The following is a 144179-nucleotide window of genomic DNA, read 5'->3' as shown; positions in this document are numbered from 1 at the left end:
GCACTCTCTTACTTTTTTCTTGAAAGCAAAACTCTGATTGAACATTAGCAGTGGGGCTAATTTCAGCACAGCACAAGAGAAGTAACGCTGTACTTTAAGGACTGCTTTGTACTGGCAAGCTGAAGTCAACTTTATCCCCTACCTGTTAAGATGCCCTGCTTTGATACGTGGGTCTTATTGATGGAACAAGTTGGGTTTGATCTCTGCTGCCAAAGCAGATGAATTCCAATGCAACATATTTCTTATTCCTCTGTTTTGCGGAGGTTAGAAACAGGCTTTTAATGTTTATTAAGCAATGAAGAATGATGTTACTCAGAGACAGCACTGTGACATAAGTCAGTCCAATTTATGATCTAGAAGCCAGGCTGTTCCAAATCAGAAATTATCTCTGTTCTTGTCTGTGAGAGTCTTACAAGCACAGCACTTGACTCCTTTAAGCCTTTTCTTAACCCATCCTTACTGTGATGAAATGGTGATCTCCATCAGAGAGAAAAAAAAAAAAAGTAACTCTGCATTTGGGAAGTAATTCAGCTCCTCCTGAGCAGAAAGAGGGATTCATTCCACCTAACCAAGGCAGCTACAAGACATGTAAGTGTGAGCTCTTTCCAAGCCACCCTTTGCAGTCAAAGGGGACAAAAAGGCACGCGAAGAAGTAATTTTATCCTCAAACCGGTTTCTAAAGCAAATCAGAGGAATAATTCTTGGGAGGTGCCAGTTTCTCTCCAATCACAGAAAATACAGGCTAGTCACTCAGATGCAGACATGTTATTTTCAGCTACCTAAAGTCAGAAGATATGAATACCACCCTAAGTGTCTGAAAGAAAACCGTAAAACTTCTGAGAACCACCATTGAATCGCATTACTTTGGAAGAAAGATCAGGTGGTGGTGACACCACCCAGAAACAAAGAGCTTGAACAGAAGGCTTCTTCCTGCAAGCGCTGCTACTTCGCAGCATCTCAAAGATTTCCGTAACTGTTTTTTCCAACTCCGCTTCAAGGCCTCCAATATGAGGACAGTGGCCAGTTGCTCAAAGCAAGTTCTACTTATTTTATCCTTCTGCAAGTTAGTTTCATAAGGCTGTTTGTTTCAAAATATTTTTAGTTAAAGTGCTTCAGAGTCTAGGGGAAGGAGGAGAAATAAGAATGCTCAGCTCAAAACATTCAACCAATAACTGGTGCTTTTTAGCAGAAGCTTCAACAGTTGGGGAAACTGCTCTTTAACTCTTTTGACTAGATTATTTACCCTTATTCACTAGAGCAAAAGTCCAAGCATGCTTTAGTCTCAAAGGGAAGAACTGTAAGAAAAAAAAAAAAATAAGTTTCCTTAACTTGCACTTTGCTGTGAAGACGATTTCTCTTTGTTCACAATATCTTTAAAGAGTTTTAAAATATGTAAAAACCAGTAACAGATGTAAGGAATGTGCTACATCAGTACTGCATATAATACCTTTGAAATATTGGAATATCCCTTCACAGCATCTTCACCAGTTACACAGAGTACGTGTTAGTAGATCCGCTTAACAGTGGACTGTCCTTCCTCTGCCAACTCCAACCCAACTGAAAGTAAAAAAAAAAAATCCGAAAGTAAACAACTTTGGTTTCAGAGAAAGAGAGCAGAGTATCTGATGCAAACAGAGAATCTTGAAATCAAACTATTTCTAATTCTGCCACAATGCTTTAATGGGATTAAGCAGACCTCCAACCTGCTACCAACATCTACCACATTTTCTCTACCTAGAAAATGTTCTTATCTTCTGTCTGTACCATCCCCGTTCTTCAGCTAAAGAACCGAAGTAACAAGGTAGATTAAATAGCACTGCTAGCCCTTACAATGGTTTTTAGGTATTTTTAAACCACCCTCCCTAGTAGCTTCAGTACTCTGGCAATGACGAGAATTACATGTCACTTCACAGCTACAGAGGAGAGGAAAAATGTGAATTTAAAGCTTGTACATGCTTAATATTAAAAAAAAAAAATCAGAATCTCGGAGAAACTGCTTAGAGGTTTTGATAGACTTGCAGAAAAGAAATAAAGTGAGTTGTCTAAAGTCACACCACAACTCTCTGTGAAGTCTCCCAGGCATCTAGCCAGTGCTCTGTCTAGTGTCTCTCCTGTTCTGCTCTAAAAGGAAAGCTGCCCCAAGACTGGGAACTCAACCTGACTAGCAGTGAGAGCTTGAAATCCCAGTCAAAGGATCAACAGAAAGACTAGACTCTAAATTGGGTGCGTTTTAGGAGGAACACCTTGAAAGAGTGATTATACTTCTGCTCTCCCCCCGCACCATCACCTGCAGGGCACGTTAAAAATTTATAACACTGCCTTTCCAGCTGCTATACCACACACAGAAGTAGTTTTACAACACAATGAAGAGCACGCACAACAGTTTTGCTTACAGGCACCTAGGTTAATTTATAATTGCTACTTCAAAGACCATACAGCAAGACACCACAACTATTACAGCTATATCCATGCAAGACAAAAACATTTGAAAAATCTAAAGCAAATTAGGCATAATGTTGTGAAACTCTCACACTAATAGCAAACGCTTCATACTTATAAGAATCAATGGGAAATGTCTGACTGGTTTTCCTCATATTTCTCCCCCCATTTTCTTTCTCCACAGGCTTCAATAAGAACTTTTTTTAAAAAAACCCCAACCAACACACAGATGATATTCTCTAACAACTGAATATTAACTATGTACTTCTACAGCGATGCAACAGCACTTTGAAATGGAAGCACCATTTTAAAACAGATAAACATAGAAATGTGAAAACAGAACTTTATACTCCCAGATTTTCCTTTTACTTTCACTGCAACGGTCACCAGCAAGCACTGCCTAGATAAAATGCCTCTGATAGCCACTACCTTTTGAGAGGCAGAGCAAAGGCTCAGGAAATCTGGAAAGTGGCACAAAGGTCTAAAGAGACCGTGTTTTCAACAGTATAAGCTGGCATTAGTGAGAGGTGTTCTTCACAGCTGTAAGCAGCCAAGCTCGTTTAGTGTGAGAATTTGAAAATCCTGCAACTCACTGGAATTGTAGTTGCCACTGGTTACACGCGTACTTAAGCGGGATTTTGCAATTGTGATGCCACAAAAATCCCCAGTGACCCCCTGTTCCAGCAACAGAGAAAATTATGTTTCCTCATGTCTTTATTTGATCTCAGAATCCTTTTTTTTTTTTTTTTTAAAGTAAAAGTGAAAGGACAGGCCATACAATACATCTGAGAGATCACAGCCTACGTGTTACAAAGCAGGAGCAAATATTTAGAAATGCCAGTCATTCATGGTGCAATTTTATGTAGATTCCTACTGCACAAAGCCCTTTTTGCCATCACAAAACAATAGTTTATGTGTAAGAGCAGGAATCAACCTCTTGCTTCAAGCAGGATTTATTGCTATTGGTTGATACTCGCCAACAGCAGAAGAGAGCACTTCATTGGGTCCTGGCATTCCAAAGCAATTGCATAATAAAAACACGAGGTTTCAAACACCCTTTCAAATATTCAGGTCCCATAAGACATATTTAGAGATTGTTTTTTTCAAAACTAACTTGCTAAATTCTGACGATCTCACTGTGATGTAGTGAAGTTCCTGGAATACTTAACTGGCCCAGAAGCCCTAGAACTTTAAAGGTTTAAGTTTAAAATGGCTATTTGTTGTAATGACTTTGACAATGATTGCAGAGACCTACACTGTCAAAACAGCTACTGAAACCAGCCAACATTAGTTCCCAATACACAACATAATTTTTATCCTTTAGTAAACTGAAAAAAGCCAGGGGCTTAGAGACTAGGAAATGAAAGTCAATCTCCTACCATTATTTTATTAAATGGCTTCTGAAGTGATCAATGGAACAAGGCAAATAAAAACAATTAACCAAACCACTGTTTCTGAAACAGCAACTGACAGAACTGGAGATAGTGCTCTCCGCACCTAAAAATTTTTCCTCAACACAAGTAGTGGTGGCAAATAAGGTTGTTGAGGGCGAAGTCCCCCATGCTACTGCACGTAGCAAGAAAGGATTTCCAGAAATTATGCAGCATATTTGAGTGTCAGAGGTATCAAGCTGCTAGAAAAAGACACTCAAAATATGGCTCCTTCTAAAACACCATGAATATTTTGGCTTTTAAATCAATCCATATTGAATGAAGCACCTTTAAAGGCCTAATTGAACAATCAATACCCTGACTGAACCTACATAAATTCTAAACTGTAAAACTGACCCAAGACCAGAAGAAGAAACCCTGTCCTACCCCACATTGATGCACGTGTCCCCAGCAGTCCAGTGCCAGCACTGCAGTTTTCAGGGTTTGCAGACAGAAGCTGACCTGACTGAAAATTAGCGTTTTATTTTTTGTTTATTTATTTCCAGTAGGGTTATTTTTTTCAGCAACGTTACCTTGTATCTATGAGAGAAACAACTCCCTGTAGCAGGCACCGTTGACGACAGCTAAATTTCACCAGCAGCCAGACAGGAAACTCCACTGGCTTCCAGAGCAACCACATTAGCAGGATGTTACCCGTACCTGTTAAAACTTCATGACTGCTAAGGAGGAGGGTGGGAATAGGCACATACCTTTGACTGAGATAAATTTCACCCTGGAAACTGCCTTTTATTTCCATTTGCTATAAAAAGAGGTGAGAGAGCAGCTCAAATGTACACGTTTAACTTTGAAAACCCGCTTTCCCTAGGTTGGCAAATGAACAGACAATAGGGTGGTATGTCTCTTTTCTCATAGTATTCTGCTTTGTTCTGCTTCCCAGTTACACTTCAAATACTTTTGGGTTGGATCTATCTGTCCCCATCTTTTTTAGGTGCCCACACTGAGCAGAAGTTAAACATGTGACCAATTAAAAGTTAGATATGCAAGTTTAAGCTGTTCACCCTCATCTCCTTTTACAGCAAACGGAAAGTATTCACAAAGAGGAAAAAAAAAATATATCCAAGCAACAACATGTTTCTTAAAACAAAGGTTGTTGTAATGCAAAAAATGCCCAAGAAACAAAGAAAGATCAAAGTGCTACTTGGTTCTGATACCAGGAACCAAAAGTCCTATCTAGACAGGCTGGGAAAAAAGTCTGCAGATATGAATTGTGATATAGGCTCTTTTCTTTTTTTTTTTTTCTATGGGATGGAAGTAAAAGATAAAATGTTTAATAGATTGAGGGACATACTAACCCGAAAATAATGAATGCTTGCAGCAGAAATATTCCCCCTGGCTATGAAAAGTAAAATAAAACTGAATTTGGCTTGGCAGTCAAACGATGACTAAGCAAGGTCAGATAAAAACAAGCTGGGTTGAACAGAGTGGTGGATTTACAACTGGAAATTATCAGTAAAATTTTCAAAAGCACTTTTGGAGCAGACAAAGGTTCTTCAGTCATTTGCATGCTCTCATGGCCTGAATATGAAGCAGCAACTTTAGCTAGAGACAGAAGCACAAGCCAAAGATTTTGCCACGTTGGGTATAGCAAGGGCAATACATAAGCCAGCCTACATTTTCTTTAGAGTAGGCAGATTTTTATGAGATGTGCCTGAGGAATTGCTGTAGGAGCTGAATTAACCGGGTACTAGGGAGGTTTCAATCAATGTACCCTTTATGAGTCTTCCAAAGCAAACTGCAGGGACTCTTTTTAATGTGAATCTTCTGATGTGGCAAAGGAAAGAAAAGCCCCAGAGAGAACTTAAACTGAATAAATGTGAGGCTGCACAAACAAGGGAAATAAATCAGAGAACCTTCTCCTGAAACTTGGAAAATCTCTACAAAACCAAGTTGCTGATGACTAGAAATGAGACCAAGACAGTAATTGTGAGTCTGTAGAGTGCTGCATGACCTAACAAAGACACACAACATTGTACCACAGAGGGATTCCTGGAGTCCTGAGGAACACCACAGCATCTACAGTGCTCAAGCAGCAAGGCATGCCTTTGAAGACTTGGAGGCACAGTAACATCTCTGACCAAATTTATCCTCAGCTGGCCATAATTAGATTCTCAATCAGAGTGCTGGCTGAGGACATAAGATATTGACAAGGAGAAAAACATTTTGGAACCTAAGACAGAAAAGCTATACATATCAATAATCTGAGGGCTGGATCTGATAAAGGGTTTGGGTGCGCATAGACTAAAAGTTGCAATCTCTAACTTCTAGTGCCTGGATCCCAAAGTGGGAATGAGAGCAGGACACAGCTTGACAATGGATTTACAACAATCTAGAGATCACAGTCCTGCAAAATGGGGTGCCCACTCTACTACCGCTCCAGAGCTTCTCCTCTACACAGTCACGCATTCACTATTCCTACCCTGTCTCATGAAAGAATTAGTAAGCCTGTGACAACAGCCACATAAAAACACATTCCCACCACCCTTTCTCATTTGATTTCCAATCAAACCAGGCAGACAATGCTAATCCCCACACATCAATATTGCTCACTACACTGATAGAAGGAAGGAAGCAAAAACCTACCAAAACAGAAGTGTCAGGGAGCAGCAAAGACTGACTGCTCTTTAATCCAAGGGTGACACCAGCACAGCCATCGTCCTGACTTACTAGGGCTGTAGTCACAACAGCCTCTGAACACAGCATGCAGAGTCAGATACTGACAATGGGTTCCATTGGCAATCCCAAACACAGTGAGAGACCAAACCGGGTGCAAAGTCAGTCTATGGGCCCAGCCAGAAGCAAAAGATGAAGCAGGCACCAGTCCGCAGCCAGGTACACCTAAAACATAGCTCAAGACAGGAGCAGAAGCCCAGGCCTGAGCTTAAGTAGAGCTCTTGGGTGGAGTTCCCAGGTGAGGCTGGTCAAGGTAATTAATGCCTAGCGGTGCCCTAAAGGCCCTGACGAGGACTTCTACAGCAACATAGTCTGAACACCTGTATTGTGTTTAGAGAGCAACATATTAGTAGGGAGGCCTGCAGGTGTTGGCCTGCATGGAAAGAGGTTAGCAGCTGCCCTGTGCTCAACTCTGCTATGGGCTCACTGCTGGCCAAAGCTGAGCCTGTAAGACATATGTGTGGTGCTGGGAAAATATATTTAATGAAAGGCAGAAAACACCAGACAGGCAGGACAGGAAAAAAATAGAAGTGAGAAACAACAAGGGGGAACACCAACATCAGAGAAGGAGGGGGAGGAGACGCTCCATGATGCTGCAGCAGATACCACGGTCGCCTGTGGAGGACACCCTGCCAGAGCAGATGTCCACACTGCAGCTCACAGAGGACCCCATGTTGGAGCAGTTGGATATTTCCTGAAGGAACTGACACCAGTGGAGTCTGCTGAAGCAGATTTTTGCTGAAGGACTGCGGACCATGGAAAGACCAGTGCTGGAGCAGGGGAATAGCATGAGGAGGAGGGTGCAGCAAAGACAAAGTGTTTTGCATTGAGCACAACCCCTGTATGCCTCATCCCCCCTGCACTGCTCCAGGTGGAGGGGAGAGGAGCCAGAAATGAATGATTGAAGTTAAGCCTGTAAAAAGGGCAGGGGGAAGGTGTTGTTTTAATGTTTAGGTTTTGTTTTTCACTACCCAAATATGCTTTAATTGGAATAAATTAAAGTAATTTTCCCCAAGCTGAGTCTGTTTTGCCTGTGACTGTAACTGATAAGCAGTGTCCCTGTCTTCATCTCAGCCCATTAGCTTTCTCATCCTATTTTCTCCTCCAACCTGCTGAGGAATAGCAGTGAGTGAGCAGCTGAGCAGCCATTTGTCTGCCAGACAACACTAACCCACCACAACATCAACAATCAATTGCCTTCTTATACCCAAATGCTTTGCAAATTTAACAGCCCTCTTCCCTAAATCCTACAGTTGGTGCAAAGAGCTAAAAAGAACTAGTTTACACATAGCAATGAGTAAAACAATGACTCCCTTGGGAAATGGAAATAAAATAAAATTAAATGTAATTAATTGAAGTAATTAGTTAATATCATTTAATGTATTAATTAGAATAAAAAAAAGGCAACAGGATTAAGAGCTGTGAGTAAGCACCTCTCTCCTCAATCTAGAGTCCCAAATCCTCTCCCGCAAATGAGATCTAGCTACATGTAGAGAAAAAAAAAACTAACCACTAAGCAAGGCTTAGAGTATTCTTTGGAGAAACAAGAGAAAAAGGTGTCACAGAGGGCTACCTTTAATAACCTCCTTCTTAAAACAGTAAGCTAGCAAATAGGAGACCTGAGGTCAATGCTTAACTGAGCCTGACGGGATTCAAATATTATTTTCTGCCTCCTCAAGACATACCTTACCCACCTGCTAAGCATGGCTAAATGGGGGAAACTTTCAGGGCACTCTGGGCCATAGTGCAGACGAGAATGCAATAGTTAGCCCGTTAAGTCTTGCTGGTGATCATGAGTTCTGCTTCCTCCTCCTGTAAAGTCACTGAAGAAAACACAAGCACAGTTCAAAGCACAGACCTTAGGATTTTTCTCCCAGCTGAATACCCCAATCACTACAGTAACGCTTCTCTTGTGCTCTCTTTCTTTTGATCAGACTCCTAACGTTCTCAGTCGTATACTAGCCCTCTTTAAGGGAAGGCAGCCTGATTCAGGCTGGGAAAACAGCGGTAAGAGAGTAACAAAAGTTAAAACTCCATCAGGCTGAGAAAGGAATTTATCCCAGTCACACACTCTCTCAGTATGTGTTCTAGCCAATTAGGCTGTAATACAAAAGATGTGTAGGTGGACTGTCACACCACTCTTGCAGCTTTGGAAAGGATGTGGTCAAATCTGCTTCTTATGAAAGATTGTCTGTAAGCAGGCATTAACTGAAATTTATTTGATCTGATTAAGCTCCTGAAAGCTGGAAGAATGACTGCCCTTTTTCTGAACCTTTATTACACTCAGGGGACCCTGGTGCTAACAGATCCAGCTTGGGGAGAGCAAAGTTCAAAAACAGCTCTAGGTCTCTGAAACTGCCACAGCAATGGGGAGCTACCCGTAGGGAAAGATGCTTAAACTCTTAGCTCTGATGGGCTGTGCTTTTGAAAAGGAATTGACCCTTATGATCTGTGCTTCTCCAACACTGAATTGGATGATCCTGTTCAGTTTTCAAGCTGAAAAAAACCAGCTTAACTTCTTTGACCGGTTTATCAACCAACTTGCTTGCAGCTTTATCCAAGTATAGTTGATTGTTTGTTATCTTTCTTGTCTGTCATGTACTAACCTTTCTGTCGGGCAGTTTGACTTCCAAAGGTCTTTAAAAAAATGCATAGTCCTCATTCAGAAATTAAATTACACTACGTGAGCATTCATGATAAGCAGTGTGCCCACCTGCATGCAAAAAATCCTAGGGTTAAACAAACAGCTCTTTTATTCAAAGGAAAGAGCAAACAGTGAAAAATCGGAATGTCCAAATAATGAATCAGATACTTCAGCAGCAGGCCTGACACTAGCCTTTCCCTCAACATCTGCAAGTTGCTGCTAGGCCAGCATTAGCAGTTCATTAAAAGACTTCTCTCTTAATTATATCCCATTGACCAAGCTTGGAAGAGTGTATTTGTAGGCAGGCATGTCGTTTGACACAGAGGAAGCCTACACTTTTTAAGTATTCTACTACCTATCCCAGCAGAAGCAATCACAGCTCTGACACTGAGCAAGAAGGCCCTTGTCTGCAGGATGTTCTTAATGATGCCAGTATAGGCAGCAGGCTCAAGGACTTCACAGTAATACCAGTCTCCTCATGCCACCCTCCACTTTAATCAAAGCCCTTTCACTTCAGCTTACCAACCACAAAAACAACTTCTTTAGGTACTCGGGCTTTTAGGCATGCAGAATTGCCAGTTACTTTTAAATGATTGTCCCTAAATTGTAGAAGAGTTGCATTCCTTTGGTATTTCCATCAGTTTTTGCCTTCCACAGCCGCATTCTCTGCCCATATCCACATAACACATCAGGATGAGACCAGGATGTGCATCCTTCCCTCCCACCCCCTGATATCCCTTGGAGGAACTCAGTGGCATAAGCAAGGAAGGAGACACATGTACTCCAAGATCTCTCTCCTCATCCCACAAAGGTCATTTAGGGATCTGTGTGCAACCATGTTTGCACTGCAGAAGACAGTCCAGGACAGTACGTCTAACATGCCTCCCGGCTTTCAAAGCAACTTCATCCCACCACTTCAGCCTGTGGCAAAAAGGGAGAGCTCTCCAGTTAGGTGTGTAAGGAAATCCCAGACTTGTACCAACCTCCTCTTCTTAATCAAATAAAGTTTTAACAAGAGTGTCCCAAGTATTTAGATCTACCAGAATCCTAATATGCACCTGGCATACTCCCTCTGCTCCCCAACCTGCTCCTTCATCTATATTCATCTGGAAATCTCACTTATTCTTGTCCATACTCACCATCGAATCTCAACACTGAGCTCCCCATAACTTTTTCACCTATGTTTTAAAGGAACATCACAGCCAAGTCAAAGCTTGCTGAAGCTCTCCTTTTCATGTATTTGTCACGATTGTACTTGGAATGGCTGCTGTTCTCTGCATTAGAATTTGGTTTAAACTACCCAGCAGGTTCACATGTGCCCATGGTCTAACAAAACAAGGACAAGTTGCTTGTGAACTAAACTGCCAATTTGTGATCAGAACTGGGATGAATGATGATGTTTCTAGTTTTGCCTCACTTCAGGTTATCTTTTCATGCATTTGCAGTCTACCATGCATCAATTCAGGAAGTAGTATATAGATATCAAAGACAGCAAAAATACCTGGAGAGCCTGGGTACTGTAAAACATGGTGCAGGTACTATAGTGGCTGCACACAAAGCCAGCTTGGGTTCAGCAGAGTTTTCCAGTCTCAGCTGCACACTTCCCCTCTCAGACCTGGACTATCTCTACAAGCCACAGCGTTGCCTCTGCCCCAGGCTACTTAAATTCTCCACTTTTCCAGCAAGACCCATTAGCTTATACATGGGGCCGGATGGGGCCCTTAGCTAACATGCAGACCAGACAGCTCATGCAGAAAGAACGAAGAGCTCATTTTTATGCTAGTAGGCAAGCGATTATGGTAACTAAGCAGTTAACCCGGCCGGTAACTCACTAAAATTTTAGGTGGCTTCCAGACAGCTGAAAAGGAATGTCTTGGCTTTTTGCTTTTTTCCTGGGCTTCCTCTTGTTAATAAATAATTAATTGCTTGGACAGTATTCAGCAGAAATTAATCTTTAATTAAAATTTAACAAAATACATTCCTTACGCTGGCTGGATGGACTTCCCTAAATAGTCTCATTATCCTTCCTTGATGGAGTAAACAGCACAGCTACAATTTTCAGAAGCAATTTAATATTTTTGCTTTTACTACTAAAGGTGCCTTCACGTTCATTTCCTAGCTTGGAATCAATGCCTGCACCACGAAGACAATGCAGCTTTCCTGTAATAAGGTTAGTTGTGCCTGTGATGAATTACTTTTGGGTCTTAATGACTCTCAGCATGGGGTTTCTTTTCCTCCTGCTTCACTGCTTGGAACATTTGAGGAGTTGGTTTTTTTTTTCCTTTTCAACTGATGTCAAATATCACTGCTTTGGATCTTAATTAAAGCACTTCATCGTTGAGCTGATTTTGTTCCTTGCTAAGGCGGGACAAGATAAGGTGGGACAAGACACTTTTTGCTGTTATAATTTCTTTCTTTTTCTTTTTTTTTCCCCTCTATTTTATGCCTTTTAAGAAAGAACTTTCTCATTGCAGAAATTTTACTAGGTTTTTTCCTACTAGGTGTGGGCTTCTCTTTTTATCACATGTTCTTTTCAGTCGTTCCAAATACATTGTCTCTAATCTACTGCCTGGCATGTCTCAGTCCTCTGTTCAAATCACTTCAAAAAGGATTCCAAGCAGAATAATCAATTAGAATGACATGACTGAAAACTAAAAAAGGAAGTTTAATGATCTAGTTATAGCCCATGGCTACCTCATATGGGTTATCTTCAGTTCTGCTTTCATGAACCCAACTGTATTCAATCATTTGAGCCACAAAATCTTCTTGCTGCTTGCTGTCATCTCTTCATGAGTTTACAAAAAAAAAAAAAAGGAGAGAAAATAAAAAGCAAGATGTCCGATCTTTGATTTAGAAGAAGCTGTCCTATAGATGCAGCATATCCAGTCATAAAAAATAACAAGGACATGGGGAAGGGGACTTCACATTGAACAATGTTTATGAGACAAATGGGAGTTAATTCCTCACTTTTCATCATACTGGCTCTTTTGAATCAGCACAAATGAATCGCTCAATATTCCTTGTCCTCGCACATGACACAAGTCACTACATGGATTCTAGCCACACTTAAGAATACAAGGGACTGAAATACTGCTTGCCAAAATTAAAACAGATGGATCCCATCTCATAAATTATTTCCTTTTTGTAACCAGCAGCCTCAGAATACATAGCACACAGACACCCTGACCTGCTTGCAATACAGACAGTTGACTTTCATCTTGCAACGTGGTTATGATTATCTACCAGATTATACTCTGGTAAGAAATTGGAACACAGAGCTGTATACCTACAGGGCTTCTGGCAACAGTTTGCAATGGCATCACCAGGGCAAATAAAAGCATACAGAAATGGAAAACGAGGACTTTCTCCCATGACTAACTACATCTCTCACAAATATCTAGCTATCATTAGAAGCTATAAATATGATTACTCAAAACAAAAGTAGAAAAGTTCAATGCAAACCAGAAAAAAAAATAAAATATCTGTTCTCCGTGGGGGTAGAGGACAGACCAAATCATAAAAATTAAATACGGGAGTAAGGGAGAATTCATTAAATGCCTGAGACAGGCGAGTCATCAAGTCTGTGCTATGCTTCTGAGGTTTCATGAACAAGGTGGAAAAAATCTCAGCTGAAGTAAAGTACCACCGGGGCCTCCCGCCAAATATAACAAACAGTGAAGGCAACAGTGGGAAAATCACTCCTCAACAACAGGATACGTGCAAAATGTCCAGGGCATAATACCAAAAAAGCGATATGAGACCAGGAAAACCACAGGAAGTAAAACAATCTACCTTGCTAGAAGATGTTAAAATGTCAGCCTCGACAGAAAGAGATGGAGAACAATTATCATTAAGGACATAAGAAATCGCTTGACACCAGCTTTCCCACAGGACAAGGAAATTACCTAGCCTAGCTTGTTTCTGCATTTTATTTACACTGGGTGTTCATAGAAAACTGTTTAAAATGTTATTTAAGGCATTGCAAACATAAGGGTTAAAGGGTTACAACATGGATACGTATGCCAAGTCCAAAAAAGCCAATGGTGTTGCCAGAAGTGGTGTGGGACCATACTGTAGAGCACTGAAGCTGTAGTAGGTAGTGAGAAAGTACAAGTGTATGCCATAGACATTATCAACTCTCACTACAACTCTGTATTATGTAGGCTTGCATGGGCTCCCAAAGAATTTACATCAATTCCTCCACTGAAGGAGGAATTAGACAAGTAGGCTACAATAAGCAAGGACTTCCTGAAAATCTTTGATTTTAGCACTACAATGGCAGATCATATTACACGTGCTATGGCAGAACCAGTTCATAAGCTTAGGAACTTAATTGGATGAAAGTAAGAGGAACCTGCAACAAAATAAACTCCAAAACATTATTTTGCTGAGGTGGTAGTGGTGCGATGGACTTTAAAAACAAACAAACAAACAAACAAAACCCAAAAACCAACCAACCAACCAAAAAAAAAACCAACCACAAACTAAAACCTTATTTAAATGCTGTATGTTTTTTTCCAGAGGTTTGTGTACATGGACAAAGGATCGCTATGTCACTAAAGTGAGAGAGAGGAAATAAGAAAGAATTTGAAGGCTCTGGCACTTGTGGAAAAAGTCATTTGGGATCAACTACGTGTTTCTGACAGAGCGTTATCCATGTTGCAGACAATATAGAAATTTATACCATCAGATTCAACAGACAGACACTGACTGGGGCGATCCACCAGCAGTTTCAGGCTACAGCATGCAACCATGTTTAGTATGCATTTGTCTTCTTTTGCTATACAGATTTCGTCCATTTGTGTTTTTTAACCCAAAATGTGCCATTTAGAAGAGGATGGCAAAATGGTGTTAAAGAGCTCCTGCTGAATATGGAAAATAGTTTTGGCAGGGAGAAGGGAAGAAGTATGTTCTGAGCTCAGTTTCCGTAGCAACTTTGAGAAATCAAAGCACAGAAAAAAAACTTGCTCAGAATGGTTCTAGTTTTGCCTCCCAGCAAGGTTTTGTGCTTTCTACACATTATTGACACCCTGAAATCAGTCATGCCTTCAGAGATTAGCTTTTAACATGTTAAGATCTAGGCTACTTCTATTTCTGCTAAAATACAGGATTTGAAATATACGTTCGACTTTTCTGGCTGTAAATTCTGTTCTTGGCATCTTTTTCCACATTGCTGCAGAGCATGGGAAGCTCTCAGGCAGCCTGAGTGGCAAAATACCTCTGATTTCTCTAATCCTTGCATTCAGAGGGGAGAGGTCACACTGTAATGATAAAAACGTGCTGACACGTACAAAGACAGCTATGCTAGAATTAAATTAGAATTCATGCTCATCCTCTCTGGAACAACCTGACGGCTTCTCTTCTCCTTCATTAGCAGTAAGAGGCTGAGAGGGGAATGTCAGTATGCAACGGTATAATTTAAACAGCAAATTTGAAGAGGAAGGAATGTGAGTAACTATTATAAACTAACAAGTAACTATTATAAAAAGTGACTATATGGAAAATGCCAGCATACAATCATTTCACTTTCATACATTTCCCTTAAGGAAAACAATATAAAAATTAGGTGTTCAAAGGATTTGCAGTTACAGAAAAAGAAATGCCTCTTGGAGTAGTTACTCTGAACATGTACCACACAACAGCAAATGTATTCCAGCATTAGCTTTCAAATTTTACACTGTCTGCACCTAAGGGAAACCTGGAAAAATAACAGTAGACTTCTTCCTGTCTAAATCACCTTCTTAGAAACCAAGACATACAGCAAGGGATGTCTAGGGAACACAACCACACACAATATTTATACGTCATCTATCTAATGAGAACTTACCCGTAAGGAAAAGGGCACATTTCTAGATTATATTTTACTGTGAACTTCGGGCATCTCTGATCCCTTTCAGTGTATGACAGGTTGTTTGCTGGGAACACAGAAGATTGCTTTCAAATGGAGAAAAATGAGTTTGCACACAGATCTGAACGTAAAATGGTGAAGCCCAACAAGGAACATACCCTGCAGAAATTCTTGGGAGTCTGTTAAGAAGCCAACCTACCTGGCCTCTTCAAAACCTTCTCCTTGATCTCTATAAGGAACTCAGATGTCTGCTGGCAAACACCTCTGAAGGCCCTACTGCCAAGTCTCACAGTTAGCAGCTGTGGGGTTCCTACATGCCATTGGAATTTGACCCCAAGCTTACTAAGTGCTGCACAAAAGGCCATCATCTGTCTGACCAGCATGTGGGTTACAGGGGCCTGTCATTTTGGGAAGAGAAGAATAAAATTACATTCAAAAACGTGAATTGCCACAAGGCTTTTGAGGAAACAGCTTCTCTGACGTGCAAATCAGAACTAAAAGGATGGACTTGTACGTCCTTCTCCTATTGTATTTGTTCACTGGGAGGACATATCTGTGTCTTGTGAAAGGAATAGGGAGAGCTTTGTAAAGTAATATCAGTATATTCCCATCTGCCACTGGTTTTCAACACCAGTGGTCTAGGCTAACCAAAGGGATGAACTATCGTGCTGGTTTTGGCTGAGGGAGAGTGAGCAAGCAGCTGTGTGGTGCTTAGTTGCTGGCTGGAGTTAAACCATGTCAGCTACTTAATAAGGGATATTTACATACACTTTACAGGCGTGAGTGTGTACCATTTCCCACTGGAAGGATGGCTACCTCCTTCAGAAACGTCTTGGATGCAGCAAATTGAAACCCCTCAACTAAGAGTTCAATAGCCCTGTTGCTCTCTTTATATATATAAACACATGCATACATATATATGCTATATATGTTTCTATAACATATATATATATATATGTTGCGTTGCTGTTGGATAGCTACAGTTGCTTTAGCTCCGTAGTACTTCTTGGACAGCAGACAGGATCATTATCTCTATTTCACAGGCAAAGAGATATGGCAAAGCATCTGCCCAAGGTCATGCACAAAGTCTGTGGCAGGGCTGAGAACTGAATTCTGGGCATAAAAATACCTTTTGCATGTTGAGGGAAACCCCAGAACATTAATTTTTCTAACCCTTAGTGAAGAACAGGTGTTTCAGTGATGTAGATTTGATAGACTGATCTATGCCAGGAATTACGATAAGATTTGGATCCAAGCCAGGACAAATCATGTCCTGTCTACAGTTGTCAAGGTAACAGCAATCTTAGGCATTCTAGCTACAGAGGAGCTTTGGTAACTCCAAATTCTTCCCTTCAGGAATTTCAATTTGCCAAAGAACAGCAGCGCTGTTGGAAAGTAATACACAGAACAGCAGCACTGTTGGAAAATAATACACAGAAGGTACAGCATAGCTCAAATACCCTACACACTGAAGCCAGGAGTTACACGTGTGTTTGAGTGGAAACACGAGGGAGTCCATTTCTTGATAGGAAAGCCTCCAGTCCCTTTTTATGTATGAAATGCCAAGGAAGGGTCATGAAACGAACAGAAAAGGTACAAGGCTAGTCCCCTCTGTAGTCAAGGAAGAGAGACAGCTTTCTTTAAAGTATCATTTGGAGGTGAAGGCAGACACTGGTGAAATGGAGAAATGAAACAAAGGGTAGCAGCACTGGAATAACAAAAGTAGCCATCCCTTGCAGTAACAATATAGATCTAGTACCCTTACCAAATCTCTCAACTCTTTGAAACAGGGAACTAGAGTCTTTCAAAGCTTTATTCACCTAAAAGACATGGGAAAATTTCCTAGGGGAAGAGACCCTCAGGTAAGTGTGAAGTTGCAAGATGGTAGATGGGCCGCATTACTGGGTGGTGATTAAGGCACATATTGTAGCCTCAAAGGTTTCCATGAGCCCGGATCTTGAAGTGAAGAGACCTCTCCCTAGTCCTAGTGCTGTCCTGCGGTCCATCCCTCATCCCACAATGAGGCACAGCTGCGGAGCAGAACATAGATCAAACAGCAACTAGCACAGAGCTGGGCTACAGCACTGCTCTTGACCTTGTGGCAGGATAAAACAAGACCAGGGCTGACTGCGGGATGATGATGCTCGTGCACAACATCTGTCTCATCCAAACCACATGGAGTATGAGAGAAGTCTACCCCAGCAATAGGGGAGTTCACAGGAAACAGGTTTCCTATGAAACAGGAAACAAGCTGCCATATCCCACATTCCCTGACAGTCATACAGTGAGACAGGACTGTGATACTAGTGCAGAGTAGAAGTGGTGTTCAAGGCGTGTTACTCTCCAAGAGGGAGTATTTTCTTTTTTTTTTTTTTAACTAACTGCATTTCTTTCAGCACAGACACAGAAAACTCATTTCACTTCTGTTTACGCTTACTGTCGACGTAGGGTCAGTCCTTTGGGATTGCGGTTTTCATGCAGTCCAGGGAAATGCTTGCATGTTTTGTTTATTTCAAAATGAGAAGAATTTTTTTGCCCTATCAGGCTTAGTATTTTTTACAGCTTATTTATACAAGATGTTAACAATGGGTGAGATTTAAGCTGACAATGTCCCCTTAAGTTACATATAGTCAATTCCACAGTAAATATATGAACTTCATGCCAGGACTAGCTTGACTTTGGCAGTCTTTCACAGAAGGTTTTCAGGTCCCTTAACAAAGCTGATACAGGAATGGGGAGCCACTCAAAAGCTGAACCACAGTCTGAAGGGGATCTCACTAATATGATGTAAAGGAGTTGCTTTCCAGCTAACATCAGTATGAATGTCTCCTCCTGTCTTGCCAATACAATGGCAGTAATACTAGTAATATCATTCTGTAAATGGAGCTAGTTCAGCAGGTCAACAAGGAATCAATGCTAAAAGAAAATAAGTGGCTTAAGACCTAGCAAGAACATGACTGATTAGGCAGACCAAGATACTAAGATACAGCTGCTGTTTAAATATGCCTGAAAAGAAACCTTCTGGGGAGTACCTTTATGCTGCTTTATTGTTAACAGACTCTTTTAGTTTATTGCCATCATCACTAGCAACAGAGTTATTGCATTCATCCTTCATCCATGGATCTTTCACAGAGGAACTGAGACAAATGGGTCACGCAAGGCCAGCACCAGCAATGTAAACAGCATAAGCACCTTGTGCCCTCACTCTGTGCTCCCTCTGTCTGGTACACTCCAGGCCTCAGGTAAGAGCAAAGAGGGACCTGAATCGGTTACAGGGCACATCATTGCCTTTCTTTGCAGCCAGTCACACAGAGCAGAAAGGCTACCATTGCCTGTTACTTCTCACCAGGTAAATATTGAGATGCTACCCTTGGTTATTTGGGCATAAACTGCTCAGGTGACAGTGCCCTTTGGCCGAGTCCTAATGTTTTTGTATTCAAACTTGTCATTCCAGTGTAAATCTTATGTGCAGCTGCCTAGTTCAGAATGAATGGTCTATTTTAACTTTCCAAAAATAAGTATTCACATCCTTTAAAAACATCCAAGCTATTTGCACTGCCAAGGTCTTTCCCTGTCTCCTTGACATCTCTTCCTGCATTGGGATGTAGGATGGAATTCTCTGCTCCTTAGAAAGGACTGGAAAGAGCTAAAGTGCAAGAAGAGGAAGGGGAGTTGCTTCTTGCTGCTTTAAAGGAGTGTCCCTCAAGTGTCAGTAATTTGTCCTCGGGTCTGTCCTAGCTCTTTGCTTCCAGTCCCCTCTGGCTTTAGCAGAGCTCTGCTGGAGAGTTTCCAACCATTTACAGGAATGAAAAGTTTAAAAATAAAATAGGAGCTTTGATCAAGAAAGACGTTCAGCTAGGAAGGAAAAAGGGAAACACAAGCACTGACAACTCAGGCGGAAAGCAAGGCAAAAGCAGGTTCATTATGAGTTGACAGACAGTTCTATGCCTGCTTGCAAAGCCAAAACCCTCCCTGCTGCTCATTCTTCTTCAAAATGTTCTGCATTAACAGTGAAAAATATGTTTTGTTTTCACCTCTGGCTTTTCTCCATGTGCCTGCATTCTTTGCTTTTTCAATTGCAAAACGTTATTTTGCAAGAGCTGTCAACTCTACTGAACTCTGTGTGTGTGCGTGCACATGTGCGTGTATACACACATGCACATACGAGCATCAGTTCTTCAATTTCTGTTTACTCATAGGCAATTCTCTCTCCCTCTCCTCCGTATATTCATGTCATAGTTTGCAATAGCTATGCCAGCTGCTGCTAATGGAGACATCTCTTCACTCTTGTTCTATTATAAAGAAGGTAACAAAGCTGACATGAAAAGTTAAAGTACCAGCCTCCTCCCAAATTTTTCATGATACACACAACCTAGCACACTTTGGATGACATATAATCACAAAATCCTCCCCCAAACTCTACATATCCAGAGCAACCTCCAGGCAAGCACCTTGTTTGCGTTTGTGAGAGAGACTGAAAAAGCCTACTCCATACATGCAAGTCTGCATCATTCAGGATGCAAAAATATCAGTGCTCAGGGTATGCCCTAAAATGCAGACAGGGTGAAGAACAGAGCAGCTCTGGAGAGTGCACTTCCCGTAGTCAGGGTATTTATACTGCGTGCACTATGACGGGGACCAGGTCAACTGGCTGTTGGTGGGAAGGTGGTGAACGTCTGCAGAACAGGTCTGACAGAGAAACCTTCAGGCAAGTGGTAAAAGCACTCCTATCACTACATATTATTAACAATAAAAATAGAACCAAGGTTACTGTAATTCTAATCTTCATATTTTCTTAGCTTAAACCAAAAATCTGCAAATGAACTCTGAGCGCCTCATCTTGAGCCCTTAAATTTTTTTAAAAAGACAACACAATAAAATCACTGCCATGTCAATTAAAAGTATAAGTGAATCAGAGGAAGATTTTCTTCAAAGTCATAAAACTACAGGGCTTATGTGACTAATTCTTTTGTTTGTTACACTTTCAGATCATATTTTGATATTAAAAGGAAAAAAGCACACATAATCCAAAATGAACACACTGCCCTTCAGAGTCCCAATCTTGAGACACCATAAGAGTCCCTGGAAGGATGCCCTCTCTTCAAATTCAAGTACATTATTTGACCTATGATTTTTTTTTGCTTGTTTTTGGTTTTTTTTTTTTAAATTATCATGAGAAACCTAACGTACAAGAAAGGAAAATTACAGCAAAATATCAATGAAAGCAACTACAGATGCTGGAAACATCAGCGTTTTTGAGCAATACCGGGTTTCCATTTTGACATTTATCTTTATACTCAAAAGTGAATTCTTTTTACTCCATATGTAAATTAAATAAATAAAAATTGCATATGTCGTCTCTGTACTATGTATTTTGGAAAGATGTTAATTATTGTGGAAATATAATCTACTTACGTAGTTCAATATTTACTATTTTAAAATTACTGCTGCGTACACACAGATGAAGGGACATGTTATGTGGATAGAACTCTGTGTTTTAAAAGCAGAAATGACTACTGGATTGTTTACTTCAATCTGCTAGACAATAAAAGCCTGTCAAGCCTGCTTCAACCCGACAACTTATATTTTGTTATGGTATATCTTGCAGCAAGGCATCACATTCTTTCTTGAAAACTTCAAGAACCTGTCAGTTTATCACAGTAGTTAATCACTCTCCCTGTTAAAAACACATGCACTGTTTCCCAAACTCAACTGTTTTTCTCTCAAGCGGAGCTCCCTGTTAAAAACACATGCACTGTTCCCAAACTCAACTGTTTTTCTCTCAAACGGAGTTTGTCTGGCTTTGACTTCCAGCCTTTGCTTCTTGTTATACTTCTCTCTGTAAGATTAAAGGGCCTTTTAAGAACCCAGCATTTTCTTCTCATAAAAGTACTTGTGAAATTTACTCATCTAGTTACCCCTCCATGCAGTAAAGATAAACAAATGGAGTTCTGGAAGTCCTTCACTGGAAGATGTATCTTACGGTTTTCCAGCCATGCTTTGTAATCATTTCTCTACTTTTTCAATGTCATTCTTGAAGTGTACACAGGAGAACCAAGCATGCCATAACAATCATCCGAGTATGAAAGCATTATAATCTTACATATATCAATAAACTCCCACCTATTATAAAAGTGACAAAATTGAGGCACTGAACAGGATTGGCCCAACTCTTCAAGGAGCAAGTATTAGGATCAGGATAAAAATACCAGAATAATCTGCTACAGAACTAATTCTCATGCCTCACATATGCCTAAAACTCATGCCTATACTACAGCAGCTGCCAGGTAATCTGGCACAGTGATTCGTTCCAGAGTTTGATGGATCTTTATTATGGACAGCAAAGAAATCATGGAACTAGAGAGTATATGACTTTCCCTCCTCATTGCTAAGATGCCCAACAGAAAAGCACCTACTATTAGTGACAGACTAGGTACATAGGGCTGGAGTTCAGAAGCAGTTAAGACAGCTGGTTTAAAACAACAGCAGCTCACTCCAACACCTCCAGTAGGTACCACTCCCCAGCCTTCCCCCTCTTGTGCACTGCAGTTCCCACCTCCTCAGCACCTCCATCTTCCTGCCCTACAAAGCAACACAAGACACACCAACCTGTCACATTCTTCTTCATGTCTAGACCCCACCAGTTTCAGTCATCTATATCTAATCAAGAGCCAACGTCAAAATACAATGGGAGCAGACCATTTTCAAGCAGATTTAAATGGCAATCATTCAAATCTCACTCTTATCTGGATTTACACACAGGAAGAGGAAGTTTTCCTAATAAAAAACCCCAACTAAATGACTTAAAATTCAAATATCAGAAAAATACCGTGTAGGAGGGAGGAAATTGTGAATGTGAAAACTCCAGCCTAACAAATCATCCATTGTAAATAAAAGTGAGGTAGTCACAAAACACCTCTCAGACTGTCATTAGGAACAATTTGAGATTAAGGTAACAAGGAAATTGCACATTTATAGATGGTTGTATGCAATCCTATTTACTGCCTGTGTGTGGCCATCCAAGGCTTGGTTACTTTCACATACTTTTTCTGTTTGGATCAGGTGGACCCACGGGAGACTGGAGACCTGTCAGAGGAAGCTCTCACAGCTGAGGGACACCACCCAGTTCCTGCACAGAGAGAGTTACAGAGGGTCACGAACGCTGCACTTCAGATTCCTCGGCCAATCACTTTTGATTTTTCATGTCTTTTCTTCAGCATAAAATGATACTGCAAGGTAACAGTGGCCTGGTGCAGGAGTAGCCAGTACATCCACCCGCAGCACTGTTGCTCTCTAGTTTTCCAACAGAAATGCTCACACCGAACACAGAAATTAGTTGGCAGCTAAGTATATGCATGCCAGTTATAGTGTATTAATTCCTCAGGCTGAGCAGCCCTAATACTGGGGGGTTTGTTTGGTGTTTGTTTTTTTTTTTTTAAAAAAAAAAACCAAACCCTTGGCCAAGTTTTCATTCCATAACCAACAAAACAAGAATGTACATAATAATCTCACTACCTTTTTGCTACAGGCACTCACAGCCTGCATTGGTATTTGTGGCTGTAGTCCAGAAATTGCTCCTGCAGCTTAACAACCATTCAACTCCATGGAGAGCTGACATTCAATTTTCTTTCAGCCTACTCTGTTGGATTCTTTACTCAGAGCTGTGGTAATTGCTGTGCAAAATCTAGAATGGATCTTTGCTTCCCTAGACGTCTACTCTACCCTTTCCTCCCCACCCCCCAACTCCCTGCATCTCTCTGGCACACAGACAACATGGTTGAATCCTGCAATTTAGAAAAGGCTATGAAAACAGAACAACTCGGGGGGTGGGGTCCAAAGTGCAACGCTCACACCATTGCAACCAACCGGGGAATAAGCCAGGCCAACCAGAGCAGTGACAAACGTTCCTTAGCTGTGTCCCAAGATGTGAACCAGAAGACAAACAGCCGCCCAAAAGGCATGCTTGCACATTTATGTATGACAGTCACATTTTCTAGTTAATGTTCTTCCACAGTACTATCAAGAGGACATCTCTTACCAACATTACATCTGTTAAATAAAAAAGGATGGGTGGTGCTGTGTGAGAGAGTTATCATTAGTGCAAGATGGGTATTATCTTCTGATTCTTATACCATTTCACACACACAATTGCACAGTACCTGGCAACCAGCTTACTCCAGGAATATTATGCTGGGGCTTCAGCTGAATAAAGAGGCCCCCAAGCTTCAGAGAGGTTACGATGAGAACCGAAAAAGAGGGGCCATAAGAGAATACAACAGTTAGAAAATACATCACCTAGTAAAGATATATGCAGGCATTGCAGGTTCACCTTATCTGTAAAATCACTGCAGACAGCTTTTTAAAAAATATAGTTTGGCCCACAAAAAAGCTTTGTTTCTTTCATAGGATCAACCAAAGACAGGTCACAGCAAATATATTCATCCTTCTCTCCAGAAAGTTAGATGCAATCAAAATTAATAATATATATTAAAAAAAACCATAGTGTAGGTTGTAAAGAAAATTTCTAAGAACTGCCATGTTTTAACCTAATTTATTTATGTGGTTGTTAGTCATAAGTTAGACTATCTACCATCCCACCAGTGATCTTTATTCAGCCCGAAACACTCCAAAGCCTCCAGGAATACACAGTTGGGTTTTTATATTTAGTTTTTAATCTATTATTTAAGCTGTGAGGTGGTTGTGAAAACAGAGAAGTTACATTTCTACTTACAGGTACAAATTGCTTAAACATGTTGCAACACTTTCAGTACATTCATAACTGCTTCCAGGTATACATGATTTAGAAGTGATGTGAAGTTCATTCTCTCACTTCCCCTCAAAAAAATTGAGGAAAAAATGTGAGAAAAAATACTGTACCTCAATGGATGATTGGTGAGTGGTTCACTAAGGGTCATTGTAGTTAAATTGCAAAAGATCAGACTTAACTCAAATTCAAACACTATAATTGAGAAAGTAAACAATATTGATTTTAGCTCAGTATCTTCTTTCCATCAAGGACAGAGAAAAGTGAGACTTGAAACGTTCTGACCAAATCAATTTTATGTGATTAGCCTTGAAACATTTCTTTGCCATCGTGATTGTATCATGACAGTGGGAAAATAAGACTGCAAACACAAAAGCATATCATAGAAAAAGATGGTCGTGCAATACAGGTATTTCCACCACAAATAGATACAGCACTCGTGCACACACTTTTTAACAGCCTCATGGGTATCTTATCAACCTGTCAGGCTTCTCCAGAAGTGTTTCACAAATACCTTTGGAAATAGTACAAAAATATCTACAGAAAACGCTTCCAAAAATTGATGCCTCACCTGTCAAATTTGCCGAGTCTCAGAAATAAATACCTTTATATATATATACATATATATGTATATAAAAAAGACAATATTTTGTCATTAAATATATATAAGACAATAATCTATGTTCCCTCATTCTGACCTTGGGGGAAAGCTGCTAGTGTGACAGAGCATTATTTGTATGGCAATTAAGCCTTAAATAAATGTGTGTAAGCAACTTTCTTGGTGAGCAAGTTTTTTTCTTTTTTTTTTAAAAAGGAAAAAAACAGAACACTAAAGTTGAACTTCTCAGAGAAAGTCGAAACAAAATCTCCCCTGATCATGCCAAAATTTTTGTCTAAATAACATACTTCGCTAATCCACATAAAGTGTGAAGAAAATGAATAAACAACTTCTGAGTTCTCCACCATGTAACAAAATATACAAGAGTGATGTTTCTGAAGGTGACATGGAGAAGAATTTATTTGGAGTTTCTGAAAGCTTTTGATAATGATCATCACAGAAGCTTTACTTGGAAAAGTCAGTCAGTCAAGCCTCCTCTCATTAGCTCACAATATGGAACAAAAGTAGGAGAGTAACAGAAACCAAAAAGATAAACAGCCAACTTTTTAAACTTGAGCAAAGTCAACAGCAAGGCACGCCAGGATGGCTGCAGGAACAAGAGGTAATTTATATACTTACTAGTCAATCACAAAGAACATCAAATTAAGTTTTTGGATGACATCAATGTTTTCTAGTTGTTAAACACTGTAAGAAGCTTTGGAAAAAAACATATTGCATAACAGAACTGAGCAGAAAAGTGGCAGAAAAAATTGCTTTTTTTATACATGTATAGTAATTAGAGCACTAGCAAAGAACAAGCACTCTTCTCAGACATATTAACACACTTGGAATTTTCTGACAATCTTCAAGCCACAACTGTGATGGCAGTGGTAGGTAATAAGAACTTTTCAGTGAGAAATGTGTACAACTTTGCAGCAGCAGATGAACACAAAGCAATTGGGACACTTAAGTTGGATAAGTGCACAATCAATGCAGTATCAGAAACAGTGACATGAGCAAGGAAAGAAATATCACAAAACATGTTCCTAGGGTTTGTAAGAGCCAACCCTCACTAGAATAGCGAGATAAAACATGTGAGTAAATAGCAAAGGTGATCAAGTACCATTTTTATTAACACTTCTATATTTACTGGATTAGAACTTGTTCATACCTAGATGATACACACAGCGGAGGGGCAATGAATAAACAAAGGAAAGAAGTCTTATGAAGTCTGTCTGCAGAAAAAGAAGCCTCTGACTGAGCACAGTACAGGTCTGAACAGCAGGAACGGTGCTTGCATTGGGAACTGCTGTTCAACAGGAAATAAGAACATCTGTGTGGTGAGAAACATATTAGGGCTCTCCAAACATTCAAGACAAAAGAGATAGGCGAGAGAAAAGCAAGTCACTATAATTTGGAGTCCCATGAGCTGCCACCAACTCAAGTAAGTAATACTGAGCACAACTTGCAGAGGAAACAGCAGTTATAAAAATAAGCCAGATAACTAGGGTACCCTGTAAAGGTGTCATCAAAAAGGGACATACCTGGAGAATCAGGTGACAACCCAAATGAAAGATAAAGGGCTCTAAGACTCAAAAAGTTCTCAAACAAGCAACAGCCAGATCTTGTGAACTTGTAAACAAAGAGAAGCATTGTTGTTGCAGGAAAGCCTAACTGATCCATGGAAAAGCATATGAGCCATATACAGATTGAAATATGCTGATTAATTTAAGGACTCCTCATTATAATTCCTGTATTTTATTAATTGCGATGTTGCTTGTAAATTCTCATTATTATCACCGTTTGCCTGGGAAAGGAAGACACGCAGAACTGTGCTTGAAGATGCTCTATGTAGTCAACTGGAAGCAGCCATTATGTTACACATATTCCCCCTAGATACAGATCAAACATGAAGGCAAGGGTAGACTGCATGGCATATTTACAAATATACAGAGAGGAAGCTCATCACCTAACACTGGTGCCTAAATTATCCAGATCCCTTTATTCACTGTTATACATGTACAGGGCATTTCCACAGTGTTCTACCAAAAGCAGAGGGAGTTTTCGACACCACAAGGGATAGAAGTCAGGCTACTTCTACACTTGTGAATAAATTACAACCAATACTCATTCCATTTTCCTACTCACTCCTGTATTCCTTTTAATCTGTAGGCCATTAAGCACTCCACAGCAATAAATTTGCTGATGGAAAAAAACCAAACAACAAAAACCCAAACCTTGCACATGAAATTGTTATACCAGCATCACCACCTAGCAAAGCAACGGCAGAAATGGAAATTAAATTCAAGTTGAAGGAATCTTAGTGAACCAACACAGTAGACACAAAGATGTATGCCACCCTGCCAACTTTAAGTTCTTCAAAACATCATTAAGTTAATATAGGATGGTTTTACATTCCTTATGCCACAAAGCTGGATTCAGTTAATAACTGCCATTATCTAGGTTCCCTAGGTCACTTTCAAGCATACTTTCAAACCTTATCTTTTTTGTTTTCAGCTGCTGATGTTTTAAAAAGCAAAGCAAAGCAAAGCAAACCAAACCAAACCAACAAAACAAACAAAAAAAACCAAACCAAACCAAAACCAACAACCACTGTGACACAACAATCACAATAATGGGTAACAATGCCTGCCTTAGGAATGGAAGAAATGCAATTGCTTGAGCTGGGTCTTTCCTTATTGACCGTTTTTTTTCTTTTTTTTTTTAGCTTCGATCTGTTACATTCTACTTCCACGACTATCTCTATTTCTGTCAACTCTATTACAGAGATATTGTACATACCAAATTTTTTTTACTATAAGGTCACAAACTCAATCTGCTTCTGAGACCTCAAAAGAGCAGTTCCACAAACCCTCAAAGGCCTCACCCATTCCAAGCTACTGTTGCCTTTGAAAAGGTGTATCAGATGTCATCTGGTAGCATTTCCCGAGGCACGCAAGTCTACCTGTTGTGCAGAAGTGGAAAAATGAGGCACTGATCACTCTGTTGCGGATACAATCCTGCAGGCAAGGACTAACCCAAACTCATACCTCCTCCCCTTCTCCCTCCCCCATCAGCACCTCTTATATATTCTGATTCATGGGATACAGTAGTTATTACGTGGTTCTACACCACTTTCCCTCCCCTTCTGTTTCCAGCAGTGGCATAGCTGCATCCAGCCCTCTATACTTATTAAAATGCACTTGAATATTGTATTTGGTACTACAACACAAAGAGGTATCACAATTTATGACAATTTTTTGCTTGGGGCTCAATATTGGTTCCAGAAAACTTCACAGCGCCAAGCATTCTTGATGGTCCTAACTCCTCCAGCCTGTAACAGAAAAAAAAAAATTCCCCTACCATATAAAACAGAGAATTGCAAAAGGCGGATTCTTTTATTCTTTTCAGCAAGGTACTGGTCAGTTTATGCTGTTGCCAGAGATATAAGGCAGCTGCTCTCCTAATAAGACTGGCATATACAACTACCCTAGGCACATCCTGTAAACTATTCATGATTAGCACTTATTTGAAGTTTGTTGATATTTATTCTTTCTCTCCCTCTTTAAAACATGCGAAGTATTTAACATGTCAATCTTCCCCTTTTCTCCTCCCTCCCCCCTGGAAAATTCAGGAACCTGGAAGTTTAGAGGTTCACCACACTGAAACTTGCTGTACACAAAACCTGGATTTCACTTTACTCAAAGAACATCTGTATGTCACATATGTCTTTAAAAAAAAAAAAGAACTTTTTATGCTGAAGGATATAAATATCCTACAAACTTTGCCTCTGTTCTTCAACTCTAAGGATAACTAAAAAATGGTCCGGTATTATGAAATACATCCCTTTTCCATTTTCCACCCCTAAATCCTTTATTTGTCTCTTGCTCTGTATCTACCTCCTCCTTACCAATCTCCACACCTGTTTCACTCCTCCTATCTGTCTGACTTGCTGAAAATAATCACGTACAGTGATTATCTCCCCTGCCACTGCTGCTACATCACTTCACTCCTTGAACTCCCTTATCAAAGTGCTTTTGCAACTTTCCCGGCCTTAATTACTCATACAAGGCTCTCCAGTTACACCATAAGTGTACGAAAACTCATCTTCCAGAAAGCATTCACATTTTACTCACCCCCTTCAGTCTCCCCTGCTGCACCCTCGGGTAGCGCTCTCAAGGCTTCAGTTCACCTACCCTCAAATCCTACGTACTCAGACTCTTTTAAATCATCTTGATCTGAACAGGGGCCATCACAACACCTGGCAGACCAATAGGTTTGGAGTGCAAAGCAAAGCGGGGGAGGAAAAAAAAAATGCAAACAGAAAAGCCCACGTTCAGCCCACTGAGTAACAGCCAAGGAACAACACTGAAAGGAGGTGAACTAAAGAAATGCTTCCTCCTGAGTTTACTTCTGTCTCTGCTTTCAGTGACACTGTCCTCACCCTCCACAAATACATCATTGCCTTGTTCCAGCTGCACAAAACAGACTGAAGAGGCCTCAGGGATGGTGCTCATCTTGCATCTGAAAAATGTCAAGCAGATCTAGACTGTTGTAGAAGGTGAGAGGTGACAGAAAAGGCTGTATTTTTATTTAGCTCTAATTTAAGTATCTGAAGACCAAATTAACACACAAGTTCAAATACGTATGCATGATAAGCTGAGAAGTCACTCTTCTTCATAAGAAAACCTGGCACCAATCACTTGGTTTTCCTTCCCCTTGCTAATACCTCTCTCAGCACGCATTTCAAACGTGCTTGCCATCCCAGTATGCCAGCATAAATGCAGCATGCAAAGAACATAATCCCGGTGGTTGACGTGGCAGAAGCTGGGCTGCTGAAAAAGTCAGTCTAAAGTCTAGGTAAGGTCTGTCCATAATGATTCCTATTTTTTGCCACACATCTTCAGAGCAGCGGCAGACCAGGTCTTCAGACTTGAGGGTCTGGGGGTGCTGGAAGAACCTGGCACACAGCTCCTGCCATTGGGCATCTTACTCTCATGCAGAGCTGCGCTCTGACTCAGTGCCCTCAAAGCCCCTGCTCACAGTGGCAGAGCCCTTCTGAGAAACAGACATTACAGCCTTGTGTCTGTACACGGGCTAACATGCTCTGCCCATTTCTCCCAGCTGAGCTCATGAAGCTGAATTTGCAATCACACGCGAACAGCAGCAGCCTTTTTCCTGTCAAGGGCAGGATCACCCTGATGACAGCAGCGCTTGCAGACCCCAGGGGAAGTGCTCAAACCCTTCAGATGCTGCAGCATAAAAAAAATCAGAAACACAATTGATCACAGAGGTTGCTGTTTAGTTAAATATTCTCTTTCTTCACATTCACTGGACTGCAAAATCACTTCCCCTTGCCTTGAGCTCCTTTATCAAGTGTTTCCCTAAGGAAATATTTCTTATTACCCAAATCAATATCCACTGAAGTGGATCTAAGAATTTTAAAGGCCTTGATGTTTGCTATTAACATCAGCTTGGGTAGCTACTCTGTTAAACACACATGCTTTCAGTGGTGATTCATTTGCAAGAGCCTGTGTGCCCTGGCTAGTGAATTTATTTACCATCAGAGTATTCCATACCAGCTTCTAGAAGGCAGCACTGGATTGTCACTGTTTGTGGCAGAGAATTGCTTTATTAGTAACTAGAGTGTTTGCCTGAAAGCATTAGGCTTCTTCCACCTATCCTACCTACACCATCACCCTGAGACTCCTACCTACTTTTGAGATGTTGACATGAACGAATCATCCACACTGCCTATTGGATCATCACGAAGCATTCAGAAGAGAGAACAGTCACAAACACTTTGCAGAATGTAAGCATCACATTTTTCCAGATTTATGAAAATGTACAATTATTTTCGTTGTAAGCTTTTGTTTACCTAACAAACTGGATTTGTGCCTACATTTTCTCAAAAACTAAACAAAGTTTTGTAAGAAGTTAGAGTGCCTCTGCTCCCCAAACTAGTATGTCTATTAACTACTCATACTTATGTTAATAATACACAATATGACTAATACCTAGCTCTTAAATACTTTCACATCATATGCATGCTGTGTTCACATATTTGTGCATTTTTCTTCGTCAGTGAAGAGACCTAGCCACAGAAGGCTTGACCTCCTGAATGCCAGACACTCCTGGCTGCTACTGAACTTCCACATTTGCAGGTGCTCAACGTGTCACAGAACTGAGATCTACAGCTGTATAAAAGGTTTCAACAAAAATAAATGCACACGCAACAAGGCATCAAAGACTAACTATATACAGGCAAGCACACACTGAGGCCACTCGATAGCTACAAAAACTGCATGAAGCTGTACACATGAATACATACAATACTAAAACTAAAAGTATACCTTAAGAGGTTTTTTTTTATTTCTTGTGACTCTACTGAACCCTTTCTCCTACGGTCCAAGGCAAAGCAGCAGGCTGGATGAGAGGGCAGCCTGTTGGTTACAAAAGGGCCGCCACGCTGCATTCAGCTCACAGCCTTCTGCATCACGTACCCCAGGCAGAGATATTTCTGAAGAAAGCGGCTCGTGACTGAACCAAGGTGCAACCCAGCCTAATTCAAGAATGTACAAGCAGATGGTCACCGGAGCTAGATTCTTCTCAAGACATCTTAAAATTTTCATTCTTAAGGTTCGTTTGACCAGGGAGAGACCCCATCTCAGCTGTTATTTACAAAAGTCTGAAGGGGGAAAAGTGGCTAACTATGCAAAAAAAAAGTAAAGCCTGTTCCTTATGACAGTTAGTTAGGCCCACCCTACTACACATGAAGACTTAACTTACACTTGCAGACTCTCAGAAGTGTGGAGAGGCTTGCTGTGTTTCTCTCTATGTTTCTTAAACCTACTAGCTTTAATTGATTCCAAAGAAAATCTTACCAAAACCAAATCTCATTTCCCCCTCATATATACCTCCTCCTTCACAATGTATAGAAAAATCAAAGCTTAAAGACAGCATAAATGCAATTAACCTAAATTCACCTATCTATTCTGGGCAACAGAAGTTCTCGTTTATCGAGCTGAACATATTTAAATTGATGGACTCCTACGCGGTTTTAAACTTTTAAAACTTCCTAAGTTGTTCTTAAATGGTAAATGAATTATTTACTTCAATCTTTATACAAATTCCTGTCTGACAAGTACTCATGTAGAAGAAACTGCAGTTTTAAAATTAAGGAATCTGATAATCCATTCCATATTAATCATTCCAGCTGTGGAATGTGTTCACTGTGTATTACTGATGCTGCCACAACAGAGTTTCTAACTCAGATAAAATTTGCAGAATGTTACATCCTTAAGTTTTATGGTGGAGGTTTTTCTGGCTTTTTGGTTGGCTGGGTTTTTTTGATTTTTTTTTTACATTATCACTTAAGTTACTTAGATCTTTCAAATTCTTCTTGTATATTTCCTTATTTAAGTTTTACTGAACATTTTAAAATCGAATATGAAATAGTAATTGCATTATACATAGTTAGGCAAAATGCACCAATATATTTTACACTAAGAGAAAAAAAATTCTTTAAATAAGAAAATAGATCTTGTGTATTTACATAGCCTCAATTATACTTGGCACTTGTGTAAAAAAAATCTCTAAAGGAAGTTTAACTCTTCATGAAAGACATACTGAACAGCGACTTGGTTGTTTTCCACAGCACCTCATAAAAAATCCGTGCAAACCATTCACAAAAGTGTAGCATGAAATATTTTGGGATATTGTTTTTTCTCCCTACTGTACTGCTTTTACACAATTTTTCAGGCAGAGCAAGAGGGAAGCCGAGAAAAGTCCATTTGTGTGCCTTCATGGATTCAGAACCACAGTTTGCTAGCTGTATTTTCCTCATGAACTAGGTTCACCTTAAGAAATCCATGCCAGCTTCATCTCCCATGCTCCACAAGCTTTTGACTGGAACATACTGCAGACTGTGTTTACACAGCAGCTCACCAGCACTGAACCTCTTTGCATTATGCAGTAATTACTATTGTCATCGCTAACCAAAAACTCCTTTAATTCATCGATTGCACCTTGAATTCCTCCCTCTCCTTTAAACTGAAAGCTGCTGACCCTCATTTTAAAAGGAAAGGAATTTTAAATTTCTGCTCTGACACAATGCTGGTAAATTACTGCGAACGGATCACTTAAATCACAGCTAGATGACAGGCAGCTTTGGACCAATAGTTTGTATTAATGGAAATCAAATCAGCTGAGGGAAGACGAAAGACATTTGAGAGATACACATGTAATAAATGTTTTGAAAATTTACAGCAGAGTGGGGAAACAAAAAACACAAAAAAATATAAATTAGGGGAATTTGTACCATTTTTCCTTTTTTACTAGTTCCATTATATAATCTCTAGTGCAGGAATATTTGTAACTTACTCATATAATTCTCAAAACTAAAATCTTTACATAGAAAATGTCAACACAAATTTCATTATCTAGGTGCAACTTCAGTAACTTAAAATTAGGAACAAATCAGTCTTCTTCAAATGCATCGATCTACTCCTTCACTTCAAAACCTGTTCTAAATGAAGAGTCAGGCTATTCAGTAAATAGATTAAGGCAAAATAACAAAGACCCTGCTTGCAAAAACACAGTTTCTTATATCAAAAGCAAAGCTCTCAAGGAAGGAGAAAAAAATTCTGGAGCGATTGTGGGTGATTCCCCGCCACAGAGAAACAGCAGCACTGAAGTACCTTTTGGTTGACGTTTCATCAGGCAGCGTGTAACTCGGTTAGTTCCACAACAACAAACTGTATTCTTATATTCTAAAAATCTAAGCTCTTCATTACACTGATTCAGAGGGATGATTACAAATAACCAGTTGTATGCATTGGCTGCATTCACCAAAATGGAAAAAAATTGCAGATGTTTGATAAACACACAGATGTAATTATCACTTCAGATTTTTCAGCTAAAGCTGAAGAAATTCTTTACTCTGCAATGCAGGCACAAATACACAATAGCTATGACATTCCTTGGACACTGCTCTCCAGCTGTTTGCTCATCCAATACAAAAAATTACTTTAATTATTATTTTGGATAAACAGACTTGATATTTAAAAAAAGCTTTTCTTATTTATTTCACTGCAAGGACTGCAAAAAATCATCTGATCCCTGTTGTCCTCAGATCTCTTGCAGTGGCATAACAAGGCAAGAAGAAACTAAGACAAATTAAGGTCTCATTCAATCGGGTTCCACTTTCTCCTGCATCTCAGAACAGCCCTTTGCTGAAGTACAAGCTGAATTGTATCTTTTCTGAAAGCATTACTGAGGCCTCAAGATTATCACACACAAAGGATATATGTCAGCAGCTCCAAGTCAGCTCTCACCGGCCATACTCAGACACACAACCAAGTTACCTTGGGCCCTATGAGCACTAAAAATAGCCGACGGGCATGCTGTAATACCAGAAAAAAATGCAAAGTAAGGCAACTGTCCTGGTTTCAGCTGGGATAGAGTTAATTTTCCTTCTAGTGGCTGCTCTGTTTCAGATTTGGTATGAAAGGAATATCAGTAATGCATATTGTTTTAGTCGTTTCCAGGTGATGTTTATATTAGTCAAAGACTTCGCATAGAAGCTGAGAGGAAGCATAGCCAGGACAAGCTGGCCAATGGAATATTCCATGCCGTAGATGTCATGCTCAGTATATAAATGGGGGTTGGCCGTGGGGCAGGGATGCACAGTCACTTCTCTGGATGGGCTGGGCAACCAATTCACCGGGTGCTGAGAGTGACTCGTGTTGTATTACTTCATGTTGTATATTCTATCATTATTATTATTATTATTATCATCATTATCATTATTATTTTCCTTTTCCATTATTGTTCTATTAAACTGTCTTCATCTCAGCCCATGAGGTTTTTTTTCCCTTTCCCCTCTTTTCCAGCTGCCAGCTGGGATTAAACCACAACTGCAACTCTGCTGAAACACTCTTTATTAAATCAACTTCCCTTGCATTTGCCCTGGGCTAAGAGCACACACGGAACGGTGACATGCAGAAATGTCGTAACTCGGTCCCATGCCTGAACGAACGCTTGGCCTTGACAGTGTGACTATCAGACGACACCACGTTACCTGGAGTCAGAGACTGAAGAAAAAGGCAAATATCTATCCCTGGCTTCCACCTAAACCCCAGTCATCAAACAGGCTAGGGTCTCTGTAGCTACAGCATTTCTCTACTGCTCAAATTAACTGTTAGACACAATAGCAGAAATCTGTACCCTGCCTCTAAAGCAGAGACGCACCACACTCCCTACCTGCACAAGAACTTCTCCCCTACCACTAGGCTCAAGCATAAGCTAAGACTCTGCTCAGGGTTAGGAAAACTAATGGGTGAAGAGCACTCCTCCTTCCTTGTCTCAGGTGGATCTTTCTTGAAGGATACATATAACCGTGCAGTCAATGTTGTCTTTTATATCTCCTTGTTATAAATCCAACTAAATCACATTTAGACATGTACCATCTTGCTCTGCCTTGTTTTCCTCATAGGGCCATCTATAGCCTCTGGATTTCTAACTTGTCTTCCTTGGGATGCAGCTAAGCTCTCCAAAGGTAACTGGATAGTACACTGTCAAAATGAAGCTCTCCTATACCATTTCAAAAACACGTACCAAGCAGTTCATGTCTTCTTTCGTTTGCCTCTCTTCCTTTCGTTTGGCCAATGACAAGATAGACAGTATAAAACAGAGCAGTAAAAAGTTACAGCAACACCTGAAAATCCAGTGAAAACTCTAAGTACCCTTTCTTTGACAGACTTAAGAATGAAACTGGAAGCAGTGTCACATTTTCTATGAAAAATGTACGGCTTAGGGTAGAAATATTCAGCTGCCAAGGGAATACACGTGTCGATATGAAAAGTTGCATAAGAGTTGACTGAACAGCTGCCAGCTCCATTATGTATGTGAAAGCCATAGTTCAGATTTTAAAAAATATTTTTATTAAGACAAGAAATAAAAAAAAATGATTCAAATGCATGCCGGCATTATCTGTTAAATGCTAAAGCTTTCAAGTGACCTTTACTTTCAGATGTTAATTATGCATCAGACAACATAGTCTTCCAAGTTCCTGCTAAGACAAAGCAAATCAATATAGATACTTTCCCCACGAAATAACAGCTGTAATTTAGAACAGCGTAAATCTGTTGACAGCACTGCATACTAAAGTCTGAAATAATCCACTGGAAGTAGCAGTTTCTCCAATACTGTTGGCTTAAGAGTTAACCAGTAATTGCCCCTGATGAGTACAGGATACTTGACTGTTCCCAGGAGGAAACTATTTGCTGCTGCTGAAGATCATGAGATTATTATTATTTATCGAGTGTCAATGAGATAAAACTGGAATATATGCATATACAACACATATCTCCCAAGGTATTTACAGTACATACTAGAAAGATAATACAGTTTATCACACCACAGCAAGTAATTAGATAAACTCACTTCAAATGAGGATGTTTTCCTTGGGAGTCACTGTTTGTTCTAACGACGCTAAGAGACCAGTTTTGCAAACCACACTTCTCCTCAACCAAAGGAACTACCTTTATTTTCTAAGGTCACTGCCGAGTCCCTATTTTACAAAAGCTTTTGGATTAAAGAAGTATATTCAATATGTAGTAGATTTGGAAATTCCTAGCTTGGTAAACTACTACAACAAACAGTATTTTCAAATACTTTTTTTTCCCAAATCATCTGTTTGTAAGCTAAGGGTAGGATTGATAACAATGCCTTTATGCAAAAATACTTACATCTACAAAGTCGAAAGCTTATTTGATACTTTTCTGATTTAGTGTCCTTTTGCTTCCAAGATGATGTTGGTTTCCCTGGCAGCACTGTTCTTTTGAGGAGAAAAATATATCACAACTGCAAACTAAGGCAGGCTTTGATTAACATTATCAGAAAGCGATAATATTGACTAGCAGTAAGGACCCTGAGTGTTAAACACAAGCCTTAAGAAAATTCTTATAACATCACTTGTATCTGTTTTTACTTACTGAAGTCTGCGCATATTTCTCAAATACACCTTTCTACAACCAATCATATTACACTATTTTATATCAATCATTGCACTAATCATACGCTGTGCCTACAACCTTTGCTTACAAGTAACTCCACATAACACACATAACTATTCAAACTAAATTTCTAAATTTTTTTTTACAGTTTGCCTAAATACTTATTTCAGCTACTATTCCAGACTGGTCTGAGAAGGAAGGTAGTCTTGATTGAATTTATTGCTTCTTAATAGGCAGGTATTCCTCCTTATAATTCATGACATTCTAGACCAGCATATTTTAACTCTTTCTTTACTTGACCACACAGTATTAGTCTGGGTCAAAAGTATCAAGGTGGAATAAAGAAAGCGTAGAGTCTTGAAATTTCCTTCTTTCTTCAGACTCTGCTTTAGATTGTTGTTTAAGCATGAAGCTGTATGGAGAGCATCTCTCCCATGGTCAACAGCCACTATAGCAATAGACAGTAGAACTGCCTGGGGCTGGCGTTGATACTGTTCCCTGAGCTTATGGGAACATTCCCCTAATGGAGCCATCATAAGGGCACACAAAGTACCCTGAAGATCAACAGACCCAGAATAATCCCTTGGATCTTCCTTATCAGAAAGGACTTTTCAGAGCAGAATCAATGAGAGCTTTGACTTTCTGCTTCACGAAACAAGCAGCCTATTAAGAAACATTCTTCCCCATCTTTTGTCTGTTGTTGAAGATAAGACAAAATTTATATTTTAATCTGGTGCGCCCCACAACTTGCCAGCAGTACGTTTTTCTCTGCTGGACTTCTTCAGTTATTCTCAATGATCCTCTGAACTTGGGATAAATTTTGCATAGGTAAAACTCCTCTTAGAAGCTTCTTAACTGACTTTTTTTCCCCACAGAAATGTGACAATTCCATCAAACATTTCAGATAACTGGTGAGGAATATTCAAGTGATAATTATGGGTTCAACACAAATATTTCTTCAATATTCAGCTTGGGAAAAAAAAATTCTGAAACTTGGTCAATGACAGATGAAAGCAACTCTAAATTTAGTTTTTAGGAAAAACACAGTTTTAGTTTGCCATTTCTGGTGGGGGAATTTTGCGTTTTCATTTTGAGCTGTTTTCCTATGGCTTCACTTGCTGTTTTAATTAAAACTTTATTTTGAAACATCAAAATTCTTTGCGAGATGATCATATTTTCTAAAGAACTGCAGCTCCTAGAGAGAACATGGTCAGCAGCACAGCTCAAAGAGCAACATCATAACCTGCTAAACATGAAGGTCTTGACAAGTTTCTATTACGTAAGCTGTGAAGCAGATGTTCATGAGGAATTTCATTTTCAACTGTTCAGTCTCACTCTGCTGTAAGAAGGTTTACTCTTCCATGAAAACAGATCTACTGCTGAAAATGAAGTATACTGCACTGCCAATGCTATGCTGTATTTGCTTTTTGGAGAAATGGCTAATATTTGAAGAGCAGCATCTGCTTTTCATGTAGTTCTAACCCATTCAGGAACCTACTAAGCAGATGTTCTGGAAATGGAAAGTTAAATGGACAACTGCTACAGAATTCACAATCATACCCTCAGGATTTTTTCTTCCATTCTCCTCCAACACAGACAGACATACTCTGAGCACTACCTACTGGACATTCATGGCAATGATGCATTTTACATGCATTTTCAATGATGCTTAACGAACCTTGCTTGGCAGCATTGTGGCAACACTCTTTGGATTAGGACCAAAAGCTTGGGACCTTCTGAACCTTGACTGGATGGTTGTGCACAAAATGTTGAGTTAACGGCTCGATGCACAAGTGGCAAGCAGTGATGAGTGGTATTCCTCAGAGGTTGGTACTGGAACCAGTGCTGTTTAACATCTTTGTTGGCAACGTGGACAGCAGGATCGAGTGCATCCTCAGCAAGTTTGCAAATGACACCAAGCTGTGTGGTGCAGTCAGCACACCTGAGGGACAGGATGCCATCCAGAGGGACCTGGACAGGCTTGAGAGGTGGGGCCGTGCAAACTTCATGAAAGCCAAGTGCAAGGTGCTGCACATGGGTTGCAGAATTCCCAAGCACAAATGCAGGTTGGACAGAGATTGAGAGCAGCCCTGAAGAGAAGGACTTGGGGGTATAGGTGGATAAGAAGCTCAACATGAGCCGGCAATGTGAGCTCGCAGCCCAGAAAGCCAACTGTATCCTGGGCTGCATCAAAAACAGCGTGGCCAGCATGTCAAGGGAAGTGATTCTGCCCCTCTACTCTGCTCTCGTGAGACCCCACCTGGAGTACTGTATCCAGCTCTGGAGTCCCCAACATAAGAAGGACATCGACCTGTTGGAGCGAGTCCAGAGGAGGGCCACAAAGATGATCAGAGGGCTGGAGCACCCCTCCTATGAGGACAGGCTGAGAGAGCTGGGGGTGTTCAGCCTGGAGAAGAGAAGGCTCCAGGGAGACCTTATAGCAGCCTTCAAGTATCTGAAGGGGGCCCTACAGGAAAGATGGGGAGGGACTCTTTATCAGGGATTGTAGTGGTAGGACAAGGGGTAACGATGTTAAACTAAGAGAGGGGAGATTTAGATTAGATATGACAAAGAAATTCTTTACTGTTAAGATGGTGAGACACTGGAACAGCAGAAGTTGTGGATGCCCCATCCCTGGAAATGTTCAAGGCCAGTCTGGATGGGGCTTTGAGCAACCTGGTCTAGTGGGAGGTTGGAACAAGATGATCTTTGAGGTACCTTCCAGTTCTAACCATTCTTTGATTCTATGATTCTCCTAAAAGCACTTTTCCGATGCAGACCGGCAGGGAATAATTCTTTTCTTATAAAGCAGACAAAACAAAGCAGGTTGCATCCGGCCCCTTTTTACCCAACTGTTTGAACATTTGCTTAGGAGGGTTCGATACTCTTTTCTGCCTAAAGAAACTAAAACACTACTCTTTCCTCCTCACTGTTTCCTTCATCTAGAGCTGGGAAGGCAGTTTCCTTTCTCAGCTAAAGCTGAATATTTAAATAGCAATTAAATCAGAGTGAGCAGCAGCCTCTACCCAAGGTATAAAAATAAGTTCACTTATTTCATATGAAGCCGCTACCAGCACAGCAGCAAGGAATCAGGATCCTCTTCCACACAATCTGCTCTCAGTAAGAAGAGTAAGCTGAACTTGCATCCCCAATGAATATTTAAGTCACCAGGCTAATTTAACAAGGGGAAAAAGAATCCCATATATAATGCTGATATTGGCTATGCTTTACAATACAGTGTCACTCACTTCTCTGTTGGGCCGACAGCCCAAATTCAGACATGCAGAGTAGGTCTACTGAGAGCACGTGCACTTCACAGAAGCAGAGGAACAACACCCAGCTACAGTTTCGGGAGAGCTCAGGTCCACGTCTGTTGCTGAGCTGCTCAGCTCTGCCGAGCCAACGGGCTTCTAGGCTCATCCAAGAATAGATTTTGATGAACACAGTAATAAAAACAGTAATCCTACAAACTTTAGCTGCCTTAAGGATTAAAATGAACTCAGTAGTTCATTATAGCAATTGTGGTACTGGGCATATAAATCCCAGTTCCCTTTCCAGATCTGACCATTCTGCGTCTCTGGGTGAATGCGTACCGACGTACGCTGTATGTACACTGTAACAGCTTCCCTTGCTTGTCAGTATCTTATACTTGTTGGCAAACAAAAGCATAGGGTTGGCTGTAAGAAAGGAGGAAGGAAACCCCAAAGATAATTAACACCACCCGTGGCCAGATTGAGAGCCCAAACCTTCAAGTGTGTGACAAAGCCTGAGGAAACCCTGATGCAGCAACACTGCCAGAACCATCAGCAGAGCCATGATTACCTTTTAGCCTTGCAGTGGGGAAAAGGCAGCTGTAAATGCAATCTGCAGTGGTCAACAAAGGCTATTCGGTAGTTTAGAACTGCTGTGAACATTAAGTAAGCCCACAGAAGTTATGAGGGTGCCAGATGGGCCACAAGGTGAACCCAGACCAGCTGCAGGAGGGGGGAAGTCCACTTCCCACCAGCTGCTCCCATTCGACGAGGCCACAGGGAAACACGATGTCCCGGGGACACAGGGCAGCCTGCACACCAGATCCCCCTTCCCTCAGCCCCTGCCCGAGGCACGGCCCCACGCAACACGAACGTCTCAGGCCCCACGCAACGCCACAGCGGCCGATTGTGGGTTTACACAAACCTCAAAAGGCTTTAATCAACAGAATCTAACTGAGAGCTAATTAGAAAATTAACTAGCCAATTAGTTCAGGCAGCGGAAGCAGCCGGGAGGGCGCTGAGGCCTGACCCCACCCCCAGTCTGAGCAGAGGGGCCCGGCTGGTGAGGGAGGCCCTGGGCACTGCCCTGCCATGGGGAGGCCCAGTCAGCCACCTCCACCCCTGGCCCAAGGAGGGGAGGAGAAGCGCGTCTCCTGGCACACACCTCAGGGAGGCAGCAAGCACCATTTTGGGACTCGGGAGGTGGCATGGGGTGAGACGGGAGAGTTTCAGGAGGCTTCACATCCAGTTACACCTAAGGACCCCTTCGGGCCCTGTAACACATCTATCCAAATCGCTCGGCTTCATCTACGCAAATCCACATTATCTGCTGGAGAGGTAACGTTCCAAACTCTGTTTCAGATGAAGCAGCTTTGATGGTAGCAGGTAGGCATATACGTAACAAACACACGGTGTATCCTGTATACAGGTAGAGAGCATTGGAAAACAAAATCCCTGATCCTTCTACTACTGTGCCACTGGCTTCCTCCATCTTCAAAGCAAACCACGCAGGGTGGGATGTTTTCACAGTCACTCAGTGCTTTGGTTCAACTCCGGTGCCACTGAAGTATTTGATTAAACTCCCACTGTTTGTAGTGAAAGCACAGTTATACCAACACTGTTTATCCCACCCTGAATTTCCCACTACCTCATTTTATCTGTGAATAATAAACAATTATAAACAGTCTCCCACTTCTCAGTAGGCTGAGATGTGCTGTTAACAAGTTACCCAAACATCCTCGCCTGGAAAGAAATAAAAGAAAAAGAACTGTCTGGCGGTAGGAATATTCATCTTTTTCCACAAAGGACTCTTTGCATCGGCAAAAATGTTCCTTTTTTATTATTATTATTTTATAAAATACTTGGATTATGAGGGAAAAAATGGTTTTAAAGATAAAAATCAGTCATGAGCAAACAGTACATGAAAAGAGTCAGTCTCTACAGAAATAGCACCAATGCTTCAGTATCACTTAACCATGATAAAAAGGCTGCAGCCAGCACCAGTTTACCCAGTTCCTCTTCTGAACTGGAGTTCATGGGGAGAAAAAAAAAGGCAACAAAAACCCAGTCAATGCCAGTGTGACTTTCTACACTTTTATCAACTCAACATCATTCTTGTGCACCCTACGGCACTATGGAATAGATTGCTCCTTCACTAAAGAGCAATTAGTACTTTGAGGAGAGGTGGACACTACATGTCATTCCAGAAAACTTTGTGACTCTGGAATAAAATGAAGAAGTGCCTAAGCAAGCCAGAAAACTTGACAGAATTTTCCAGCACCACAAGCAACAAATGTTACTGTTAAGAGAGATCAAGGCAAGGCATCATTTTTTTAAAAAAGAAGACAAAAAAAGCAGAATGTTTTTTCACTCAACATCACAGATCTTTATTTGGAAAACATAAAAGTCAACAAGCTAACATCAAAGTAAAACCACACAGAACTGAAAAATTTATCTGGCTTCAGCATGACTCGAACCTATTTCCACTCCTGAATCCCCACTAAAATGCCTTTTTGCAACCACCCTTTTTCTGTTACAATAAAAAGATGCATTAAAGGACAAAGATCAGTAGAACGCAAGGAACTATCATGAAATTTCAGGTGCTGATCTCTCGGCTGCCAAGACGGCAGGCCTTGCTTATCTTTGCAACAACTGCAGATGCTTTAAGTACATCAGGGGATTTAACTGAATGAAACATTCCCTGTTTTAAGCATTCACAGAATTTTGCGAAAAAGGGATTGTTCTAGCCCCTGTTTTCCTATGGCCTCTGTTGTGTAGGATGGATTTTTTCATTCAGAAACTCATTTGTCCTAGACAGTGTAATGAGTGATTTTAAATCCTCAAGGATGATTAATACCTTCATCAGTGAGAATTTTCCATTGGTTAATTAGTGTTAAAATATGTGCCTTAAGTCTAGTCCAAATTTGTTTAGAATCAACTTCCAGCCATCTGATACTGACGTTTTTTCCTACTTGAAAGGAGGACACTCTGATTTTTAAATTTGCTCTTCCTTAGAGTTTGATCAATTCACTGTCAATAACCCTCTTCTTAGCTAAACTCCGAAGGTGGAGTTTCTTTAATCTCTCATTAAAAGGAAAATTTGTCACGCCTGAATCACCCTTTTTTCTTTTTTCAGAACTTTTTCTTCTACTATCCAACATGCTTTTCAACGCACGAACCTCATGACTAGCCCAATTATTTTCTGAGTTCTCCCATTAATGTCATAGACATATACCTGGTGCTATCATTTTACACCTCCAAGGATCATACTTGTTTTAACCATCATCCAACACCACGAATTTTCATCCTGTGAGAGATCTAAGATGAACCATAAACACTTTAAGGATGCATTGGCTTCCAAAATAAAATCCTCACAACAGATGTATAATTCCAAATGCATCACCTTGCATTTGGACCATTAACATATATATTGTTCAAATGAGACCAGTTTGACAAGTGACCAAGATTTCTCAGAAGAAATTTCTACCCATCATTGCAAACGCTGAGATTTATTACATTTAACCTTCTAATAATAACAATTTTTCTTCCTATCTCAATATACATCAAGAATATTGCGATAGACCAGTAACAGTTTTTCACAGGAACCTACAACGCTTTCTAGAACAAGTATTCTCATTCATGCTTTCTACAGTCACTTGACTAGTGTATAATCCATCTAGTTTTCATGTGTGGTACCAATCTTTTAATCTTGATGCTATTTTGAAATCATGTTTGTCAGCTCTCACAGGAGTCTACCAGGTCAACAAAATTCTTCATGGTCAATCAAAGTGAAAGTATTTCCTTAGACAAGACCTGCCGTGTGCATGACTGCCCAGAAGACAGGAATCCCCTTAACCAAAGGATCATTTCAGTTTAGCCAAAGAATTCTTTTTTCATGTTTTATTTAATTCATACAAATATTTAGAGCACTTCTATCTTTCATACTTTGAAAGATGGGACATAACTGTAGAAATAAGCTGCTGTATCTAGGAAGAAGTGTCTTTGCTCTGTGGCTGTGGATATAGTGGATTTTTCCCAGCTGGCAGAACTTAACCTCAGAATTATTTTCTTCAAATATTCATTCCTGAGAGACAGAGTAATGACATTTGGAAGTGCACAGGCAAATCAGATGTTCTCCTACAGGTACTGAGAAATTTTCATTTAGCTACTTGGTAACTACCAGTGCAAGGTAGTTCATTCTGACCAGAAAATGAAATATATTGAAGTTTTTGTCACCTCAGGACATTGATTTGCTCTCATAAGAGAGCAGAAGTGCTCCAAAGGCAAGCTTTTTAGTGCTTGTAAACCAGTGGTAATGGCAAGCAGAGAGTTCAAATTAATTGCCAGCTCCGTAGTTATATTAGGAACACATAGGCATAAGGTTGACACTTTCTTAGATAAATATAGCTAGGAAAAAATATAGGACTTCATTGATTTGCAATAATTGGCAATACTCGAAAGAGAAAATCAAATTTACTTCATCCTTGAGGCAAAAAAAAATCTTTAGTTTTGATCTCTCCAGGGAAATTGGCTTTACAGCGTACAGGCAGCTTATGGTTTGTCAGGATGTATCGAAAAATGGGAGGAGACTAACCACTGCTAGAACAATTGTAATAGTACAGCAGTGACAGTCTACCTACAACTATCCACTAGCTGTATTCCATTAAACAAATAACTTATTACATGTCAGTTACAGACCACTGAGAAGCAGACAAGTTCCCAGTGTGTAAGCTTCTGAATTCCCCTGCCGCTGTCTCAGTTCTTGAAGGACTACATTAAAACCAGCATTTGATGAAAGCCAGCAGCCTTGCTCTTCACAGAACAGAATGTCTTTGAAAAATTCTGTAGATTATTAACTTAAAGAAAAAAGAAATCTAAAGAAAATCTGCCATTGCTGTCTCCTGATGGGGTTATATACTGGTTATAGCCTTTTACTCAGACATCTGAAGAGGAAGCTGCGATTTTTTTACCTTGGTTGAATTGAAATGAGTAGAACTGAACTGTCTTGACCAAGAAAAAGTTCCGTAACACCACGGGGAAACATGATTTTTTTTCTTTGACAGGGATCTAAGCAACTACTTCCTTTGATAACAATCAGATCTAGATTCCCTTTCTGACTTGTACAGACTGTTTTTTTGAAACGCATCACATTTAAGCGAAATCTTACAACAGAAGCCCATACCACATAGTCCTCTTGGAGCATTGTACTGTTCTCCCTGCAAGACCGATATCCCCATTGTCACAAAACGCTGCAGCAAACGTCCAACCAGAAAACATAAAACAATTAAGTTACCCTTTAATTATCAATCAGTGTCATTCAACAATTTTGTCCTGGTTTTGAGGATCCAGAGACTTGTAACCTGCATGTGGGCACTGTTCGGGAACGCCTATGCATTAACACCTATCTTGACATTTAGCTTATAAAGCCTCCCTGTCATCAGTCCAATGCTAATATCCCTGGGACGGTTCTGGCTGGCACGGCTGCCGTCTCCTAACTTTGACATCATTAATTTGAGTTCTAATGCTACTGAGGGCAAGTCTTTTCTTGAAAATCCCCCTAGTTCAATAAAACTACCTGGATATAGTCTCCCTTAAGTAGTACTTACAAACATACACATCGTTACAACTCATTGACTGTGGCATCTTAGAAAAGATTAATTATTTAAACTGCAGCAGGTAATCATCTCTATTGGTAAAACACAGATAGAAGAAAATTATACGGAAATACTTCTTTGCCACAATACTTTTTGTTAATTTGGCAATCATTAACCTGTTTGTATCATTAGTTACTCATTAATTTCCAAATCTCCATATCAAATGCTCTTAGCCTTTCAATCCATAGTCCCAGACTGGGGGCAGCAATTTAACTCACTAGCATAAGGGTGTATGCCTCCAGAAACTGCTGAAGTTCAAACAAGCCCAAATTACCAAAGTATGCTTTTTCTAAACAACCCCAATTACATTCACAGACCTGACAATGAAGAGAATTTTATTTCTTTGGAAAACTGAGAAACACAAAGATGCAAAGCTTGCAACCTACAGTGCTTCGAGCAAGCACAGTGTGGAGTCAGCAACAGCAGCGCTGTAAAAAGGACGTGCTCAGTAGGGTCATACGAAGGTTTTCAATTAAACTTTTTTTCTCTCACGTAAATAAAAAACCAAGAAGGCGTTAAGTCAGGCCAGCCAAGATTATGTGAGAGTTTCTCTAAAACTTGTCAGACAACTTCAGCTGAAAGATACTTATCAACAAATTATGAAAGCACCAAAAGGTTCTTACAGCTTTTATCACAATGGTTTTTGCTCTGCGGTTCATCTTCTTGAGTAAACAAAAGCAGGTGTTAGCCCGAGATAATTTTGTTTTTATTTTTTATTAATAAAAAAGATTAGATTCTGGTAAGAAAGGCAAAATCGAAGCAAAGAGCCTGTTTTAGTTATCTAAGGAATAAGGATTTGATTCCACCTCTGAACCAAGAATGCAAGTATGTGCAGTGTTCTAGATCTACAAGAAAAAAAAAAAACACACACAAAAACCCCACAAAACCCACCCCACGGAGCTCAGACCCCAGCTTTCACCTTTATGTATTGCAAATGGCTTCAGTGTTTAAAACTAAGTGATACCGAAGGGAAAAGGAACTAGCTGAGGGAATGGATGGAGTTTTTTTATAGCTATTACTACAACACAAAGAATCTTGTAGAAACTGGTGAAGAGTCCAGTGTGTGTCATTTTGGTTGTGCATTGCACAGGGGACAGATGCAGAATTCCTGCCAGGCAGACCATCAGCTCTGTTGCATGTGGTCACAAACACGAATTTTGGATGGGGTGACAGCGAGGGCAATGTCTCCATAAGGAGTTTCCAATAATTGTTGCTGCTTCCAGGCATTTCCAGATACACAGCCTGATCTTGGGGCTGCTCCTGGATTCTTAGCTCCCTGCTGCACCTTGGTACTGTGCTCCTATCCTACACACCTGTGCTCAAGCTTATTCTAGTCTGAGCACTGGGGAACACAGCACAGATTAACAGAAAATAAGGAGCTTAAGAGATCCGTAAGGGAGTTTGGGAAACAAATACAAAAGATATCCTTCCTTTGCTTCATGGCTCCCATCCTCTCTTTTTCTGCTCTTCTCTGCTCCAAGGCAGCAGAAACTGATGCAACACATTATCAGACAGAGCTCTGAAGGACCTAGAACCATTGGGGTTTTGTTTGCTTAAGACGGAGAGTTTCAGCCCTACACGAGGCTGTGCACTCCACTGCAGCCAACAAATCAGTAACGCTTGCAGCAGGCTGTAACTTTCAGAAATACACCCCTCTCTTAGTTGAGCAGAGCTGTGAATTAGCTGTTTCCTACCACTGCACACCTGCTAAATGCGTTTCTTGTGTCTTTCTTAAACCGTCTTGCACCCACCAACTTGACCAAAACCACTTGTGAGCGTGCATGCTCAGAACTTCAGGGAAGTGGAACTGGATCTTCAAAGAAGTTGTCATGGTCCATCACAGCACAAATAATGGCAGTATTACTCTAATTTCAAAGATTACCTCATATAAAGGAAAAAAAAAAAGACAAACTACTTGCCATGATGTGAAACATGAATGTCCTTGTGAAAAGTAATTAGCATGGAGTAGATTCTGATTTGAAATAGAAGAAAGCTATTAATTGTTTGATATAAAGCTATGTCAAAGGATGTAAACATCCTTCAGTCAAAGGTAAGAATAAACTTAATGTTTCATATGGAAGCTCAATTCTTTTTACATTGGATACGTTAGGATTACATTTATATTTCAGTTGCAGCATGCGATTTTATATGGCACCGTGAGATACCATCTCGGTGTTTTTCTGAACTGCTTTCATTCTTCATACTGTTTTCTTTGTTATCATTCATTGTATCTTTGGATTTATGTCAACTAGATGCACTTGAATGTCTAGGGTATTTTTTTCTCAAAACGCCAGTTGCTATTTTTGAGTGGTAAAGCCAAAAGACTGCAATTGCCTTGTGAACAAGGGACTTCAATGTTCATGAGATTAAAATAATAATGATAATAATAAAACCCCCCACCTTACTATTAGTTTTCAGTGTGGTTTAATTAAAAAGCAAAACTTAAGTGTATCCCTACAGTCTTCTGAAGCAGTAAGAATAAAACCAGTTGAAAGGAATCTTTGGAAATCAGTGAAAGTTTCAATCTGATTTTTTCAAATGGAAAGCATTGGCTGTGTCTATTCACTGTCTAGCAAAAGATACTCCAATCTTACAAAACAAACACCTTCACAGCTAATTGTCCAGACCTGACGCTTCGTAAAACTGTCTCTATATTCAATATACTCAAAATAAATGCACCTGAACTATATGCTTTGATTGTACGTACACATACCTGTCCATGGACATACACGATAGTGCATTTTGACACAGGCAAGACATGGCATTTAGTTCAGCAGTTGGTTGCTTTGGCCTCACTAAAAAGGGAGAGGAAATTCATGTGTCACTGCTCATCCTGAAAAAGTTTCAAAAACAGATTAGAAACCAACCTAAGATAACATTTTGTTCCAATTTATAACACAGGCAACAATTATTATTTCAGAACAAATGAAAAAATGCAATATATGGTAAAGGCTACTCTCCCGGTTTTAGTTAACACCGGTCCCAAAACCCATCAGATTTATTTTGCAAGTAGCAGCCAGCTACTTGCCATAATTTTTTCTCACATTTTAATTAATTGCTAACAGCTGAAACCATCTGATGGAGGGGCTTTTAATACCGCTTCCCCAGCAGTTAATTTTTAACCTTAAATAAACTGCAACAAGCAGAACTGAGGAAGGAATGGAGAAGGTGTAAGGCCTCCAGAGGCTTGCATATATTCAGTGCTTGCCCCCCTCAAAAGCGACAGAGGCATTCTAACAAACATAGTAGTTCTAAGTAGGCAAAACTGACTGTTCTGAGGTTAAAATATAGGTTTGGGTTTTTTTTTCTTAAAAAAAAAAAAAAAAATAAAAAGGTCATCAGTATGAGAGAGAAATTCATCTCTAAGGAAATCGACTACAGTGTAAACTACTGTATCAAAAAAGCTTTGCTTAGATTAACAAGCCAATTGAATTGTCCAAAGAATAAATTTGTAGTTTGGAAGTGATGATAACTTCTTAAAATGAAACCATTATCTTTTAAATTGTATCTCTAGTCAAGCTCAAAATACATCAGTAACCTATTTCTTTCAGCGCATTTTTTGCCTATGTATCTGTCTGATAACTCTTTCATATTCTCTGCCCTTGCACCCCCAATATTTTAATTAACTACCTTGGACGTATAACTACTTTGAAGGAACAACTGACCAAATCAACTGCTTCACTGATGCTACATTATTATAAAGCTTTATCTGCTATGGGTGTTGAACAGACCTACCTGTTTTCTCTTAATAAAAACAAACACTGTATCTGCACATTAAAACCACTAAAAAAAACCCCAAATGAGAGCTGAGGAGTTCTCACAGAAGTGCACGTGCTTTGGGCTGCCCGATTACAGATGCACCGGTCTTGGTTCCAACTTAAAAAAAAAATTCTGAGCATCTTGGAAGACTTGCCCCAATTAAAAAAAAAATATAATAATCATAATTACGTTAGTAGCATCAGTTGCTAACCCACCACCACCACCATCCCCTTGTATGCTCTAAACTAAACAAGCTTTTGATCCCTTCAGAGAATGGCAGAGGTATTAGCCAAAATCGACTGTGCTATATGAATTACTTCAAAGCAATGAGTCTGGTCACAGAACAGTGAGAGGGATGCGAAGTGGAACACCAGCCATATCTCTTTTGAAAAGGTGTGAGCAGTCGTGCAGGGAGGATTTGATCACTTTTGCTTTACAGTCAACAGGATGATCTAAAATTATGCTTAGACACTAAACAACCATTTCTATTTCAGAGAGAAAGCCATAGCAGAACTAACTTGAATTACCTACAGCTGCTGAACGTAAGCTTTGGTAGGGTTGGACGCGTGGTTGTGTCACTGCAGGCAGCGTAGCAAGCTGCCAGATGTCAGCTGAACCACAGTTACTGTTGAGGCACATGTCCTTCCTTACCCCGCGGAAAAAGTGAAGGAAAAAAAAGAAAAGTACAGCTTCTATCAGTGAAATTAAGTTATGCTCACGGGCTGCAGATCCACTGCCATTTTTGTACTTTGTCTTCAGCAAACCTGTTATTTCACCAGATTAACTGCCGCCTTTGTGGCTCATCCCAAAGATCCCATCACTCAAATCAAACAGTTTTCTTTACATTAACAGCATTTTATTTCAAAATATATTAACTGTTCTGTGCTTACAAAGGACTGCAGTGTGAATACAATATTAAGTCAAAAGCTTCTTAAACCTGCTACAAAAAACTTTTTTATTAGGAAGAGGACTGGTGCATACAATCAAAATTATTTCAATACCTCTGCAGTCTACACGAGTAATTCTCAATCTTAACTCACACATTTTATTCTGCCACAGATGGACACAGGGGTTATATTTTTAATATTATACATGCAAAACCAGGTACTGTACCAAAACCAATTATGGTAACATTAGTTTTGAACATAGTTCCAAGTCTGAAGATGTATCACACGTACAGTTACAGAAAAAATTTGTGTCGGCAACAGAAGTTATTGCTCCAAAGCCCCACAGGTTCTGGGTAGGGATGCATGCTTTAGAACAACCCGTGCTCTGTAACGTACAAGATCTGCTGTTAGGTTTGAGTAGGGTCTAGCCAGTCTTAGTACCTGACATCAAAAGTTTATTTGGATTTGGTTTGGTGAAATTTATCAAAGGGAAAAAAAAACAACTTCCCTAGTCTTCCAACCAAAACATCGAACACTAGTTAACGTACATATATATAAAATATATAAATATATAAAATATATGCATATATTCTATACATACATATAATATATATATTATATATTTTTTATATATATATATGTATAGGTAAACACCTAACTGTTAGCATAAAGAGTTAGTTTCCAACCATCACTGAAGCATAGAAAATTTGTTTTTAAGGGTAACAATCTGAACAAATTGTATGCTTGTAGAATATACCAGTGATGACACAGGAAACTGCAAACATTGGTTTACGTAGCCAGTAAGTTAAAAGCAACACAGAAATATTTTTTACTGATACTTCTTGAAAAAGCTTCAGTTTGGGGCTGAGACTGGCAGAAAGGAGGCCAAAAATTTGGGTTTTGTTTTTCTAAGCTTATGGCCTCGATGTCAGTTCTTAAGCTGAATGAACTTTTGGTCTGTGGCTACTTTCTAGCTTTGTGATGCCTCTTACATTCAAATCTACACCAATACCATGAAAAGTTACTTTGCCTTTAGGTCCTCATTGGATCATTGTATAGAATAGTCAAGTGGCAAAAAGTGAGGCTAGGAAAAGAAATCAACATTTTTGCTTTGAAACCATCATGCTGAAATTTCTTCAGATATATACATGGATGCTAGAGCACTCACTCCGCCTTTCTTAGCTTGCAAATGCATCCTGATGCAAGTAAACATGCCCTGCTTCCAACTGAAACCTAGATTTGGTATTGCTACATAGTGCTACAGTCAAAGAATAATCTCTAATTCAATGTAACATAAATTATGTTTGTCCAAGTCTATCCATACGCAGAGCACATCAAGGATGCATTTACCTGCCAATTAGCAATTCCTTCCTGAATTGGACATACTTTTTCAGTATGGACATTCAAAGCATGCCCTTCAGGTCTTGGAATCGATCCCAAAAGAGGATGAAACAAGGTACCAGATGAGGTGTTGAAGAGGTTAAGAGATGGGGGAACTGAAGACGTATTTCATGACCTATTAATTTTGGCAGCTCTTTAGTGGATGTGTGCAAATACTTCCAGGAACAGCAATCTCTTAGCAATGGATTACTACTACACGGAAGAACAGTTTTTCCCAATTTTATATTAACTACAACAAAACAGTTCCAGTCACCCTATCAGTATCTGCTTGGCTCTTCCTCAACGTTTATCAAGTAAACACTAATTCTAGAAAATGTTGCTTATTTTCACTATATACAGGTACTATTTTGCTCTCAGATATCTTTAAAAAAAAGATAGGAAAAAAATTTCAGTTAAAGTCTGAATAGGACAGACACTGCTCATATTTATATAATACTGCATATTCTTATATATATTTACAAACCCAGTGTAGAATCCCTGAATATGCTTGTCGCTTCTGGCACTGCTTCTGGTTTCAAAATACTGAGTTCATTTTCCACATTGCAATTATTTTTTTTTTAAAATTTCCAATTTTAGCACTTAAAAGCAATTTTGGAGAATTTTACTATAAAGCATTAAGGTATTTTCCTAAAAGTGAAAAATAAACAGTATCAGGTTAAAGATCACACCTCCCTAAGATTTGTTAAGAGTTTTAGGCAATTCTAGTTCTGTGGAAATAGAAATAAGAAGGGAATTGCCGAAGTACGCTTCACAAAAAAGCGTAAGAAATAGTAATAAGATGAAACGCTTTGAAATACAAGCCAAGATAGAGTTTATAAAGATGATGCATCCATGGATTTAAGAGATGCCAGCTGTCACTCAATAAAGATTATTTAATCGCGAAACCAATTCTCTCTTGTAAAATTGCAAACTTCAAGGCAAACAACTGCATCTCTAGAAGAATGGTACCTCCATTATTAAATACAATGAATGCTAACTCCAATGCCAACAGCTTTCAGCACCTTCTGAAAGAAGTCGTAGCTATTTCCTGATGTAGTGTCTATAAACGTGGTACTATCTGCAGTGACAAACTTGAGCCAGCATTACAAGCTTGGGGAAGGGTGGCTGGAGAGCTGCCTGGCAGAAAAGGACCTGAGGGTGTTGGTTGACAGCCGGCTGAATATGAGCCAGCAGTGTGCCCAGGTGGCCAAGAAGGCCAACAGCATCCTGGCTTGTATCAGGAACAGGGTGGTGAGTAGGACTAGGGAAGTGATTGTCCCCCTGTACTCAGCACTGGTAAAGCCCCACCTCGAGTCCTGTGTTAACAGGCCTCTTATCAAGGCCCCTCACTACAAGAAAGACATTGAGGTGCTGGAGTGGGTCCCGAGAAGGGCAACGAAACTGGTGAGGGGTCTAGAGAACAAGCCTTATGAGGAGGGTCTGAGGGAGCTGGGGTTGTTGAGCCTGGAGAAAAGGAGGCTGAGGGGAGACCTTATCGCTCTCTACAACTACCTGAAAGGAGGCTGTAGAGAAGTAGGCATCGGTCTCTTCTCCCAAGTAACAGGCAATAGGACAAGAGTAAACAGCCTCAAGTTGCACCAGGGGAGGTTTAGCTTGGATATTAGGAAAAATTTTTACAGTGAAAGGGTTATTAAGCATTGGAACAGGCTGCCCAGGGAAGTGGTTGAGTCACCATCCCTGGAGGTATTTAAAAGACAGGTAGACGTAGTGCTTAGTGATATGGTTTAGTGATGGTTTTGTCAGAGTTAGGTTGATGGTTGGACAAGATGATCTGAAAGGTCCCTTCCAACCAAGGCAATTCTATGATTGTATGATTCTGTTAGGAACACAGTGTTTGAATAAAGACAATTTGTGGGAGCATCTTCTAAGACTCTCAGTAGAATAATGGTATTTTGCCATCCTTAGTGTATCAGGTCCATAGGAAAGGCAGCACTCTGCATAATGTGTCAGCAGTACTAGGGATTGGCAGCACAGTAGTTCTGCTGCTGCTTTTACTGAGGACCAATTTTATTCGGTTTTGTATTTTCAGGCTTGCTGAAAAACGATGTTTAACATGGCAGCCACACACCTATTTCAGAAGTTACACTGATATCCACAATATATGATACTGGAGACAGCATCCAATTTTCCCTACACAATGCTTTTTTTCTTACTTTATTTAAGTAAACACGGACAAAATATACATAAGTATATCTTCCTCACCAAAGTCTTGAAGAGAAGCCACATAGTCCTTGAGATCAGACAAACCTAGATGTGCCCCGAATGAGCCGCAAATACAAAACATTGCACATGGAAATATCGGACTGCTGTTTCTATTATTAGATACGTGTGTATCAACTTAATTTCTGAAAAATGCCTATTGTATATATGACTATAATGTTAAAGTTTGGGGGTTTTTTTTTTAGGAAAAAAAAAAGCGTCTTTTCGAAATAAGTCATTACTGCCCCGAGGTGAAGCCGTAGTGGTGCATCTGTGCTGCAAGTCACCATATTATAGTAAGGCTGACAAAATTAATGTGTGCCAGATTCTCGCCCAGCGCAGTTTGTTTCTTCATGTATTCAATTAAGTCAGTATCTACAGCGACCCGAAGTCAACATGCTGGGCTGTAAACTGGCACACATTCACTTCTCCTAGCTCTGCTACAGCACAGGAAGGGCAGGAAGGGCAAACTCAGACTCAGTGCAAGAAACAGTTACCGCTAGCCCTACAGCGCTACACTTACTTGCAGCAAGCCTGATTTGCTTGAAAAGAATGATAAAAACCAGCACAGTTGTAATTTACAATACCATGAGACCACATTGTCTTGGTTTACTACAAGCATTCCCTTATGAATTCTAAACTGTTTTTTTTCAAACTGATTACTAAGTGTACTAAAAAAATACCTGCTCCTGGAATGACTGTTTACAGTAAAGCTAAAGACCATCAACTTCTTGCCTATAAGCATTATTAAAAAGATGGTCTCTCCTAAGAAAACTATAGTTTAACGTCACTACAGAAAAGGGTGTGTGAGGAGTTTTGCCTTCCCACTCCTTTTTTTTTGGAAACATAGAAGCCATTTAAAAGCTTATCCCACAGAGCTGCTGCTTGCTTTTGCAGATGAGGCAATATAATGAGGAACTGGTATGTTACAATGACCAGAAGTCAAAATGACTGGTTTGATTATTTTCACATTAATGTGAGATTGATCTAAATTAAACTGTTCTTAAAAAGGCTGAGTCTCTTCAGAAAAGAATATGGATTGTTAAATATGCAAGGGCAAGTTTTTCTATTTCTACTGGTAACTGTATTCTAACAACAAACCGTAAATAATCAGTATGCTTTTTCATAAGGTGCTGTTTTGGCCTTTTTTTTTTTCTCCTAAACATGGCAAAATTCAGTGAACATTTCATATTCTAAGAAGGTATTACTGGAGGTTTTGTTTCTTTTTTTTCCTTTTCTTTTTGGCAGTATACTGTTACTGTACCACCACTGAACCATACACTTGACTCCTCCATCTGGCATGGCACGTAGCATGAGCTCTTTAAGCTACATTTACTGAGAAAGACCATACGACTGATGGTTCTTCGAGGCAAGTCTTAGCTGAATTTGAAACAGGAAGCATCAATATGAAGCCTCATTTAAAAGAAGGGCCAACTAACAAGACTACATCAGATATGAATTCTGTACACTAAACAATTTCTCTTCACATAGGGAAAGGAATGTTAGAAAATAACAATGTATCTTCTCAGCTTATTTTACTGATTTGCCATTATTAAAGATAATTGTGTCTGAAATACCATTTTAATCTTCACAGCAGAGACCCTTCTTTGATCTCAGGAGGTTGGATGAAGGGGAGGAGAGGGGGGAGAAAAGGAAAAATTAAAAACAAACAAAAGAATGCTTTATAATGACTCTTTAAAATGACTATGTTGAGTACCATAGGAATCTGAAAGATTGTCTCAGAAATAACTGGTACAGCAAATGTGGACAATAGAATGTCTTGACCAGTGAGTAAAGAGGAGCAATGGAAAACCAGAAATACATTAAAGGTGCATATTTCTTGCTAGTAATCTTCTTTAAATGCTAGAACAAGAACACAACATTTCAGTGCAAAATTCTGTATTAAAAAACAGACGTAAGAAAGAAGTTTCCCAAGTATCACAGCAGTCTTATTCAAGCTGGTTAGAATGCTGCAGGAATACGGAGGGACAGCCTCAGGTTCTTTGTCATCCTCCATCCTAGCCAGCAACAACTATAAAAATGTGTTTCATTGAAGATTTTATGTGATCCACAAAACCAAGGAAATTAAAACACTGGTCAGTTACTCAATTCAAGCAATATACCTTCCTATTCAGTTAGTTGGAACTGATGTGTAGGTCTTTCAGAATTTAAAATATTAAATGGGATGTTTCCATATTTCAATGAACTTGATTCAAACCACTAAATTAGTTCTCCAAACACATACCTGCAAGTTTGCAAGTGCAAAACCAGCATGCTTGAAACCCCCCATTTAAGCAGAAAATTTCATCAGTAAAATTGCAGCAGATAATTTTGAGAATCTGAGGAGCAGGCTATTTGTGTCTTAACAGGCAGCCTGTTTACTGCAAACCTATACCAGGACTTAGTATCAGAGTACTTTCCAATCACTTTCTATGGCAATGTACTTTTAGAAACAATGTAAAACTACATGCAATCTCATGAAAATATGAGCCTTCCGAATCTATCAGCACTTCTGCAACTCAAGCAAAACAAACATCTAAGTTACCGAGAGCTGTTTGTACACAAATCTTAGATATTCTTATCCCTAGACAAAAACATATTTTTCTTCAACAGTTGCATTACCGTCAACAATAAATGCAAAGCATGCCTGTGTTTTGTATAACTCATTATCGGTCAAACTCTGAAACCAATTCAAGAGAAGTTACTGAAAGGTGGTTCTTTGGTTAAGCATGTGCATCTGCTACTTCATACCTAGGGCCTCAATGTATTTGTGGAAAAGCTGTTCAAGTATGAAATTTCTACCAAAAAACCCAATTCTATTTATAAAAAGGATCCATTTGTAAAGATCCGTTGTGTCAAAATATTTCAACAATCAATACAAAAGGCCTTAATTGTCACAAAAAACTGCAATTTAAGCAAAACTACATATGGAAGAAAAGCACAGGAGTAGTTTGATGCTGTGATCTAGGCAACACACCATTTCAGGAATTTAAGAACTCTGTTTATTATTAAGATACATCTTTTATCTTAGTAAGATATTTGGCCGGAAGCTTACAGGGGGAAGAAACAAACTAAACTAAACCAAAATCCATCCTCTCTCCCCTTCCTCTTTGGAAATAAACTTACATTTGTTTGAAAAGTTAACTGAACTCAGCAACGGCACTTGAAAACCAACATTTAACAATCCCCTTCAACTTCTTCCTATTACTGGAAGTAGACAAGACAATCGTACATTACCTTTGCCTGAAAACACTTGAGGTCTTCGATTAAATTTAGTTGACAAGATGGCTCTACTGGGATGGTGGTTAAACAGCAAAATACTATCAGATTTCACTGCAAATAAGGGCAAGATTAAACTATGTAAACAAGTCCTCCCATTTCAATATGAGGAAACCCCACATTTAACAATTTACATGTCTAGCAATTTCAGGAAGATATTAGAAACACCAGTCTCCAACAACATTACATTTCAGTGTTTTCAGTATAAGAAAATAATATTTAGGTGCTATTACAAGTTATAGATGATGGTCAAAGCCTCTAAAGAAATACTTTGAGAAGCAGCAAACAATTATATTCTACTTTCATTTAACAATGAGTGGTTTACACCTTTTTTGCCACCAGATTAACTGAGAATAAATATTTTGGAATTAGCTTTCTTTAAAGCTACTAAATAACCCAATAAATTAAAGCCAAGTTAGTCATTTCAGCAGATAAGATGTCTCCAGTGGATATACCTGTCCTCTTAACCATTCTTTTTATGAAGACAGAAGGTCTTCAAGGTCTTCAGCAAGGCAGTTGAACTGTGTGTTATTATGTATAGCCATGGGAAGTAGACATTCTCTCCTGAAGAGGCAAAGTGCACAATAACGTAAGGCCAGCAGATGTTCGAGAAGTGGTTTCTCCTAAAACCCAAGCTATGCTTCCCTGTGAGCTGCCCCTAGGCACGGCTGGAAAAGGACAGAAGGCCATGGCTGTTGTGAACTCAAGACAGAAGACAGCGATTCTCTCATGTTGAATATGTGCAGCACAGCACCTTCATCACTCTGCAGCCATTTTGATCTCCTCAGGACTCTCTCTAGAAGACCTGGGGGGAAAGAGGGGAGGGGGGGGAAATTAAGACTCAAATCTGTTGAGTGATTACAAGTATCTAGTTTCCTACAAATGAAACGGGAAACAAATACACATGCGAATTTTTGTGTGTACTGTGGGAAGCTCTACCTACGGCATACATAGAAAGTCTTGGAACATAACTTCTACAAGTCAGAGACTACAGACAGGTCCAATTAGTGGTTTTTCTCCTAAGTACCCATATGAAAGATGACAACATTATTCATGTGAATGAAGTAAAGGATTATTTCTGACAAGCACAGAATTCTCTTTAAGATATATGTATAATGAGCTAACCTATGTAATTGAACAAGACAGTAGAGACATTAAAATGGCTACTGTCATTAATAACTTCACAATATGATTTCCAACTCTAATTAAGTATTCAATTAGGAGTTTATTCATCCCATTCCTTAAAGGTACAGTTTAAAGATACATTTCTATATTCCACGTTCGGTAACTTCAATAAACAGATTAATCAAGATCATACTTTTAATGGAATAATGGGATATAATGTTTTATCATCTTTTAAATTCAAGTATGTTTATTTATATTTTGCAGTACTGTACAGGAACACATAAAAATGCAGCATTTGCAGTCAGGCCTCTTATTAAGGGCAATGAACACTGACTATTAGATGTCCATGAATAATAGTTTTACACAGAAAAAAAAAAAAGATGTTCAATCACGTCCTAGCACAATGGCAACATACAAATTATAGGATAACAAAGGAATTATCAGTGAATTTTCTAAAAGAGCCTTCTGTAAGAAGCTGAGAGACATCAAACAAACACTTCAAGTTTACAAGTTCCAGGGAGTATTTTACTTTGCCATAATTTTTATTTCTAGAATATAGGATAGCTGAATCCTCTCCAAATACTTCAATATGCATGTAGGTGTGTATGCACACTCTTATATAAAACTCACGCACACATTCTCTATACCTATGCGTACGTACACTGATTCATGTAAAAACATAATGCACATGTGTATATCTTACCGGTAAATCTGTAACGGCCATGCTGCTTGTGATGGAGTGGGCACTGAATTTGTTGGACTCACCAACATGGCACTATATATGTTTGAAGCTACCACAAGTATACAAAGCAGAATTGGTCCTATGATGGCTCCTTCCAGTCCCAGGTAATACGCTCCACCAGCTACTGCAAGACCTGTCAGGTAGGGATGACCACCTCTGGAATTATAGCACAATCAGAATAAAATTAAATTAATAACAACAACAATACTATCAATTATGAAACATGCATTAATCATAAAGTTTTATTAAGCTTAGAAAATAACATAGGTAACTATAGATACCCCTATTCACACTATAAACTGCTGTTTGAATGCCTGCACAAATATTCCAAGCTGTATTCTGCGCTATATTTGCACAACAGATCAAACAATGTTTTATTGCATATAACACTGTTAATATCCACAATGGAGTAGCTACTTTATAGACACCTGAAGAATCTCTGGAGGAGTCAATGGCAAAAACACTTCCATTTTGAAAATGGAAAGATGATTGATTGCAAAGAATGTTTGTGCTTTATGGTCAAAAATTGTTAAACTTTAAGACAACTAGCAGCATGTACTATGAGCGCCCCTGGGCAAAGACATTAATTTACACGATGACAGCAACTTGCATTGCATCTTTCAAAGAATAATTAGCATATATTCTTTAAATAAACAGTCATGCCCTCTCATTTTGTCACAAAACAACCTCTCAGATTGAGTGTTCATTACCATTATCTTTTAATGTTTTCAGATGAAAAACAAAACCAAATTTTTATGAACATATTACTATTTACTGGAAAGTTGGGGCCAATGGAGCTTTTGAAAAGCTCCATTTTTGATATTATAGCAGCAAGTGATCCATTCCATTTTTCTTTTCCATGTTTCAATTCAGATGCACAACAGAAATCCCATCAGCAACATTTACACGAAACCTGCTCATCCTGCTTAATCTTTATAGCTAAAATAATGATGGCAATACGGAATTATATGAGGAAAGCTACAGTTGAAACTTAGCACCCAATTTTCAGGAAGTAGTTCTAAATTCTGAATGTAATGGAGTGAAAATACCAGCTAGTCGGTTTAGAGCTCTGCCAGTTTCTGCCTATTTCATCATCTGACGAAACAGGACTACAATATAAATTTAATGCATTCGGAAAACCCTGCATAACCTAATTATAGCTATTTCAAATAGATTTAATCTAATCTGCAAGACAGCATGATCCTTACTGTACTATTTAATGGGAAGAATACAATTTTGCTCCACCATCAGAAAATCTCTTCCCGCCATCTATATTTTCTGGACAGTAAACAGAGCCTGCATCCCCTACAGCCAAAAAATGTACTCTAATAAGCAGAAGAATTATTGGCTCATTAAATAGCTACTAGCCTTAAATTTACCCACAATTTCTTGTTGAAAAAAAATCATAATTTGATTATACTTCACTTGTTAGCTTTAATTCATGCAAAATAACTAGTGCCACAGTCTATGAAAATTACTATTAATATTGTGCATATTACCATTACGTTCTCCCTGTTCAGTGTAATCATATTTGGTGAACAAAAATATTAATTTCTAACTTAACACTGAACTGAAACACTAAATATCCTTATTCTACATTAACTCCACTATAACAAAAATCAGCACAAATGAGGGACTAGTAGCAACCAGCACGTAACTAAGTCTGGACCATGAAGTTCCCAATTCAAACAATTTACTAGGATTGTTTCTGATGGTCAAGACTAAAGCAGTGACTAGAGGAATACAACTTTCTATCTGTTTTGTACACAGTTGTGAACATGTCTTGCACATAAGAAACTTGCCAGTTCATATCTTTGCCAGCTCTGTTAAACAGCACTGCTTTATCTTCTAATCTGAATTGCATAAAGGGATTCACTAGATATTTCAGTAGCAGAAAATGTCAGTGGACATTTCAGTTGCACTCCAGATACAACCGCAGACGTTGACCTTGTCTCCATAGTCTGGAGTTTGTTTTCTCTGTGTACAAACTCAAAGATGAAACAAGGAGACATTTCAAGTCAATAGAGGCAGACAAACACCTAGCAAAGTTTTTCAATAAATCTGTGCCAATCTCCCACAACAGGAAAACGGCGCTGGCTACTGTCTCAGTAAGAGCCTATCTTCAGTTTCACCATTTCATCTGTCTCAGCACATTTAAAGATCATTCCACAATCAGTAGATTTTTACACTAGGGTATGGTGACACAAGACAAAGGCTGGCTTCAAAAAAATCCTCAGAATTCTCACAATCCATTCTGAAAAATTAAAATATTTTTTTCAGGTCCCTAGCTAGCTCATGGATCTTGTTTGGTCTGCAACATCATCTGGCATTAGGTGATGTAAAGGAAAATGCTACACATCTTTAGTCAACAATTAGATAAATAGCAAAGGTATTCTTAGAATTACTTTAGCGACCAAAACGGTTGATTTTGCTGACTTTGAGAATGAGTTTAAGACCTCTGAAGTGACAAAGTTCACAGACGAGAAGCCTGGGAAAGTAAAGGCCAGTAAGACTTCTTACTATGAGGTGGTATCACTACACCTATTCCTGTGCTTGAAGATACTCTTCTGCATGCTTCAGAAAAGTAAGTTTAATTACAGGCATCGACAATCATTAAGCATTTTTAAAATGCTAACTTTAAGAAGTCTTCAATGTACTTACCCTGATATATCTGAATAAATTGCTGTGTCTACAAAATAGGTTGGCAAAAGGTGAAAAACCAAGAGCAAAATGGCTTTGCATCCCTGTCCTTGCACAAGCCACAAATCTAGGACTGCAGGGATGGCTGCCCAGTACGTCCCCAGAAACGGCACTGCTCCAAGGATTGCTGCTAATGCTAAAGCACACAGAAGCAGAGGTGAGAAAAAGACCAGAGAAACATATTTCACAAATATATTTACAGTTAAATTCTGACACTTTTGCCACACCGGTAGTCCCACTTCTATCAACGGTTGTAAAGAAGACACTGAAGAAGTGCCACGTAAGGCTATTGGTGTTTTATTGCTGTGATTTAGGAAAAAAAGAAAATTACACTATTCCCCATACAGAAAAGCTTCGCCAACTGTCACTCATAAGGAGTTACTTCCAAAAGAGGCACCAATTCAGAAAAATTTAAAGTTATACCAATCATGCATATTTCAGACTTCTACATAACTACAAGTCAGCAACTGTGTGCAAGGAAGTATACAAGCAGAAGTCTCATTGTAACTTACCAGATCTCCTTCAGTCAACCATAATAAGGTATGTAGTACTGTGAGAAATCAGGCAAATATAAAATCCATGATTTATGTATTTCTGTGTGCACACGTGTACACATAGGCGCACACCTTTCTGATTATACAAATACCCCTTGTAATCTAAAGCAATGTAGTACGGCTGTCATCCTCATTTAATGCAACAAAACTGAACATAATACAAAAAATAATTAATTTTTTCCCCCTTTTTGGTCTCATTAACCAGAAAGCAAAAACTTTTTAAGATTTTGCATGTAGCTGAAAGAAAAAGAACGATTATCTTCTAAGTCGGTCTAATGACAACCAATGCCTTTAAGGTAGTTACGTTTTATAATACAGCCATTTCCAATTATATTGGGTTTTGCTGCTTTATAGCTTCCCCTTCTGTTCCCTCAAACATGAAGGTACAACATTTGTTTTAATTACTATTATTATTTTTAGGGCAAGAGAGGCAAAAGAGGAACAGGGGAGAAGATTTTTCCGTGAAAACTGTTCAGTCATTTCCAAAGCTAAGATTAAAGAATAACAGAAAGCCAGAGGCTAGTAGTCAGGCAACAGTACTGAGAAAAAGAAGTATGGCTCTATCATACATTTTCGTGACACCACATCTTCCTGCAGTTAGGCATCTTGAGAAACCGGCACCTGTCAACTATGGAAGAAACAAAAGCCAGGGCAGGTAGAATCAAGTTAAAACCTAGAAAGACTTGGGCTGAATAGAAGGGATAAAGAATTGCACCCAGCAAAAGAAACAGACAGGAGAAGTAAAATAGCTGTCAGGGGATGTGTTGGGAAAACAGAAAAAGGCAAGGCTCAGAGGTAAGAGAGCAATCGGGGACTTCTCTCCACCCTACTCATGGCAGTCCTGAAACATCCCTGGGCTAAGTTTTCAGCAGCACTACATACATTCACAGTTGGAACTAAGTATTTTGAAATTAAGAGTTATGATAAGGTATACAGTCTTCATAGAATAATTAGATTTATGATTGTTTAAATTAAACTTGGAAGAATCAATCGATACTAAGAAGTTCTTTGGAACTACAATGTGTATCACAAAAGTATTAAACTTTTCATAGGTCTTTCATAGTGGGGTTTGAACAATAAACAGGAAATAAAGATGAGATTATAGATTGAACGGGAAATAAAGAAAAAAATTCTGAATAGCTAGCTACTCATTAAATTCATACCATATTAAGGTTCCCTATAACAACTCTAATTCTGATAGCTGCCAGCTTCTGATTTAATGTTCTCTAAAAATAACTTTGATTAATCTTAACAACATTTAATCCTACTTGTATCTTGTACAATAAATAATTACATAATATTATCTATAAATAAGATTACAATTGTTCAAATTCTTACCAGATGGTATGAAGACTATGTTAATCCCAAATATAGTGTGAGTCAGCCAAGTGTAGAGTCCGTAGAACCCAGCCATTTTGAGAGAAGCATCAAATACACCTCTAAAACAACCAAAGAAATTCTGTTAAGTCTTATTGGCAATAGGATTCTGGGAACTATAAAGCTGCTTTGAAAAACTGCAAAGCCATTAGTGCCACAAATACACAACTCAAAACGTAACACTAAACCCTTTATGCATTTGTTCCTTATGAAAAGAACAAGCATCCATCACATCTGTCACTTAAGGCATTTAGACACAAAAATCCCAGACTGTTCTTTACTGTACAATGGGTTCCAGGGATAAACACCTTGAAAGAAACTGCTCAAGCATCAGACCACATCCTCTGTCAAAAATAACCTTTTACCTATGAGAAGCAGTACCATTCTATGTACAAACTACTTTTTCTTTGCCCTTTTCCACTTTCACATTTTCTTTACCTGCTTACATTTCTATACCTACTCATTCTCACTGGATTAAAACCACTGGTCTGTGAAGTGAAATAGGCTGCTCAAACTCTTACTTCCCTACGTACTTACATGGCTTTCCAGATGAAAATAACAGTACCTCATATTCATTACTGGATTTCAGCCTCAGTATCTTTATATTTCTAGCTTTTAGGTTGCTTACTAGCTTACATTACTAAAAACCAAATAGCAAGTCTGATAATCTAATTCAATCCTGCTAAATCTTTGTCCACCATGCTGGCCACAAAACAAAGTTCTCCTCTCTTAGCTGCCTGTTTGCTGTCTCAGGAAGCTGTAGTCACAGTTTTACAGCACTAGCACACTTACACATGTGGAGTATCCCATAATTGAACTGAAAACCTGTGCCTTCGGACTACTATCACAAAAATTATACTCTAAAACTGATATATCTCATCATTGTATTATGACAGTTTTTCACCCTTATTTGAGAAAGGCTTGAACCTTCCTGAAACCACTATTCTAGCTTGGATCTAAACTAAACCAGGAATCAAACTATCCCTGAGTTCCTCTCCCCAGAACAGTCCTAACAGTTACATCATTGCAGAAGTGGTGGCACGCACACCCTCCTTGCAAAGATAAATGCAAAGTTCGCTGATGTTAACTTCCCATTTTACATTTCACGCATTTTAGTTACACTGCTCGTGCCTTTGCAGTTTTGGGAACTCTGACAGGAGGGTAGAGAGGACAGGAAGACATGCAACAGAAATCACAGAGTCAGATGGTTAGTGGAAAGGTCACTGCAATTTGAAAAGTAACACGGTCTGCACAGAAAATGACCCTTTCTGGAACTAAAACCTCTAAGATCGAAGTTTTTTTTTCCTCTGGTGAGTCGATAAAGCTTTCTAGAAAAGATACCTTCTCTACTATTAAACTACTAAGTAGAATTTTCTCTTCTGAAGTACCAGTAAGAACTGCAAGACTCCCGAATTTTTGCTTCTTTGGACACTATCCTCTTTATTATTTCCATGGGCAGTTTGCATATTTTTGCCCTCCTTTACCACCTAAAGACACACGTAGATTCCCAAATGACTGCTGAATCAAAATTATCTTATTTAAAATTCACCCGTTGGAAGTTATGACTGCATAACAAACCTCACACACAAACGCTGGTGTTCAAAATGTGAGATTAATTTAACAGATGAACTAGGAACAGCTGTTGTCAACCATTTTCCCCCAAAAAAGAGGGAAAGGGAGAATGTGGAAAGAGCAAGCTTTAAAGAACAACCTGAAATAACAAATCAAACCTTTGACAGACAAATACTATGCGGTGCATGAAGAAGGGGAAAGAGTATTTACAAATATGTGTTGGCCTCATTGAATAGCCCCTGAATACTTTGCAGTTTAGATAAACTTCTAAAATAATACAGTGGGAAATCACAGACCAAAATATATAGAATCTACAGATTTTGAAGAGTGAAATACTCGCCTGTGTTTTAGTTATAGGGAAAGTAAGCTTCTGACATAAAAAAATTTGGCAAGGAGAAGACCCCAAAAACCAAAGCCACAGTAAAATTGATAATGTGAGTTTGCATTAAAAACTCAGTATGTTTTCATAGTTCAGCTACTCAAAAGTCTTAATTTTCTGCATTTTCTGTGACATTTAATTCATGCCTGCTTTGTCTGAGGATATCAAATGAGCATAATATTTTTGTAACAAGAACCTGTTTATTAATTGAAATGGGTTCTGTCAACCATCAAGTATAAACATCACATAAAAAAGGGTGGAAAAAAATCAATCTATCAACATTTTATTTAAGGATACCTTACAGAGGGCTAAATACCACTTTAATCCAAACATGCAAGTAATCTGTGGTTGGATTTTAAGAATTTAGAACATAAACAATTACAACAGGGTCTTTGGCGATGGAAGCCTCCAGGCAGCTGGGGAAATGAAGTGCTATCTGTACTGCAATGATCACGAGGGTGCAGCAAAAAACCCCCACCACTTCTCCTGGTTGCACTAAAGATACGCTTGTTCAAACTAAACCCTTATGCTTTTGTCAAGCCAACTTCCTCAGCCTTGTTGGTCTCTTAAATCTTAGACCTGTCCCACAGAAATCCCTCTGCACTATAAAGAAGGTAACTCACAGTTTCTGAAACTCTTAATTGGTGACACAAAGTTTTCAACTTTTTTTTAAATGCAATTTGCCAGGTCCTTCCAAAACAAAACCAAAGAGAAAGAAAACCCAACATATCCAGAAGAATTTGTTAGAAGGAGGCATTTTACTATGAGAATCCAGATTTCAGCTTGCTATAATTAAATCTTCAAGTAAATCTTTTTCCTATAAATCAAACAGGAACTGTGGCACAAATGCATCTCACTTGTCAAAAATATTATAAAATTGTCCTTGAAGTATCTCCTTATTTTTCCTATACAGATGTTTTCTGTACTATAGTAAAATTAACAAGGTGTCGTGGTTTAACCCCAGCCAGCAACTAGGACCACGCAGCAGCTTGCTCCCTCCCGCCCCCCACAGGGTAGGGGGAAAAGGAAAAAAACAGGGGCAGGGGGAAGCAAACAATAAAACCCCTCATGGGTTGAGATAAGGACAGTTAAATAGAAGAGTAACGGAAGAGGAAAGAAACAATAATGGCAAAAGAATATACAAGATGAAGTAATACAACACAAGTCACTCTTACCACCTGGTGAATTGGTTGCCCAGACCAACCCTAGCAGTGATTGAGGATTCCTGCCCCTTGGCCAATCCCCATTTATATACTGAGCATGATGTCTATGGTATGGAATATTCCTTTGGCCAACTTGTCCTGTCTGTGCTCCCTCTCAGCTTCTATGGGAAGCTGAAAAAAGCCCCTGACTAATATAGACATCACTTAGCAACAACTAAAACAATATGTGTTATTCTCATACTAAATCCAAAATACAGCAGCTACTAGAAAGAAAATTAACTCCATCTCAACTGAAACCAGGACACAAGGTCTTAACGACTTCTGTTAGTATGCCCCAAAACTACATTTCAGTATACAGGAGACAAGGCGGGCCTCTGGCTTGAGGCAGGTATCTGAAGTATCAACTTCACTTGAAATTAAAATATCCATCTACAACTACAGGAAAGACTTACTTTTTAAACAAGCAATCATTTTAGATTTTCCCAGAGAGACTACAAAAGAAGGGAAGACATCTTATTATGGTACCCAAAAGACAAACAACAATCCACAAAAATGATTCCACCAGCCAGAATTAACTGCTGTGAATTTGACTATGTTAGGGAGTAACTGCAAAACTGCTTCTCATTCATAAGAAAGGATCCAAAACTGCCATTCTAATTTACACAGTTTTCACATTTCAGTTCAGACAAGCAAAATTTTTTATCCTCAGATTAATTATATGCAAATTTGAATTCAACTTTAATGTTTTCGCTTACGTAGTCATGCAGCTTACAAGAAAATTTTACACTAAGTCCATTACTCATTACAGATGCGCTAGCAGGATAACAGGAAAGTTAATCATGGAACAACAGGTATGTCCTGGTCTGATGTCATTCTGCAAGTTGCTACATAATTTATTTCAATAGCAAAATAGCATATACCACTAGAAGACTGTACAACACCTCTCTAGGTCCTTGCATCTAGCACACACAACAAATAAGCTGAAAGGAGAAGGCAACACACAGTCCTGAGGAAGCTGTGAGGTGCCAGTGGTCAAGCAGGAAGCAATACAAAGCTACATCTAATTTTATTCTCCTCCTCTCCTTCACTTTTCTTTGTGTCTGCCTCAACTAGTCAGAAAAAAATTGCAGGGGATCCTACTTTGTGTCGAGTGTGGCCCAGGAGATCTCTAAAGTCTCTGAAGACTCATCTTTGTTACTTCTCTCAGAAAAACTAAGAATCATACCTTAAAGTCTCTAGAAAATCATATCCATTTGACTTCATGGTTACAGCAGCTAAAAAAATAATGCTGAAAACACTAACCAGAATCTTCACCTTCAGCTACTCTGCACCTGCAATACCAGATCTTAAAGATGATGTGGTATGCTAGCTCAAATGCTGAATGAATTTATCACCATCTGTAAAATGCAGACCTTCCTGGTGAAATTATGACAGTAAATTAATTTCATCTCTTAATACATTATTGGCATACATACAGCTTCCTTTTATATACAAGAGTAATTGCATGTTTCAGAAATCAGAAAACCCAATTGCTACTTATGTCTCACTTTGGCACTGTATCTGGATGAACCACTTTACCTGCAAGAGCTGTCATCTGCAAATGCGTAATTTATGAGCACTTCATGGCAATTTGTTGTAAGGCATACTTAGACACATATATTCCATTTTACTGAGCTTTGAAAAGCATGTAAGATTTAAAAAAAAAAAAACAAAAATCAAAGAATACGGGTTATACTTCACATTTTTCCAATTAAAAATGAAGAAACTTCCATCAAATTGTCAGATGTTTCTGCATAGATGGACTAATTTTTTTATTTTTTTTTTTGTTAAAATTCCTTCTACTTCACTGAAAAACTAGGGAATTTGCTTGTGGATTTCAGAAGGGTAAGTGCCACCTTTTCATTTTATGAATTTTGTGGGGTTTAGTAGATTTCTTTTTTTTCCCCTCTTTACTGAGTCTACAGCTTCCCCTTTGCTTCTACTGAAGTTTACATTAAACGTATGCCCACCTGAATTCAGGTTCACTTCACAGAGCCTGCAGGTAAGATCTGTTCACCACTAGCAACATGGTGAAATTTCAAAAATTTCAAGCTAACACTGCAACAACCCCATCTGAAAGGAAAGAGGCAGAAAAGTGAAGACTCCCATACACGTATGGTACCGTATCTTTGTTGCAAAATGTTCCTGTATACACAACTGACTAATTCAAAACGATACTTTTAGAAACTCCAACTACTCAATTTCTTTTGAGAATACAACCTTTACATCTTAAAAGTAGAGGTAGAAAAGTGAATGCAATGCATTCCAAACTTCACAGCACAGCTTCATAATTTATTTCAAATCAGGTTAACTCAGAACTGCCACAAGAAAAGAGCGCTCCCATTCCCCTGTTCTCCAGCATTCACTTCTGCCCCAGACCACCCTTCCTCTATCTACCTGCCAGCAGTCTCTTTTATGTGCCACAACGGTTTTTACAATGAATTCAGCTAAGAATTATTTTTTGCTGGGTTAGTTTTAACTAACTAGCTCGGTCCTCTACTCCCCATCCAGCTCATAGAGCAGTAGCATAAATAGCTGCGTTCACACCAGGAAAGAAGCCAGCATGCTCGTGGCTGGAGGGCTGGAACTTTTCTTTGCACAGTAGTGATGTCTTATCCCAGCTGAAATGAACAGCCGCTGTCACCATAACTTCAAAAACCAAATAACTCATTTTCTTCCTTCAGACACCACCAAGACCCCTTGCAAAAGACGAGCTGCCAGTAATGATCAAAGGACAGCCATTGTCTTAAAAAAAGACCAAAGTATTCTTCTTCTACAATGATCCCCCAAATTTCAAGTGATCACCAGGAGAACAGTGAAGAATGAAATGACTCAACAAAGTCCCTTTGCAAAAAAAACTCCTAAGCTGTTCTTTGACTCCCTCTAAGGGTTCTGTTCTTTTAGCAATAAAAGAGACTCTTATTTTTCAGTTTTAAATTACATATGAAAATAAGGAAAGAGAGCCAAGATATACTCCAGCTATGGATAAAGCAGAAGTGGCAGCGTTTTTACTAACAGAGTAAGATCATCTAAGGAGCAATATAAATATGCAGATGATTTTCAGAGATGACTCCATGACAAGATTTCAACAGTTCTGCTATGAAATTAATTTCTGCATAGGAATGGTACAACTGAGCAAAGAGAGGTAACAGCTCTAACAAATGGAAGCAGTAATGACACTAGTGAGATAAAGCGATACAGCCTTGAACAAAGCATAGGTCCTTGAGATGGTGCAACTGATGCAAATATTACACCTCTCAAGGCAGGACAGGGCTCCAGTGACTCTACCAAAACTTCAGACTTTTAAACGGTGGGAAGTAGCCGGAAGGACACAGCAGTGAACAGGCTTTCTTCTCTAACAGAGAAACTTCTACATTCTCTGAAAGAGAATGATTAACGTGTAGTCCAACTTATAAGAAATTCTACATGTGATTATTTCTTTGTAATACTTTGAATGTTTTTAAATGACTGTTTGGGCTTGGTCATATTTACTACATCAACTTACAATGATTCTTCTGAGAAGGACATTTGAAATTGTTATTTCTGAATCAACTGTTTTTAACACTTCCAGCTTTTTAAAGGATAGTTTCTCATTTCCTATGGTGTTTGTAACTTGCTGTTCAGCTATGTAGTCAGTCTTCCCTTTCACCTTAACTCAAGCCTTTCTTAGCAGTTGGTGTGCACTGGCACTGTACGTCGAACATTTATTATTCTCCACACTGCTTGTAAGGATATAATACTTTTAGATGCCCATTTTAGCTTCAAAAATTCATGAATGAGAGCAGCAGCTAGCTGGCTTCAATAAAGCTTGAGATCCATTGCAGTCTTATATTAAGAAACTCCCAGTCTGTTCATATCATTACAATTATAAAATTATGAATCACAAGCATAAAGTGTTTATTTTGATTACTTATGCTGGTAGAGAGCATAAATAATGGATTGAACTTACAATTCGACCTAAGATGACAAAAAAAGCAAAAAGCTAAGTCTGTGATGTTAAATCTTCAAAATGCCAGGAAATCCTGAAGTTTTCTCAGCTTTCATGCTGCCTTCTTACATTACAATAAATCAGTATTTTAAATAGCAGAAATCTAAACAAGGTTATAGTAATATATTCTGCAGCCTTAAATACACACATAAAGAATTATTAGATATGCAAGCATAGAATCCCGCAATGTTATACTAAAAATAATTCTCCTACTATCCCTTTATTCTTAGAAATGCTCAATAGAAGATCTCTTTTCTATATATTTAATAATTCTTTCAGCAACCCTTGTCTTTCCATCCCTCCAGGTTAGCTACTAGGCCTGCCTTAGAAGCAAAGAGAAAAAACTAACTGGCTGAGCCAAATTCCAGATGCAAGTGTCACTGGTTTTACTGATACGGTCTATGTCACATACCAACTAAACTTTCATTCAAATAAAGATTGTAAGTTCTGACATACAAATAACTGTTTAAAAAAGTTGGTGTTGTAGAAAAAGCAGCATATATACATAATTGCATAAGTGCAACAAGTAATTAAAGGATTGGTATCCAAGATGCAATGTAGTTACATTATTCTTAAAGACTGCGTGCAAATCTGCTTCTGTGTTTAAACATGCGCAGACACACACACACAATAACCCACATCCTCTACATGTTTACAGATACCTTCAGTCTTAAACAAACTGGACAGTCACAGAATTACAAATGACAAAACCACAATAAGAGAAATCACTGTTACAACATACAGAATGTGCCACCTGGAATACGAAAGAAGCAAACGGTAGAATATCGGCACAGCCTGATATAAAACAAGGAAGCCCTCAATAACCCGTCAACGTGTTTGAAAATACACTGTACCAATCTGCAGGGCGTAGAGAGAACTGTTTGTTTCAGCATCAGATTATGCACTTACGTAACCTTGAGAATTAGGGGTAGCAAACTGTAAAATTCCTACAGACTTTGTGACATGCTTGACCCAAACTGTGTGTACAATAATGAGTATTTTTTCATAGTTTCAGGTAAATTTGGAAAAAGAGTAAAGGTTAAGCATGAGCCAATCAATTATTTTCTGAAATTTTCTTTGAATTATTCTTTGAATATTTTTTTAAACATGTATATGTAAAGCAATATACAGACAACTGTGTTTAATAAGAACAAGTAATTTTGATATAAAAGAAAAAGGAAATAGAAGTAAAGACAAATCCTTTTTTTTTTTTTTTTTTGCACATGGGAGAATATTTAAGACCAAAATAGTGGTATGAGCAAATCATGTGGTTATTGCTACTAAAACAATCAACCAATAAACACTACTATCTATATAGTAAATAATCAGGTTACAGCTACTCTCAGTTTGGTTCTGCAAATGCACTGAAACATTGCGGCATCTCTTCTAGATTTGTAGACTACATTCTATTTATTATTTTTTTTCAGTAACTCAACTGAAGCTTTTCCTTTCTTCCATGTAATTAAAAAAAAGTTATCTGTTATTCACAGTTTTAGACTAGGAAATTATTTCATTAAGACAGAATAATTTTCAATTCTATTCCCACCTCATAACATAAACCATAAGTAGAGCTTATAAAATTTCAGTAAGGTCCTGTTAAATGCATTCCTGTGACAAAAGAGATTTCTGCAAGGGATAGTCTTGCTACTAAAGAACATACATTGCATGCAAAAATTCAGTCAAAACATAATCAGTTAACAGTTGTCTTTGAAAAACTATTCTGAAAGTAAAATAAACAAGATCACAAATTTTGCTTTTTCTAAGCATTAGCTTAACATGCTGGAAGATTATTGTTTTCTGTGGGAATTGTATCACCATCTCATTTTCTCCATCATTACTGCCGGGATAGCACAGCAAACCAGGTAGATGCTTAAACAGCCGAGATTGTTTTGTTTGTTTGTTTGTTTGCATGTAGATCATTTCAGATCTCTTTAAATGTTAATAAATAAAATTTGAAAAACCATTAAGAACCTATTTCAGCCATCAAGGCACTATAGGTTTTCTTCATATCAAATCTCTCTGACTTCTGGCATATTTCAATTAAGGATCTGATTACTATTTCCTCTTTAGAAACGCCTAATATTTTAAGTAACTTTTATATAGCCAATGAAAAATCTGATCAAATTTGAGGTATACATGGCAAATGAAGAAAATGAAGCAAATAATGATAACCCTTCTCAAATTGAAAACAAACAGTACTCATCTTCCTGGCATTACAGAACAAACTTCCACTAACACATGTTTCAAAGCATCACTCAAAATACTGATCTGGGTCTAAGACCATTTCACAGTGTAATTAGGCCCCACCAAAATTGAAAGCTGCAGTAACTTTAAGCCACAGCCATACCCGTGTGCATGCACTCATGTGAAAGTATCGCACACACTAAATTGCACTGAGGCCGTGACAACATGCAACTTAGTAATGTGCAATATCTCCACCAGAGCAAGCAGAATGGGAGCTTCGGGGAAGAAGGGTATGGTGCATTCAGGAAGAGAACGACATGCTGCTCAGGGAAAGGAAAATGGTTCAGGCAAAGGTGTGCATGCTACTACTTTGGAGACCTGTGAACTGGAGAATTCCTGCTTCATCCATTCAGGGAAAAAAAAAAAAATAAATCCAGACAAGAGCACCACCTCCCTATTTCAGCGATACAGGACGTAATTCTCCTACTTATGCAGTGAGGTAGGCAACTTATGAACTAACTTGATTTTACAGAACCTTTTTGAACAAAGCAAGTCTCTCACTGATATGGGCAGATAACAATGTCCCCCCCAACCCTCAAAATACTACATTAGCAAGATAATTATAATTACAATGAAAAATTTCACTAACTAGTATTGAGAACTAAAATTATCTAAATCTGGTAAGCCTATCCAAGTGGTTCTCACGTTTCTAAAGTAACTAATCTTCCTAAATCTCACAGAGCACTGCCAAAAGAATTCCTGCAGCTCGACCTACTCTGGCGTATCCCTTTTGCCACAGTTGCCAGTCCCCTCCCTATTCCCATTTCTCCACTGGTTCCCGTAGCTAACTTTTAGTAGTTTCAGTGAAAGAAAATCATGTATTTACTATATTCACAGGGTACTAAACACCACTGCCAGTCAAAGAAGACTCTTACACATGATGAAGGTGCAACACTACCTTCATAATTCATCACATTTTTGTGCTGATAATCACTTACGAAATATGGAAAACTGGAAAAAAAATTAAAGAAAAGAACAGAGTGGTAGGAGGGATGAAAGGCAATGTGCAAATGGAGCATTTATCAAGAAGAAGAAATAGTAACTAAGTGTGGCCACGCCAAGAAAGTTAAAATTGGAGTGAGAAAGACCTGAGATTGATTGCAAACCAAAGAAAAAGAGAAACAGATAAACCAACTGGGCATGAAAGAGCAAAACTATTAGAGAACAGAAGCTATTTTGCTACTGAGGTATTAGCAGTATTCAGTGTTATTACCATTTTCCTCAATTTTTATTTCCCACCCCATTTCCAGGCAATGGCCTATGAAATTCCAGCACAGAATTTGGCATTGTGAATTATGAATGAGTTCCTTGATTTGAAGTAGCACCAGTACTTCATACATCAGCCAGAAAACCCTGCAGTCACACGTGGCTTTGCTAGTGATCTTCCTCCCAGGCTTTTTACTGTTTTTTACAGAATCATCATACAAATACTGATCTTCTTTCTCCCTCCTCCCAGATTAAATGCTGCCTTCCCCAAGATGCAACCAATCAGATGGAGCAAAGGCAGTATACGGCAACAAAGCATACACAAGTGCTTACTCTAAAATGATCAGAGCGTTTTCATCATGAAAGTTACTCAAAACTGGGAAAACTGATTTATGAACAGTTTGCAAAACCGTATTTGTTCTGTAGTCTAAAGACCGTTGGTCCCATTCTGGAAGATTACTTGGAGGCTGGCAGGACTTACCTGTGAGAACTGGGACAACTCCAGAAAAGAAGGTATCTGGGGCAAAGGCAAATGCTGAGCTCACAAACAGAATCACATTCACAAGATGGGGAAAGACCAAACCGGCAGCAGGCCATCCTTTGCGTTTCCCTTTGCTTCCTTGTCCTGGGAGAAGCCTAGAAAGACTAAATTATGCTTCCAAGATGAGAAGTTCCACCCTGAGCAAAGGCGTCTTGCATCCCTCCCTCTCCTCTGGGTGTCTAAAGTCTTAGAAGAGCAAGAGCTTCTTGAAGCCAGACACTCTGTGTCAGTGCACAAAGAGCAGCAACAGATCAAGCAAGGACATTAGAAAGACAGCTGCTGCTTTGGAAAAGCAGAACACTACAGTTGTGCCAGAAGGAAGTGCTAGACTTTAGCCTTAAGGTCCCTTCTAGCTGTTTCATTACGAGTTCTTTTCAAGAGTGGGCCATGAACCATTAAAAAAACCCCCAGACAATAAAACAGCAACATTAAAAAAAAAAACCCACAGTAGAAATGAGGCATTTCTCTCATTTGGCACCTTCATCTGGACTTTTCTGTCCCCTCCTGGTCTCCATAGCCCAGGAAAAGACTTGTAATCCCAGCCCAAGTCTTCAAAGTCTCCCCTTCAAAGTCTCAGCCTTTGAAATGGTGAAGGGCACACCAGGGGCAGGCAGAGGGAGTTGCCTCTGGTCTGCATCAAGAGAAGGCTCGGGGTGGACCTGACTGGTGACTACTGCTAAACGAGTGGCACTAGGCCCAGAAGGCATCTCAGCTAGACAAAAGGAAAAGATTATCACCATGAGGCTACTCCACTACAGCACAGGGGGGCAGAGGGGCCGTGAAGTCTCTGTCCTTGAGGGTACCCAAAAATGACTAAAGAAACTCCCAAGCAACAGGATCCAAATGGGGCTGCTCTGAGCAGAAGCTTGGACTGGAGACCTCCAAGCGTGTCTACCAGCCTCTGTGCTTCTGTGGTTCTTTGAACATGAGCTGTCCTGCCTTCCCCAGATGGGAAGGGCCAGCCACAGTCCTGTGGAAGGCGACCTGTCCCACCACCACCCAGGCCCTTACTTCAGACGCACAGCCACTATCTAGCATGGGGGCTGTGCCACTTTGCAGGGCACCGTGTCGGTGAGGGATCACTGAGGACCCCCAACCCTCCTGGAACACTGTTGCTACCATCTTGTCAAGAGGATGCCAGGCACGGGATGAGGAGGGGGCTGGAGCCCAGGGGTCATGAGGGGAGCTGGAGGGTGGGCCCTGTCTCCAAGGGACAGCCTTTCTCTGGGGCAAGCAACATGGCAGACCAAAGCGAGCCCCAGGAAAGGGGCCCTCAGCCCCATCGACCCTCGTCCTTCTCCCAGCGTTTGGGCACGTTTCAGGTCACAGGCCCCCCATGCCCAAACCCGACATATTTGGCCACAGGCATCAGCCACAGTCACAATCCACATCACAGTGGCCTCCTGGTGTCACCAGCCACCTCACTGCCCATTACTCAGGACCTATAAAAGCAGGGGCCTATGCAGCTGGCCCGCAGTTTGCCGAGCTTCCTGGCCCTCCGATGCCAAGCACGGCTGGCAGGACGAGAAGCCGGAGTAGCAAGGCAGATGGCTGCCCACCTTGGCATGGGCCGCCCCAGAGCTGCTCCCTGCAACTGCGGAGGAGGAAGGCACCTCCCAGGACTAGAAAGCACAATCAGCAGCAACAGGAGGAGGAGGAACATCATCCCTCATGGCACGAGCACCAGTGTCCTCACTTCTGCCATCAACCGCACGCAGTGCCTGGCTGAAGGCCCACCAGGGAACGGTGCGCAGCCCAAGCGCATCTGCCTGCCGGGGAATGGTGTGAGACTCCCAGGCGTTGGCATTGAAGAACAATGCGCAGGCCACGTGTGCCAACCCACCAAGGCATGGCGTGTGGCCAACAGCTGCCATTACACCAGGCAGCAGTGTGGAGCCCATGAAAGTGGCCCCACCTCAAGACCAAGAGGAACCAATGGAAGCACGGCTACCTCAGGACCAAGAAGAACCCATGGAAGTGGATCCACCTGCACGGGGATGACCTGGCAGTACACCAGCACACCCTGGCTCCTTCTGTGAGATCGCACTAACGGCCTCGCAGGAGCCACCTGGCCAGATCCCTGGGGGCAGCCCAGCCTCTGCACCCAACATTAGCTGGGAGAAGAAAAACTCTGTGGACATCCTGCAGGCTCACCTGCAACATCTCCCACCAATAAACACTTCTGTTGTTGATTGTCAATGGTTGCATGGGCCCTTCTTTCCCATCCCCCCCCCACCACCCCTTGTGAAGAGGTGCCACCTCTTCTGCATCGAGCCCCAGAGGAGAGGAGAGAAGAGGGCCTGGCTTCCATCAAGCTGCTGCCTTCCCAGATGGCAAGGGACACCCAAAACCTTGTGGAAGGTGGCCTGCCCCACTACCACACAGGCCCTCACTTCAGGCCAGCATCAGCATCAGCCCCACTGCTGACCTCAGGCACACCACTACGACCAGCTGCCCCGCGGGTGGGATTTGTCCTGCTGAGCACAAGGCAGTGGTCCTCCCACCGTGTAGTCCCCTGCTCCTGTCCATGCTTCACCCATCTGGATACCGTGGGAGGCTACCGTGGGAGGCCGTGTCATGGGCCTCGCTGAAGTCAAAGGCAGTGGCTGCTCTGCCCTTGTCCTGGTAGGACAGTCACCTCCTCAAAGCAAGGCTCATGCTGGTCCCGGCACAACTTGACCTTGCTGAAGCTGTCCTGGGTGTTCCCTGATGTCACCTTGTCCCTCATGTGCCTCCAAGTCATCTGCTGTCATTCACTGCTCTGCCCTTGTACCACCACTAGGCTAGCCAAGCAAGCTCTTGGGTCAAGCATGGCATCACTTGCCCTTGGAGGATCCCTGCTGGTTTCCACCACCCGATACACGCTGTTGGCATTTTGCCTCCCTTCTGTCCTGGACAAGCAGATTTCCTGTCAAAGGCCAGGAGGGCATTTCATCCCATGACTTGTAGGAGGATTCCCTTCAACTTCTTTAAAACTCCTGCAGGGTCACCACAGCTGCATCTCTGTTTCCTCCCACTACTCAAGTGGAAACTTAACACCGTCAGTATTGGGTCAGAAACTCATCACCAAGGGAGTTAAAAAGATATTTATAAAATCTATAGCTATTTATAGTCTGGACAAAAAAAAAAAAAAAAAAAAAAATCACAACACAGCTCTAATAAGAGTAACTGCAATGAGAAAAGGTCTTTGTTTGATTAGGTGCTTGCTGGATAACAGCTTCAAGTTAAGGGATTTCTTGAGCTATAGAAACCTTTTGCTGATTGCCGCCTTCTTTCCCCCTTACTCTTCTCCTCACAAATAAATGGCAAAGGACACAAAGGAACAGACTTCCTCGATTGTATCCAAGTTCCCCAGTGCTTTACATGAATGCATTTCAAGCAAATGAGTAATGGAAGTGAATGACAACATTGAAGAAGAGTGTTTTCATGTCACGTGGTCCATGAGCAACAGAGATGTAACTGCGTCTCTTGCCAGGAGGAACCCTGCCCTCCGGATAGGACTAGCTAGATGCACTCTTAGTTTTGTGCACATGCTATGTCCTGATGAAGAGTGATGTGAGTTGGTGACTTTCAAGATTTATAAACTGATCTTTCTATACTTTTGGTTCACTTGAATGCATATTTTGAGGCTGAATTCATGTTGTGTAATGCTGTCAGTCTATTGTGGAAAGTGACTACAGAAGTTTAATTATTTGATAACTCATAATACAAATGGAGCCTCTTGCTCCCATCCTACCACCAAGCATTAATATCCATTTTGCATGCCTTTTATAGATGAGGTGAACAAGCCATTTTTAGGTTCCTATCCCTCCAGCAACATCTTCATCTACATCTTCAAAAACAAAGGATAGCTGCTGCTTCACGACAACAGAAATGACTTGCACTGTCAATTGTTTTTCATGTGGCAACAAATTAGGCATGCATAAACTCATGGGAATTTGTTACTATACTCTTCATATTTACATACTGAAGATCACAATAAGTATTGAGTGGAATGCAAGCTAATCTGTAAGCATGATAAATCCTTAGGTACAACTGAGCAAGAGAGAGGAACTTCTGAACATCTCAGAAGAAGAATTCCAAAGAATTCAAATAAGACACCGAGTACATGCTAGTCCAAAAAATATGAACGACTGATTCAGGTTACCTTAGTGAACACACAGACTAAGTATGACAAGCAGCTTCACATTCCGCATTCTCCGGACGCTGGCTTTTTCTCATTGTATTTGCAGTTACTGATGCATGCTGGCTCTTTCCTACGTGTTTTCCTGTGGCTTCTCTAACATTATTTTCTTTCTTTCCACCACTCTAAACTCTGACAAATATCCTGGGTCACCTGTGTCACAGACCTATAAACTTAAAATTGCACTTAATACAATCCTCCTTGCAGAGTATCCACGCTCAGAGAAGCCGCACCTTATTTTTTGACACTGTTCCCCTCTACCAAGGGCTAGAGAGAACAATTTGTGAGACAAGTTTCAGTTTCTAAATCTGCCTGCATTTGTCAGAAGAGATAAAACTGAGATATTAACCATGTGATCAATGAAAACACAGTGGCAGTCACTCAAGAGAAGGGCTATTAACTTTTTGGCAGAATTCCAAATTTGCTGCTTTCTACCTGGATTGCCCCTTTATTTCAAACGATGATAGCAGGTATCATCATTGTCAAGATCTTACATGGCATGATATAACCTTCTCATTGTAAAAATGTACACAGAAACAACTTAATTACAGTAATAGATAACAACGCTCACTTGTAAAGTACACCTAAGAACAATGGCAAACATTTGGCAATGAATTCGGAAAGCAGTATTAACACATTGCCGGTTTAAAGTCTATTCATGTTTCGTATGTGTGTGCAAGATGACACAGAAAGCCGTGTTGTAACAGACAATGGCTGTATAGAATTTGGCCTGGAGTCTGTTGACTTTGTTCAGTCCACCAACTTTTTCAAAAAAGTGAGCTATGACTTAAATACCTTATTTAAAATCCATTTATTATGTTATCAACATGTCAGCGTTTCAAGCTGCTAACAGGTGATAGCTGACAGTTTCATTCACCTGTGATGAATGAAATACATTACTGTACCACCCCAAAAATGGCTTTATTGTGAAATCTCAGTGAATCATACTTAAAAAAATAAAAAAATCCTCCTTCAGTTACTGTAGTAGTTTACAGGTGAAACATAAGAATGGTAATTAAGCACGAAACACTGTGGATACACTCTGGAGATGCAGTACAGTAGTGATTTAAGTGGGATAAGGAGAGCGCTCCCCTGTTGTTCCCTTTGGTGTAATTTGGATCACGGATATTATGAACTAGATTTCTCTCAGATAAACCTGAACTGGAAAATGCATTCTAGGAGCATATCTAATACACTCCAGCAGCAAATGGGTACTTAGTCCCCAAGATTAGACTAAAAATAGTTCAAACTAAGTAACTCTGAAATGTGTACAGCACAGGTGTCAGGTCCTCCATTTCAACTGTTTTGCTGTATGAATCTGCTCCTAATGAGCTGCTCTAGTCATTAATGTCAGCATAGCTGCAAACACGCTGCTTCCTCATGGGTTAGGGTTGTCACGAGTGTTATCAATTTTATAAAATACTGGTCTTCACTACAGCACAGATCTCTGATTTTTTTTTTTTAGGCAAGTCCAGTCAAATTGCTCTCTTAACGATCAAGGGGGAAAAATCATCAGTGCTAGGTTCTGGAAAATCTTTGAGATTTGCAACTCGTCTTTGAAACATGAGCTGTTGCAATTGCTAAGTATTTTTTGCTGAACATCAAATTTTAAAAAGAATTTTCCAGAAAGGGCAAGAAATCAACAACATACCTTATTGCTTCCTCCACAGATTGGCCAACTATATTTGAGGAGGGACCTGGCTGAGACAAAGGTGTCAGGCTTATCACCCACTTTACTGGCTTGTAGTACTCATCACTGGAACTCAATAGGTAGAACAACGTGGTCAGAAAAATCACCTGCAAAAAAAATTGGAGTTTTAAATTAAAAGGCAATAAATACTTTCCAGCTGTGCTCCAGGTACTGAACTTGATTGGAAAGGACAAAAATACTATTCCACAAGCTTGGATTTAGAGAAACACACAGAGCTAGAAGAATAATATTCTCCCCTGCTCCACAAAGGACTTAACAGTTACAACTAAACGTTATGAAACTTTTAACCCTTTTCAGCCTCTTCCCAAAGTCACATATTCCAGTTGGGTGGGGGGTTTTTGTGTTTGGTTGGGTTTTTTGTTGTTCCCCCCCCCCCAGCATGTTCGGCAGATCAAAGAGTTGATGATTAGTAACATCTATTCTTTAAAAAAAAAAAAAAAAAAACAACAAAAAACCAAAACAAATCAAAACCCAAAACAAACCAAAACCCACCACAAATCTGAGTTGTCTCAAGAGTCATTATGCAGCTAGGTATCAGAGATGAATAAAACAAAACCACACAAACAGAAAATTTATAATGTTTATTAGGCTGGCAATTCTGAATGAATACTCCTGTGAGTCTGAAGATGAGTCTCAGAGTCTCAGTAGAAGTGATGGCAGTTTCATTTTTTCAGTTTAAAGACCCAAAAAATAAAATCAGATGTATTAGCTTCCTGTATGTTTTAGTCTACTATGTCTTCCTTATTTTCCTGTTAGTGGGCTCAGCATACATTACAGAAGTGTGTCCAGCTTGAAACAAAATACCTCTAACAAGGAAAATATTTGGATTATACCTGCTTCATCTGCAAGCCTTCGATCTTTATTCTTTCTTCCCAAGATTACAAAGAATTCTTTCACTTTCCTTATTTCCAATTTACTCGTATTGCTAGAATAAACCACATCTTAATCTTTCAATAAGCCAAACAGCCTGACCTCCGTAAGTCTCTTACTTTCAAGCATTTTATCCAGTTTCTGGACACCTCATGCCCTTTTCCCGCATTTCCTCTGAACACGCTTAGAAAAAAAAAAAATGCAGACAGCACAACATGCAGTATTCCATTACCAGTCTCAAGAATGCCATCCATTTGTCTCTCTCTCTAATTCCTTTCTACCCAGTAAAATGTCACTGCTGCTTCACCCCCACCCTCCCAGCCTTTAACTTGGAAGTCACACTCAGCTGTTAACCTATTGTGACCCCTTTTCAAAATGTCATATAGAGGTGTAGGCTGTATTCCATCTTCCCAGGTGTGTAACTTCTGCCTTGGGCGATAAATCAATTTATCTATTAAAAAAAATGATTACATCAGCACAGTTAACATTCATTTTGAGATCATAACAAAAACCCCTGAATTAGGTCTTGGTTTAATGGCAAATAATCCAGTACCAGTAGCAATATCAGCTATGTTTTGTTACAATTTCAAATGAGAAAATCTTAACACTTGACTAGGATTTTAGCATCCTCTGTAATGCTGCAAGTATGGTTATTTCCTCCTTGATAGGGCCTGCCATTTCTCCTAAGCTACTGTAGTATTTCCTGATTTTGCTACAAATCTCCCTATACCGAAGCAGGCATCCGGGTGACGTTTTGTCTTCCTTCCACTGGGATCCGGCTACAGATCCTTCTTGCAGTGCAGCTTTCAACACAGAAGGCTGCATGGAGCTTTAAGTACAATATCCACTCATTCTGACACTCAAGAAAGGCAAAGTGAAAAACAGCTCCACTGGATCTCGTTTTATTAGGACAGCCTAAGCTAACTTCTGAAGATGTTGCCTTTTGAAAAGAATACGGCAGCCAGGGAACAAGCAAATTAACTGCAGCCCACAGGCAAAGCTTGATTCCCTGTGGTATGAGAAACATACAGGGCTGACTTGAGGCAGGCGGTGAGTAAGAGCTGGGGATTAGTTCAAATGGCAACAACGCACAGCACCTGTACTGACTGGAAAAGCTGTTCTTCCCCAGTATTTACAGAAGAAACTTGCTTTCTTAGGGAGTACCAGCACACCAACACACACATACCCACCTCAACTGTAAAAGCCAAAGGGACAGCTAGGGATGAACAGCAATGGAATAAAATGGTGTTAAACTGAACTACAAGCTAGGAAAACATACACACCTAGCTCAATTTCTGTTAAGGCAAGATGCCTGTAACAACAGCACCATACAAAATCAACTGAATTTTACATTATCTGCAATTTAGAAACTAACAAATTTGCTTTAGCTCAATAGGTACAGAAATACAAAAAGAAGCAGTAGTCACAGAATATAGTAATCTATCATCAAGTGGCTTGCTGACTCTTCAAACAGGTACAATACCCTCAATAGCATATTCAGCAGCAAAAAAAAGGTATGTCCTACCCAATATCAACTGGAGTCTGAAAGTTTTCAGACCGCTTTTACAGGATATCCAAGATTTCAAACATTACCTAAATTGTTTCCTAAGCAATCATTCAAGATCCTGCTGATGACTATGAGGAGAATTCACCGAAGAGAAAATAATAAGATCTTTCCATTGTTAAAAAATTGATGGATTACTATTTCTTGATGTAGAATTTGTTCTGTAGCCTGAAACGTTAATAGTCTAATTTGAGAAGGTGGATAGACTGAATTAAAGGAGAAAGCTATGGGTAAAAACACTGTACTAAAATGGTAATTCGGCATTTCCACATATGTCGGGAAACTCATGGCTTAATTGCTTGTGTAGCAGGTCCATAGACTTGGGAAATATTTTCCTACCTGCCTTTCATACTCAATTATCTGACCAAAAGCTTTGTTCTTGGCTTTTTTATTTTTTTTAATCACAGCACCAAAAATTTGCCTATTTGCCACAGGACTGTAGATGCCCATCAGCCAAATGGAGCTCTTCTCCTCTGATCTTTGTAACAGAGTATGAGCAGAGTATCTGTGCGCGCGTGTGCATGTATGCATATATATACACACACACACAGACATATATATACATCCATGTGCATGTCTGTGCGGGTAAGAACTCATATTCAGAAGTGAAATAGAAGTGGCACTCTTGTCACTAATGATCAGATTTCAAACGTCTGTTGAGGATCTGAATACAGCCTTACTGGATAATGGATGGATATGCTACACAGGTTACCCCCTACTGAATGTTTTGATGGAAGATCTATTTTCAAAACAGAGGTTCTGAACAAAGGGTCCATTATTTCCACGCTTTAAAGCTTGATTTTATGAACAATTTATCAAAATAAAAATTCACTATTTTAATTTTTATTCAAAAAACGGACTGAAATGTAATCAGCTGAAAAGTTAACCACTTCAGGAATTATCTTGTTGGAAAAATTAAATTAGTTTGTGCCACTTCAAACTAGTAATAACCCTTCTGTAGCAGCTAAGAATTCTGTAAAATGAAAAAAATGAGAGTACAGTTAAAGGTGGAGTAGAGTTTTCTTTTAAACACAGCTCTACCTAGACATAATTTAAAATAATTCCTTCTGTTTCACATTTAGAAAAAAACCTTCCCTCAGTAGCCCATTAAATGCATCTTTTGTCAAAACACAGACATAGCATTTTCAAGAGAGTGAGCTTTCTCAGCTTACACTGCTGGCTGGACCATAGACACACACAAAATATGGTTGAATGCCGACTACCTAGGCTTTAGGGTTCGGTCCATTCAAAATGTAAGAATTCCATTCCAAAACTGCATTTTTTAAAAAGGGGACATGGGGAAAGGATGCGGCAACTAAACTAGAACAATCAAAGAACTCTGAAACCATTTGCCTTCACATTCAAAATGAACTCTATACAAAAGCTCCTTCTCCTTACTGGAGAACAGAGAGAGTTTTCCCAGGAAACCACGAACTTCGTAATTCCAGACTTTCCAAAAGATAGAAGAAAACAGCTCATGCTGAAATCTCAGCCTAAGGGAAAAAATAAATTCTGAAAGCTATCAACCCTTGGAAAGAAAGCTATTGAAAAAAAAAAAAAATCTCGCAACAGCAAAAGATGTAAGTATGCCTTGAGATCCCAGAAGAAAAAGAACTGTTAAGGTTACTTCTGGTCTTCTCCTCCTTACTTGGAGGGTTTCTTTCTTCAGCTCTGAAGGAAGGAATGTGAATAGCAGGTAAATCTAACAATGACATAATACCAAATGGGATTCAGTAAGAATGCACATCACAAAATTTAAGGAAGCTGCAGTGATTTATCCTAGGGTCACATCTGGATTTTCTTTGCTTATCGCATTGAGCTGTTGCAGCGGAAGGGAAAAAAAAAAAAAACACATAAGGAAAAATTACAAAGCAGTTATATTATTTCTATATGGACTCCAGGACAGCTCAGTTAAATTATCCTAAAAAGTACTTCAAGGCTCAACTAAATTCTTGCAACAACTAGCATTTTCATTTACTTATTGCCCCGAGTAATGGACTGTATTAATCTTTATTTAATGAATGCTATTTACTGAACATCCTAAAATTTAAGTCCTTTCTCTTTCAGTTATAAGCTGTTAACAGACCCACGACAAACACTATTAGAACAAGTTCCATTAAGTTACCTTTTTGTGTTTTAAGAAAATCTGTTCGGTTTCTGTAGCAAGAACCTTTGCAAAAGACTTTCATGAAGAGGAGAAACCGTACCTCCGAATAGACAGAACGGCTTATGAAATGTACAGCGCAAACAAGACTAAGTTATAGCACTCTCCCACAGCATTAATAACCACTCTTCAGGTGGGCATGCAAATTTTAAATGCCTTCAACAGAGGCAGCTCATACAGTTACAAGAACACCAATACTTATACATGACATTTTCTGTGCACAGAAATGGAGGCAAGCATAACCCTTTACCCTGGCATATTTGAAGTACAGTTAACAGGACAAAGTTGTTCAGTGACTTTTTGCCTTATTTCTTAAAAGTTTAAGTATTTCTAATTTATCAGTTCTGCTGTTTGCATTTCAAAGACTACCATTATCAAGCATCTACAGAACGAACATATACATGTATTAAAACAAATCTTTCCTATATATGTAAGATCACCAGGACTGCAAAGGGGAAGGCTCACGGTCAAATCCAAGAAACCAAGAGTGCAGAACTGATGTGTTTTGGTGGGGAAAGCTTTACATGACCATTTTTAAGTAACGTGTTCAACCTACAACAGAACTGGAGGAAACAGAGTAGCCTTTAGGGCATCTAATTGTTAAAGGAATTCCAAAACAGCAGTATCCCAACTAGGTGTGCTAAACCAGCTGACTGCACAAGTGGCAGGACCCTGCTGACACACAAAAAGGGAGAATAATACAAGAGGATGTGATGAAATTGGTATAAGCCATTAGGTATCTAGAGCTAAATTTTCCGTCTGAGCAATGAGTGCATTGAAATCATCTGCAATTATTACCCAAATTTTGTCATTTTTAAGTAACTTCTAAGACACTGTTTTCAATGTGTCATCACAGGTGAAGTTGTGGACTACAGAAAAAAAGAAATGAAATATTCCCTTGCAGTTTTCACTAACTGAAAGACAACTAGAGAACAACAAAATTAAGCAGCAGTGATTTTTTTCAGTTCAAGACAACCATTCCATTAAGTCTTATTGGGAGCTGTTCTTTCTTGAATTCTGAAGAGAACCCACATAGCTGCCTTGAAATGCTGTTTAACATTATTTCAGTTTTGCGGCTTTGTCTACAAGGATCTCCCTCCTGAGCAAGCATCAATGAAGGCAGTGAAGTTAAACTGGCAAAACATTTTGCTTTCTAACCAATGTTTTTGAATCATGAACCAAAATCCAGCACATGGATTTTTGGTCAAGCTTCCAAGAACAGTATTTGTTTAGTTAAAACAGGGAAAAAGTCCCAGTCTGAGATCAAGGTGATCGCAAGCTTTCAGCTCTGTTTCAACTATTACAGGTTGTTTTAGGAGATTTTTATTTCAAGGAACACCTGTCACAGCAAATGAGAAGAAAGAAGATATCTCTACTTTTATAAATTACTCCACACAGCTGTGGCATTTAGAAAGAGAAGAAACTATAAACATCCAGCTCCAGCTCACACAATACACTGAAAATTAATACATCCTTTAAAGAAAACCCCTCTAATAAAAGGGTTTCAGAGACTACTACTTAGTGTGGGCAACAACATTAATATGAATTAACTTTGTGTAGGAAGCATTCTGCAATTAAGAGCTCACAGAGGTTAAATAAAAACACAATAAGCCCCTCACAAACATCTGCTGAAAACTCTTCATTAAAAAAAGGGAATATAAGGTAATCCTTGTGAAATAAATACTTTTGCTGACATTTCTCTGCAACAGTTTTTCCTCTCTTCTGAGAGCATTGGCTTGTTTAAGGATATGCTTATAAGGACATACCATCAGATTTCGGTAGTTACATAGGATATCACAAGTTACAGCTCAGTGTCTTCAAGGCCAGAAACAAGAACTTTCCACGAACAGAACGACAGGAAAACTGCCAGCTCCTTAATGTGGAAGTTACACAAATCTTGCCCTTTTTCCTAGAATGTCCCCCCAAATAACAGACCTGAATGTTGCAAAACCTTAAAGAATTTTGGTATTAGATAAGGTTAGACGATGTTTTCAATGCTTTAGGTGTGGTTTTTCATTGCTACAACAGGTGCAATTAGGTTCCTTCAGTAAAATGGACCATGTAAACCGATGACATACTACTTACCACTGAAAGCACAAAATTGAGAAGAGCTGTCCCACTATGGAAGAGGATTGTCACTAATGTTGTAACTGTAGTAAATAAGAGGCTCACGTTGCGACTCATCACTATCCACAGAGACTCCAGGATCTGGAAAAGGAGCGGGAAGCAAAGACAAAGTCAGGCACCAGATGGTATTAGCTAGGACAGAGAACTGCTTACAGAGTGATTCACCTCCATCAAGCCATACAAATAAAACATTTTAAAAAAAAAAAAAAAGAAAAAATCTTCCTTCACTCCTGAATTACAGCTGATAATATCCAGTGAAAACGTCTCCTTTACTAAAGACAAGTTTCTAGGTAGACGGTTACAAGGTTTTAGAATTTTTCTCCCAATGCTCAAAGCTATTTCATTATGTAAAACTGCTAAAAAATCTAGATGCAGTGGCACCTGTTTTTGTGATTAACATCACCAACAACTGAAAGCAGATCTTGTCTTGGGAGAGAAAAAACATCTTTTCAAAAGCAGAAATGCTTAAACTTGAAAACCATGGAATAACATTACAAGGTAGAAATAAATCTGAAGACAGCTTCAAATCCAATAATAGAATTACTGCTTCAATAAATTTGCTTTAAAAACATTTCATGTTTATGAGATGTGTAATTTTTATAATGTCTACAGACAACTACCCAAGTTGTGATTTTGAGTAGGGATGGATGCATCAGTTAGTCAAGCAACTATGCAAAATAAATCAAACAATTCTAGACGATCTATTAAATGTTGTACTGGCTTGGGGAACTGATTGCTTATTAGTTACAGATAATAAAAGAGTAGTTTTGAGACATGCCTTTAAACATAGAATACCCACTACACTACAGCCGACTTAGTTTATGTGTGGATGCAGCCACATCTATCTGAATAGGGCAGCAACTTCATGAGACAGTAAGGACATAGTGGCATGGCACATAGAGGCATCCTAAATGCAATGCACAGTAGTTTCATAATAAATATTTCATTCAGAAGTAATACAGTAAGGATGTATCAGCCGAAGTGATTCAAACATATAAAAGAAGCAAGGTTACAAACAAAAAGCCATACCTTCTTTCATACTAACTAATATAACCGGATAAGCTGTAAAAGCTGACACAAAAACCTTTCTCCAGATTCAAAGCTGTAAGTGAAGACTTTAAAACAGTTACTCTTGGTTTAATTAATATCTTCATCAATTAGACTGAATTAAAAACAAACAAAAAAATCCCAAAACAAACAAAAAACCCCAGTAGCTGGCATTTGTAGAGCAGACAAAGGAGTGTGAGCCATGAGATCACCTCTCCTTTAGAACTGAGTGAAACATATAGAAGATAATTTATTAAGCATAAACTTGGGAAGGAGTAAGTGCTGGAAGAAGCGACAGGGAATGCAACACATAGTAAAAACAGAAAGATCTACTTAGTCCATGCTTCTTACTACTTAATGGGAATTATGAATTTTAAGGCTCAACTTTTCAATAGATTTTATTAGTCTCTGTTGAGAATTCAAGTGAGGTTAGAAGTGAAGAGGACATCCTGCTGAAAAATGTTCTCCCACTGGTACTTGTCCCCTTCTTTCTACAAATTAATAATTCATTCTGCGGGTACAGCAGCGCAAATTCATGCAGCTGCCAGGTAACTTTATTAAATGTACATTACACAATGAGGATTGTAAACACAGAAGAAAGCTTTTTTTTCAAGGGAATAGTCTGTAGTAAAGCAGAGGCCTTTCAGTTGGTATTCAGTAAGAATAGTACTGCCATTGCTATAAACAGGCTGTAAATTGTATGCTAACTGTGCAAGGCTCCAGTCCCAGATGTTTAAGGCTGTTACTAGAACTTGGAATGTGAACAGGAGCTTGGTGCCACAGGTCTCCTGCTATGATGTGAAGTTCAATAACAGAACAGCAGCAAAGGCCTTGAAAATAGGGACACAGGTTGAAAACAAAAGCCCCTGAAAGACAAGCAGTTCATTGAGGAAGAAGGTATTGAAGACACGCAATCGTAAGAGCTAGGAAAAGACTGCTTTTGCATTAAGAAAAAGCAGTAGCAACGAAGGAAGGGGGCGGGGGTGGGAGGGAATCAAAATCAAACAGGCAAGTAGCAGGATAAGGCACCTATCATGACCTGGAAAAGTAATGCCTCTCCAGGTATCACACAACATATAATCCAGGGCAGAGGTCAAGGAGTGTGTGTTGTCCAGAAACAAAAATACACTTTATGAAAGGATAAACTCCTTAATCTGAGCGGAAAAAGATGTCCATTTCAGTTCCACCCTTCTGTATTTAAGAGCTCTTGAGCCTGGTCACTTTGACTTCTGTGACTCAGATCATCAAGGATGGCGGCTATCAGCATCACCACGTGATGGTATTCTAACCTCACAGCTCACGTAGGCTATGACTGTTAAGGACTGACCACTTTGAATACATAACAATAACAAGTAGTAGATTGGAAAACAAACCATTAGCATGAAGCATGTTGTTAATGAAAGTTGGTCTAGTAAACTTTTGGTTTAAAGATTAAAACCAGCTTGATTTATCAGTCTTCTAAGTCCTAGCCACAGCAATTGTTATTTCCCTCGCTCGCACACTGTCACTGTCAACACAGCAGCTGAGCTGATATTGGTGAGCAGTTCACTAGGAGAGGGACTCATTCCAGCTGCTACAAGGGAGCATACATCTGGTGGGGGCTGGGAAAATTTCCTTCAAAATAGTATGTTCCTCCAGTACAGGCTGTATTTGTTTAACACTTTCCCTAGAAGTTTTAGCCTAAGGAGCTGATGACCTGGAATATACAACTGCTGTTAGTTTGAATGCAGTTATCAGGTAGTTCAATCAATATCGGGAATGGTTCTCCTAGAAGAACATCCTTGTTAGGCAGAGTCATTGATCAGAACTGTTGAACTAGTTATCACTAGCATTTGCTTTAGAATAAGTGTGGATATTGCCTTCCGTTCAGCTTCGGTATGTCTTATGAAAGCAAGTGCATCTTTTAGGATGCGTCTCCAGCTACAGAAGAAGTTCCTCTTTATGCATATGTACCATTAAAATTTCAAGACACATGCTTCTCATCGCTAGGATGAGCAGACAGACGTAGCAGACATTAATCGTTACTGGATACAGTATCACGAAGCGCTCAAATACTTCACTAACAGTCACAAAATCAATATACGTATATCTGCACCTAAGAGTTCATAATGCCACTTGATTCCCAGAACATACTGCAGTTGAGTTAATGAGCTCAGTTACTACGCATAAACAACTTCTAATACCTTGTCAGCTGAGACCAGTTCTCCAAAACACTACTAAGTGTGAATATTTATGCAATAATAATACTTTTAACATTACTGTTATTAAAGAACTGGAAACCACACCTCTTTCCCCAAAACACTGCTTTGTAAGTAGCAGCGTTTAGAAGAGCTACAGAGTTGTAAAGAACTCAAGACTCCCTTATGCATCACACTGTGATATGCGTGCCTTTCTAATCTGTAACAGGCAAGAAATCAAAATTGCATTTAATGCTCTTAGCCATCTAAGGTGCCCTACTGGCCACTTAAAACTGGGCAATACCAGAAAGCAAGGTTTAAAAGGCACTTGACGAAAACAAGTTATTTGCTGAGGACTTCAAGTCAAAAAACTTCTGTAAGCCATGTAAATTCACGTACCTAATTTGATTACAGAGATCATTAACAGATTTATAAAGGGAATAAAACCGGACTTAAAGAGTTATTATGAAAAATACTTGACCTTCTCTATACTAAAATTTTTTTCTGTTCATGAAGATGTATCATCCTGACAACTCAAAAATGACAACAACAGAATAAGTCAATAAACCTTTAAGGTTTAAGACAAGCAATGGACTTTGTGAAGAATAATACAGTATGCACAAGATCAAAGGCTTCCTGCTGCAATTAAAAGCCGATTTACAAATAAATGTTTACCCGTAAAGATCGGGGCTAGCCCTTCAGGGCTCAACATCTTATTTTTGAAAAAAACATCGTTCGTTGCTTGACCTTTACATGAAACAGAGACAAAACAGCAACAGAAAAGGACTATCCTCCAGCATCATGTCTTTGACTTTCTGATTGTAAAGAAATCAACTCTTTTTCTAAAAATATGAATCAGGTTGAATTTCCCCTATGCCAAAAAAAGCACCACCTATTATGAAGAAGAGAACGCCAAACCTCTGAACTCTTACCTTACCAGCAAAAAAAAAAAAAAAAAAAAGGCATGGTAGTTGAATTATTACTGAGAATAGACTTTATTAGCTATAAACTTAGATTACTTGAAAAAATTGTCAGGGGCAGAGGAAACATTAGGATATATGATAACTCAGTGAAATATTTCAGAATCTGACTTGATTTGGAACACACAGATCAGCCATGCTAAAGGCACAGATAGAGAAACCTAACTGAGCTGAAGCTTGCTGTGTCAGTCTTAATGGAAGGTCTTCTGTCTTCCTGTCTGGGAAATCTCTGAATGAGATACCGGCTGTTGGTGGAATGATGAATATTCTTGTGCAAGAAGCAAAAAGATCAATTTAAGGAGACATTAGGAGACATCACATACCACCAGGGGAATTCTGAGTGATCATTCACAGATTTAGGCAGCAGTAATTTACTTTTTCAAGGTTTCAAGCCTTCAAGAAATAGAGGAAAAGGGTATGAATGGAAAAGCAGGTAAGTGGGGAAGGAATGAGGCTTTTTTTATGTTTCAGAAATTAAATCTTAATAGCCCAGCCATGTATTGCATATTTCATTCACCTGAAAAACTACCTTAGAATAGAGCATGGGGTGCAAAATTCGAGGCATTAATGAGGATGCACCCTCGATCTCTCCCCAAATTAAGAAAAGGATGAAATAAACCCCACTTCGAAAACACCACTGGATGAACTGCTTTATAACACTACTGCTTTTAAAGAATTCTTTGACGAAGCCAAAGCTGAAAGGCAGCAGTACTGCTAACAACAAAACTTTTAGAAAAAAGCAAACTGGAAAAGCTTATCTTCATATTAAATCTTCAGGCTATTTACATGTTTATAGAGTGAATAATTAAGGCCTGTCTACACCAAACTAGAGCTAAGCATACTGCTATAATGAACAGCTCATTTTGAAGCGGGTACAGAAGTCTTCTGTGCTTTATCTGATACTCATAGTTAGGGTACTGAATCAATGCATATTGTTACGAACTAAACGAATGCCAGTAATTGCCCAGCACAGCTATACCAGTGATTTAATTATATGTTTTCAACTCTTAATATGAAAGTTTCTCCCACTATGGGCAAAGCCTGAAGTGAAACACTTGCATCTGTCTTCCTTAAACATTTTTCTTACAAAAAATGCTCCTTCTCTTACTACTGAGGATGAACACTTCCCTATGATTTCCATCAATGGAAGAGAGCTTATCTCTCGTGATTGCAACATGACACTGTCAAATAGCTGTATTTTCAGTGTACAGAGAGTCACCTGCACTACTCTGAAATATTTCAGAAAGCCAAGGGGCTAGTAAGACAGTTATTCTACAGTAAACTCTAGCCCCAATCTATGCATAAGTATTTATTATGTACAAATAGTGTAATCTTAGTTTATTCTTTTCCAAAGGGTGGAGGAAATCTCACTATAACTGTAAAGAACTGTCTGTGTATATGCAGCTATCTCATTGTCTTCAAATAGTTTGTGTTTTAAAAAACTGTCAAAGCAGGTTTGGGACTGTACTGTGTCTTGTTATATTCTTAAAAATTGCAGGTTAGCATTGATTTCAAGTGTCCAAATGTATAAAATCATAGAGTAGTTTGGCTTGGAAGAGACCTTTAAATGTCATCTAGTCCAAGCCCCCTGCAATGTGCAGGGACATCTTCAACTAGATCCTCTAGACACTGGCACAGGTTGCCCAGGGAAGTTGTGGATGCCCCATCCCTGGAAGTGTTCAAGGCCAGGCTGGATGGGGCTTTGAGCAGCCTGGTCTAGTGAGAGGTATCCCTGCCCATAGCAGGGGGGCTGGAACAAGATGACCTTTAAGGTCCCTTCCAACCCAAACCATTCTATGATTCTATGTTCTGCCATCTCTCTGGGTAACCTCTTCCAGTGTTTCACCACCCCCATTGTAAAAAATTTCTTCCTTATATCTAGTCTAAACCTATCCTCTCTTAGTTTAAAGCCATTACCCCTTGTCCTATTGCAACAGGCCCTGCTAAAAAGTTTGTCCCCATCTTTCCCACAAACCCCCTTTAAATACTGCAAGATGCAATAAAGGTCTCCCTGGAGCCTTCTCTTTTCCAGGCTGAACAACTCCAACTCTCTCAGCCTGTTCTCAAAGGAGAGGTGCTCCAGCCCTCTGATCATCTTTGTGGCCCTCCTCTGGACTTGCTCCAACAGGTCCATGTCCTTCTTATGTTGGTGGCTCCAGAGCTGGATACAGTACTCCAGGTGAGGTCTCACCAGAGCGGAGTAGAAGGGCAGAATCACCTCACTAGACCTGCTGGCCACACTGTTTTTGATGCAGCCCAGGATACAGTTGGCCTTCTGGGCTGCAAGTGCACATTGCCAGCTCATGTCCAGCCTTTCATCCACCCAAGAAGGACCCCCAAGTCCTCCTCCTCAGGGCTACTCTCAATCCTTTCATCCCCCAGCCTGTATTGATACCAGGTGTTGCCCCTACTCAGGTGCAGGACCCTGCATTTGGCCTTGGTGAACCTCATGAGGTTCACAAGGGCCCACTTCTCCAGCTTGTTCAAGTCCCTTTGGATGGCATCCCTTCCCTCCAATATGTCAACCACACCACTCAGCTTGGTGTTGTCTGTAAACTTGCTGAGGGTGCACTTGATCCCACTGCCTATGTCATTGATGAAGATACTGAGAAGTACGGGTCCCAATACAGACTCCTGGGGGACACCACTTGTCACCAATCTCCATCTGGACATTGAACCATTGACCACTACCCTCTGGATGCGACCATCCGACCAACTCCTCATCCAAAAAACAGTTCACCCATCAAATTCATATCTCTCCGATTTAAAAACAAGGACATTCTGGGGGGACCAACTCAAAGATAAACAACATCCGTAGCTCTTCCCTTGTCCACCGATGCAACCACTCCATTGTAGAAAGCCATGAGGTTGGTCAGGCAGGACTTGTCCTTGCTGAAGCCATGCTGGCTGTCTCAAATCACCTCCCTGTCCTCCATGTGCCTTAGTATAGCTTCTAGGAGGATCTGTTCCGTGATTTTCCCAGGCACAGAGGTGAGGCTGACAGGGTGGTAGTTCCCAGGATCCTCCTTTCTACCCTTTTTTAAAATGGGTGCAATACTTCCCTTTTTCCAGTCACCAGGGACTTCACCTGACTGCCATGACTTTTCAAATATCATGCAGGGTGGCTTGGCACTACATTAGCCAATTCCCTCAGTACTCTGTGATGCATCTCATCAGGTCCCATAGAATTCTGTATGTTCAGGTTCCTCCGGTGGTCACAAACCTGACCTTCTCTTACAGTGGGAGGGACTACGCTCCCCCAGTCCCTTCTAATGCCTCCTGTTTGTTGCCCGTGCTGTGTGCATTGGTGTAGAGGCACTTCAGATGGGTCGTTGGCCATGTCACCTTCTTAGACGAACACCTCTTAATTCCTTTGAGATTGTATTTCACTGGTGTTTCCCTGTTGGCTACTGTTACCTCAGGAGCCCATGACTCATCTCCATAAAACTTCAAGCGTGCTGCAGTGTAGCCACCGTGCAACGGGCTGAGGGCCCTCACTTAGCGTGCCGTCCTTCTAACCTTGGTGTGTCATCCCACAGCTTCCCATAGGCAAGCCTGGTATTATCCCCCTCCCCCTTCAAGCCTAGTTTAAACTTCTGTCAATGAGCCCCACTAGCTCCAGAGCAAAGATTCTCGTGCCCCTTTGCAAAAGATGAACCCCATCTGATGCCAGCAAGCCTGGTGCTGTGTAGGCCATTCCATTATCGAAAAAGTCAAAGTTGTGTTGGTGATGGGCGTTAATAGGCTGGGCCCATCTGTTTCTTCCACTGTCAGTGCCCGCAACTGGAAGGAGAGAGGAAAAAATAACCTGTGCTCCAGATTCCCTTACTAACCATCCCAAGATCCTGAAGTCTCTTTTGACCCGCCTTGGACTATGCATTGCAGCTTCATCGCCACTCACATGGAAGAGAAACAGTGGGTAATAGTCTGAGTGCTGTACCAGGCTAGAAAGTTTCCTAATGATGTCCTTAACCTGGGCCCCTGGGAGGCAGCAAACTTCCCTAAAAAGAGGGTGGGTCCAGCATATTGGACCCCCTCTTCCCCTCAGACGGGAGTCGCCTACAACTATAACCCATCTTTTCTTCCTCAAGAAGGTGGTCATGATAGATGGGGTAGGCTTTCTGACCTTGGCAACACCTCTAGTATAGATGGACCGTCATTCACATCATCACCTACTGCCTGGCCTTCCACGTCCGGAGCCTCGTACATGTTGTACAGGGGCACCTGGGAAGGCAGGGTGGGCAAGGAGGGGGTTCGTCTGCCACACCAAGTGTGAACATGTCTCCATTCACTCCTTTCCTTTAAGCTACTTCCTTCAGCCTGGCAGGGGGAAGATACAGGATTCCCTTATCTTGGGTTTATGCTGGTGGCTGTTCCCGCTTGTCTCAGGGAGGGCAGCGTGGTTCCACCAGTCTATCTCTTTCTCAGACTCCCTGATGCTCCTTAACTTTTCTGCTTCCTCCTGTAGCTCTGCCACCAGGCTGAGCAGATTGCCTACCTGGTCACATCGCACACAGCTGTTCTAACTACTGCCCTCTGTTACCAGCTAAAGGCTCTGGTGCTCCCTGCAGCCCAAGGCATGGATCGCTGTGTGTTTTTGTGGGAGCTGTGTTCTGACGAGTGCAGAGGACATATCTTGCTACCAGGTGGATACTATAGCTAAGCTCCTTCCAAGAGGATGATGACTACCAACTGAACTCACCCCTTGAGCTGGTAGGGTGGCTATGTCATTCTTGCACGCCCTTTCATGCAAATTGCTGTGCCAGGCCCTGGCTGATGCCCCACTCTGATGGCAGTGCTCCTGGTCGCTCGTGCTCCCCAGGCTACTTTTTATAGGCATGGGGTGTGTCGTGGTTGCTCTGGCAATGCCCAGGCCTCATCAGCATCTCCCACAAGAGCTGCTGGCTCCTGGCAGGTCTCTCCACTACCCTGGTGTTTCCCTTCCTCAGGAAAAACCCCTGTGTGCCAAGCCCCCAAATCTCCCCTTAATCCCCACCATACACAACACACTCAACCAAAAAAACACCCACCCAGAGTCCCACAAAACAGCAAACAAAAAAAAAAATCTAGAAAACCCCCAAACCAAATACAAAAGTAACCCACCGAAAAAAGAAACCCCCAAAACCAACATCCCACAAAAGCACCCACATAATTTAAAATACTGATCCTTCCCAATCCAGCACTCCATTCTAATAACTCATTATTCCTCTTCAAAATACCAAGAGAAAGATTTTATGCTTTGATAAAAACATAAATCCCAAATACAGTTACCTTCCATTTTATCCTAGGATAGGTAAGCAACTTGCTCAGAAATACCATACTTAAGTCAAAACTATTCTATTTTCATCATCTCCAATTTTTAATAGCCTAAACAAGCACAGAAATCGATTTTCATCCATTTTAATTTGAAATACCAGTGTGAGTAATATTTATGCAATGCACTGTGGATGAGCAAGCCAGCAAAGAAAATGCTGCCCAGTAAGGATGTGAAATCAGGATATAGAGCTATACACCATGCTGGCTGGTTTACAGTCTGTTTTTACGGACATGAGTGTATGGAGAAAAAGGACAGGTGTTTCCCCACAGCTGATGAGTAATGAGTTCATGGAAATAAACAGGAAAGCAAGTCAACTGCTGGCACTTTTTTCCCTGAACTTCTAAACCAGATTTTCGAAGTAAAGCAAAGCATGCTAGCTAGATGAAAATTTTAATATTAGTGTATTTCAGCCTAAGATATTTATTCTCTTTACACTATTTCCCGCATTATTCTAGCCTATTTAGATTATCGAAGCAGACTTATCATGGTTTCTGAACACTGTGCTCCAATGCTGTAAATGACATGGCTAGCACTTACCATGTAGTTTCTCCTCCTCTCCCTCTTGCCTAGAGGGAAACTCCATATTGATTTTAAATAATGATGTGTTGTGCGTTTTTATAACTCTCCTCACTCATGGGTCAACTTTGAGAAACTATTAAGCAAATTTTACTACCAACTGGAAAAAGGTTCACTGCAATAAAGAGTTTCTCTCAACTTTTCATGACTCACATGATCTTCTATGATAGAAACTGTAACCATTTAAGCAGCAGTTGAGGGGGAGACAGAAAAAGCACACATGCCCATCAGTCTAAACCAAGAACTGCCTCACGGCAAATACTAGCTTTAATTGCACCCACGGAAACATTACATTGCGAGTTAAGTATAAATAATATTCTTCCAAAATGGATAAATAGTAACCTGAAGATACTTCTAGTTTATGAAAAAAGCTCAAGTCAAAGATGAACTATATCAGGGATTAACTATGTATATTAAGCATTTCAGACTTAACTTAATTTTTTAGAGAAATAGATTTGCTTCAGTTTGGATTGCTTTCAATGCTTTTTCCTTTTTCTCCTCATGAGGTGAAAGGTCCAGTGCATTAATTCAGGAATTCGCATAGTGTAAAATATTAATTTCATTCTCCACAGAACTTTCATAAAAGAAAAGAGAAATAAGCTGCTTTCAACGCAATGAATAATAATTTGAGGGGGGAGGGAAAGTAAGACTACAAAAAAAAAAAATATTGTTTTCACAACCTCTTGGCCAATAGTTTCCTCAATTATAACCAAGACAAATTTGTCTCTTTTTTAAAAAGAAAGGGCTACAATAACATAAAGCATTTAAAACCAGCTTGCAGGTGACATAGGTAATGTTACAGTAAGAAAGAAGTTTGGGAAGCTAGTATTAATGAAGATGCTGACATTAGGAGGGCATCTTCATCATGACCAGTTCTGCTTGTAGTATGGTTATATCCTATGTAGGCTTACAATAATGGCTTAGGTAATTGTAAGTAACACCAACAGTGTTTCCATATTTTCCATGTACTTGAATCCATAACCTTAGTGGTAGTCCAAGGAGGAATTGTTACCAGTTAAAAATGAGACCAATTTGGTAATAAGGGCAAAAATACATACCGAAAGAAATGTTTCAATGTTATCATGAACAAATGATGCAACATCTTGCCAGTCCAGAATATCACCAAGCCAGCTGTTTTGGCGGTTTATGTGCCATTTGTGTCCTTTGTGTCTTCCAGAATGTGTTACATTCTTAAAAAGAGAGACAAAGATGTAAAGAAAACAGACATTTGAATAACTTTGAGATATGAGAAAGCCAAAGGCTAATGTTTTCTTAATGAGGAATAGATTCAACATGCATCTAAATACTTAAAAGCTGCCTGAATTGGCATCCTCAAAAATACCTGCAAGTACTCTGCACATTGAGAAAAATTAAAATCTGACAGAAAACCAGTCACTTATTCCATAGAATTACAGTTTTGTATATTGAACTGATTTACCTCAGTTAAACATTAGCTTTATTGCTTGACTGATACAATGGTATCTATCTTGCTCTTTATGAAAGCACACAAGAAAGAGGTAATGATTTCAGTTACTGCCTACATAATTTACTGTTTGCAATGTACAACTTTTCCCAGTACAACTCACAAAGGAAAATACAAGCAGAAGCCAAAACAACTAGTTTCCTCACAATTAGTGTCTACTTCTCCACTGGCAATGTTCAGTCACACAAAAGCTAAAAGCTGAACTGGACTCATGGAGGATTTCTTCCGACTACACGTTTGTAACTCCACCACAGCAAGGCAACAGGAAATGGCTGTAACCACAATAGCTGATTCCTTAAGTGGCTTCACCTAATTATGAAGTTGCCTATTGATCAACTGAATCATGCCTGATTACCGTCTAGCATGAGACTATTTGGCTCAATCTGGGACTGCAACAAGTGTTTCAAAGAAGGATGCCAAATTCCTACTGTAAGCAAGTCTAAGCAAACCCATTGACTACAACAGATCTCATCCTAATCTTTGATAGCAAGAGACTTTTCAAGTTCTCAACTCTGATATTTATATAAGCGTCCCACTACTTCTGTTAGAATTTTCCAAAAACTTTTAACCTTACCAGCCTGCGTTCAAAATGACATATGCCAGTTATCTTTTTTGGCATACATGGCAAGTAGTATTCCAAGAAGTCCCTGCACTGATTTATCTTAAGAGCATTACATTTTCTGCTTATTACAATTCTCCCTAGATGCATTGTTACACTTGATGATACACAATTAGCAACGCTCTTTAACAATCCACAGCAACACAGAGGTCTTTCTTCTGAGCTGGCAGTTTATTTACAGCAGAAAAATATGAGTAGTCAAAAACCTTGCTCCAACAGGCCTTCTGCATTTGTAAACTGTATCAAGAACCTATTTTCTGTTCATCCAGTTCTACTTTCAAAGACAGCTCTTGCCATTAACTAGCAGAATTAGGTATCATTTACAAATTTTGTAACATTGTTATTAATACGCATCTCAAGTTCATTGTTATCCAGCAGCCATACTGCTGTAGCACCTAAGGCCTTGGGTGTTGATAAATAAGGGATTCCAAGAAACCGTCAACTGGTTCATCTTCAACAAATTCACTAGATCTTAAAAAACAAAACCCCACACCTCAGCGGACAAGAAAGAGGAGATACTTATCCTTGAAAAGAACATCTTGATTGTAGACTTATGCTATCATCTTCCAAGTCGTTTATTACTCTGTTACTATTTTACTTCATTGGGTACATAAATGCAATGGTAATGACCTATCACATCTCTAGAACCTTTTAAAATACACACCATTTTCTATCTACTGATCTTCTCAGAAAGCAGTAGTTAATGGTTGAAATCCACATTTTGTAAGCAACTCTTTGTCAAATCTACAGCTTTAATGGAGGAGTATCACCTGAGTCTGGGTTCTTCAGTCACCTACAGACCACAGCAACACTATGCAGGCCTCAAAATGAAGTGTAATTATTGTGCTCATACAACTGAGATAGCAGGGAGCTTGAAAGCCGTACTGAGAGTTAGATATGGTACAGATGTCCTCCACACTGCGCCATCATCTAGTTTACCAGTTTTCAGATATACTGAAGGACCGTGCGAGGCTATATTGACAAATTACAGAAGGAAATAGCCAGGTGGAAAGCAGTCAGACGAGACATTTATGTGGATATGGAGTGAGACAGAAGGGGCAAGATTAGAAATAGACTCTGAAGGAGATACCTGCAGCCCACAGATAACCGGTTGCAGCCCAGAATGCCAATGGTAATGTAAGGTCTCTAGTAATGCAAACAGCAGCCAGAGGAACAGACTTCAAGACTGTAGGCAGCGAACACCAGGGTGTTCCTGCAGCTCTTTCTGCCGTTTTGATCGCTAGGAAAGCTGTTTCTTACCCTACCAGAAGAGCATCTACAAGAAAGAGGCCTCACAGTATTCCCTCAAATAACAGCTGCAGGAAAGAAATCACATAAGGCACTGAACAGAGACACCACCTGTGCTGCATGCTGCAGCAACAAAAGTACTCCTACAGCACAGGTAGTGACACAGACCCCTAACGAATGATACAGTGCCACGGACCATCTGACACACAGGTTACATTAGTAAAAGCAACAGGTTTATCAGTAGAACTGTATCTAAAGCAGGCACTTTTCTCGGTCAAGCATTTACCACTGAATACTCCCAAGTGCCTAAGGCCAGCAAAATCTATTGTAGACACAGCTTTAACTTCTCCTCAGTTATCCTGTATTGCTCAACAACATCATGTTATCTCTCCACATGCTCTTCCACAGTGTTATCTTGTCAGAAAAAGAAACTGATTCTTTCCCCTGCTATTTTGATTACTACACTGAAACTCTTACTTCTTTTAATACAGAGATCTTCTTGGAATTTTAGAGGTACTTTAAAAACGACTATACAAAGAAAAGTGATAATATACTATAATTGCAATTATTTAAATATACAGAAGTATTTCAGAGGTACGATTTCTGGATTTTGATATTTCCTTTGCACCATGGCTAATGGATTGCTTGCTTTTTCCATTAAAAGGCGAACAGCATTGGCAGCATGAAAATGATTTAACTGTTATGACCTTTTCAAGATTCAGTGTGCAGAGCCCATTATAGGAAGGCCAGTACAGTTGGCAAAACTGCGTTGTAAGAATCTTAGTGAAGGAATAATTTCTTTCGGAAAATTTCAAATTAATAGAAGTTATACAAACCATGCAGCATACCAGTATCCTTTTCCTAACCCCTCAAGATGATGAAAATTCAGCAGAAAACTCTAAACTATGAATTACTAAAGATAAAAAATGAGCAAAGCATAAATTAAATGGCATACATAAAAACACACGTAATTACTTAAGTGAAGGACATACTTCTGGCTGTACTCAAACTGTGACTGCAGAATGATCTGTCTTATACACTTGAAATTTTTACCAACATTTTATTATTATGACCTTTACTCGGCTTTCCAACTTTTTGATAATCTCTTTCTCAGAAATGCATACTTGGTAGAATTACCTCTAAGCAATAAGTGACAGTCTATAGAACTACCACCTAAGTTACTCACCTTCACAAACCACGAGTGATAAAGCCTGTCCCAGAGCTCTAGCACTTGCTTTTCAATCACAGCGGTGTTATTCACTTTTTCTCCTAAAATCTTATGGAGCTAAAACATAGAAATCTTTTATTATACAGGACAGGATCTACCGAAAAACTCCAACCCAGATGAATCACATAAGATATAAAGGCATGGCTCAAACCTAAATTACTAGAAAAGATGAGTATCAATATGGAATACACACTTCAGACCACATAGTTCACAACATGAAGATTTTGTCTGTAAAAAACATTCTGCTGCACTGAGCTGAGGACTTCCTTCTGCACTGGAAAACCAATGCCGTCTCTAAAATGCTTGATCCAAAATCCTTGATCATCTTTAGACTAAATATTTCAAACAATTTGAGGTGCATGCTAGATATCAAAACATTTAAATAAGAATCTTGGCAAGTTCTCCTGAAGAAAGTTAACTTAAATAAATAAATTCAAATTTTAAAAAATCCAATCTACCACACCAGCCCACATAGAAATTAGAATACTAATGGGGGGGAAGTCCACATTGCCTACAATTGGACAGCTAAACCTAGATGAAAAAAATTACTTATCTTTATTTGATGCATTTTCACTGGCAATCTTATTAAAATGATGACAGATTTTTCAACTTTTAAAAATAAATATTCCTCTGAGCAGAGAAGACTACTGAAATCACTCCCACCCTTCCTTCAACTCACAAATTAGAGAGCGGAAAGAATAGATCTCTCAACAAAATGGTTAACAACACAGAAAAGAATCAAAACAAAAACCTTTTTATTTCTTTTTACTTCTATGAAATACAAGAAATGAAAACATTAAAAAAAGGTGGGGAAGTTCACTCTTACCTTATGTGTAATCCATTCTCGGCCATATTGGTATACGTTATTAGCTGCTGAATTGAGTGCCTTCTGAATAACTTGGGCTTCTGGGAGCCAGCTAGTATTTTTTAAAGAAGGAAAACAAAGTCAACTGCTACATACTTTACCCATTTCATTACACATGAAACGCATTACAAATTAACATTTTGAAACAACAATAAACAGTTAAGGTTAAATATATATAAACTTACTACAACTACAATATTTCTTTCTACGTATCATGGAACAGACCTTCTCATAAGCAAAGCACAATTAAATCTAGGGCATGTCATTGCATTTGGAATTCTCCAAGGGTCCTAAAACCTTAGTTAAATTGTTATCTCAACTTTTTCAAAAGAGATCTGCTCTTCGATCTCTATACGTGCTATTTGCATTACCTGCTTAGAAATTTTCCTAGTGTTCTAGTTTTCTGAAAACACTATATGAAGCAGCCTCGTCTAGCTGCAAAGACAACCTTCTGAATTACAAACTGAATGTAAATTGTTAATGTAGTTTCCCTGAAAAAGCAACCAGATGAAGCAACACGTCTGGGGCACTAGTTATTTCTAAGTCCCCACCAAAATACTTGCTCATGACTTTCTTCAGGGATTCATGTTGCTTTCAAGCAATGGACCTACTGAGTTGCCAGCATTCCAACACTTGTGAATACAGGGCACACATTCTCTGCTTACTCTTTCTACATCTTGATTCAATGGCACACATTGGAGCCCTTCCAAAACAAGTAAGCATTCCGGAAATAAAGCTGCTGCATTTGTTCACCTGGCTGAGATCAACATGGAAAGTTTTCTATCTGTATAACCCTTCAGAAATGTTCTGCATCATAATTCCAAGACATTTCAATCAGTCATCTCTAAACATAATGTGCACATCAAGCTCTGAAAGCTAGGCAAGCTTGATGGATTTAACAAGAGGTAAACTTACTCCTAATGACGTGAAAGATAGTGTTTTGGATGCTTCAAATTTGGATGCAAACACTGGAAGTTAAAATTTTTAGCTAAAATTACTCAACTAGTATTCCAGTATTTTCATTATGTGAATAAGCTTCTGACAGTCAAATTTACATTTTCATTAGTCCTACTTATTTCCATCTTAGGGCAAAATTGAAAGGCCAAACAACAAAAGAGATGCCATGAAGGAATAAACAAACACATTTTTAAGTACTTTCTGTTCTCTTGGTTGTTATCACTTCAGTATTGCTAAAGCACATATATTGCTATAGCATTTATTAACTGTATCATTTTAGCTCTGTTTTTGAGATTTTCTCTTGCTCTTATAATACAGCATGCACTTTCTTTCAATCCTATTAAGCCATCATCGCTTTTGTTTAGAAAGTGCCCATGAAAAAAGTCAACCACTCTCGTTCAGGAGACAGTTCTTTTTTCCTGGTAAGTGCCTGGACTCACCTTTACTCAAGGTTAAGCTGCCTGTTAAACTGAACTAGAACAAACGCAAACTGAAACAACCCCCCTCAAAAACAAACAAACAAAAAAAATCACACTCCTCAGTCTTACCTATTCCCCCTCTGCTGTTCATGCAATCACTTCTTTGCTCACCAGTGTGCCATTGTTTTTCTCTGTATACATTTCTCTCAAAATCTTCTGTTTCCCTTAATATTTGCCTTGGTGTTTGCTTTAATCATTACACAGACGACATCTTATAAACTTCCCACTGTGTAAACTATACACATCTACTCTGAATAGGAGCAGCCTTTACAACTGATTCATAACAAACTCTCCCCATCCACCATTCTTTCCATTCTCAAACTCTTTTTCAGTTCATTCCAAAAACATTTCCTTCAACTCCTGTTCCTTCAAAGGCATTCTGCAGCTGGCTCTCCACATCGAACAAAAAAAAAAAAAATAAAATTTTCAGCTCTCATCTAGCAACCCTCTACAGAGAGCATTCTTTGCCATTACTTTTCTTTTCAGGTAAAAGGGAAAAGAATATCGACCTCTTTATTCTCTGCACTATGCGAGTTTTTCTCCCAAACTGTAACTAGAGAAGTTTAAACAGCCGTCCTTCTCCACTGAAGTCCAACCAGTTCTCGATTAAGATACCACATTGACAGTCCTCCAGAGTAACATATAACCACTACTGTTGCCTGAGAGTTTAGCTTTTACACCTGCCTGCAACAGTCACTCCCATTTCTGTTCACCTAGGGGATTTTTCAAATTAAAAACTATACATAAGAGCACCTGGAAGCTTATTCATCCACCATATACTATTTGCTTAACTTCAGCTTTCTTACTTTGCCCATTCTGGGTGACTGGCTACTGTCTCATTGATCAAGCTGCTTGTGACTTGAATCATGTGAACACTCTCTTGATGTACCTAAATTAAATATAGAGAGGAGAAATGTTATGTAATGGAAACTAAAGAGATGCTTTTTGGGTTGTTGGTGTTTTTTGTTTTTGTTTTTTTTTTTGGGGGGGGGGGGGGGGGGCGGGATGGACATTTTGTACAGTTAAAGAATAATTCTTCCAATGCAGACAACCCATTACGAAGAATGAAGTGCCATTAATCCAAAAAAAACCCAGTCAATACAATAATCATCAGTTTGACAATTTTGGTCATACACTCTGTGACTAGAAACAGCAAATGGAAGTTTAAACCTTATCTCATCAGTGGAAAAAATTCTAACAATACAGCAGAGCTGTCAAGGGAAGTACTAAAATACAAAGAACAGTTTCAGATATATCTTTTTTAAGCCATGGATCAAAGAAGTGTAAAAATTAATGAATGCTCAGCTCTAACATGACCAACCATGCTACAAAGTGCCTCACCAAATTAATTCTTCAGTAAGAATGATAAAAGACACCTTTTATAAATATCTTTATGATCCTTTTATCAATATAAGGAAGCTTTAGGCAGGAACATTTGCACAACTTTTAAAGCTTTCAATTGTAAGTACTCAACATTATGTAAGCCTACATTTTGGAAAAAGGAGATTGACATCAGAACCCACTGATTTTCGTTCCGTAACCGTATTCAAGTCAAACATTCAATCTCCATTGACTGTTTCAAGTATGAACACAGCTCCAGTTTAAAAAAAGAAAAGGGGGAGGGAAAAAAAGGGACGTGAGTGACCTCTTCTGGTGAGGAAAAAAAACACACACCCGAACCACAAATCAAAAATCCATTTGAGAGAACACGTGATCATGAATCTCAGCACATTTAAACTCAGAACAGGATAGCATGAGGTTATTACAGGCAATTACCCAAACAAATTGACAAGCATTTTTCAAGTATCTTTTTGATGTAAGGTAAATTAGAAAGAAAAAATTCTAAGTGGCTCTGCCATCGACCAGAAAAGCGTAGCAGGATGCAAACCAAATCTGTTTCTGTAATACGTAAGCTAGTAGTTATTTTACTAGAATAAATATTGTATTTCCAAATATCTCTATATTAGTTTTGTTACATATGTAAATAAACATATAAATACAAATAAATATATAGATTTTTATACATAAGAAGTCTTGGAACGGCAACAAGTACAACTACAGAGCATTCAGCTGATAAATTTTTCAAAGAATTATTTAAGCTACACAATTTTGGATATATAACAATAACTTTCATTCAGTATTTAAAATGAGCTCTATGATTACATTCTTTAGCGCACTGTACCTTTGCAGTAAGGAGCAGGGCTAGCAGAAGGGTTCCTATCACTAGCAAAAATATTATGAAAATGCTGATTATTTTATCTAGCATTTTCTCCAACCACACGATCATCTGTGCAGAAAAAAGAAAAAACATCATAGCATACAAATCAATCTTAAATGAAAGCAATGCTATATGCTATATGACAGTATTGTTATCTTTATTTACAATCTGAGTGCAAAATCAGGCTCTAATCAAACAGCATTTATGCCCAAGCTCGGAGATGAACAATTAACAAGCGATGTTAGCATGATTAAAATCATGGTATGACATGTGATTTTGCAAACAACATTTACACATTATCACAAGACACAGCAAGCTCTCTGCAAAGCAAGCAATAATTCAACATTTACTTACTAGACCTAAAGAAGCTAGCATTCATGTCAGCTATGAACCTAGGTATTTGACTCTGTTTCCTGTCCTTCAGCAATTTGGAAACTTAGAGATACTATCTGCACAGGACTTGGAAGCTCTCAAGGTATACTGTAAAGTACAACCATGGCTTTCAAATTTGTATAGCTAATAGCCACCTGAACAACAAATGAGGTATTTCTGCAAGTAGCCAATTTTTTAAAGCTGCTCATCACCTTCTGAACTGAAAAGCGGCTGGAAGTTTTCTACATTATTCAGCACTGACTATTTCTATCCACTTTCAATCTTGAAAGGATGCTCAGCATTAAACATGCATCAGGTAAACCTACTGATAGAGGAAACATGCGTGTATGTTGTCCTGACAGTTTAAGGAAAGGCCCATTCTATACATGTCCACAAACAAATAACAATACCACTTAAGATTAGAGAAATTCTGATAGTGTCATTCAAAACAATAAAACTGCTCAGCCATGTGACTATGCGGAGTGCTCTAGAACACTGCAAGCTGAGCGTCGTCTCATACACAAATTGACTATTTACATAAAAAGCTGTGAAAGCCCATGCAGGTATGATCAAATAAATTTTTCTAGCTTCTATGGTTCAAATACCAAGGCTATTTCTACTCCATCTGGTATTACTGCAGGAAAAAGCAGAAGTACAGCCGTTAAATTTGTGCTTTAAGAGAACCGAGGTCAAAGCCAATGTCCAGTAGATGACAGTATTTCCAAGCGAGTTACAAGTTATCTATTCAGTGATTAGGCTGGTAACGTTATAGTTAGCGATCTTACAAAACTACTAATATGCTTGCTGATGGTTTACATTAGTTCATTTTTCATTATTTACCCTATCCTTACATGTGAAACTGGCCCTGAGACAAGCAACTTCTACAGTCTGCTGTGTGATGATTGAATTAGTTAACACCGAAGCCTCCTATTTGAAAAAAAGTAAGGGCTTTTTTTTTGGTGCTCATCCTGTAGCATCTGAGCAGTTAATGTACATTAAGCACTTGTTTTTAACTTAAAGTTCTTTCACAGCCAGCTACTTGTTTGATCTAAATTAACACAATGATTATATTCAGCATTTTAGTACTGTTGTTCAAAATGATGAAGAAAACTGAAGAGCAAAATCCTTTTAAATGAAACAAGTGTTAAGTCAGCAAGTTTTTTTTCAACAAAATTTGCACTATATTATGACCTGCAGAAAGGAATTCAGAGAATCTGAAGGAATCTGCAAAATTTTTTTTTTAGATATTGTTAAGATTTTTCATCATTGCTGAAATATTTCAGCTACCAGAAATGCCTTGCCAGTGCTAGAGGGAGGTTACCTGCCTGCAGTGGTACTGCAGCTTTCTGAAAAATTCTCAGCAGCCTCTACATGGAGTTGTTACCTCTTTGGAAATAAGACTGAAAACAGGATTTGCTGTGCCCTTCCCAGCCTCAGATACATCTAAGAATTATGCAAGAGAAGCAAGAAATAAGAGTCCCTGTTTTAAAGGTCAGAAATCAAAAATATCACTGAAAAAACACTGGATGGCCAGGGGATGGAAATTTTATAGCATAGACTTCAAAATGAGGCTATTAAAAATTAAAGCTGCCCTTGTTATTTCTTAGTTAAAAAAGTTCAAACTACTTGCTGTTTACTTTCTAAGTTAGAGATAAAAGAAGTCCGCTAGTTAGTCTTACATATAGCACCTTAATCAGACTTACTGAATCTAAGAAATTGGAGGTACTGGCAGAGATTTCCAAAAATGCTAGCCTCAGTGATTGTGACAGTGGCATCCAATAGACGAAATCTCAGTGCAGCTGAAGCTGGATGCTTTAGCTGTTTCACCATGGTAACAACTACTAGAAGATCAAGCTCCAAAAGATCAGGATGAGGACTTTCTCTGAACTGGAACATGACCAACAGGGTCATCCTTTCTTAACGCTCCTTACTGTGGTGAGGTGCAGCAGCACACGTAAAGCCTGAATTACCTTTAATGTAGTTAATAAAGTAATGGAAGCACTGATGTTGTACCAGTACAGGCAGCAGCCTCAGCCATGCAAGTCCACCTTGCATTTATTTACTTGGGCAGGTAGCCCAAGCTGATGAAAGCCAACTCTGCTATGCCTACAGGTAGTGAAATTACATCTCTCACTACACTCTTAAACAGATCAAAGTTACACAACTGGTACAGAGAAATCACAGAAGACGACTGAATTAGATTAAGTATTTTAGAGTACTTGTAGAAGTATTGTAGAAGTTGATTGTTGTAGAATAAAATAGAAGAGTATTGTAGAAGTATTGAAGAATTTAATTTGTTTGCTATTAAACCTCCCTTCCTTCTACATTTACCCACAATACTTCCTTAGGAACACTCACCTTTGCACACTCATGCTAAATAACGCGTAGGTGCTATGTTACTGCAGGTAAACTAGACTGTTAAATCCTTCTGTGCTTGTACTTACCACTGAACCAGGTCCAGACTTTGTTCTTACCCCAACCCTGTCAGACCTCCCTTTACATCCTTCCTGTAAACCATGGGCATGCACACAAAGACAAACGTATGCTGACTAAACACTAGTCATTAGCCAGAGATCATTAAGTTTCAAATTCAGTTCCAAGCTTCTAATCTAAAGGTTAGTCAACAGCAGGAAGCTGATGCTGCCACAACATCCAAAATTACGCAAGGTAAAGGAAGCCAGGCTCCTAAGCTACAGAAGGTCACACTTGTAAAACCAACTGAAACGTTACTGATAGGTGACAGACTGTCCACAAAAAAACTATTCTTAATTGTCACAGTTTTGAAGGGAAAGGTATTGACCTTTGTTTAATGGTGTTTTTTTTTAATTCAGCTCACTGTAGAAAAAAGTTTTTAAGACGAGTTGCATTCTGTTAAAATGTTTCTCAGTAATTTCCAAGTAATCCCTGCTTTCAAACTTCTGGGTGATGATACAAACCATATTACGCTGAGCTATAACAGAAATATAGCTCATGCCTAACAACTGGGAATCCTACTATCTAGACAGGTTCTCCATGTTATGCAGTACGATACATCATCTATGAATTCATATTTTTATATGTTTCATACTGCATAGCCATCAGAACACTGTTTTTTCTAATATGTTCTATTGACTGCATTACCCACACAGTGAAGCATACCCGGACATGTACTTCATTTTCAATTAATTCTACATGAAATTAACAAAAATAACATGAAATTAACAAAAAGGACTTTTCTTTTCTTTAATCAGCTTCACTATCTGTCACAATTTTTTCCAATACATTTAGACTTGTAGACATTTCCCTTTAGTTCAGTTAACATTTGAGGATATCATCTTATTGGTATCATCTGATGAGAATAAGGGGAAGCCTGTCATCAGGACACATCTCAGGATTCCATTAAAATGAGTCAGATGAGTAGTTAAGTTAGGAAAGATAGAGAACAGTCTATATGAGGTCTCAAGCATACTCGTACCAGTGTCCCTCCATCAGCAACAGCAGAATTTAGCAATTCTTTCTAAAGACTCCTGCCACAGACAGTGTTATAAAGAACAAATCATGCTAGCCCAACTGAACCTATTCTGCATTTTGGGTTATGTATACCATGTTAAACTATGTGATTATATACTATTCTTGTTTGCCAAAAATTTTGAAGCAGCTCTTTGACAGAAGCTCTTAGAGCAGGAAGAAAAGAACCTAACGCTTATCACTAGTGGCCAAAATAAACCATCATTTCAAACTCTGCCATCTTTAGGTGGTGTATTTTTAGTTTCTTGGTGGATTATGAGAAATTTATCTTGGTGCTCTCATGAGTACTTCCCTTCAAAGATGAGCAAAAAGGAGAAAAGTGCAAAGGAAACAACCTTTTAACTGCATCCAGTGCTCTGTATTACCGATCTCCTTTCATTGCCTCTAATTACATTTTTTAAAAAAGTAATCATACTCTACTATTCCAAAAAAAAAAAGAAAAAGAAAAAGAAAAAAAAGCCAAAAAAAGAACCTGCAAGAACCCGATACAGTTTGCACAGTGGTTTTTTGCCTTTTTTTTTTCCAGCTTGATTATAATATTACTACTTGTTCATCATGCACAGCAGTCAGCACTGCACGTAACACTAAAGGACTTTCATGATATCTTCGTCTGAAGCTGTGAAGTAAAATGGGAGTTTTTCCAAAATAGCTGCTAGGAACTAAAAAAACCTCTGCTAAGAAACTATATCCACAGGGTTTTGCCCAATAGTTGCAACCTATTCATATTAAGGGAAAAATTGATCTACACATGAATTTTCAAACAAGCAAACAACTAACTCCGAGCCAGAAAAAAAGTAGTTGGGACTAAACTTTGACCTGTGGCTCACTGAACTCAACTCTTCACCTGATCTGTCCTAACAAACCAATACCTAATCAAAACAATTTTATGAAGGGTTATGATTGCACATATTTACTAATCATAAGTCACTCACATAATACAAGCATTTCAAATTCAGGAAATACAAATGTGATTTTAAACCAACCAAACTATACTAAAGGGCAAAAGAACATTTGCCCTCTTAGTGGACAATTATAACTGAATCATAAAGCAAGCAACTCTACCCACTTGTTCAGAAACACAGAAAGCCCCTCATCATATAACCCTGAGCTCATGAAGTAAATACTGAAGATGAAACATTCTAAAATCATTATAGCTGCTCAACCTGGACGCTACATGCAGCATTATTCACCAGTTGCCATTCACAGCAGATAACCAGCTGTGCAGCTCCATTTCATGGTTTACAAGAACCTTTTAGAGAGTTGTGCCAGTGTCCCCACGGCCTGCACGCTCTACTCTGCCCGGCTTGTTCTCAACAGCATTCAGAACAACAGTGTTTCAGGTGTCTTTCACAACACGCAAAGCAGATCTATGGTTTCTATTGTAATTGCTACTGAATGAAAAGGATGGGTTGCTGTTTATAAAACCGTAGTAACCATTCTAACTCTCCCACTAATACTGAAGTAAGAATAAAAGTTGCTGCTGGAAGCACAACCCATTTCCAGATATGGTGGTTGGTGTTTTTTGTCTTTCCTTTAATCACTCGGTTTTCATATATTTTATCACATACTAGATTCTTTAAAACTCTCAGGTCCTGCTGATGTACACAGGCTACAGGCATCCCTCTCCAGCCCTGTGCTTGTCTGAAGCAATGACACCGCCCAAGTCCCAGCAAGCTATCACTGCATTGAGGAGTTGTCCAGATTTGTCACACATGAGACCAAACATGGACTGAATCAGTTTTAACTTCTTTGGAATGACCGTTCCACAAAGAACAACAGTTAACCCTAGTGGACTAAGATGAACCATGGGAACTGAGGAGTACATTCCTTATACAACACATCACACGTTTTTAAAAGCCACTCAAAGCAAAATTATTTTAGCTATACCAACTGCTTTAATTATATTGAATTTTTTTACTAGCCCTCACTTCCCTTAAGACTGTTGTTAGCGTCAGCAGTTCTGAGACCACGAGTATTCTCATTTCGCTCCTGCTACACTGAATGCCACTGAGCATACAGGCCAGGTTGAGGCTTCAAAAGTAAAAGATTAACAGCACTGGCTAAAGCCAGTCAATGCATTATTTGCAAGCACTTACGTTCCTAGGTCTACAACTGTGCTTCACCCTCACCACTCCCCTGTTAGGTCAGTTGACTGATGCTTCCTCCGAGCAGAGAATAGCTCTCCTGTCTGGGAGAGAACTGGTTTTGTTACGCATGCAAGTGGGGACCAGCAGAGATCAACTGTTCTTAAAGAAAAAGCAACACTAAATCAAACTACTGCTAGGAAGGCTAATGCAATATTCTGCTGTACAAAACATGTAACTATGTGCATTCATTTAGTAGAAGACAAGAGATCAGGTAGAATTATATGACCTTCAGTAGCTTATACCAAGAGCTGGAAGAGACACTTGTGAGAGAAAACTAAGAAGCAAAGCATGTTAAGGAGTGTTCATGCTGAAAAAAAAAAAAACAAAACAAAACAAAAAATACCACTCCCCAAAACCACAGAATCCATTAGTTGGAATCACGATTTTTCTGTTTATTTACCTTCTTATTAAGCCAGTGCCACAGCTTGTCAGTGGCAGGGGGAGATGGGAGAAAAGGGGAAAAAAAGACAAGAACACAGTGGAAAATTATTGAAAAATGCAGTAATAGAGGGGGGAAAAAAAAGCAACGACAGGCAGGCAAAGTCATCCACAGAATGAAAATGAAATTGTTCCAGACACAAAAGGTAAACTGCAATACTAAGAAAAGATCATAACAACTTCTAATGCAAGAATCTAGATTTTACTATTAACATGCACTTTTTGAAACAAAGAGGGATATAACAAATAAGAACAACTTCAGTGATATTAACAGAGCTATCAGCATAATCTGGGCAATTTCAGTTTAATTATACTGAGAGCTAACATTTCAGATTTCAGAGCAGGACTTGTAAAAGTACTCTGAGAAGGGCACTTTACTGAAACACCAAAACTTCACACAAGATACTTGTTTGTTGCATTAATACTCCCATTCAGGCAGTTTCCTATGTATTTCAAAACACTCCCATGATGTCAACTACTGTTAAACACGTTATGTTTTTTCATTACCATATTCATGTTACAACATTCACATTCAATGGCACAACTTCAAATATGTAATTAAATCTGATATACACACACAACAGCAAATTGTAGATCAAATAAACATATGGATTTCATATAATTTTATTGGTTGTGCAGAAGGCTCTTTGCACTTTTCAACAGTCAGTTTCTCCTTTTGTACTACAGTTATCTTTCCTTACTAATTCTCACCCATACTTCTCAAGTACACCCATTTTAAGGACCTAGTTTACATAGGACCATATTCTTAATTCTAGTCATTAGTAATCAGCAGCATAATCGCCAACAGTGAAAACTATAATGTTGTTATTCATCTGTGTTAAAGGTTAAGTTCAAGTAAATGAAGTTTGTTTCTCCCTGAAAACAAGATCAGTGAATGCTCAACAAACGTAGTATTTTCACCAGTTGCCAGAAATTATCTTGGCTCCCAATGAACACAAAATAAGAACATTTTAAATTAAAAGTATCTCAGAATGTTAAGTTAGCAGAAGCAAGAAGCAGATTTACAAAGAAACATGAACATCAGGAAACATGAAAATAAAATATGTCACAAAGCACACAGTTTTACTAGCTTATACTACCCATGGAAAGAATCACAGTAATGGAAAGCACTGACAAAACTTCAAAGCCTCAAATTGACACTGTAGGATTTGTTTCTATTTTACCTCTTCACCTATGGAATAATTTATCAGTGAAAAAAGGTAAAGTTGTGTACTGATTCAACAACATACTTTTGCCTTTAACTTTACTTCTGCATATTAAAACCCACTATACATTAGGTTCATTTTGGAAAAAATGTAGGTCTCATGGCTGTATTTCTCTACTTTGCAAATCCAATACAACAAAAACTAGAGCTCTATTTTTAGGCTGACATTTTAGCAGAATATAAAAAGAAGTCTTTTTGTATTTTTGTATTTTTCTATAATTCCAGCCTTCTGGAATAGGATGATAAATACAGTAACTAAGAAATAACATTATATGTCAAAAATAACAATTTTTTTTATTAATGTTTAAGACAATATCTGGGAGGCTTTACCTGCCTACTGTCTTACCAACACTGATGTTTAAGTAGTTCTACAAATGTAATCAATCTACATTTAAAAATAGACTACAGCTTAATTCTAATCTTCAAGTCATCCAAAATTAATAAGGCTTTTCCAATATTTTATTGGAAAATTATTTATATAAGATCTTACATGTCTGTAGAAGTATCTTCTAGAATAATATATGCACTGGTAGAGATTTTGCCTGGTTTTTGTTCTTGCTTTAACTACGTGCTAAACTTGGTACCAGAAGAACCAAACCTTGACTTTACCCAAACTATCTATTACAGTCCTCCAGATATAAAATTCTAGTATGCTACACTTAGAAAAAGCATATAATAACTACATGATTCATTGAGGTCTACCAGAAAGCATGCACACAAAATACTACCACATTCTAATTAATAAAAATGTAGTGTGTGCAGTTGAGCAACTGCCTACAATGCTGAACTCCCTTGCAAACTCTAATCAAAATAAAGCTACGGTCACCATATTAAAAGACAACAGTCTTATTTAAAAAAAAAAAAAAAATTATCACTGAAGCAAATTACTAGTTCTTGGTTGCCGATAAGAACATGCATGATACCGTATCTACTAAGTTTTAAGATGACTTGATGGATGGCAACAGAAACCTCCCTACTCTTTCCTCCAGGAAGTCTCTACATCTGAACTGCTGTGTTTTTTGGCAAACCCACAACGAGGGACTAAAGAATACAGTAAGGACATTCTACTTCCACGGCCAATATTTAAAGTAGGCCTGCACATACAGGCACAGTTTGATCTCCTGTTTATAAAGAAAATGAAAAGCAATGCCCTACTTACTTTCCTCTTGATCAGAACTTTTCCTCAGTTCAAATTTGTCTGCATTTCCAAGATAAGCATAGGTTGATGAGCAGGGGGAAAGAAGAAGAGCAGTTCTTTTCTTACTACTTTTACTTAAGAAACAGGCATAATCAGTAAAGCTCAAAGATTTGCATGCATGAGCAGTACTCTCCGATATTTCTCACAATGGGTTATTTTCCAGACCACTTACACAAGCCTCCTAAACTTCATTTGGGAGAAAAAGAGATGCCACTTTAAGATGGATTTCTCATCCTCACTACCTTTGACTCAAAACTGGAACTATTTCCTAATCAGGCATACGCCTTTAGAAAGACCAAGTAGTACCACTAGATACTTGTGTGAAACAGACCTTGTCAATGGCTTGTTGTACTTAGCTAAGGGCCCCAATACATCCTGATGCTGAGATTCAGCCTCCACTATACAAAACTCAAAATAAAGGAACAAACAAAAAGATCACTAAGGAGCTTCAGCTCCCAGGAAAAGAAAGTACAAATAAAGTATTAAAAAATTAAACATCTAATTGCAAAGCAAATGTCCTTTAATCTTGTTTTATCTCACACACACAAAATGTAACCTGTAACACTTTACTCCACGAATTTCTATTTTGTGTTTTCATATTTTCACTTCCTCTTCAAGTGTGCCTACTAAAGCCAAAACGTCTGGTAATCCAACTTAAATGCAGCTCATCCATCCTTTCTAACAAAAAAATTGCAAGGATGTCATTTTCATTCCTCTCCTTCCCCTGAACCCACAAAAAAAATCACAATTGCCAACATCCTATGGCATTGCTTCCCAAATTCTCAGAGATAAGATGCATCCGTGACCCCACAATGCACAGAATAAGCATATCCAGTAGAACTTAAAAGATATGAAAGCATTAGTGTGACAAGCATTGGAAGACCACATATAATTCCGGCCGCCCGTGATAGGGCCAGGTGAACTCTAATTAGAACAGGCACAAAAAAGGACAACGGTCATGCAGAGTATCTAGTGTCTTTCTTATAAAGGCTGGAAGAGCTTGAATTGCTTTAATACACACAGCACAGACTCAGAAGGAATATGACTATCACCTAAAAAATGGGGGGAGAGGGGAGATGGAGAAATGAGTTATGCCAACACTGTTCTTTTGCTTAGACAAGAACAACATGAATATAAACTGACCTTAAATATATTTAAGCTGAGGAGTGGGAAGTTCTGCTGCACAATACGACAAAAGCCCTACCTTCTTTAAGGAGAAAAGACTTAACGGAATTAGGAAGGATACCGTGTCATATAGTTATGCAATACAAGGATACTAAACTTGACAACTCATGAAATACAATACATACAATATTGTGTCTATAGTTGTCTTACTTACAAAACAAAAGCTTTTAACAAAAAGCTTTGTATAATGTAAGCTTTTATCCTAACATGTTAATATTTCCCACTGCCTTTGGAAACTCCCTTTATCTTGTTCATAGCTGTATTCTGAAAGGCTTTTCCTTTTTCAAATTCTTCCTCTGTGACACTGTTACTTATTTCCTACAGCCACTTTAATGCTTTTGTTGACCTTTTGACATCCGTTTACCCATTAGCTGTGGGCTTAAGCTCTTCCTTTTCCTATAGGAATTCAGAGCTATAAACTGCAGACGGATCTGCCGAGGTACAGATGCTCTGACAAATGTACTTACAGGGTTCAGCTCTTCAGTTACAGAAGCTCTAAGGTAACGACTTTTTCTAAAGCAGAGAATACTTCAGCAACTCAGTTACAGAAAGCACATTCTTACACACTGGCATAGCTTTTACAAACAAAATAATCTATCAGGTTAAGTCAAAACTTACAACTCCGAATAGAGGAGCCTTTATAAATTTTATGGAGCTTTACAACTCTGAAATTTGGAATGCAAATGTGGGCACATTTTGAGTGGGGGAGAAAGGAGGGAAGCTCAGAAGCCTAATTCTATGGCACTTCCCAAGTACCTTATCTCACATAATTCTTCTCTGACAGAGAAGAATTCTTCTGTACCACCATACCATTGTGTTAAACAACTATACTTCCACACAACATAAACAAATGTGTTTGAACTAGCTCAGGCCCTACTTACAGAATAAAATGAGTTTGTTTTGAAATTAAGTTTTCACAACAGAAGTAAGAACATCTCATCCTTCAGATTAAAGCTCATTAAGTTTAACTTCAAAATCTTTGTAATCAGGTAAGATGACTGAACCATGAGAAGTTTGCCTTACTCACATAAGGAATCTTCTAAAGCTAACTCAACATTTAAGTGACTTCCGTCAAGCTTTGCATGCAATCATTTAACAAAGTTTAAATGTGTACTTAAGTGTGAATAGTGACAGAAGAGACATGGTTTAAAATACACCATAAAACAGATATAGTTTTACATGAGAGACGCGTCCATTAGTGACAGACATTTATTTTAAAATTAAAGCCTCTCAGCAAACAGTGAACAGAGAATAAAACAAACTTTCAGGATGCTTAAGGAAATAAGTAGAAATACCTTACTGTCAAGCTTTAGCATGACTCTTCCGAGCCCTCTGATGGGCCGTGGAGCAAGAGCTTCCTGACGTTCCTTCACAAAATTTTCAACAAGTTGCCACCAACTTTTGCAATGGTTTGCCATGAAGTTCAAAACTCCGAAATGAACCACAAGTTTTTTAAGTGCCCAAACTGTAACCACAAGAAGGAAATCAAGTATTAGAGATTTCAGAGGAGCACCACAAGACTACGCATCTATTCCGTTCTGAAAGACCTACAAAAAAAGAAAAATATTATTGAGTTTTATCTCCCATCAGAAACCACTTTCAGAATTTTCAAGTTATTTTAGTACTAATATCCTCATTTGCTTTACAGCCATACTTATCCACATGGAATTGAGATGGCAGCAGAAGAAAGATGCCTACGCGCTGCCCAATTATGCAGCTAAGACACTTCAGCAAGGCTTGGGATAAGCAGGTGGCATTCCATGATTCCAATACAGTGGAGTTATCACATCTTCACAAATACACCACGCCAGACTACACATAAAATACCAGATTCAGAACTTAACAGTATGTTACATATAAACCCAAGTTTTCAGCCTCGGTTCTTAAGGTTTAGGCCTTCTATACTGTTAAAGTTGTATCTTTCCTTTAAGAACAGACAGCAGATCATGCATAACTTTACAGTAAAGAAGTGTTAATTTAAACCTTCAACTGAAATAGAACTACTGATCAGTTTTGCTTTTAAACGTCAAAAACATTATTATCAGCTTTTTATCTCAGCAGGAAGATGATCACACAAAGCTTCAGAAAAATCCATACTGCTGCTCAAAACCAGACAACAGAAGAAATATTTACAACTTTTTTGCCCCCCAAAAAAGCAGCATTTTGCTACCACAAACAGCTTTGCTCCAACACTCTAACATATATCCACTGTAAAATAAAGAGCCTCTTAACAACACTAGAAATGTCTAGCATTACAGTTACAGAAATAAAAGCTCATGTCTGTTTACTCGCCATGAAATAAAGCCCAGAGACTTTTGCATAAGGTTTATGGTTCCTATTCTGCGATGTCACTTCTCTCCCTCATTTACTGAGTACACATGCAAAACTTGTGAATCATCACAATCAGGAATGTAAAAGCAAAAAAGCATGATACATATGAAACCTTCCTTTGAAGCTAACAGACCTTTAGTAAGTAATCTTCCAAAGCTACTATCGAATTTAACATCAGAATAGAGGAGTTAGTTAATTCACATTATAAACACAGATTTCTATTACAAGTGATTTTACTGGAGTATTGATGCACTCTGGAGTGCATTACTGGAGTAATGATGTCACAAAAACATCATTACAAAACACATCGACAGACCAGGTCTCACAACCCAGTCCTGCCGTGAACTACTGATACACCAACCTCTAAACAAAACTATAGAGCATCCCCAAATACTGAAAAATATGGTTCTAATGGAAAACAAAGTGAAACTATTAGCAACAGAATCACATAATTCTATTTTCTAATTTTTTTTAAACCAGAATTTAGTAACAGCGAACGTCACATGTAGATCAAAAATTAGTCAGTGTTAAAAATTCTACTTACACAGTAAAGTAACTTTCTGTGAAAACGACAGCAGCATTCCTCCAATTATATTGTATTTATAGCAACATTTGATACCAAATTCCCCATCATTACATTTAAGTGTCCTTTAATACAGCTTTTCTTTATTAAGAAAGACTATTCTCCAAACTAGATTCATTAGTTACTGCCACACATCAACACCACAATAATTCCCTCGTCCTCAAAAATTCACATCATGCTTGGAGATGTGTAAAATGACATACGTAGCCGAAAGGTTAACTTTTAATATCCACAGGACATTTATCAAAGTTCCACAAAAGTCTACTATCTGTAAGCCACTTGTAATAATTTACATTCTTGCCCACGGAGAGCTCATTCAACAATTTGCTGACATTTGGTTTACTTACCCTCTGGCACCACCACGTGGCAAATAGGGGATTTATTCTCTTGAAGAAATAGATTAACCTAATAATCAAGATCACGTGGCAAAAATGCAAAAAAGGAGAAAATACAGTGCGAGTGCCAGCACCTAAGTTGCAGGCTGAAGTTTTGTATGATGAAATGAAACTCATGGTAAATACACAAACTGCTGCTCAGCAAACCAGGGCAAGCTTGCATTTTATAAGGTGAACAACATACCTGAAATGGCATTCTAACCTTCTGCTATTATTTTTAAATAAGTGTTTAAATAATATCTTCTAAAATAAGTGAGTGCACTCTCTTTGCAAAGCTGATGCCAGGAGGTGCTACAATCAATCACACAGCTGTAATTATATTAGGTTAAAAAGAGGCAAGAGTGAATAAGCTAAAGGATGGCTGTTATTAGAAAGATGTGAACAAAAGAAGAGAAAGGCTGCATTGTAAGAAATTCCAAACATCTCCACGAAGTAGAAAATAACCTGAAGACAAAAAAAGAACTCAAAAAAGGATGCAACCGAACAAGCAAGGAAGTAAATGAAAGATCTTAAAAAGAGACAGCAACAGGATTCCCAGGCTCACATCACTGAACAAAATGCTGCAAGTGTTCTACAACCTAGTTTATTGCTTAGCATTTGAATTCAAAAGTCATTTTCTTCATCTTTTCATTTTATGGTATAATTACTGTATAATTTTTCCGCCCTCTACATTAAGCAATTTTAAAAGAGCATCTCATTCTACCAAAGTACAAATGCATTCAAGGAAAAACATTAATTATACCAATATGCTTCTAATGATCTAAATCCTACTTCACGAAGTCCCGTCTACCAATAATAAACTCTAGTGGAATTAACACCTTTTTATTTAAGGTTTTAAGGGTGGGGTTTTGTTTTGTTTTTATTTTTTCCACATACCAGAAGCATTCTCCTTAAGGTCTCAGACGTGCTTAAGTTATTAGTCTCCTTAAACTTCAGAAGTTGCAAAGAAACTTGCTTTGGAAGTCTTACTATTTTCCACTACTAAATATTTTTAATACCACCTCTCTTTTAACAGTCCTGGTCATCATCATTCACCTTCTGACATCTATTGTGATCCACTGTTCTACATTTGGCTCTGTTCATTATTATACTGCCTTTTCATAATATTTTTGTAGTGATCTAGATATATTCAGTTATATGCCAAGAAAAAGCACTTAATGGCCCAGTGTCACCGCTAAGGCAACAGGTCACAAATATTCTCAAAATTAATTTCTATTTTGGCATGAGTTGATTGTTCAGGTAGCTAATTTAGATCTAATAACTGGCAGCAGGAGTATTCATCCATTTCAGTTACGGATGTGCACCTTCATCTAGATTCGCCTGGCTCAAGCTTAAACCCAGTCATTGCTGTCTGCCTAACTGCAAAACTGTTGCACCTGTTTTTCCTCCCACCCAAGTAGGTATTTTTAAACAGTGGTTAAGTCACTCCTTCACTTTTCTCTTCAATGAATTAAGGCACATAAGCTCTGCTTCTAGTAAGTCTAAAATTGATTTTCTAATCCCTTTATCATTTTCACAATGCGTTTATGAACTACATCCAACCTGCCTTCACCATTTCCCATGATGCCCAGACACCAAAACGGGGCAGTTTCTTCTGTAGCAACTACACTGAAATGAAACAAAGATCAAAGCCCTTTCTCCTCTTAGCCTGTATTTAGCAATTTATATGCCTAAGCATCATATTACCCTTTAGCTCCTACTACAGTGCCACAACCAAATGTGCAGTTGTTCCTTTCCCTATGCCTCTCAGAGTCCAGAGACCCTCAAACCTGTAAGCGGGGCCCCACGGGAATCATGATTTCTAGATTTCCACAACCAGACAGTTTATAATGGCTTTGTGTGTTGGGTGTAAATTGCAAGGTTTTGGTAGCAGGGTGGCCGCCTAGAGATGAGGAGACACCTGAGGTGGTACCTCCCCAAAGGGTATGACAGCTCACCATGGATGAGCTCACACCAGAAGCCAGGAAAAGAGATAGTGGCTCTGTGGGTACTTGGCCACCACCTGGGGCCAACCCACCACACTTGGATAAAAGGGAAAATAGCTACATTTAAGTGTTAGATACATTAAAAAATGCTGAAAATTAGTGTTTTAACCGAAGCTTAGAGAAAATCCAAGCAAATTAGGAAACTCACTTTGTTTACAGTAGGGAGATGGGAGGAAATGCCTTCAGATTCATAGTAACTTATGCATATTTCCAGAGTTCCCATCTTCCCTATTAACCCCCAAAAAAAGTGTTCGAAAAAGTGGTACCCAGTTTTAAAATAACCTCCTTAGATAGCTCTCGTAACTACTCCATTCTTGCTTGATATATAAGAGAACAGATGCATGCACATGTGAAACAACAAAAGCTAATTAACCTCAGAGCTAATTAGAATAAAATTTATCTTGTGACTTGACCACAGAGCCTAACAACCCATTTTTAATGGAAATTAAAAGTTAGCATGAGCTGTACTTCAGTACTGAATAACAGCTAAAATATTCTTTATCTACAGGTACAAAAACATGAAAGACAAGACATCAAGAGGAAGAAAAACAAAGTACTCCAAGCCAAAAGTATTCTTACAACGGCACTAAATTATTTCAGGTAGCTACAATATTCAACAGACAAAGCAATTCTACAGAGTTGTCCGCTACATGATAACAGACAGCACACATCAATCTTGCTATTTGAAGCTACAATTCACCAAAAACATAATAATGTTCAATAACATCATTATGTTCTTGATGTTCTTAACAAAAAATATTGAAAAAGTTTTAATTTAAAACTCATACAAGTCTAAAGCCTTTCCTTCTATTTTATTTAACACAATGCCTAAGGCTACCCAAAGTCATCATTTAACATACATTTCTAGTAATTGGATTATTACCTGCAAAAGGCACTGGCAAGAGCTGCACAATCCAGAAATTTAGCCAGATCTGGACAATGACAATGGCCCACACAAGTGCAACAAAGTAGATATCACTAGTTTTCTTTTTTCTAAGAAAAGACCCTATCTCGGGTCTTTGTCTGCTCCCAGAAGACGATGAAGAGGAGGAGAAAGATGATGAAGCATGTGGAGGCTGATCACCTTCGGTTGTTCCTAAAACAAACAAATGCAAACAAAGAAGTGGAAATTATCATATTAACATTCAACACAGAACCAAATATGCTCCCTAGTCCCAAATTAACCTTTTTTTTGTTGTGAGGGTTTTTTTTGTTTGGTTTCGGTTTTTTGTTAAATTCCCTAAAAGATAGAGACAGCCTTGGCACTGATCTGAATTTTGAAAAGCTAGAACAGGGCTGTGTAAACTCCCCCATATCATGCAACACCATGCCAAGCAGTACCAGGAGAAGGAGAGAAGAAAAGATGCCACAGCCTCTAAGAGGCTTCCTGTTACTGCAGATGAATTACAAGCCAAATATATTTTATAAAATAACCATAAAACCCTGAAAAACTCAAAGTGTAATTCACTGCTAGAAGAAATCTATAAAAGAAATCTTTGATTTCTCTCTACTTCAAGTACTTAAAAAGAAATCTTAGATTTGCACAAAGCTCATTTAAACAAAACAAAAAAAATACAGCAGACATTGAAGAGGAAGCTTGTATCTTACAAATTTCCTACTACACATTTTCTTTTCGTGAACACTCACATTACAAACATAACACTCACACTGTTTTAGTAACAACAGCAAGCGTAAATTAGTGGGTAACAAATGTCATTCTCTCATTTGTAAATTCGAAAATATGAAATTGAATTTAAAAAACATCAACTGGTGTGTTAAAGGCACCTATAAACAAACAGTAAATAGTCATTTCAGGCAAAAATATTGTGTCCAAATTAAAATTCTTGTAGAGAGAACATAGTAAATTATTTATTTAACTTTTTCGCTGGTGCACCTGCCTAGTATCAGACTAGTATGGGTGAGACCAAACCCATCTTCAGTCGCAGTATATAGACTCTATCCCTGAGAACACCAGTATTAACTTTTACTGAGGCCTCATGCTGGTGGCGAAAAGCACACACTTCATAGAATCGTAGAATGTGTTGGGCTGGAAGAGACCTTTAAAGGTCATCTAGCTCAACCCCCCTGCAGTAAGCAGGGACATCTTCAACTAGACCAGGTTGCTCAGAGCCTCATCAAGCCTGGCCTTGAATGTCTCCAGGGATGGGGCCTCCACCACCTCTCTGGGCAACCTGTTCCAGTGTTTCACCACCCTTATAGTAAAGAACTTCATCCTAATGTCTAATCTAAACCTACCCTGCTCTAGTTTAAAGCCGTTGCCCCTCGTCCTACTGCTACATGCCCTTGCAAACAGCCCCTCCCCAGCTTTCCTGCAGGCCCCCTTCGGGTACTGGAAGGCTGCTATAAGGTCTCCCTGGAGCCTTCTCTTCTCCAGGCTGAACAATCCCAGCTCTCTCAGCCTGTCACACACCTTCCCACACACTTTTACTTGAGCAAAATTTGCAGCCACGGTAGAAGAATGCACACACAAGAAAACCTGAAGTTACTCTATGCTGAAGAATACAAGGCAATTTGTTATGTTGGTACACACTGTAGCAGGAAAGCAATGAACACAACTCTTTCACTGGACTTGTGTCATATCAACACCAACCACTTTCCTCCCATGAAGAAAAATTACTGTAAAAACTGTATTACAATATACTACATGCATATCAGTCAAACAACTCACATCCCACACATGCGCTTTTAGCTGCCACGTATTACTAAAGCCATTCCTAGCCTAAAGCATGATAGCTAGAATGTACAAAAAGCCAAGACAGATTTGTCATACGTGTACAGTAGTGGTAAGTGACAAATTCTGCAGCTTCATACACTGGATGAACACTCTTCTTTTGGTGTAGAAATCTGCATTGGTGTTCTACAAGTAAGGGGAACTATTTTTAGAGATTCTAAACACTTCTCCACCACACTAATACAGTAAGGTAGATCTACTGATTCTCCCAATTGACCGACACTGGGATGATGACACAAACATCAGCCGGTTGCTGGTAACGTATTTGGTGGAATTTCAGAATATTCCCAAAGGAATTACAGCACACAGCCTGAAAGAAGGAATTCTGTAAGCAGCTAAACACAGCAGAAACTTCAGATGGAGTGCTCCTTGGAAAATCAGTTCATATCTCAAAGGGATGAAGGCCAGCCCTATCGTATACAAACTACACTTTGGAGAAAAAGACAAGAGTTTGTTTTTCATAAGGGGAGTAAAAATTACCTGTGAACAGAAGCTTTCCTAAAATGACAAAGTGTTTTTGTCAGAAGAAATAGACAGTGTCTTATTCCCCTGTACTTCTCTGTCTATTTTTAATGAAGCAGAAGAGTACTAATAGAAACAAATGGATCCAGCTGAAGACGCGCTAAAGGAACACAAATTTGAAAGCAGTATATCCATAATTGAGAATTCTCCCCAATCAATTCAACTTACACAAAACTTTTATTTTTACTTGTTTGCTCCAAAATTAATATAATAAACAGAAGTAACATGACAACAAGCAGAAACTCAAGTATTTATCAAAGGGAAGGAAATGCTAAAAGCCAAAATAGAAAAAAAACCAAAGGAATTTAATATGCTGGATGCTATGCCTCAAGACTGAAGTTATCAAACACTTTTTGCCCTTAAAGCCCTTAGTAAAGTCACTTTTATCAAAGAAAAAAGCAATACCCCTTCTTTCAGTAATGAAAAATTGGATCAACATATTTTTGCAATGAAGAAAACCTAAACTAAATAACAGTAATGTTAAGAGTAGTACCAATTGAACTGCCTCATTCGCTTACAGTTTCCCTATTAACTTAAGCAGACTGTACACAGAATGTAAAACACAGATGGGAAAGAGCTAACAGGAAAAAAAAAAAGAATTAAAAAAAAAAAAAAAAGAAGAAAAAAAAGACCAAAAACTCCGAGGGGATCCCAAGGCAAGAAAACTTTTTCAGAACGCAGTTCCACAGCACTTTAAGCCAAAGTAAACTGGCACTGCCAATGAGCCAGTATTCTCCCCCGTGACAAACACAGACTCCTTAGTATCAGAATTGCTGTTTAGCTCTGTATCATAACTCAGTTCACAAAGTTGATCCACCCAAAAACCCCACCAAACTTTGCAAACAAAAAAAAGTCACACTTTGTCGGTAATACATGTTAAGCCAGGCATGAGTGCCTTGTAGACACAAATAGGAAAAAAAGGTCTATCAGAATATTGATTTAGAGTAACTTCGGGTTCTGTAAAACCTCATTTAGTGTCCCTTATTATATTTTTAGAGATGAAACCTGAAAACCACCTTTCTGTGTTCAACTAATGAAAGTATGAGAGCCTTTCCCAAATGGGAAAGAATTCTTGCAAAATCAGAATGTACAGTACCTATTTGAATATAATAAAAACAACAAAAAAAGTCAATTCTCCAGGCTGTTTTAAGACACATTCTTTTCTTTACACAATATATTCTCTGTCAAGTTAACTTCTTGTTAGCACAGCATTTTGAATTATTCTCCTGCCCTTCCTTAACTAAAAGGAAAAGGAAGAGCAGCACAAACAGGAAGGCAAGCGTCTGTATCTCTACATGTATCAGAATAAGATCTCCAGAGTTAGATGAAACAGTGATTTTATTATTATTAATGAAAAAATCTCTCAGAACACCAGGATGAAGGTACTCCTTCATGAATAATCACATTTTTCTGTAATTTCAAGGGAAAAATAGTTGTGTGGTTGAGGGGTTTTTTTGTTGGTTTTTTTGGGGTTGGTTTTTTTTTTTTGAGAAAAAGTCGGGGGGGGAGAAGAAAGGTAAAAGGCATGACTACAATGAAGGATTTCAGTATCTATGATATTCAAAGCCAACAAGACAATAGAATCTTGCCTACAAGGCCAATAACAAAATACTGCAGAGGTATCTGCTTCTTAAGTTGCAGACTTTACATTTGCTGTATAGTCTGGAAAGACTTGGGACACTAGGAAGGACAACAACTTAGACGACCTTCAACTGGAATAATTAAACTCCTCACCCTCAACACTAAATTCAACAACAAAATAAGGAAAAACATGAGTGTTCAGAAAAACCTATAAAATCAATACAGCTTATTTCCTTTCCTGCTTTTTTCATTAAAAATTTTAGCACAAGGAGAACAGTAAAAATATGAAGCATTGATTGTTCTATAATTGATTAAACATTATTATTGCTACTGACAATTAATCAACCTTGACAACCACTGACATATTTACAAGAGATCTAAGGAAGATCTCCTCTTGAAGTCTGCTGTCCACCTGGCTGAAGGTGTGAAAACTTTCAAAATCTTAAACTTCTCATAAAATAGATGTGTGTTACATTACAAGTTCCAAAGCAAGATAACAAAACATCCAAAAATCACTACAGATGAAAACCACAAAGCTGCAGTTTCTTAACCCTGCCAGTTAAACCTTTCACCATTCAAGAACAATGTTTCATCCCCATTCACACAGAAGATCCAAACCAAAGATGACCAAAAGGACACTTAACAATATCACAGAATAGAATGCTAATTTCAAACAGACTGTTATAGAATTATTTGAACTATTGTTAGGAGTAAACAGGAAACTCCATATTCTTTTCCTGCTACGAAGGAAAACAACAACAGAATCTGCAAGACAAAAAACTCATCTGGTTAACTGTCTCAAGAAAATAAGTCAAAAAACATTCAATACAAAGACACATTTGTAGAACTGCCATAGTTTTCTTTTGGCCAAGAGAGGTCACAACTTGAAAAAAGAAAAAAAAAGTCTTAAAGAAGAGAAAAAAATTAAAACTGGTAAGTTAAAAAACCCCAAACCACAAGCAACAAACAAGAACACAATCACTTACATAGCATATTTATGGGAGACTGTTGCTTGGCAAGATGTTAAAAATTCAGCTAAAAAAAAAATCTCATTTCCAAAATTAAAAATTAGAGACGGCAATATAAGAAAACTGTCACCCTGATGCTTGGTTCTCAAATTTCTGGACATATGCCCATAGGGTTTTACAATTATTTTGATGATACTCACGTAAAATGTAGAAACAAAGATAAGTTGCCTAGAGCTGCCCTTTTTATATTTAAAAATTAAGCATATTTGCATGTACAGCTTACATTGACATATTTAAAATTAGGAAGCTTGTTTACATTTCATCAGAAGATTTCTGAAGAGCTTGTTCTACACCGTTTCACCTGGTGGCCAATGTAACTTTTTAGTTTCAGGAACTAAAACTTCTGCCTTTAGACAGAAGTTTTTAATGCCGCATGCTCAAAGCATTCTCTCCTCCACAATCGCTGTTTCCTCCTCTGGAGCACAATTTACACACTATGGACAATATTAAGAACGTACTGTCTTGAAGCAGATGACTCTTAGACACAGCTGATTTCAAATTCAAGTTTTGGAAGTTCACGTTCTGTGCAACGGAATGACCTATTTTCTCTACTTGCAGAAAATGGATGAAACCTTTTAATTTCCAGAGATCTCCATAACAGCTTATTTTTCAAGTATTGCATTCCATCAAAGGCCTACCCAGAAAAATGATGGTAAGGTTCAAAAGCGGTGATCTAAACACGTTTTTTGCAACTCTTTTAAGCCATATCTTACAGATTTCTGGCTACGTTAATGCAAGTGAAAGTATCGTGATTCAAGCTACAACGTCAAGTAAACTGACTGCAGGAAGGACTTTGAGCATGCCATAGTTAAACAGACCAAAGGTTTTTTTGTCACTGTGATGCACACAAAAATTATTCCAGTCTGTCTGTACCTGGTCCAGAAATCCAGTGCGTATACAAACATGCCCTCACTCTGAAAAAAACCCATGAATTCTTCTGGTCAGGCCTTCTAAATGTGAAGACAGCCATATAAACTATTCATTTGAAAGACAGGTTTTATATTATTGTCGCCTTAACATTTTTAAAAACAGATAAACAAGTTTCACAAGGTAAGTATAAATGTGCTATTCTGTACAGGATGAAGAGGATAGGGACCATTTTGAAATTCGTTCTTAATTCCCTCCAATTTCATGCCCTTAGAGCAAATTCAAATGTTTTCTTACAGAGTATTCAGTCACCTGAGGGTTGTGAGGAACGCTCATTACTGGACTCATCTTCTGTCATTGAAATTGCCATGGCAATTGTTGAAGCAGCAATGGAAAGCATCTGACCAGGAAGCTCTGCCCCTGTGAAATATATAAGTGCATGTAAACAATGAAAAGCTTAAGTCTTAAAATATTTTACTTGTTGCTTGATATCTACCAAAGCTGTAAAGCAACATAAATTACATGGATAGACACTGTTAGTTTTTAACATGTATTATATGTAGTCAATACGATCAAACAGGAATGAGTGCTATTAATTTTAGTATTAGAAAACACCAGTTATTTGCCTGACACTTTCCTTGATAATGAACTGCTACAGACCAAGTCATTTGCAGTTGCTGGCAGTCTGGTTAATCTAAAAAACCTCTAAAAAGGATAATCAATTTTACAAACAAAGATTATGATGACTTTCAAGAAAACTAAAACAGCAAGACAGGAAAAAGTTTCCCCAAATGATCATACAGCTAGTACTAGAAAGGAATGCCTGACATTTGCTTTTGTGCGAAACTAACTCACAACAAGCAAAACCTATTTTTCCTCAAAGCCTAAACATAAACCATACTTTTAAGAAACTGGTATTTTAAAAACAAATGGCTGGATATAAGAAACTTGTTCGATGGAGTTGTCTCAGTTTCTCTCATACTCAATATTATAGGAGCTACTAAACCCATATTGCTCCTTTCTTTCAAAATTAGCCTCCGATTTCAAATTTCCTGGGCTTGTAACTACATGCAGGATTCTGTAAACTTAAGCAATCAGGCTTGATAATGAGAGTCACTACTTTGCTATGGAAAACAAACCCCAGTCCACTGCAAAGATTTTCTGTAAAGAATCGAAGATTGACTTCAGCATGCGTAACCCGATTTGAAACAAACATACTAAAAATCTTGTAATGCATATGATACTGAATTTACAGGAATATGGTCCAGATTCTTCCACTTGACTTTATAGAACTTTCGCCTCCAACAATAAAAGAAATAGTGACTCATTGCTTACCAGAAGATTCCTTTCCATTCTGCTGTTCATGCAACATGCCTACCGTCATCAGAACAACTATAACCAGAAACACAGGAATCCTCCAGGAGCCTGCCACAGAAGCTGGAAGATACAGGGTTGTGTTGTTTGGTTTTTTGTTTTGTTTTTTTTTTTAAACAAGAAAAATTACGCCATTAATTAACTCTACATTTAGCAAAACCAAGAAAGGCACCACAACAACAAAGAACAATCTGGGCAGAAACTAACAAGTGTCATAAAGCAAACAATTTTCTATAATCACAGAAAGGAAGAATAGAAAAAACAAGTGAAAAGTTTCTCAATGAATAAACCAAGTTGTTACTGTTCCTAACTTCAGTGACTTTATGCCGATATACTTTGGAGAACAATTTTAAAAACAACATGAAAGATTATACAAAAATACAGACAAAATAAAGCCATTTTCAATATCAGAGACAAATCAAGTCTCCCCCCCAACATCTCTATGTTAGATCTCCACAGAGTGGCATCAAGCAGTGCCTTCTTGGCTTTTGGCTTTTCAGTTAGTACTTCCAGCAAATAAAAGACTGTCAAAATGTAAGCAAATGCAAAGTCATTATGCACAGCTTAAAACCTCAGGGAAGTGTCCTCGCACGGTCAGAACAACCCTTGAAACCTGCTGCTAAAGCAAACTAAATCATGAAGTATGCTGTGAAACTTTCCATCAGGATTGTCTTCTATGATCTGCATAACACTTCCATCATAAACTCTCATAATACAATCTGGTAATCTTTTATATTAAATATGTAAAATAAATCTAGTACTAATAGATTACTATACTCTTACATTTGTATTAACAGATCATATAAATTACCTGCAAATTTATTTTATATTGTTGATATCGTATTGACATGCTCGTTGACTACTGGTTGTTGTTTTTGTTTGCTTCTATTACTACTATTAAATACATTTTACAGCTTCAGCCTTGGCCAATGGCAGGCTCTCAAGAAAATAATAAAATTAAAAATCATCACAAGTGAAAGTGTAAATCCCACCCACATGTGGCCCCAGCCCTTCCCTACTGCCAGGGAGCCTGTACCAGGCTTGCGACTGCAAGAACTAAATAAGGGAAAACCATGGGAAACACAAACTGGGCAGGAGAAGCGGGAGACACACGTTGCTCAGCATCTTCTTGCCTTTCCATTCCAAACTCCAACACTTCTGCTGGCCACATGCAGCCAGAATTTCTGAGCAGAGAAAACAGCCTGCATCTCAGCTAAGACTCCGTTATAAAGATTTAGCAGAAGAGCAAGTGAGAAGCTTTGTTTGCAAGAAAACAGAATCCCAGGGGACTCTTTAGCATAATAACTTCTTGTTACTTACCTAAGTGAAATAGCAGCATAATCCAGACGGGGACAGAGACTGCTTTTAAGTAACGTTCAGTGCTTATATTCCACTTGAATGAAACCATCAGCAGGTAACCAACTACCAACGTCCATATCTTTAAGAAAGAGATACACACGTATGTATACATACTCAAATACAATACAGAGATATTCTGATATGTGCGCATGCACACACATGCACGCACCCCCCCAACTGCCATACTGAGAGAACCAAAGTCAGGTTCTTAATTCTTTAAGCAGCCTACATTTCAGAACTGTCAATTAATTACAGGAGTTTTGCTCCATGTAAGAGAAATGTAAAGTCTGTGCGAAGTGTAAGGACAGGCTAGAGCCTCTAGTACGGTTCTAACGTGAGGGGGTATACACGCTTTGCTGGACACAAACCCTGACAGAAGATGTTTTTGCAGCTGAGACCAAACAATTACTCTGGAACTGCTATTGAAAGGTGAGAATCTAAATGAAACAGGGCCACCAGCAGAGGCCACAGGAAGGCAAAGCCAGCAGAGCATCACTTATTCCAGCACAGAGCAGCGTGCCCCCTCCTCCGTTCCAGTCCAAAGACACAAAGGGGGTTTTAAGCCAAAGGCAATCATTAAGAGTCACAACAAAAACTGCTGCTTCTCAGCAGTCTTGGTCCACAAAACAGTTGCGCCTTTAAATGACGTGTGACATGTAATTTTATCAAATATTTAACTAAAAACACTGAAGAGACAGAAAAATGTCTGTGACAACATATCGAGAGGCAGATGTGGTCATTTTGGTTATGCTGTTTCTAACAGCATTCTGCAACTCTGCTCATTGGGTAAATCACAATAGAGAATTCTAATTAAGAATCTTGCAATGAAGAATTTGAGCTGGAAAATGCTGAAAAGAAGAAAACAGAAACCAGAACAGGTAAGAGGAGGCAAAAGGCTGCTACTTAGCAGATGTGAAATAAAAGAGGTATGAAAACCTGTAAAAATAAAAATTCAGTATTGCATTTTTTTTTAAAAAGTATAATAAAAAAAAAAAAACAAACCACAAAAATTCCTGACACTTCTGGCCCAAAGTCAACAAACATTCCCTATCCATAACCAGTTAACGACACCTTCAAACTTACCCTTACAAATCCATAAATGCCAATAAAGTGTAAACAGAACTTCTATTAGCAGCATTTGCTGAATCACGTGTCACTGTAATAAGTAAGAACGCGCTGGCAGAGACACAAAACAGGCAATTAGACAGAAGACACTGAAAGAGCTTTCACCTCTTTACTCTGCACTATATGACTCTCACTGAAGAAGCAACAGTCCTTGTGAAAGCAGGTTTACGTGACTACTCCCACGTCCCTGATCGGCATAGAGGAAATGTTAATTGTGCTGAATTCAGCAAACAAGCAGTGATGAACCCCCTTAACTTCAGAGGGAGTGCTCGTAACACACAAGGTAATTTAAAATCGCTTAAGAAATGTAAACAAATGTATATACCCTTCTCATACGAATCTCTCTCATCAAAGCTGATCAGTCCAGCTTTTCACTGCTATCTATCTCTAGTTTTGCATCAACAGAGCTGCGTAATGCTTATAGACCAATGTGGACTCAAGACAAATGTCTAAAACTAACACAACTCTTAGACATTAAGACTAAAATCTTAAAGAAAAAAACGCAAAATTTTGATCTGAAACACAATGCAGCACTCTAACAGCAGAGGTTTGAAACAAACTCGTTCACAAGGCATATTACAGCATAATTGTAATTGCAAGAGATAACTCGGCATGAAGATGCTATCCTACTCCCTAACATCAGCCACAAAGCGTCTTTTTATGATAAATATTCCAGCATCAAGTCAATTTTTCTCTTTAGCTTTTAAATGTAATGATAAATTACAAATAGGAGACTCAGGAAGTTCAATAAATTAAACTTTCTGATTACAAATATGCCAAAAGTAGGAGGCTAACAGGCCTATGTTTAACAACCAACAAAGCAAAACGATGTGTTGACTTTAGCCATGCATGTAGCTGAACTAGAAGCTAGCATTTCAAGTTTAGGATTCAATTATTTTTTTGTGTTGTAAGTTACAACAATTCACCAATTCTCATTTCTAAAAGCTTAGCAAATGATCCAAGTAGAAGTATTTCTTATTTCCATTCAACAGAGAAAAGTAGCTTATTTTAAAGTAAACAAGACATCTTGTTTTGGAGAGCAAACAATAACAATTCTGAAAAAAAAGTTAAATTGTAAAAAAAAAAAAAACATGTAGTCAATTCACTGGTGCAAGATGTTTAATTTCAGTGACACCATGGAGTAATCAGTTCCTTACTGGTTGATGTTATAGCCAAGCACTTCCCCATGCTGCAAGAAATACACTGCATGGGAACTAGGGTAGCCTACTTCTCTAACTTGGGTAGCCTACTTCCAACAATTCATAGCTGAAAGCAACTGCCAAAGCAAATTAACTTAAATTGACATGGACTAGGATTTCATCCCATATTAACTTGGCATCAGCCTACCGTTATTTTTTCCCCCCTTAACCATTTAAATGCATGTTATATAACCTTTCACACTTCTTTTCTGAACCATCTCCAAAGGTTTTGGCTACAAGCGCATGAGAATATTAATAGCCTCTTTACTATTATATGTCCATCTCAAAACTGACACCATGGAAATGAAGAATAAAAGACACTGGCTACTTTCATTAAAATTAAGCTACTGTAATTATTGCACTGAAACTAGAATGGATACAAATGCCACGCTAAACCAAAACACCTATAAATTTGATTTATAGGAGCATACAGCTAACCAGGTAATTAATACACACATTTCACATAATGCACAATTAATATTTACAGACATGCACAACTCCCATTATCAGAATTTTAGGATGGCTTAATCCTGTAAGCTTTCCTTCTGCTTCCTTCCCTCACTCATCTTCGTTGTCTGAGCAGACAGCAAAGACCTCACTTCTCACACCCCCTTTGCATTTTGTAGCACCCCTCCCAAATTGAACAAAATGTTGTTTTGCCTTTAGACATAAAAAGTAAGACTGCCTGCTTCCCTGAAAAAATAGCTGTAAGATTACAGTGCAACTTGTTGGTCTTCAGTATCCACTTTTGGGTTACAGAGGTAAATTTACAAGGCCAGATTTAGAGCCGTCTAGGCAAGTCTGAAGGGCTTCAGGTCTCTTTAAACTGCCAATTCATGGCAAAACTCCACCACAGACAGATGCAGCTTTTATGTTAAACTCAAGCATTTGCTTCAGTGTTTTGATTTTTCTTTCAAATTTCAGTGTTGGAGAGTCTAGGATTTATCAGCATGACCATATCACCAATGTTACTGAAAGTCTGTTTCCAGTTACAATTAAAGTTGAGACAGTTTGAAAACCTGAGACACTCTTGGCCTTGGTGTGATTTTTTCATGAGAACAAACTCTTTCTTACTACTCAACTCTTGACAACATTTAGATTGATATATATTGAAGAGTAAAATTCTTTATTTACACAGTTCACTCCCTTTTTTTCCTATCAGCAAGTTGATCTCTCAGGGAGAGGTTTTACAGATGAGCTCATGTAATAGCTCACTGCTATTGAAAGCGGCACCTCATTCTCTGCCACTGCCAGTCAGGCACTCCCACCTCTTCCACACACTGGCTTCAATGTTCATCCACCTGGCACAAGCTCCCTAAACTGATCAAAAACCACCCAGAAAAAACCCTAAGAATTTATAATCTAATTCAGTTGTAGCTAAACAGGCTCACAGAGATAACAACAGGGCAACTGAAACATATTCCTGTAGTGGAATAAACAAAAGCAGCTCCTCACTGGCCAAAGCTGTCATTCCTTCCTTGGAATGTTGCCTCAACAATGCAACAACCAGCAGCGAACACATTTCTTACCCGCTTCACGTAAACCACTCCATGCTAAAAGCAAGAGTGAAGACTAAGCAGAATAACCAACAGTTACTTCTTTTGACATGTGCCCTGCCAACCTTCCAAAAGTTTCCAGTTTTTAACAAGTCAGGACTTACCAAATGGCATGTTTCAACCCTTTCATTTTCTAGTTGTAGCTCTACCCTCTCCCTTTGCCATTTCAAAGTGTTGGGTTTTTCCAGGCTGCTCTTTTTCACTTGGAAATACACAAAGTTTTTTAGGGTTTGTTTTGGTTTGGGATTTTTTAATTGAGATATTTAAAGCTGTTCGATGAAACTACGGATACAATTCAAGCAATGTCCCATTTTCCATTTTGTTTCAGGGTCGTGACCAAACAAAAGAGTCCTAACTATGTCACCACTTCCCTTTAACACTTAAAAATAAATTATTCATTTGGAAAGAGAGATTTTTATTAGTTTTTCTTAAAATAGGAAATCCTCAAAAACATTAACCAAACATTCACATGATACTTTTGCAAACTTTAAAACAGTGCTGCACTGAGTGAAGCTGGTTGAAGAAGGGATCTTTTAAAAGCAGTTCATTATTTCTACCTCTTCCTCCTCAGTGGTGCTGCAGATCAGTGAAGGAAAATAAACCTACCACAAAAGCTGAGCTGAACTGTGTTGGACTTGAAAAATGAAGTGATAGAAGGCATTAAATACATTGCCAAAAGCCCAATTTTTTGACACTACAAACATCACAGTGTTTATCTGTCTGTTCATTTGAAAACGCTTTTCTAAACAATAAAAAAAGATAATAAGGAGGCAGATGAGGAATTATGAAAACGTCACTTTGATTCCAACTTTCAGAATCAAAATTAATTCCATGTGGCTCCACTGTATATTCCACAGTACACAAAAGGAAATATCCCACAATGTGCAGCATTCGGCAGAATGAAGAAAGTTCAACTGCCCTTCATTTAGCATGGAGACAGTCTTTGTCAAACAGATACAAAACCAAAAAAAAAACCCAAAATCAACTAATCACACTAACACTACTATTGCCCACCTCAAAGCAAACTCAACCACCTCTTCCCTTCACTAAGGAAGCAGTCATTTACCTAAGCAGGTAAAGGACATCCTGATTTTTTTTTTCCTAAGTGAACACAAGTAAGCATAAACCTAGCAGACTGGGTTATTCCTTGTCCTAAGCCCAAAGGACTAGAACAGCTTACCAGTTCTGTTTCTTCTTGAATCCCCAATTGTGACATATATCCATGTTTGGCATTAACACACACAGATTGCTAAACCACCTGAAACAGAAGCCTGGTGTTTAGCAAGACTACCCCTTTTTGAAGGGACAAAAGTATGAAGTTGTAACTGGAACCTTGGGGCAGGGGGGAACTGACCGTCAAAATCAACACCGCCCCACACGGGTTAAAAGTATTTTCAGTGTGTCCCACAACATTTCCTACACCGTGAATTTAAGGAAATCCATTACATCCAAGATATCCAGAAGACTGCAGCTATGGACGTTGAAAATGCTCCTCCTTTAGTTCACTTTTCCTGTCTTAATAAAAAAAAGTTATTTAGGAGAAACTCCGTTAAGAAAAACACTACTCAGAAGTCAAACTTTTCGAAATTCCCTTGTGAAAAGGTGTTTTTCAGAGCATATCGCATTCTCTCCCTGCAGACAGAGCACTACTCCTCTGACATGCTTCATGATGACACTTTCACAAGAGACGGCTCCTCAACATACACAACTTCTTCACCTTCTTCCTTTATTACAGAGAGCACAATTAAAACTGCTGGACAGTTCCACGACAAGCATTCCTGTCAGAGGTGTTAGAAAAAGAAGTATCATTGTGTTCAAATAACACACATAAATACCAAAAAAACCCCTAACTTTATGTAGTATATATCATTAGGTTCAAGGCTACTGTCCGCTTAGTTGCCTGGGGCTGCAGTTCATACATATAAATCTAAGAAAGCTCACGAGCCTTTTGAAGAAAGGTACCTCACAGCAGGTTCTCCCAAAACTGAGGATGGGTGTGGAAGGGAAACACAAAGGTGGAAAAGAAAACACTATCAACATCTCAGTCTGCCCCTCCTCATCCTGTTTTTAAATAGGCTACATTGTGGTCTCTACACAGTTGGTCTCTACCAAGTTGTGAAAACAAACCAAAACCTGTGGTTTTGGTAAGATAAGCTGTATAATTTATAAGCCATAATACCAAATAATGAAAGATTATAAACAGCAGAAAAAAATACTTAAGGGCTTTTTCAGGTGTGGGGTTTTTTTCTTATGCTGGACACGTTTTAGAAACCTGCAACCCTGCTCTAAGAAGAAAGGGAAGAAAAAAGAAACAAACACCCCAAAACCCAAACCCTATCTGAAATATTAAAAAAATAGGAATTATATGTAACTCAAAAATCAGAACTGTGTTTTTCTCTTTTATAGTTATTCCAACATTATAGTCAAACTTAGCCCTTTCCTTTGCCAGAAGAGAAATTGCCCCAAAGTGAACTTGACAAAATGTAGATGCTTTTTTGCCTCCAGAGGTAGCATTCAGTAGCACTGTGGAAGCTAACCATCTTGGAACCTGTGACCCAAAACGTTTGCCAAGCAGCATGTTTGAGAATTTCAGTCTGCAAGGGTTACTTTAGGGACTGCTGACATCTGGTGCCAACACAAATGGAGGTTTCCCTGGTGGACATTTGACAGCTTCCCTGACAGGGAGCAGACAGTCGACCGGCCAAAACAGACACCACCTACTTTGACAATATTCCAATACAATGGTCATGGCAAATGGTATTTCCAGATTTGCCCAGCACTGTAGTGAGGAAAGGGTTGATTAGGTCCTTTAAATACATGCTAGCCACTACAACCAAACGAGTTGTACCTAGTACAGTCAGAAAGATAAAAATACACTGACATACACACAAGTACACAGTTCTGACCCTGACCAATAACTTGTGACAAACGAAGGAAGAAAAACTGGTCATGGGAGAATGATTCTGACAGCTCTGAAACCAAGTTCACTCCAGAGAATTCTGCCAATTATGATTATATCAGATTTAATTTACTAAGATGAATTTGAGAGTCAATGTAGAGTAGCTGTATAATTCACATAATCTGCTGGAATCTACAAACTAACTATTTTCTAAATAAATATGAGCATGTGAACCCTGCTGAAAAAAAAAAAAAATACAACCAATAGCCACCCTTTCCTGTACATTACCGTAAGTGTAAAATGTCAGGCTGTCCTGATTTGAGGTAAAACAGAACCAATTTTCTTTTCAGTAATTTTTCAGTATTTTTTCAGTTAAGTCTCTTCTAACTCTCTGAGATTAACGGCGTAATTTTCATACAGTGTCCGCTTCTAGCAGAGCTAAAGCCTGATATTTATAGTGAATACCAAGGAATGGTATGCAGAGAGGCTCCTGCTTATGTTTATTGCTATAACAACCAAGATCAGCTAATCAAGATGCACCAACTTGGAGGATCAGAAGCAGAAAAGCTTAGAGGGGTCACACCTGTGGGGAGGAGCAGAGAGGACAGGCGACCCAAAACTGACCAACAGGGTATTCCATCCCATCTGCCCATGCTCAGTATAAAAGCTGAGAGATCAAAGGGGTCAGCCTCTTTCTTCAATGGCCAGCGTCCGAGAAGGACTCTGTTCATCTGCCTTTGATCCCGATCCATGTGTTCCTGAATCCAGATACTGAGTCCAGTCAGGGACTTTTGCTGTGTCCACTAGTGGCGTGATCATCACCATGGGAGCTTGATACAGTTTTGTTTATATTGTATATAATTCATTATTTTCTTATTAATATTCTTATCTTTCCTCTTATTATTAATATTTCATTGAAGTAGTTTAGTTTCTTTTCAACTCATTCTTCTCTGACTTAGGAGAGAAGTTAGAGAGTATCCATCATTCATTTAGAGGTCAGCCCAGCCCAAACCATGACGCACACTAAAGTAGGCTAAAGAACTCTTGCCACAAAGCAGAAGACTTTCCCATACCTTAGATAAAGTGCTGGACACAAGCATACTTCCCACAAAACTAGGACTAGAGGGCAGTCCAAGATTAGTCCTCAGAAGGTATACTAACTGCAAGGGTAACCATGCTGAAACTGCCACAGCCTATAAACATGTAAGGGTATATTCAGTCTGCTATGGAACAAACTCCCCTCCTTTTTATGAAAAAAGGATACATAAAAATATTCTCCTTCCCTATGTAACTGAAGTTCATGCAGAGTGCATGTCCTCTGCATAAGACTTCTGCAACAACCCATAGAGAAGGCTGGAGTCAGAGCAAGGAACTCATCTGGAATTTATAACCAGCTCCTACCTTTAAGACCCAGCAGCCAACTACATTGCTTGAGCAAGCAATGCCTAACATGATGCAGGAACTGGAAAGCACGAAGGGAAAGAAAAGGAGAAGGTGGGAACAAGATGCTTGTAGACTAGCCTGCGATCTTGGACTTGTTCTTCAAATGCAGTGTTTTGCAATCCCCTATCAAACAGGCCTACCATGGAGGTTATCTAGGATTCCTAATTCCTAAATTGCAGGTGTGACTTAAGAACTGCAGACAGGCATACAGCCATTTGCAAATCTTCACTCATTAACACCATTTCCCAAGTTTGAGGACAAGAGTGACAACAGTACAAGAAAGCTCTGTAACATACTGGTGCCAAGATACAGTTTACTATGTCATTATCACATGCAATTGCTGCATTTGGAGAACTTTTTTTTTTTTTCCTGAAACTGTAGAGAATTTCTGTCTCTGTATCACGGCCTAGTAGATACCACAAAAATACCTTCAGTTAGAGAACACCAAATTGGTATCCCAAAATCCCATCATTGTTCTCAGTCAAATTCTAATCAGAGGCATCGTCTCACTTCTCCAGCACAACAGAGGGAATCAGAAAGGGAGAAGATAACCATGCATGTTCTTCTTCTCTGTACGCACCAGGGCCGTGCAGGTGGGGCAAAGCTCCAAATAAGAAAAAATACAGTGTTTGTCTTTGCAGCCCAAAGCAGACTCATTGGTAGCCAAAGCACAGATATTCATAGTTCACAAGATGAAAATTACCATAAACAAATGTACTATGCTAGTCAGATACTGGTCTCACACTTAAAACAAGCCATGCTTCCTCATCTCTTTTATGCTTCTAGTAAATGATTTATGTACCGTATTCTTGGCAAGAAAGTATTCCTTGCTGTCCAAGGGAAAAATGTACTAATTTTATGTTACTTAAGTTACTCCATATCAAAATATTTCAAAACACAGAAATCTAGATTAGTGTGCTGCTAAGCAGCAGACCGCACACATGGCGGAGTCCTGTAACATAACATGGCAATGAAACAGCTTTAAAATGCTTAACTGAAGTTAAAGCAGATACTATTAACTGATCCAGCTCAAGGGTCTTCAGCAGCACAGACAAAATTAAGCTATCCTGCTACAGCTCTGAGATAATACAAATCAGGTAACAGCAAAATTCAAAGAACTGGACTAGGAAAACACTGTGAAGTGTATAGATGATGCCAGGCTGAGTTGAGGTTATTTACGAAGGAAAGCTCACAGCTTCTTTCTCGTACAGGGCCCTAGAGAGAGACACAGGCAGCTTGTTTAGAAAGCTACTGCAACTGGTTTGCTTAAGGAAGTCCACGGTCAGTTATTTTGACATCTATTTTCTATCTTTTGCCCAGTTAAAGTCTTAGGGCACTTCAATGAACACAAGTGTCATATCAGAAACAGCAGTGCAAACCAGAAATATCAGACACTGATAAACAAAATTGCCCTAAGCATGCACAGACGTCCAGCAGTGCATTACAACCATAGCTGTGAGGTTAAATCGGTGCAAATTCCTTTAGTACCCTTATACTTACCCAGTGTAAGTACAGTTTAATTAACAAAGTTTGAATAAAGGACTGGACTTCGCCAAGTTGGTTAGTATAGCAATATCATGGATTTGTTAAAAATAAAACAGGCAGGCCAATGCTTATCAAGTAAATTGTGTGGCAACTAATCAAAACTTTCCATCAGTGCCAAACCGTGCTTACATTCTTCCACCACTCAGCTGAAGGTAAAGATGATTCTATCTTGCCTCTTTATAAAGAGAGCGTGTCTATCTTTTCAGTCTTAATTATACTTCTGAAGACAAAACAGACCAGAAGCACACCTCCTCTGACATTTTCCAGTGTCAGAATAGAAAGCCAAGAAAATCCCTTCTTCCAATGTTTACCTTCAAGTGACAAAGCACGTTCTCCGGTCCATCCTATTTACACTAGTAATAGCTCAAAATATACTTCATCAGTACATTCAGAAGAACTATTACTTTTTTGTTTCTGGTATACACCTCTAAAGTTGTGTTTGGGATATCGGCATGCACCGGCTCCACCAAAGGAATAAAACTAGTATTCAAAGAACATGTGTAAACATGTGTAACCCAAAATGGGAAGCCTGGACAAGCTTGCTACTGTTATTTTTTTCTTGACAGTTTATCTCTCTTGCCATGTAAGAAGATCAGGTTTAGACAGTTCTTCAGTTTTATCTCCACATATATCCCCATTAAACCAACTGTGTATGTCATCTTCCACCTAAGCGGGGGGAATGTTGTTTTGTTTGTTTGTTTAAAAAACTAGAGCAGCTTAAAAAAAAAAAGTCTTTGACACTAAGCAATCTGAGCATGCCAATCACGCATCAGCATTTAATAAAAGTAAAACTTACTGATCTTCCGTGCTTTCACGTATCCATTTACTTCAGATACGTAATTTTTTGGGTTTTTTGCATTTTCAACTGTAATTAACAAAGTGAAAATGCCAAAGGTTTTAACGACTCTTTGCTGAAGACAAGACAGGGAAAAGTAGTCTCCCAGAATCTTTTGTTACCGTAAGTAACACCTGTAGGTTAAACAAACAGCTATACTTTTTAACGTCTAAAGTGAGTTTGCACCGTTTGATACTTTAAGAAGAAAAAAAAAAAGAAATCAGTACACTGAGAAACCAGCCTTAACGTCGCGTTTCCCTCCCTCAAGTCACCTGGGGAGCTGAGCTGCAATTTCACAACTCCTACCATCCACCTCGCAGCCCAGCAGAGCCCATGTTTGCCCAAGACCTCACCTGAATTACCTGTGACTTACACAGCATCTCGGAACCGGGGCATCACCGCACCACCGACACGGAATACCGCCAGAGAAAACGCCTTTGCCCCCACTCCACCCACTCGATTGTTACACAGCACCCCTCCGCTCCGTGGCTTGTAACTCGGGAGCTTTTTTTAAATGCTATTTCACGGCGGGTTTTTACGGTGAAGGCGAGGTTTGCCCTGCCCTGCCCCGCCGCCACGGCGGGCGGTTGGCCCCGGCACCCCCCGCCCCGCCGCTGCGGCCCGAGCCTCCTTCACCACGCACCTTCAGCGTAAAAAGAAAGAAGAAAAAGAAAAAGAGGGGGCAAAAAAAGAACACCTACATCAAACAGGCCACTTCAAACAGGCGCCTCACGATTTTCAACGCCCGCAAACCCCTTCCCGCCGCCGCGCAACAAGTGAGATGGCGGCCGGCGCCGCGCCCGGCAACCGCCCCCCCCGGGGTGGGCAGCCCGACAGCGGGAGGGAGACGAGGGCCGGAGGGTCTACAACCCTCCTCTGCTGAGGCCCGGAAGAGGCAACTACCGTCCGCCTTCCTCCCCTCCGCCTCCCGGGGGAACCCGGCCACCCCCGGAGCCCCCTCCCGCCCCAGGCGGGCACTCACCCACTGGCTGCTGAAGTAGTCCAGCCCCTGGCAGATGAGGCGGGCGGCCTGGGCCAGCAGTACCTGCACGCCCAAGGAGCTGCCCAGGCAGTACAGCCCGTAGAGGATCGGCCCCCCAGCGCCCAGCAGCAGCAGGAGCCGCCGGCGCCGCAGCACCTGCTCGCCCAGCGCCTCCACCCCGTAGTTGGCGAAGCAGATGGGGAGGAGGAGGGCGGCCAGCAGGACCGGGGTGCGGGAGCGGTGCAGGCGGCCCAGCCAGCGGCGGCCCAGCGCCGTCAGGGAGCTCTTGAAGGGGTGGAGGAAGGTGCCGCAGAGCACGGCCCAGAGCAGCGGCCGCAGGAAGGCCTCCAGGATGAAGTAGACCAGGACGGCGGCGCCGCAGCACAGCCCCGCGAACAGCAGCGCCCCGGTGTTGTAGAAGGCCTGCTTGATCGGCTTCTCCAGCCGCGGCAGCGACATCCCCGCCGCCCCGCCCGGGACGCCCAGCGGCAGCCGCGGCATGGCCGCCGCCGCCGCCTCCGCACCCTCCGCCCCGCCGGCAGCCGCCCTGGGGGAGCCGCCCGGCCGCCGCCTCTGAGCCGGCGAACCCGGAGGGGCCGCGGCCGGGGCCGCCGGAGTCTCTCCACTGTCAGCCATGGCTCCCGCCCCCTTCCCGCGCAACGCCGGGCACGGCCGCGGCTCCGGCCGCCGCTGCCGCCGGCAGAGGGGAGGGCGCGGAGAAGCGTCCGGCACTGCCGGGGGCTGTAGTGCCGCCGTGCGGCTCTGGGCACGGGCCTGCGCCCAGCCCGGCCCGGCCCAGCCCGGCGGGGAAGGGGAGTTGCCGGCGGGGGAAGGGTGCTGGGAAATGTAGTTCCGCTCCGGGAGAGCCGGCGGCCGTGCTCGCCCCACGGGCAGAGCCTGCCGGGGGGGCCCGGGGGTCCTTCAGCCCTGTCCGTCCCGCTTCGGCTCCCGCCGAGTGCGGGCCGAGGTTGCCCGGCACCTTCTTTTGCTGAAGAAGGGTGCCGAGGGCTAGGGCTTGAAAGAGCCCAGCAGCTTCCTTCAGGTCCTCACCCCCATCCCAGCATTGAAGCCCCGTGTGACGCTCTCCCGTCCCCACTGCTACTGGAGTCCCTGGGAGCTGGATTGAGAGCAGCCCTGAAGAAATGGACTTGGGGGTGTTTGTGGATCAGAAGCTCAACATGAGCCATCAATGTCCGTTTGCAGCCCAGAAAGCCAACTGTGTCCTGGGCTGCACCAAAAGAAGCGTGGCCAGAGGTCAAGGGAGGTGTTTCCGCTCCTCAACCTATTGGAGCAGGTCCAGAGGAGGGCCACGAAGATGATCAGAGGGCTGGAGCACCTCTCTTATGAAGACAGGCTGAGAGAGTTGGGGTTGTTCAGCCTGGAGAAGAGAAGGTTCCAGGGAGACCTTATAGCAGCTTTCCAGTATCTGAAGGGTGCCTACA

General features: G+C 39.4%; 1 protein-coding gene across 3 annotated transcripts; it reads right to left on the bottom strand.

Moving 5' to 3' along the window:
* Nucleotides 1-41839: 41839 nt before the first annotated feature.
* On the bottom strand, nucleotides 41840-143442 carry TMEM245 (transmembrane protein 245). Of its 3 annotated transcripts, XM_054191268.1 has the most exons (19): nucleotides 142738-143442; nucleotides 131115-131232; nucleotides 129756-129857; nucleotides 128733-128840; nucleotides 124462-124548; nucleotides 122554-122766; nucleotides 117672-117841; nucleotides 112731-112754; nucleotides 106269-106373; nucleotides 104893-104975; nucleotides 102612-102702; nucleotides 101744-101842; nucleotides 98266-98397; nucleotides 87069-87191; nucleotides 80326-80471; nucleotides 63321-63421; nucleotides 61390-61564; nucleotides 58690-58884; nucleotides 41840-57666 (listed from the first exon to the last, which is right to left on the bottom strand). In XM_054191268.1, exons 1-19 carry the CDS (start codon nucleotides 143371-143373, stop codon nucleotides 57621-57623), a joined length of 2754 nt encoding a protein of 917 aa, XP_054047243.1. In that variant the 5' UTR covers nucleotides 143374-143442; the 3' UTR covers nucleotides 41840-57620. The 3 variants fall into 3 exon arrangements, with proteins under 3 accessions (XP_054047243.1, XP_054047245.1, XP_054047246.1); XM_054191270.1 differs by lacking the exon at nucleotides 112731-112754; XM_054191271.1 differs by lacking the exon at nucleotides 124462-124548 and having other exon boundaries at nucleotides 142738-143441.
* Nucleotides 143443-144179: the final 737 nt, after the last annotated feature.

Source organism: Rissa tridactyla, chromosome 2 (assembly GCF_028500815.1).
Source record: "Rissa tridactyla isolate bRisTri1 chromosome 2, bRisTri1.patW.cur.20221130, whole genome shotgun sequence".
Taxonomy (NCBI): domain Eukaryota; kingdom Metazoa; phylum Chordata; class Aves; order Charadriiformes; family Laridae; genus Rissa; species Rissa tridactyla.
This window is presented reverse-complemented; position numbering and strand designations above follow the sequence as displayed.

Coding starts and splice junctions, on each gene's coding strand:
- TMEM245 (XM_054191268.1), bottom strand. CDS start 143,373: ATGGCTGACAGTGGAGAGACTCCGGCGGCCCCGGCCGCGGCCCCTCCG. Junction 112,755..117,671: donor TGCTAAAGCTTGACAGTAAG/GTATTTCTACTT, acceptor GCCACTGACAAG/CTGTGGCACTGGCTTAATAA. Junction 57,667..58,689: donor TGGCCGTTACAGATTTACCG/GTAAGATATACA, acceptor CTTTCCCCCCAG/GTCTTCTAGAGAGAGTCCTG.